General features: G+C 39.8%; 7 protein-coding genes and 1 pseudogene across 10 annotated transcripts; 3 read left to right on the forward strand and 5 right to left on the reverse strand.

The window, feature by feature from the left end:
- Window positions 1-13683: 13683 nt before the first annotated feature.
- On the reverse strand, window positions 13684-14867 carry LOC121751362 (protein MIZU-KUSSEI 1-like). Its single transcript, XM_042146091.1, has one exon. The coding sequence runs from the start codon at window positions 14771-14773 to the stop codon at window positions 13931-13933; it is 843 nt and encodes a 280-aa protein (XP_042002025.1). The 5' UTR covers window positions 14774-14867; the 3' UTR covers window positions 13684-13930.
- Window positions 14868-19757: 4890 nt separating this feature from the next.
- LOC121752685 lies at window positions 19758-20288 on the forward strand. The gene has a single exon (XM_042147792.1). It carries the CDS (start codon window positions 19758-19760, stop codon window positions 20286-20288), a length of 531 nt encoding a protein of 176 aa, XP_042003726.1.
- A 3049-nt stretch (window positions 20289-23337) lies between these two features.
- LOC121752404 (transcription initiation factor IIB-2-like) lies at window positions 23338-26440 on the forward strand. The gene is made up of 7 exons (XM_042147465.1): window positions 23338-23825; window positions 24337-24361; window positions 24513-24642; window positions 24727-24857; window positions 24990-25078; window positions 25730-25806; window positions 25957-26440. The coding sequence occupies exons 1-7, from the start codon at window positions 23476-23478 to the stop codon at window positions 26094-26096; spliced, it is 942 nt and encodes a 313-aa protein (XP_042003399.1). The 5' UTR covers window positions 23338-23475; the 3' UTR covers window positions 26097-26440.
- A 1289-nt stretch (window positions 26441-27729) lies between these two features.
- LOC121750710 (zeatin O-glucosyltransferase-like) lies at window positions 27730-29267 on the reverse strand. Its single transcript, XM_042145302.1, has one exon. It carries the CDS (start codon window positions 29222-29224, stop codon window positions 27863-27865), a length of 1362 nt encoding a protein of 453 aa, XP_042001236.1. The 5' UTR covers window positions 29225-29267; the 3' UTR covers window positions 27730-27862.
- A 9477-nt stretch (window positions 29268-38744) lies between these two features.
- LOC121750782 (putative calcium-transporting ATPase 11, plasma membrane-type) lies at window positions 38745-52498 on the forward strand. Its single transcript, XM_042145392.1, has 7 exons — window positions 38745-39061; window positions 48953-49007; window positions 49099-51089; window positions 51172-51330; window positions 51412-51583; window positions 51673-51971; window positions 52051-52498. Exons 1-7 carry the CDS (start codon window positions 38882-38884, stop codon window positions 52354-52356), a joined length of 3162 nt encoding a protein of 1053 aa, XP_042001326.1. The 5' UTR covers window positions 38745-38881; the 3' UTR covers window positions 52357-52498.
- Window positions 52499-52549: 51 nt separating this feature from the next.
- On the reverse strand, window positions 52550-68974 carry LOC121750781 (chromatin-remodeling ATPase INO80-like). Of its 4 annotated transcripts, none has more exons than XM_042145387.1 (23): window positions 68610-68974; window positions 62898-62985; window positions 62293-62674; window positions 61041-61476; window positions 60751-60951; window positions 60533-60643; window positions 59872-60290; window positions 59642-59750; window positions 59493-59573; window positions 59255-59427; window positions 58361-58486; window positions 57858-58019; window positions 57717-57774; window positions 57150-57380; window positions 56760-56906; window positions 55690-56241; window positions 55309-55566; window positions 55113-55220; window positions 54628-54722; window positions 54370-54526; window positions 53710-53907; window positions 53470-53622; window positions 52550-53141 (listed from the first exon to the last, which is right to left on the reverse strand). In XM_042145387.1, the coding sequence occupies exons 1-23, from the start codon at window positions 68655-68657 to the stop codon at window positions 52905-52907; spliced, it is 4530 nt and encodes a 1509-aa protein (XP_042001321.1). In that variant the 5' UTR covers window positions 68658-68974; the 3' UTR covers window positions 52550-52904. The 4 variants fall into 4 exon arrangements, with proteins under 4 accessions (XP_042001321.1, XP_042001322.1, XP_042001324.1 ...); XM_042145388.1 differs by lacking the exon at window positions 68610-68974 and adding an exon at window positions 63080-63403; XM_042145390.1 differs by lacking the exon at window positions 62898-62985.
- Window positions 68975-72753: 3779 nt separating this feature from the next.
- Window positions 72754-74452, reverse strand: LOC121751535 (alpha carbonic anhydrase 4-like). Its single transcript, XM_042146288.1, has 7 exons — window positions 74226-74452; window positions 73912-74129; window positions 73727-73824; window positions 73551-73653; window positions 73208-73372; window positions 73012-73065; window positions 72754-72873 (listed from the first exon to the last, which is right to left on the reverse strand). Exons 1-7 carry the CDS (start codon window positions 74422-74424, stop codon window positions 72796-72798), a joined length of 915 nt encoding a protein of 304 aa, XP_042002222.1. The 5' UTR covers window positions 74425-74452; the 3' UTR covers window positions 72754-72795.
- Window positions 74453-90297: 15845 nt separating this feature from the next.
- Window positions 90298-92348, reverse strand: LOC121751328 (annotated as a pseudogene).
- Window positions 92349-127517: the final 35169 nt, after the last annotated feature.

Consider the following 127517-nt stretch of genomic DNA (forward strand, 5'->3'; position numbering starts at 1 on the left):
ATGCGGATTATCCGAAAATAAGAGAAACTTCGGCTAATGCTTTGCGCTTTGTCCAAGTATTTTTTCATCCTCTCATCTCGGGCTTCACTTGTACCCAGCATGTGATTCACTATGACTTGTGAATCACAATGGATTTTGAGAGATTTGACAAATAGACTTTGCGCTAAGTGAAGTCCGGCAAGGAGGGCTTCGTATTCGGCTTCGTTATTAGTAGTTGGGAATAAGAACCGAAGTGAATAAGTTACCTCGTGTCCGTCGGGAGCGATAAGTAGAATACCAGCTCCACTTCCCGTCTTATTCGAAGCTCCATCTACGAATCCACTCCAGCAGTCCGGCGGTTCTACTTCGGATTCTTGGGGCTGTGTTAGTTCGTCATTGGCAGGATTTTTCTGTTCGGCAATAACAGGGATTGCTTGATCGAACTCTGCCTCTGCAAGAAAATCTGCCAAGGCTTGTCCCTTGATGGCTTTCCGAGGTAGATATTCTATTGAGTGTTCTCCCAACTCTATGGCCCATTTGGCGATTCTGCCTGATGCTTCTGGCTTGGTCAAAACTTGCCGAAGTGGCAGATCGGTTAAGACGCATACCTTGTGAGCATAGAAGTATGGCCGCAGTCTCCTTGCTGCATTTACTAATGCCAGAGCAATTTTTTCCAGAGGTTGATACCTTGTTTCTGGACCTCTTAATGCTCGGCTTGTAAAGTAGATGGGAAGCTGCTTTAGGCCTTCTTCTCGTACAAGCACCGCGCTAATGGTTTGATCTGATGCCGCTAAGTATAAGAATATCACTTCGGCATCTGTTGGAGCAGAGAGAATTGGAAGCTTGGCTAAATAACTTTTGAGCTCGTCAAAAGCCTTTTTCTGCTCGGCTCCCCACTCAAACTTTGGTGCCTTTTTCAATACTTTGAAGAACGGTAGTTGCTTTTCGGCTGCTTGGGAAAGGAATCTATTCAGTGCGGCTAGACATCCAGTTAGTCTTTGCACATCATGTATGGACTTCGGCATCGCCATGTTCTGAACAACTTGAACTTTTGAGGGATTTGCCTTGAGTCCGTCCCTTGAAACCCAACAACCCAGAAACTTTCCCGAATCTACCAAAAAGGTACATTTTTGGGGATTGAGTTTGAGGTTGGCTTTTTTGAGCACGTCGAGGGTGGATTTGAGGTTGTCTTCATACTCCGAGGTGCTTCTGCTTTTGACGACTATGTCGTCAACATACACTTCAACCTCTTTTCCGATCAAATGCCGAAAAAGCTTATCTACCATCCTTTGATATGTGGCTCCGGCATTCTTTAAACTGAATGGCATCTTTTTATAAGCAAAGATGCCGAAGTCAGTAATGAAAGCCGTTTTTGAAGCATCATTCTCATCCATTAAAACTTGGTGGTAGCCTTTGTATAAATCAAGAAAACAGAAAATTTCGAAGCCGATCAAAGCTTCTACTTTTTTTATCTATGTTCGGAAGGGGATAGCAATCTTTAGGACAGTGCTTGTTTAGATCAGTAAAATCTATGCACATCCGCCATCCTCCTTCTTTTTTCTTGATCATCACAGGATTGGCCACCCAAGAAGGGTATTTCACCTCGAATAATACATCCGCTTTCAGTAATTGGCGGACTTCGTCATGGATGACTTGATTTCTTTCTGCCGTAAAGAGTCTTTGCTTCTGTTTTATAGGCCGGACTGAAGGATCAATATTTAACCGATGAGTGATTACCTCAGGGGGCACTCCGGTCATGTCCAACGGAGACCATGCAAAGACATCTTTGTACTCCTTGAGGAGCTGGATGGTCTTTTCCCGGAGTAGAGGCGTTCCCGCGAAACCGATCTTGACCGTTCTGGATGGATCATCTTCGTATAACTGAACGGTCATTGAGTTCGACTCTGGTGTGACTTCGGTCATTTCGCTTGCCTCAGACTCCGGCTGCTGTGATTGCTATGCTTGATGATGCCGATCTGATTGCTCGGCGCTTTTAAGCGCAATCTGCAGACACTCTTTTGCTTTCTTTTGATCACCTCGGATGACCGCTATCCCACCTTTAGTGGGAATCTTGATGGTGAGGTGATAAGTAGAGCAAACGGCCCGAACTGCGTTGAGCCAGTCTCTTCCCAAGATGATGTTGTACGGGGACCGAGCTTTTACCACAAAGAACTCGATCATCGTACTGGAGCTTGTAGGCGCTTTTCCCACCGTGATCGGAAGGCTGATAATACCTTCAGGGCGGGTGTCCTCCTGGGCGAAACTTTTCAGAGGAAGTGGAGCCGGACTGAGCCGAGCTGGATCCACTTCTAGTTTATCGAAACATTCTTTAAAAAGAATGCTGACTGACGCTCCGGTATCCACAAACACTCTGTGGATCAGTTTGTTTGCCACTCCGGCTTGGATGACAATAGCGTCTTGATGAGGAGAGATGGCCGGGACGGGATCTGCATCTGAAAATGTAATCACTTCGTCCTGCTTCAGCCTTTTATGCGTTGGCTCCTCTCGATTGAAGCCTCTGCGCTCTGACTTCAGGGACGATTTAGTCTTCCCGGCAGGGAGAGCATCAATAGTCAGGATTACTCCATCATATTGCAGCTCGTCATCGTCTTCGGGGTCCTGTTGCTTTTTCGGATCCTGATGAGCGCAGTTCGCACCTCTCTGCTTTTTGTTCTTTTTCGGCTGCTTGCTTTGGTATTTTTTTAACGTCCCTGCTTTCACAAGAGCATCAATACCTGCAGCCAAATGTCGGCACTCCTCGGTATCGTGACCGTGGTCTTGATGGAAGGAGCAATATTGATCCTGAGGTCGACGCGCGGCCGATTTCGTCATCCGCTTTGGTTTTTCGAACATATCGGAATGCAGTTCGAAAATTTCCGCTCTCGACTTGTTCAATGGTACGAACTGAGCGGGCGGCTTCTCAGGATTGAGACGTGGCCCCAATCGGTCTTGCACCGGAGCCCTTTGAATCCTTTCAAAAGGAGTTCGGCGAGGATGTCCCTGATCGCCAAAAGGAGTTCGGCGAGGATGTCCCTGATCGCTATGATCGGGCTTCCTCCTGTCTCCTCGGGATGAGCTGTCTAAAGACCGTTTGCGACGGTCTGCCTCATCGGCACGAGAGAACTGGTCCGCAATGTCCCACATCTCTTGAGCTGTTTGCGGACTGCATTCCACGAGCTTTCTGTAGAGAGCTCCGGGCAGGATTCCATTTTGGAATGCCGAAATGACAAGTAGATCATTGAGATCATCTACTTGTAGGCATTCCTTGTGGAATCTCGTCATAAAGTCGCTGATCTTTTCGTCGCGACTTTGACGTATAGAAAGCAGCTGAGCCGAAGTGATTCGGGCTTCCGCTTTCTGAAAGAACCTCCTGTGGAAAGCATCCATTAGATCTCGGTAAGATCTAATGCTGCCTTGGGGGAGGCTATCGAACCACCTTCTTGCGTTCCCGATAAGCAGCTCGGGAAACAGCTTGCACATATGGACCTCATTGAGACCCTGGTTCGCCATGTTATACTGATAGCGTCCCAGGAAGTCATGAGGATTCTCTAACCCGTCATAAGTCATCGACGGAGTTCGGTAGTTCTGTGGCAAGGGAGTTCGGGTGATATCGTCCGAGAACGGAGTCTTCAATGCTCCGTACATGGCGAACCCGACATCTCTTCGGTATGGAGGAGATGGAGTTCTCCTGTGATTCCGGTACCGAGGAGGAACAGGAACATGTCGGGGTTGAGGATTCTTCTTCCTGGAAGACACGGCACTACTGCGGTAGTGACTTTCATGTCTGGATGAGGAGGGAGAATCCACCGTTCTCGTCTCCGGCTTTTGGCCCTTTTGCAGGAAAATTAAGAACTCTTCCTGCTTCTCGGCCAAAAACAACTTGACAGCCTCGTTCAAATCGGGCTGTTGGGAAGACTCGGTGCGATGAGTCTTTGAGCGGCTTGTTCCTTCTCCGTGAGAACTGGAAGTAGATTTCTCTCGAGGCTGTTTTCCAGACCTGCGGGCTGGACTAGCTTCCTCATGGTTATCATGAACGGTATTATGGGTGTTACGTGATCTGGTATGCATTTTTTTTTTGGGGTGGAAAAAGGGTCAAAAATTCGCTTTATCACAAATTTGGTTCTCTGTTTCCCACAGACGGCGCCAGTGATGGTTTGGCGAATTTTTGATGGTAACAAATGCGGGTGAAAAATATAGATCACGACACAAGGAATTACGTGGTTCGATTTACTGAGGTAAATCTACGTCCACGGGAAGAAAGGAGGGCAAGATTGTATTGCTTGATCTGGTTTACAGCTTACAAATACAGACTTGCTATATGATATTTGATGTCTAGAGCCCCTCCTCTATCTGATCTAAGTTCTATTTATACATTGAACTAAGATCGTGGCTTGCATCACCACTAACTAGGTCGTGTCTTGCATCACCACTAACTAGGTAGTGGATGTCGTGGAGGTCATGAGATCCTGCATGGGTCCACTATCTCTTTGTTTGGTCCGCTATCCTGCATGAGACCCTGCATGAGTTGACACCACTAAATAGATCGTGTAGTGGAGGTCGTGGAGGTTCTGCATGAGTCCACTATCTCCCAGTTCGGTCGAATACTGAGACCGAACTTCTGAACTATTGCCGAGCAGCTTTTGCCGATCTGAGAGTAGAGCTTGATTGGTCGGCTTTTACCGGGCTGTAGGCTGGGGCCGAACTCTTTGGTAATGCGGCTGGGGCCGAACTCTTTGGTAATGCCGAACTGATACTCTTCCTTGGACTTTGGGCTGATGGGCCGTCACTGCTATTGGGCTTGTTTAGTACGTACCCCATCAACTCATGTACCACATGACCTTATTCTGTGAAATGAAGTTAGAATTACTATAGATAATGACCTAATTAAACAAAATTAAGCTTTTAATAGTATATAAAAGGGTCCAAACAACCAGACCTGATTACAATTGGGCTTGTTTCGTAGGTGTGAATAAATCGCCCTAAAGATAAAATGGCCCGTTTCAAGTGGTCCATATTATGATCTTGTAATTTTAAGGATAGTCCTGAAATTAAATTAGAACTATAATTTAGAATTTTGTAAATAAAGTTGTTTTAATTTACATTTTTGTTAGATACGTTGGAGTAGGAGCTATGCAACTTGCAAAATAATTTTACACTACTATATAGTATATACATAAAAAAATCTCAAGTTTTTCCAATTTACACAAATATTAGTATAAGATCATTATAAATATAAATTAACGAGATACATTCTTGCCTAAACTTTCTTTATACCGACGACTTTCTTTTCTCATTAGTCATTCTGTTACAAGATATATTGGTCACTATATGAATTAAGATAATATATGTACAAAACTACACTATTAGTTTTATTCATCTGTATGTTGATGATTATCTGCATACTATTTTCCGTTGATAATAATTAATTATCGGCATCATTTGCCCGCTGCTATTTACCAGTGACTATCAATTTTATGTAATTCTGTCGGTAATTTGTTACCAATAATATTTTTTTTGTTGCTACTTACACTGACTATCATTCCATTGAAACTTTATTAGTAGCAAAATTTGTTCGTTGCTACTTGCCGGTGAATATCAAATCGTTGCTATATATCAAGGTGCCAAAATTCATTATAGATTGGCTACTAATTCGGTTGGTAAAATTACCAGTGAGATTCCACCGCAAATCCAATAGCGACAAACAAAATCTAGTAGTACTAATTTTCGTTAGTAACTCTGTGAGTTTTTTGGAGTGCCTCTCCTATATAAGTTAGCAAATAAAGATATACTACTACCATATTTTTGTAGTAGCACCTGAGACACAAGGTAACACTTTTTTGTTAGGATGGCAATATCATCTCTTCTAATTAAGTATTTATAATTCCAATCTCACTGTAGCTTAATATTATTTCCCCTTTTTCGTTTCTTTAGCTTGTATTATTGTAGTATTTACTATTTTTTTTTTCTTTCTTTCTTGTTTTAGTGTTATCTTTTGCTTATCCTATTTTGTTTGCCTATTTCATTTCTTTTCTGAGTACTATTTTTGTTCTCTTTTTCCAGTTTTATTTTTTAATTATTTCTTTTTTTCATTTTATATTTAAAATTAATGTTGTAGGATTTTATTATAACGATTTTATTTTTATAATATTACTTGTAATCTTATCATTTTTTAATGTTTATTATATATAAATTAATATTTAATTTCATGTAATTACTGTAATTTTATTGAATAATGAAAGTGAGATATGATGCAATAGTAATATATGCATGGGACAACAATACATTGGAGTGCCTGAACAAATAAAAATAATACAATCATATCTGGCAGCGTAATTCATGATTCAATATGAAGTGTGTAGGTATACAGATTAAATAAATTTATTTATTATATAAGTATTGGCAATTTGAAATTGTTTATATTTAATGGCTTTGTATCGATCATGTTCAAAATCATAGTAATTTGTTAATGTTATATACTCCTAGTTTGGTAGAACTCAGTACTACAAATACCACGTGCCAGAGCGTTGTAGACCATCTATTTTGTCTAATGATTTTCAACGTTCTTTTGGTAAAAAAATTTATAATTTCATTACAATTAAGAAGATACTACTACATGTTACGTGATCTTTTCCTTTGCTTTAATTCTGTTGAAAATTAACCAAATGGTGCAGATGTTTAAATTCACATTACTAATATTTAGAGTGAATGAGTGATAATATTATTGTGGAGTAGACGAGGGTTAAGCTTATAGTAGAATATATTTTAAACTATGAATAACGAATTGTGAGTATTTGATGATTTTTTTATGAAATATGATTAATTTAAAATGTAATGAATTAAAAAAAAATCAAAATTTCACTTTCCTATGGGATCCTGACTTAGGTTCATGAATTCATTGAGCACAGTGATAATTAAAAGGCCAATGCTTGCAAAGTTGCAAGTTGCATGCTTTCAACGAATTGGTTTTTAGTTGATAAAGTTGATCAGATCGATCAAGATAAGTAATTTACTTTAAACTTGATTCATGCAACAAACACAAAAAGGCACAAAATCTTTATCAGATAGTATTGCCACTAATTTTGAGAATAAAATCTTGAAATCACAATGTCTACCAATTTATAATAGTACTAACAAGAAGATTACCTACACCTAAAAGTTGGTATCAAAACTCAACCAACTTGCTAAACATTAGTTTGCAATATTGGTGGTTAATAGTAATAAAATATTAGCTGACTCAAATAATATATAAATAATAAAGATCACTTGAACAATTATCCTCCACACATATTAATTATTATCCACATTAAAAATTATACTACCCGACCATATACATTTGACACGTTTATGCATTATTTAATTTTACTTCATTTTAATTTGAAAGCATCTTACTTGGGAGTTGTAGATCTATGTTTAATTTTGCTAATGGTGTCCTATCTTTTTGGATTAAGCTTTTGATCTTTTGCAATACTGGATAATTAAAAACTATTGACCCAATTAAATCATAACTGGATAATTTTTGTGTGGCTTTTGATAATGTATTGACCGAGTTCAAATCAATTTCAAATATTTGATCAAACTCGAATCATTAAATCCATAAGATTCCATCAGAATCCTAATGGTGATGGAAGGAGCAATCTAGACTTATATGGTGGTTTTAATTCTCCCATAGTGGTTCCAATTATTTCTTCATATCGATACGTAATATTATTATTTTTCATTTTTTTTGCCAACAATCTCACTCATATCCTTCAAGGTGAATCTTGGAGGGGTTGGACTTTTTCCTGATCGAGTTAGACCAATCCCCTATCAAATTTGCCTAAATTTATAAGTCCGTATATATTGCTAGGTCAATCATTGTCTAGTCGGCGAGTTGCTTTAATATCATAAGATTCAATCCTAAAATCAATTAGTGATAGATGGAGTGACACATTAGGCTTATAAAGTGAGTTCAATTCTCTCTCTATACTTAAATAATATAGTTATTTTAGTACTCTCTCTACACCGATTTGTGATATTAGTATATTTATTTTCTTTTTGCCAACAAATACTACAGTGATAATTTCTTGAGCTAGCTATAACCAAGCCATATATTATCACGGTCATCCAACGCTTTATTTTGCATTTTATAAATTGCACATGTTTAAAAGCTCCAGACTCCGGTTCCAGCAAAAAATAACTCTATTCCGTGAACAAAACTAACACTAGCTATAAACATAGTTACATAATCATCGAGAAAATATTATTTATTTTATTTAAATAGCATAATCGTCGAAAAAAGATTAATTTGGGCACAAAAAATAGTGTCTCATAACAATTAATCAAGACAAATATTAAGACTTAAAACTAAATTTTGACATCAATCAAGAATAACAAACTTGATTGGTTTCTAATTAGGAGTATTTATGTTAGACTAAGTCAATTAACACAGCGGAGACACCGGAAACAGTTTAATTGGTGCTTTACAGCCTTGCGCGTAACTAAATAAACAACTATACGATAATAAAATATAATTAAGTTGCAGGTTGATTATTAAACTATAAATAAATATCACAATGACTTGATCAGAGAGATATTATTATGTAGTTTGTCCCAAGATATTTTGAGAAATATCTTCCAACAGATCTGCAGATATTTGTAAATATCTTGGAGTGGGCGAATTGAATCGTTTGGAGATAATATCTGTCGCCTTTGCATACATAAATAAGCGCTGAGAATAGCAGAATATTGTGGTCGGAAATATGAGAATAATCATGTTAATTGTGCTTAAATTATTACTATTTCTAAATTATAAAATTAACATGGGGTGAATTAGTATGTTGAGATGCGTACTTTTTGCAAGACTTGAATGCTTAAACTACAAATTAAGGAGAGTATTATGTCAGAATTGATTCCTAGCTAGCTAGGTCTATCATGCAACTAAATATTGATGAAATTATGAATACGTTTAAGTATTAGCACCTCCATCACATTCAAGATGTCCACATTCTTGAATGACATAAGATTTTAGGAGGAGTAGTTGAGTATGATAAAGTAGAGATAAAAACGTGATTGAATATTTTAATGGGGAGAGAGAAGAGAGATATTTGTTTCCAAATATGGAAAGTTGACATCTTGAGTATAACAAATTAAAAAGGAAAGATGGACACCTTAAGTGGCACGGATGAAGTAGTACATCTTTGTGTACAAAAGTGCATCTAATTTTATGGTAAGAGAAAAAAAAAAGGAAAATGAATTGAAGTGATTCACAAGTTTGTTGGGGTTTAGTTGTCTTTTGATCAAATACACAAATCTTATTTTTATACTCCTTCCGTCTTATAATAGATGCTACACTTTTCTTTTTAGTTTGTCACATTAATATAAATATGTCTTTTATTGTGTGATAGGAGAGTACTATTTAGTATACACTGAGTACATTAGATTGACTTGCAATAATCTATAAATAACATGCAGTAAACGTTTTGTTTGGAAGCCCTTTTCTGTTATAAGTTATAACCAAATAATCTCAAATCATAAAAGAGTGGTGAGGTGAGATCCAAAGCAAACCAATAGGTTTGCCTATACTTTACGTTTTGTTGTCATAGCTAGAGCGTTGTTAACAAAGTTTCAACTTCAGTTTATACAATAAAATTGATTAAACTTGAAAAATACAACTTCTAACGTGTAGTACTGAATTTGGAATATATATATTTAACAAAAATAAAGATCCAAACTCTGATTTTGCATTTTCGTATCCTAACTTCTTACATTTCTAAGAGCATCCCCATCCATGCTCTTGCCAAAGAGCATGGATGTGGGCACAGACCCACATTTATTAATTTTTTACTCCTTGCTCATCCGCAAGAACACAACACTCGCATTCATACTCTTCCGCAAGAGCATGCTCAATGGTCTCACCATTCCATTATTCAATTTAAATACTTCAATTACTAAAAATATTTCCACGATATTAAAATGCATTAAAAATACCCGATACCATTACAAATTACTAAAAAATTCAAAATTACATAATTAAAATCCTAAAAATTAAAAATTACATAATTAAAATCCTAAAAATTGAGATTGAGAGAGTTGTTTGGTATAGTGTCATTTTTTGGTGTTTGAAATGATAGTATTTATAGATGAAAGTATGAACTTTAGGTAAAAATAATGAAAAAATAAATTAAAAGTGTGGAAAAAAACGATATATTTTATTAGGAAGTGGAAAAAATTTTTTTTATTAAATCTGAATTTTTCAGATTTTTTTGAATTTTTAAAAAAAATAATAATAAAATGATAAACCAACGGCCAATCAGAGCATGTCACGTCGGCACGTCCGTGCCAACGGCAAGAGCGTAGCAGCGGACAGCAGGGCGCGCCGTAGGCAAGGACGGCGTCCTTCCCCAAGAGCACCGTTGGGGATGCTCTATAGTAAATATTTGCCAATCGTCAAACTTAGTTAATGAAATTATTTTTTCTTCGCATATTTGCATATATATTATTAAGGGTGTGTATTACGGTCAAAACAGTATCTTTGTCAAAACGTCAAATCATGTGCATTTTATACACATATAATATACATGGTTTAACGTTATGATAATACTTAGCATTCTGACATGAATACATCCCTATATTATTATAACGTATCACGGCAACGTATACGTATACTTTTGTTTCAACAGATTTTAAAAGTGATTATTCACTCTTTGGTTGACACCTAATATTTTACCAGTAGATTATAGTAGTAAATGATTTATTAATTTCACGGTGAAACTGAAAAACTGTACGCGCAGCAGTTTTGTGGCACTTCGACCACATATCATAAATATTATTTTCACAAATCACTCGAATATATTATTGCTAAGAACAAATGAAAAGGTAAGTAAGAGCATCCGCATCGCGTCTCGATGCTGTCTCTATCTCATCTCGGAGAGACGAGACGGTATCGAGACAGCGATGCAGCCATCCATCTCGGTCTCGCCTCGGCGGGCGTCTCGACCCAGAGGGTGGGTTGGCGAGACGTCTCGTCACGCGCCAGCGCCACGTGGCAAGCGCTGGCGCTAGGCGTGACGCCCACTCGCCGCGAGTGGGCGTCGTCATCCTGACACAATAAACAAATTTTTTTAAAAATTCGATTTTAATAAAAAATATTTTTAAAAAAAATTAAAAAAACGGTAACATTACCGTTCAATGGTAATATTTTAATTTTTATTTTTTTATTCTATAAATACTCCTCTTTCATTCTCATTATACACACAAACACACATCTATTCTTCACAATTCATCTCTCTTTTCTCTCCAATTTTCATCTCACATCTCCAATTTTCATCTCAAAATGTCCGGCGATGGAAACTCTGGCGGCTCCGCGGCTATGACTTGAACACGTTTGGCGACTGGGGGGCATGTACAGTGTCTTGGGTGCTTCTGGTTCCGGTTCGTCGACGCCGGGCACCCAAGGCTCGGCGACGCCGGCGGCGTACCAACCACCCTATTTTGATGTGGATGCATACTCTCGTCCCTCCACCCCGAGGTATGGGCAATCGCAGGGATTATCCCAAATTAGGGAGGATTTTTCGGATGAACCCAATCCGGAAGGAGGACGAGGCGGTGGAAACTCCGGGGGTCGCGCATTCGACGCCGTGGAGGAAGAGGAGGAGGCGGCCGAGGAGGAGGAGGATGTAGGCCGTCATCCATACAGCAGGAACGACACGATGACTCTGTTCAACGCTTGGGTCAGCGTCTCGTACGATCCCATCGTCGGGAATCAACAAACCCGCAAGTGTTTTTGGAAAAAGGTCACCGACGCCTACAACGAGAACAAGCCAAAGGGGTCCCGCCGCCGCACCATGAAGATGTTCCGCAGTCATTTTGACCGAGTCGATAGAGATGTCAAAAAATTTTGCGGAATCTACAAGAATGAAGCGGCGAATTACCAAAGCGGAGCCAGTGGAGCCGACATTATGAGAGCGGCTATGCGAGTCTTTTTTTACGACAACAACAAAGAATTCAAACATGTCGATGTTTGGGAGGCGATCAAAGACGTTGAAAGGTGGGCTGACGGTGTCTAGTCCAGCACGGGCTCGAGCTCGAAACGCACGAAGCACACGGCGGGTGGCCAATACTCGTCTAGTGAGGGCGGGTCAGGCAACGCCTCACAAGAGGTTGAGGGCACGACCACCGATGCAGGGGGCTCCTCCAGTGGGCGACGTCGGCCGCAAGGGACCAAGGCGACGAAGGCGGCTAGAGGGAGGAGGGGCCGAGGCGAATCAAGCCAGACGGGCTCGGTCTCGATCTCGAACACCATATTGTCCATGTATTTGACCGCCACGATGGCTGACACTTTCCGCATGACACCTCCCCAATATCAAGCTCATCTTGCCGGAATTGAGTATATGGCAAGACAAATTGGTATTCCGCCTACAGGTGGCTTTAGTGCACCGCCACCGCCTTCTGGGGATGATTCGCCGACAGAGTAGTTTTTAAGTGTGTAAATTTTAATTTCTAGTATTTTAAATTATGTCTTATTTATTTATTTTTTTAGATTTTAATTATGTGTTTTTTTAATTATGTTTTTTTAGGATTTTAAATTATAATTTAATTTTATTTAATGAAGTGTGTTTTTATTAATTGAATTTGTTGGAAATTAAAAAAATGAAATTGAATGAATAGTTAAGAAATGAGATGGTTAAGAGACGATTAAGAGATGGAGGGATGCATGTGTTGTCTCTTAGTTAAGAGATGAGGTGAAAAGTACAGTGAGGCCCATGAATAGTGAAGAGATGAGACGATTAAGAGACGAATAATAGACAGTGTTGCGGATGGCGTAAGCATCAAACAAGAATTAGATAACATTAGCTAGTTTTAACTTTACAAAAACAGGTTATTTACAAAAACAGGTTAAATTAGTTAGATACTCAGTCAGTCAGTGGTCCAAGAATCGAGGATAACGTACATAACTGTACAAATTTTAACTTTTAGTCGTGCAACAATTAAAAGTGGTGATTAATTGAAATTTTTTTGGAAGAAAACTGAGATATCACTTCTTACTGTTTGATTGTTTATTCACACATGGTATACTATTATTGGCCGATTCCTTTTTGTGATATTGTTACAAAGTGAAAAATCATACTCCCCCTTCCGCAAAATTTTAGGCCACGTATATTAAAAGATCAAAGAAGAGATGAATAAAATAAGAGAGATAAGAGAGAGTAAAATATGTAACTGAATAAAGTAAGATTGAGTGGATATTTTATTTTTGGTTAAATGAAGAAATAATTAAAGTTAGTTAGGATGTCCCAAAAAGAAATACACTCAACTCAGCTTAATATTTTGCTTTTTTAAGACGCTTCTATTTGCGTTCTCTAATATTAGTTGTTAATAATGACGTTTTTTGAAGCACGTATTTAGAAATACAAATTAATGCATTTAATTGTATTAAAAAATATCCTGGGACTTTGTGTTGTATTGACCATAGAGCTTCCAAATACTACAAATCATATTTGTTGATTCTCATGTGGTGTGTGTATACTAATAACTTAATGCATTGAACCGTGTAATTTTTTAGGTACATAAGATCAAAAATCTGTCGAAAATTTTCTATTGTGGTGTATTTGGAAAAATTGCACATTTTCCAAAATTTGTAATTTTAATTTCATATTCAAAGTTTGTAGAAAATAACAGAATTCACCCAAAAGTTAGTGACTTTTTAAAACCAATACTACCAAATAATTTTAGCAAAGTGAACATTTATTGAAGTAACAAAGTACAAAGGCCATAACACACTACGAAGACTGAAGAACAAAACTGCCAACTCTGTCTGTGGATGGCCAAGTCGGCAGAACGGGCGAAAAAAGTTACCTACACCACACACAACCCAACTGCATTTCCTACTCCCTCATCCCATCCAAGAAAAACACATATAAAAAACACTAAATATAATTAAAATCTCATTTAGCTTAAGTAATTCTTTTTTACATCAAATCCTAAGCAAGAAAATCCCGAGCTCCGGTCCGCTATTCCCATCCGGGTTAAGCATATAAAACGCCTCCGAGTCCCGGTTCCCCACGACCCGCTCGAACCGGCCCCGCATATAAACCAGCTCGCCCTTCTCCGCCGCTTTCCCTTTCCCCGCCTCCTCCACCACCGGGATCACCCCTGCCCCCACCGACACCCTCTGCACCGTGCTCAGCACGTGCCAGTCCGACTCATTGCATTCGCGCACCTGCGCGTGCCCGCACTGCCTCCCGTTGCAGTTCATCTTCCACACCGGCTCCCCGAACAGCCGCGACGCCGACCTCCGCGGCCTCGATTCTGCCGGGGGCGGCTTCTCGCACTCCAGCGCGATCCTCAGCATCCCCGCCGACATCTCCTTCACCAGCGTGGCGGTGGAGACGGCGAATTCGACGAGGAAGACGGGGACGGATCTCGGATCGTACTGGACTGCGAAGCTGACATTGCCGCGGCGGCGCCCGAATAGGGTTCCGGTGACCTTCCGGCCGAGGGAGGGGGTGTTGGAGAGGCGGCAGGAGGGGAGGAGGGAGGGGAATGTGATGAGGGAGAGGAGGGACCGGAGGAAGGAGGCGACGGTGCTGCGGCCGCCGCGGATTCTGTCGAGGCGGCGGAAGGCGGCGGCGGAGGAGGGAGTGTCGCCGCCGTGGACGACGGTGCGGTGGTAGAGCTCCTCCGCGTAGTCGAGGTCGGAGATGTCGACGTAGGAGGTGGAGCGGGCGAAGGAGGAGGGGATGATGTTGGTGGTGCTTTGAGTGCTCTCGCAGCTGCTTGCTCGGGAAATATTCACCGGAATTTCCAAATATCTCATGGCGGCAATGTTTCTTGTTTCTGAAATTAACTGAATTGTTAAACTATCTTATATAGTCTAATGTAAGTATGGATTTTTGAAATGATCCAACTATCAAAGTATATGTGTTTGGGAGATATATATATATATATATAGAGAGAGAGAGAGAGAGAGAGAGGAGTGGGAGACAAGCTAGGGTGATAATTGTGTTTGTTTTGGGCATATATAGAGGGAAAATGTGGTGGATCATTTTGATGTGAGTTATCATGTCATAGTACTAATATTTAAATAGGAGGGCTTATTTGTGACATATGATTAGATAAGGCCAAACATGGCGCTATCAAGGACACAAGAGCAGCAAACCATGCAGCCTCGCAAATTGAGTCAACTAAAATAAGAGGTGAAAATATAATAGTACTAGATTGATCAATCAACATAAAACATTATGAGTGAAATGATAAGTCAATCATTTTGCCGAATGGGGCACTCCAAAGAACAAAGGAGTCTACCTTAGTTGGTTTAGTTGTTCATCGATACTATAAAAAGAGTCAACTAATTTATGAAAATCTCACATTTTGCATTTTGTTCATTTACTCCCTCCATCCCTCATAATTTGTCACAATTTGACCCGACACGGGTTTTAAGAAATATAATAGAAAGTGAGTTGAAAAAGTTGATAGCATATATATCCTACTTTTATATATTAGTTTTATAATAAAATGTTAGTGTAAATGAGTTAGTGGAATGTATGGTCTATGACCAAAAGTGGTAAAAGTGAAAGGTAACAAATTTTTAGAGATGGATAGAAATGAAAATAAGTGACAAATTTTAAGGGACAGATGAAGTAATATTTTCCATATTTCTTTGGACTAAATGGTCATAAAGCCATATATGGCATTTTCATATATTTTCATATTTTAAATAAATAACATATCACATGCCTACAAATATACTCTCTCCTTCCTTAAAAAATAATTTATTTTTGTTATTTTGACTTGTACCTCAAAATTAGTCCACTTTTATTTTTGCTAGAAGTTTTTTTAATGCATACATGGTCAAAATTAATTAGCTTAGTTGATTTTCTTCTATGAATTAGAGTTTTCTAAAGTTTAAGTTATTTTGATATTTATTTACTTTTTTATTTTATTAGAATTAGAATAAGTAATATGGCTTTTATATTCTAGTTGATTTTCTTCTATGAATTAGAGTTTTCTAAAGTTTAAGTTATTTTGATATTTATTTACTTTTTTTATTTTCTTAGAATTAGAATAAGTAAAATGGCTTTTATATTCTAGTTGATTTTCTTCTATGAATTAGAGTTTTCTAAAGTTTAAGTTATTTTGATATTTATTTACTTTTTTATTTTATTAGAATTAGAATAAGTAATATGGCTATAATATTCTTTCCTTCTATCAATTATGGTTTCTTCTTAGTTTATTTTTTCCTATGTTTATGATTTATTCATCTGTATAAAGACCTCTCATTATTGGACTAAAAAGGTGAACTGTTTTCTGAATTATGGGTTTTATCTCTCTTGAGTTCTCTCGAATTATTCAATTCAATGAATTCTTCTATCCGACCTATCAAACGACTTTTTACAATCACTTGTGGATTCAATATTCACTTCATATCATGACTTATCATTTATCAATGGTTCCTTCATTCCCGTTGTGGCGTCATTAGTCCACAGTTACAGGTCCATCTGCCCTGTTCTTTCTTAGATTCTTAGTCGTTCTTTAAACAAGCGACAACGAATCATATCATTCAAACTCGTGTCATTTCTAATTACTTTATTTTTTATAGGAAGGATAGAATATTATATTAGAGCGACTAATCTTAATTTGATTATTAATATTTAATGCATAATCTTAATTTTGTACTGGTACTACTCCGTAGACATGTTACCATATTTACAGGTAATCTGGTATTCAATAATATTTCGTCCCTGCAAAAACAAACAAGAGCACTTTCATCATTATATGTTTGTACATAGAGTGATAGAAATACAAAGAAGTTTTCTAACTTTTATTTATCATCATTTAACTCTAGAAAATTAAATTTAATGTCGCGCGCTCTCATAAATGAAAACAAGTACTTGACTCTCTTACATCAAGAAGAAAATATCATTTATTAACACTGCTACGAGACTAACGTGATTGATTAAAAATAAAATTAATAAGTATAATATTTTTAATTTTGAAACCACGCTATTTCTATTTTTCCAGCAATAAAACGTTTAGTGTTTGCTAAAAAATTTGTGATGTTAATTTTAAAAATAAAAAGAAGCTTTTGTAATTATATTATTTCCAAAATTGCATCGAATATGAATATTATCGTATTGTTTTCAAAATTGCTAAAGATAAAATATACCCGACTTCGAGCATGCTTAAAAAAGGTCAAGTAAAATTCAATAATCAATCTTGTGCATTAATAATTAATTTTCTTCCAATTGATTAGGTTCATTTCATTGACATGTATTACTATATGAAATTATATTTGGGCCGGTTCCAAACATTATCCTAATTTGGGCTATTGGTAGCCAGTTTTGATGACCATTATGCATAAGACGTAATTGTATCCACGTGTGCCCTTAAATAACCATAAAACAACATTAATCTTTTGTAAATATCTTGAAAAAATTCATTTGTTTAATGTATGGTAAATAAAAGTGACAGATTGTTCAGTCATATCTTCGTACAATTATATAAATATATATAATTGAAAAGGATGCATGTCAATGTTGATTGGGGCTTGAAAATCTTAACTGAGTATGCAATATTTTAATGAAAACCAATTAACATGCAGCCAAAACAATAGGGCAAAAGTTAAATCAGATGAAGGCCAACATGATTTTATGACTGTATATAATAATTTCTATAAAACGTGTTTACTGTATCATTCATTTCCATCCACAGTGAGATTAAATTACACTTGATTTTCTTACAATCTTAATTTATAGATGACCATGATTGATAAAAATACATGTTTCAGTTTAATTTGATTTAGCAACCAATGTATATTCTTTGAGATGATATATACATTATTAATTAATTAAGTTATAAAAGTCAAAACAAACACAGTAATTGATGATAAGAATTAGATCTAAACTTTCATGATTTCCAACTTAATTGCTATTAGTGTATGACAAATTTAAATTAAATTTAGTTCTGAATATAAACTATCTTAAAAAGAATTATTTATCAATAAGTGACATAAGCAGTAAGAAATATCAAGTTGGCAAAAATAAATATCCGGAAATTAAATAAGCGTACAAAGGAAAAGCAGTTTTTTCAGTACTGGGCCGAAATTCTAGTTATGAGGTCTTACATAATAATCGTCTTAATTCAATTTTATAATTAAAGACTAAACAAAGCCCAAATACTGGTAATAAATTGGGCTTCATTTTTATATAGGCAATTAAACGCAATATGCAGTATGCACCGATAGTTTAAGCTCACATCACACACCAATTTAATAAATTTGAAAAGTGTTAAATTTTTTTTAACGAGCTTCAAAGTTAAGAATAAGTAAGATAGCCCATGCACCCAATTTAACACAATCAACTATTCTGCCCCAACTAATTTCCAGATTAAATCTGGACAGTCCTTTAGCGGAGCGGATCACCTACTCCACAATTCCTACTTCACACTCACAATAAAATAAAATAATATTATAAACATTAGCAATTTTAATAAGTGATGGTAGGTCCATTTTATTTTGTTATGAGTGTGAAGTAGGAGTGGAGTTGGAATTGTGGAGTAGGTGATCCGCTCTGTTCCTCTAGCCATTTGAGTTAACATGGAGATGACATGACAAGTCCAACTCATTTTCGCCATGAAAAGCAAAAAAAATAATAATAAATAAATAAATGTGAACTCATCGTCACATCGGACCCTCCACTTCCCCACTATGTCGCATGCATGGTTCGCTGCATCATGAATAACACTTTGGCAATTGCTGTATCTATCTTCCATCTCCATTTACCTTTCTATTTTTAGGTTATATTCTCTCTAACATATTCAAGATGACTACTTTCTTGAATAACTCAAATTTTTAGGTGGTATTGTTTATTGAAATAAAGTAAAGAGAAAATAGTAAAATTGATATTGTAATGAGGAGAGAGAATAAATAAATTTTATTTCAAATATGAAAATATAATGTTTTAGTTGAGATAAACTACAATTAATGTGTTAAATAGGGGAAAGGGAGTACAACACAAATTTTGTCGAACACAATTTGTTCAGATAACAAAGTGTAGATCTAGTAAAATGCCATCCTCGCGTGTAGGAGAGCATGGTCCCAAGCAAAGCGGTGACAATAGTGGGGCTACTTCTTCAAGGGTGGCGAAATTGATGCGGTTGTCAATTTAAGGATGGGTCATGGACGGGAGGAGATAATAGTTTAATTTGAATTTAATGTACCTGTTTTTTTGCCAAATCGATTTAGTTTTAACTACTACATGGGTGTGTTAGGGTGATTCTTCAAGTGATAACATGACAATAAGTAATATGCAATCTGCAATATATATGCAAGCAATATGTGATATATAGACGGTTGGAATAAGGAAATTAATTAATTGGAGAACAAGAAGGCAAGGAATGAAGATATGACAAGAATAAAGAAGGAAATCAATGAAGATTATGGAAAATCAAATAAAAAGGATATTAGTATAATTAGAATATATTTTCCATGTTTAGCTAGAATTAGAGTCTATATATAGTTGTGTAACCATGGAGAGAATAGAATTCAAGTAATTCACAATGTAGTCTTTGAAGTTCTCCTCGTCTTTTACTTTATGCAATAGTCTTTTATTTTCCGCATTGTATTTTCTAACATGGTATCAGAGCAGGTTCGATCATACGGATCGACACTGTCTATATATATATAAAACCCAAAAAAACCCCCCAAAAAAATCTCCTCTCTCACAATCGATCAAATTCTAAGAGATGGGTCGCGGCAAACTGAAGATGAAGATGTTGAGGAGGAGAAATCAAGAATCCTTACTATGAAGAAGCGAAAGAAAGGGCTAATCAAGAAACTCCACCAACTCACCACGCTCTGCGACGTCCCCGCATGCATGATCTTCCACGACCCTACCACCAATTCCACCTCAGTCTGGCCGGAGGAGGATCCTGACCAGGTCCGCAGCCTCATCGAAGCCTACAAGGCCAAGAAAAATGACCCCAGTGGCGGAGTATGGGAGTACTTGCTGTCGAATTTCTTCGACCAGCGGCAGAGGCAAGCCGAGGAGGAGCTCGAGAAGCTGCGGAAGAATAATGTGGAGGGCATGTTTCCGACGTGGGACGATCGCCTCAACTTCATGGATGAGGCCCAGTTGAGGGAATTGGCTGCCACGGTGCGCGGCAAGGCCGAGAACCACAACCAGCAGAGGAGGAGAGAAAGGAAGCATTGTGGCAAAGGAGGTGGAGCCAGTAGTAAGGCCGCAATGGCTGATAGAGAAGCGTTGATCGGCGCAAGAAGCCAATCACGGAGGAACGGAGCAAAGGCTCCATGGAGTTCAGCGATTACTCACTGATTTGGAGGTGGCAGCGAGCCCTAGATCAGTAGATAAAATCTGAATTCACGGTTTGTCCGGCCGAGGGGGAGAGGAAGAATGCGACCGAACAACTCCTTTCCAAATCGATGATGGACGTGAAGGCCAAAGAAGACCGATTTGATATTGTCGGAATGGCCTGAGAGAAGGTCTCCATTTCCTGCAGCAGTGCCTCCGGAAAAGAAGACAAAGAAGTTGATAAATTATCCGGCCTAGGGGGAGAGAAGGCCACAACCGAAGAATGACTATCAGACCAAAGGAAAAGATGACGAGTTATCCGGCTAAGAGGGTGAGATATTGATCAACCGAATGACTCGTCTTCCAAGCAGAACCACTAGTGGAGAGAATACTGCTGGAAAAAAGCTGAATCCCAGACACAACCATATGATAATCGATCACTGCTGCAAAGGTAGTGCCGGAGATGGACAGAAGATGGCTGGCCCCGTCGAGAGAGAAGAAGCTACTGCCTAGGGCAGCCAAGATAGAGAAATTACTTTAAAATGGATGAAACGTTTGGCCGAGGGGGAGATATCAGCCACTTGCCAAACGATTCAATCTCCGAATCAAGGAGAGAATTTCCGAGGACAAAGGCGGAGGGGGAGAGAGATAGCGTCGCCACACAGCCGCTATGAAGAGCTGGTAGGAATGGGATGTCGTCGGGAAGACGTCGAGAACCTGTTGCCAAAAGAGGATGTGATGGTATGCTCGCTGGTAATGCAAGTCCAATGACTGGCGAGAATGTAAAGCCTAATTATGGACGAGAAGAAAGGCTGAGAAGAGCCGTTGATAGTGGAGCCAGTAGCAAGGCTACAAAGGCCACCGAGAAAGCGGACGAGAAGAGGCCACCGAGAAAGAAGACATGATGCGCTATCTATGATTGACATGATGCGCTATCTATGATTGACATAGAGGCTTGGGAGTTGCCGTGAAGAATGACGAGAAGAAATCCAATAGAATGATCGGAGAAGGAGGGACTCCCAATTGAGTTAAGAAGAAAAACCCAGAAATGGCAGGTGGAAGATCCAGTGACGGGGATGCACAATTGATGGCAATCACCTTGGCTGCCGGAGGACATGTTATCCGAAAAAAAACCAAAATTAAGCTTTGGACTGCAAATTAAATTGAGTCAAAGTTTTGGCTCCTAGACAAGAGCAAAAACTGTCTAGATTAGCTCCTCGACAAGAGTCAAAACTGTCTGATTTAGCTCCTCGACATGAGTCAAAACTGTCAGAACTAGCTCCTTGACAAGAGTCAAAACTGTCAGAATTAGCTCCTCGACAAGAGTCAAAACTGTTAGAATTAGCTCCTAGATACGAGCTAAAACTGTCTGATGGCTCCTTGATATGAGTTAAAACTGTCTGATGGCTCCTTGATATGAGTTAAAACTGTCTAAGATGGCTTCTAGATACGAGCTAAAACTATCTAAGATGACTCCTTGATATGAGTTAAAACTATCTAAGATGGCTCCTAGATACGAGCAAAAACTATCTAAGATAGCTCCTAAATATGAGTAAAAACTGTTTAGACAAGCTCCTTGACACGAGTTAAAACTGCCAACAAAAAATTGAAGAGCTCCTTGACACGAGTTAAAACTGTCAACAGAAAATTGAAGAGCTCCTTAACACGAGTTAAAACCATCACCAGAAAATTGAAGAACTCCTTGAAACGAGTCTAAACTTTCAATGATGAATGAAGAGCTCCTTGAAACGAGTCTAAAACTTTCAATAACTCTTTGATACGAGCCTAAACAATCAATGATGAATTGAAGAAGCTCTATGATACGAGCATAAACTGTCAATGGAAATTAAAGAACTCTTAAATACGAGTATAAACTATATATCAAACTAAAGATCGTGCAAGTTAAGTGCCGAAAAAGTCGACACTCAACTTGAGGGGAAATGTTGGAATAAGGAAATTAATTAATTGGAGAACAAGAAGGCAATGAATGAAGATATGGCAAGAATAAAGAAGGAAATCAATGAAGATTATGGAAAATCAAATAAAAAGGATATTAGTATAATTAGAATATATTTTCTATGTTTAGCTAGAATTAGAGTCTATATATAGTTGTGTAACCATGGAGAGAATAGAATTCAAGTAATTCACAATGTAGTCTTTGAAGTTCTCCTCGTCTTTTACTTTCTGCAATAGTCTTTTATTTTCCGCATTGTATTTTCTAACATAGACCAACAATTCGGTATATGGTTCCAAGCAATATGAGATATAAAATCAAAACACTATCGCGACACCATAGTTAAAATGACAACCTAGACAAACAATCTGCGATACATTGAGAAGCAGTCTGTGATACATCGACAAACAACTCGGCATATAGTTCCAAACAAAATGTGATAAGAAATCAAAGATAATCAAGCAATCTACGATATATAGGCAAACAAGTCTGCCACGTGGCATGCTAAGATTGAATCTGCTCCTAAATCTAAGGGTTCTCATTGGTGATACATTGTCATTTTAAAAGTGGTTGTCGTCATAATACAATCCTTTAACTATATTCTGAGTTATCCAAACAATGATGTTGTAGGTAATATAAATATTTGATTCTGTTATATAGAATTCAATTTAGGCAAAATTCGATTTTAGGAAAATTGATATGCGTTTTAATATATTTTAATTTGCTGATAAAGACTTAAATGTACATTTAATTAGTGTATTTAATGCCTATTTGGCCATAAATTACTCAATAAGTTACTGTACTAGTGAAGATGTGAAACTGATCTCTATCTCTGATAGATGTTACCACTCATAATTCATAAAACATAAAATTTGATACTAATTTTTTAATTATAATCACACAATTAACTAGTAAGTAACTAAAATCCCTAATTTTTTACGTTTAAGACAAAAATAAATGGAAATATGGAGGTGCCAAATATCTGGCAGAAGCCACGTGTCTGAATCATGAATCCTCCAATTTGCAAGTTGTAAACCCGACCCGACAAGACCGACCGCTCCATTACCGACTCCCCCCCTTCTCTGTCTATATATACCGCCTCTCGTATCCCTATCTCTCTCTATCTCATATTGTCTCCGAGCAGAGCGTTTCAGAGAGAGAAACAGTGTGATCGGAACCTTCGTATATCCACCCAGGCCAGATCAATTTTCAATTGTTGACCTAATCGGAATTGGGGAAAAATTCGATACATACACTATGATGTCTGACACATATTGTCCGGACTGCAAGAAGAACACGGAGGTGGTGTGCGATCACGCTGCGGGAGACACCGTCTGCTCGGAGTGCGGCCTCGTGCTGGAAGCCCGCTCCATCGACGAGACGTCTGAGTGGCGGACTTTCGCCGATGATTCCGGCGACCACGATCCGAATCGTGTCGGAGGACCCGTCAACCCGCTTCTAGGGGACGCGGCGCTCTCCACAGTCATCTCGCGGGCCACTAATGGGGCGAATGTGGATATGTCTCTCACCCGCCTGCAGAATCGGGGAGGGGATCCGGACCGGGCTCTGGTCTTGGCGTTTAAGACGATTTCTAGCATGGCCGATAGGTCCGTGATTGGTGTTTTGCTTTTGGTTTGATTTTATTTTTCTAGGGTGGTTTTGATATTGGGGGTTTTTGAGGTGGCTGCTGGTTGAGTTGTTTAGGGTTTTGATGAGATGTTAGGGTGAAATTGAGAACAATTATCGATTGGGCTATTTTGATTCTAATGTGTTGGTATGATTAATCGACGGGGGTTGACAATCACAGCTGTAATGACTGAATCTTAGGTCGATTTTGAATTATTGGTAGGAGAGGTTGTGTTGATTGAGCTGAAAGTTGGAAAGTTCGAGTCTTGCAGTTGAAAGGATCAAAAGATTAAGTAGTTGATTGATGGAAATTGTTATCGATGTGCTGGTTCTTGTTTTCTGAATTGAGCATCATTCAACAAAGTCCATGACATTCATGAGTTTTGTACATTTTGGATTTTTGGTTTCTGTGCGTTTGATGTTGAGTTCAGTATCTCTACCTGTTGTTAGGCAGAAGCTTTGTCTGACATTATGCACTCTTCTTGTTTTCAGGTTAAGTCTTGTAACAACCATTAAGGTATGTTAACTGCTTGATCGATTTTTATATGTTAATACGCAAGAAAAGTTTGGCATATGATTTTATTATGTTCAAATTCGTTTGTGTATTTTTGCTAACCAGCCCGAGGCCAAAAAGCTTAACTTTTTCCCTTGTTCATACCCTATTTAAGGATCGTGCAAGTGAAATATATAAAAGGTTGGAAGATCAGAAGTGTACAAGGGGTAGAAACTTGGAGGCCCTAGTGGCTGGCTGTATTTATATTGCTTGTAGGCAGGAAAGCAAGCCACGCACGGTAAAAGGTGCCCTACTTAAACCGTGTTGATATCTATCACTTAAGTTTGCCCCATGTATGAAGTCCTCTAAATCACTTGAGTGTCAACTAGAAATATGCTCAATTGTTGCTGGAGCGACAAAGAAAGAAATTGGTCGGGCAAAAGAATTTATTGTGAAACAGTTGAAGGTTGAGATGGGCACATCAATGGAGATGGGCACGATTCATGCAGGGGATTATCTGGTGAGTGTTCTGGGAAATAAGAAGGTTATGAGAAGTTGCTAATGTGGATACTGTCATTTTTAAGCCTGTTACCTTTCACTTACACGTCATGTATTAGTTTAATATATGATGGTCGTCTTTTCTGCTGTACAGAGACGTTTTTGTTCTATTCTTGGCATGAGTAATGAGGAGGTAAAAGCAGTACAGGAAACTGTGCAGAAGGCAGGGAACTTTGATATTAGGTACTACGATATTCTCGGTTATTCCTAGCCATTTTTCATATTATTTCATTACTATTGCCTGGCCTTGTCATCTTATGACAGTTCTATTTGAATCTGAAGCCCTGTTGCAAAAAAAAATTGTGTGCATAAGAAAGTTATACATGACTATAGATCATACAATAAGTGAGGACGTTGGCTGTAGTAATGCTCAATGATTTAGAAATTGGGAACTTAGATAAGGACTACCCTTGGCTGTCTTTGTGGCATCTGATATGCATAAAGAAGATGTTGGTCTGGCATTTTGCTCCCAAGGCTGAATCTTCCGATGTAAAGAGAAACTGAATGGTGTGGAAGGTTTTCTTGGAACCACGTGCAGCGTCGTTCTTGAAAGTGAACCTTTGGAGCTTGGAGGAGGAAGAGAGAAAAGTAGGAACTGCATTAGCTATGTCGATATCCATGTTGTTGAGCAATAGGTTATGTATAGCCTAATACATTTTAGTTATTATACATTAAGTGCTTGGTTATTGTATCTGGTTGAGACGTTTTGTACTGCCAGCAGTATGTTGCTCTTGACGTGCTTCCTAGCTGCCAGTAGTTCCACCGAAAACTATTTGCAACTTGCGACTATGCCTAAGCCCATGCCTGATCTATGTTATCGTTGTTGTATTGCAGGAGGAGTCCAATATCTATTGCTGCAGCCATCATTTTTATGATAACTCAGCTATCTGAATCCAAGAAACCCCTAAGAGGTAAAGAGGTTCTGTGGTACTGTGATTTTTCGCATTTCAATGGCAACAATTGCATAACCCCCTTATGGTGATCTAAGCATTTGGATTTCACACTATCAAGATTGTATAACCAATTTCTTTCACTGAAACTTCAAAATGGTGTGCTTGCAGATATCTCGCTTGCGACTACTGTGGCAGAAGGTACGATCAAGAATGCGTACAAGGATCTCTATCCCCACGCCACCAAGATCATACCTGAATGGTATTCAAAGGAAAGGGACCTCAAGAATCTTTCGAGCCCTAAATCGTAAATGACAGACCTCTTGAAAAATGCTTTGATCCGAGAAAACAAGGAAAAAGTGCAAGAGGGGAAACAGGCTATACGGATTTTTCTCTTCTTTTCCTGCCGTGACAGTCGCAAACTTCCCATTTATGAGGTTGCTTGGCTGTGTTGACCTTTGTTGAATCTTGTTGTTTCCCCCTATTATCAATGCACAGTCTCGTTTTACAAAATTTGATTTACGTATCCCTTATTATCATAAGTAATGATCTAATATGATGGTAGATTAGAAGAAATGGAAAACTCGTACAAGTAGTAGTCCATTTTGCAAAACTTGCATTTTCCTATTTGGTAGTATTATCTTTCTATTCCTTACTAATCTTTACTTTGTTTTCAAATTTGTACTTGAACACATTTATGATTTTTAAAAAAGTTCTTGACTTCATTTTAAAAAATTTAATTTAATTTTCACACTATAACATCTGCTATAGTTTTGTAGCTACTCTTAGAGCATCTCCAATGGCGGACGTCCGGCCGGACATCCGCGACGGGCGACCGGGACGTCCCGTAAGGACGTCGGAGGTCCTCGGACGTTCGGGCGACGGGCGGGCGGACGTCCGCCATTGTGGCGTGGGTCGGACGTCCGGTATTAAATTTTTTTTATGAAATAGTTAATTTTTCCCGTTCGTATTCGTGTTGAAATTTTATTTCCGTAAACATAAATTGCTTTATTTATGAATTTGTGATTTTTTTATTGCGGGAAGTCCTAGTGGGAAGGGTGATGGGAAGGGCGGATTGTGCAGGGGAAGTCCTAGTGACGTGACAGTGGGATGGGAAGTCCTAGTGACGTGACAGGAAGTGTTTTTGGGAAGTCCTAGTGGATGTCCGAGTGCATTAGATATGCTCTTATAATGAATACTACTTGGAAAATTTAGTGCAACTGAATCGAGTTGAATATAATTAAACCTCAAAATACAATAAATACTCCAACAAAAGTAGCAATTATATTCAAAATTACAAACAAGTAAAATTAATATACAAAAGGTTTAACCCTATAAAAATTAGGAAATAGATGAATATTTTATTGCAATGTTATATCGTGATTATATTATATGAAATTTAACAAAATTAAGTTGCTATTAGTGACTTTCTTTGAACTTATTAAGAAGCAATTAAAGTAATAATAGTATTATATTATTGTAGAGTCATGCAATACATAAATTACTAAATAGTTTTCGTAAACAAATATACAAATATTTTTAAAAGAGGATTGATCCCTCAACGTGGCACATAAATATAACCCAATAGCGATGAGGAGGTGGCAAAATTAACCATTTATTTGAAGTAGTACTACAAATTAGAAATTACTATATAATCAAAATTAGTTCAAATTCGATATGGCTATGGAAATACATGTAGATGTAGTCAAGGGACATGCTTTCTATAATTCAACTTAATTAGTATCTTTTCATTCTTTGTTTGGATCCGATTTGATTAGTAGATGAGTTGGAACCATAATTTGGCCAATATCATGTTAAGAGATTACTTGTAGTATATGTAAAAACGTGGCACCACATTGACTTATCACGTATGCAACGTTGTTCTATATTTATGCAAATGATTTAATGAATTTTGAATTCACAACAAATTAACGACATAAAAAATAGTAGTAGTAACAATTTATATTTTCATTAAAAAAATACTTCTGTAGTAGAATACTGTTACAATTACAATTATGTAGACAAGTAATGCCCCAATTACAATTACGTAGACAAGTAATGGGGCATGCATCGCATCCTATCTAGTGACATGAGCAATGAACGAATCCAACTCAATCCTCGAAACACCACCCGCCTCCGTCGCCCCCCTCACGGCGGCGCCCAGCTTCTCCGCCGTCTCCTTAATCCGATCCCCTTCTTCCGACGCCATCAATCTCCTCACAACGCTCTCAATCGCCGCCGCCTTCACCACTCCCACCCTATCCTTCCACTCCCTCACCACAATCCCCGTCCTCAAAACATCCGCAACCAGCGCGGCGTTGCTCGGCTGGTCGGAGTGCATCGGCCACGCCGCGATCGCCACCCCCGCCGTCACGCTCTCCACGCACGAATTCCACCCGCAGTGGCTCATGAACCCCCCCACCGCCGGATGCGCCAGTATCTGCGGCTGCGGCGCCCATTCTCTCACCACCATCCCCTCCCCCTCCCCAAACCCTCTCGGCAGCTCGGCCCTCCTCACCTCGCCATCGAACACGTCGCCTTTATCGGCATCTCTCAGCACCCAAAGGAACTTCACCCCGCTCTGCGCTAGCCCCTCGGCGATCTCCTTGATCTGATAGTCCGGTAACGAGACAGTCGTGCCAAACGAGACGTAGATCACGGATTTCGCCTCCTGCTTATCGAGCCAGTCTAAGCATCCGTGCTGATTTTTTAAAATTGGTATTGATTTAGGAAAAATCGGGCCTACTCCCCAAATAGGCCTGCTCTTGTTCCTCTCGTCTCTCTCTAAAACCTCGAGATAAGGTGCTTCGATCAATTTGGAGGTGTTGTAGATGCATCCAGATCTGAGATCGGAAGCTTCTGATTGGAGAGCAGCGAAGGTGTTTACCTCGTCTGACATCCAGTCTTCGAAAGGGGGCAATTCGTTGGGATGGGGGAGGGGGAAAGGAAGCCCTAGATATCCGGAGATGAAGGAGATGGCGGAGAAGGCGGAGATGCAGACGAGCTCGTAAGATTCGGCGTTGTGGATTCCTGCAACGTCTTGAACCACGCACGACATCCACGAGTCGTGGACGACGACGACTCTTTTGAATTTTCCCGCCAATTCCTGGAGGAGGGCGGCGAAGAGGGGGCGGAGGGTGAGGGAGGCCTCCAGCGCTGGGAGGAGCTGCGTGGGGAATTTGATTGGGGAGTTGGGGTTGGGGGGAGGGGAGAGGAAGGGCGGGGTGGGGAAGTCGTGGAAGTGGATTCTGGATACGGCGTCGTTTGAGGCGTTGGTGCGGGCACGGGCTTGGCGGTTGTGGAGGGCGGAGCCGGCGTAGTAGACGGGGAGGCCGTAGGAGGAGATGAGTGAGGAGAGGTGCAGCATCTGGTTGAGGTGGCCTTGAGCTGGCAACGGCACGGCCACGACGGCTACCTGAGCTTGGTGGTGGTGGCCCATGAATTGATGGTGTTTTTTTTTTGGAAGAATTAATGTGTGTAGTGTAGGAATGTTTGAGAGATAGAGGTAAGCATGCATGGGATGAGTGTATATATAGGGTCAGTGTGTAATTGTGAAAGTGGGATTATTAGAAGGTTAGTGTGGAAGGTGGAAACTTGAAACAACTAGGAAAGTAGATGAATAGTGATGGGTGATTGTCTTATTAAGGCGGCGGAGAGGACCCAAATTCTTTCATCAAAAAATGTTTAATAGTAGTAGTATACTTGGTTATCAAGATTACTAGTAGTATTTGATTTTTCTCCTTTAAAGAAGTTTCTTCCGTGAACTGCTGGGTCATGCACATATGATGACAGGTGGAACGTAAAATGGGTGAAAAAAGATAATTGAACGTATACCCATTTTTATACTTCCTTCTTCCAAAAAAATAAGATACATTGTGAATGACACATGTTTTAATATGGAATTGGTAAAGTAAGAAAGAAGTAGTGTTAGTGAAATGTGGGGAAGTATAAATATCAAATAATATAACACAAAGGAAATATTAATACGGCTCTTCATTTCTAACATGATTTAATTGTCCGCTAAGAAAATAACATAAGGTACTGTAATATTGATGACATTCATAGTTTCATACCCACTTTTATAATTAGTCATCCACTAACTTTGAACCGCTACAAATTCACATTCCATTTCACACTATGCCAAAACCACAATCCCACTATTTCTTGCACTAAAGACACCACAACAAAGCAAAAAGGTGTTCTTGCATTTTCACAATTATATCTCTTGGGCTCAATATTAATCATCTTTTTATAGATTTTGATATTGGAGAATTTTTTTTTAAAAAAATCTTGTTGCTTTTCCTAAGTGGAGAAAGTGAAAGATTTTGGAAGAATTTCATAATTTTTTGGACTACAAATGATATAGTTGATAACTTATAATTAATTCACATATTTCTCTTTTTTCATTACATTCTTCGCTGAACTTTCTATACAAATTCGACTCACTTTTAGATACTCCCTACTCTTCATCAATATTGATGTAACACGAAGTCGGTTTTCTATTTTATAATTCTTTTTTGCATTTATGTATTAATAATGTTACTTTGCACCCTCCGATTTCTTATAGTTGTTGGTGATTTTAATATGTTTTGAGGTGTAATATATATTTATACCTTATCTGTATTGCCTTTGCAGCACTTGAGGTTACAACTCGGACATTCAAATATTATCAAAAACAAGATGAGCACCTAACTTTTCACCCTGAAGGAAATAGCTACATCCCCCTTTTGATATCTCCATTTCTTGAATTACAACTTTGATAAGTTAAAAGATAGCTATGACTGGATGGTTACTTGGATACACAATCAGATTCTCACAAAGATATTCATACTAAATGATAAGGCCAATTTCATGCACCGGTTTAGGGGTAAAATGTATGCTACTTGATCAGTTTATCGCGCAAAGCGAGTGTTAATTGTGCAGGAATGCCGCTTGACCAAGGGCATCAAGGCCAAGCTGATCAAGCTGGCGCAGAAGGCGAAAAAGACCAAAAATCGTGAGGGTTGATCAAAGGGGTGATCAAGCAGTTAGACGGGGGACCACTGCATTCCAGAAGAAAGACACGTGGGGCTGATGCGCTGGATGGCGATCATCAAGTACTGCATTATAGAAGGGGGCACGTGTTGATGCGTAAGACGCAAGGAGGAAGCCGAATCCCCGTTCCGTTATTGAAGAACCGCTGCATTCTAGAAGAGGGGCACGTATCAATCGATGTGGCACTCAATCCCAGCAAGGTCGAATATTCGCTGCCAAAGTTGTTATCCTAGCTGGAGATTGCTGCGAGGAGCTTATAAATAGAGGATGCAGCGCCATTAAAAAGATCTTCCTTCCGCTTCTAGTTTAGCTTTTCTTTTAGTTTAGTTTTTAGTTCCAAGTTTTCCCCAGTTCCAAAGATAGCTTACTTAGATAATAACAATGGTTAGTTAGAAGAGAGCGACCGAAAGGGAGAGCGACAGAGAATTCAATATTTTTTCGGCATTGTCTCAAGTTTCCGACTGAGAGCTTCTCGGCTTTACTCGCTTTCTTACTTTCCAGTTTCAGTTGTTCAAGTTTAATTCCATGTTGTTTCGTAGTTAAAGGATCTTGCTTGTATTCCGCACGCTCCTCTTCTGTGTTTGGAATCTTTTATAAAACCGTAGTTATTTTGTTTTCGGCATCTCGTCTACTGTTCCAGTTTAGCTTTAACTTTAAAATCTTCGATCCAGTGTTTAACTATGTGGAATGAAAAAGTGACTTGTAGTTCCGAAGCATGTTTAGGTAGTTAAGTCTTTTATTTGAGATTATCGCTTACTTGATCAGTCAGTTGTTTTCCAGCATGATGAGTTACTTGATCCAATAGTTAGTTTACATTCCGCCTAGCTTAGTCCAATAATTAAAACTCCCAATTTAAAGTGTGGCAGCAGCCGACCCCTATTCACGATTCATACACTCAACGCACCGGTTTCTCTGTGGGATCGACCCCGTACTTGCCGCTTTATTATTAAAGTAGTGTACGTCTGGGAGTTATAAATATATTTGGGTGGAACGAGAGAGAACGCATTGATCAAGTGGCAACTACATTTGCTGACTGACCCATTCGGTTCGGTTATCTTCCATATAACTTTATCCATCTGTGCGTACACAACTCGCTATCCCACCACTAAACCTGCTGCCATGTAGGCTGTCGGCAGACATGATCATCTGCATCAAAGTCAAGAACTCCATACATCCATGTGTATGGTACTGGCTGGCATAGATTCAATTATACGATATCGTAAGCTCAAACAAAGGCACAGATCCATAACTTCAAATTATATACTGTACAATTTATCACACAAAAGAGCCAGATTGTCCTGATGAAAGCTCAGGACTTGAATTCATAGGTGCTCGTATCACGGATATTCGTTCTAGGTAGTACTCAAATTCGACTCATGCACTTAAGAGAATCTCTTTTTTCCTCTGCCAGTCCTCCTGAAATGACAACTTTCGCATGACATATTGATTTCAAGATATTCAACAAATGGATATTAATCAAGAATGCTCACACATATATAGCCGATGCTGATTGTCGATTGATATACCTGGAATACAGACATCATATATATATATATATACACACATAGGAGTAGTGGTTAACCGCGTGTACGTACAAAATATCTAGCCACCACTCAGATGTCGTTGAAGAGTCATCGATTTTATTTGCAGGTACACACCAATCCTTGCCTGATCACACCTAGTTCATAGGAGGACTATATGTTGTTATTTGCTCACATATAAAGTATTGGACGTATTTGTAATAACTTATTCAATTTACCTGTAAGTTTTATGTCTCATATATGTGACATGAGATAAAATTTTAAAAAGAAATGGATTTTTGATATAATACATTAACTTGATATAAGACATATTTTTTTCTAATTAATCAGCTATCCATTAGCTATTAATATAGTGGGACGTCTTCCTAAATTATCATCATTCAATTAGTCATAATATATTCCCTATATTAGTCATTAAGTTTGACTAAATATATAATAAGGAAAATGAGAATATATTTACATAATTATAGTATATGTATGCGTTTGATTGTAGTCATTAAGTGAAAGGATTAATATTTCATTCCCTTGACTATTTAGGAAAGAAAAGCGTGTATATATTAATTGATACTCCCCCGTCCCATTTAAGATGACACGTTTTCTTTTTAAGTTTGTCATAAGATAACACATTTCCTTTTTTGGAAACTTTCTCTCTCCAATTCATATATCCAACTATTAAATTTAGGTGTACACACGGTTCAAAAACCGCCAATTCCGGTTCGGAACCGGCGGTTCACGGTTCACCATTTCCATGAACTAGAACCGGCCCGCCAAGGGTCCCGGCGGTTCCGGTTCCGGTTCAAAAAACCGCCCGGTCACGAGGCGGTTCAAAACCGCCGGTTTTTTGCCGAAACCGCAGGTTCTGGGCCGGTTCGGCGGTTTGAATTTTTTTTCTTCTCGTTTTAGTGTTTATTTCAACGAGACTACAAGTCACAAGTCATAACTTATAAGTTACAATTTACACTTAATGTTGGACTTGAGCCTTTGGGTTGAAAGAGAGTGTATTGGATGATTCTCTTTTATAGCTACATGTTCTTGGATGTGTTGCTCTTTCTTTCAATGTGGGATAAAACTCCTTATTTATAACTACATGATACATCTCCATCATCTTTGTTTATATTAGTTTATATCAGTTTTTATCTTAACTATCTTCTATTATTACAACTTAACAACAAATATAATTACATAAAGTATTATTCTTTAGTTCTTTATCATTATCGATTTGTTTGTGTATAAGTTTATGTGTATGTTAATTAATAAATACCATTATACACATTAAGAGAATAATTATTATACAAATTGTATTAATCTAGTGATAACTATAATATGGATAATTATTTATTCATATACAAATCATATTACTCAATAATTGTTTATTCTTATCTATCAAGAATATATTCACAAATAATAATTTTATTTATATAAATTATACTACATCTATTAGAATAATAACTATTATACAAAATCATACTATTAGTCTACTACTAATATATAAATATATAAACTATATTATACCACTAAACAAATCATTCTTTAGTTATCTATTTTTATCATTATTATACCAATTATATTAATTGTTGTTTTTTTCACATTTTAATCAATATATTGAGAAAAATTAGCAACATACTTACATTTAAATCCAATTATTTGAACACGTTCACATTCTATAAATATACAAATTATTAGCAACATGCAACATTCAAATTTAATTAAACTATTCTAGTTGATGCTATTATTATCTATAAATTTGTCTTAGAAAAAGAATCATAACAAAAATAAAGATAAAGTTAGTGAATAATACAATGTAGTAAAAAATAAAGAAAAGTAGAAAACAAAAGAAAGTTTTGTATCTCACATTGGAAAAAGATGAATGAATGATCTAAACATGTAATTATAAATGAAAATACTTCAACATATTTTGTCCCACATTGAAAGTGAAACAAAAAATATTCAAGAATGTCTCTATAAAAAAGAAACAACCAAGAATGGTTTCTTAGAATTCTTAAAAGTGAGCACATTTAAATCCAATTATTATTATTATTTGACACACCCACATTCTATAAATATACAAATTATGAGCAACATGCAATATTCAAATTTAATTGAACTATTCTATTTGATTCTATTATTATCTATAAATTTGTCTTAGAAAATGAATCATAACAAAAATAAAGATAAAGTTAGTGAATAATAAAATATAGTAAAAAATAAAGAAAAGTAGAAAACCACAGAAAGTTTTGTATCTCACATTGGAAAAAGATGAATGATCTAAACATGTAGTTATACAAGAAAATATTTCAACATATTTTGTCCCACATTGAAAGTGAAACACAAAATATTCAAGGATGTCTCTATAAAAGAGAAACAACCAAGAATGGTTCTTAGAATCATAGGCCCAACAAATAAATATGGGCTATTATGAAATTATTGTATTTATTTATTTGTGAAAATTGATTTTTATATATAAAAGTTGATTTTTATAAATAATATTTTTTTAATGTTATGAACCGGCGGTTTGAACCGGCGAACCTCCGGTTCCGATTCGCGATATTTTTGAACCTGAACCGGCCCGCTTGAACCGTCGAACCGCCGGCGCCGGTTCCGGTTCATGAACCGGCGGTTCGGTTTGGATTGTGCATGCCTAATTAAATTATTCATCTTTCATTCTCTCTCTATTTTAATACTTACACTCACCTTTTCTCTCTCAATTAAACACATTAATCATAATTCCTAAAATCGCATGCCGGCTAAGTAATGTGTCATCTTATCCGGGACGGAGGGAGTATGTTGTTACTAACAAAATCAAATTGTGATCGATTATTAATTGATTTTGGAATAATGTAATTTGATTTTGGTATTACTTGGTCAAATAGAAACGTCCAAATTACTAACAAAATCAAATCGCGATCAATTACTTGTCCTCTCTACCTATAAATACAACTGTGGTGATTCCATCAAATCACACACATTACAGAGAACACATAAATGAGGAAAAGAGAGAAACAAATCATTGGAGTTGGAGTTGCGCTACTACACCAAAGAAAGATCGAGGAAGTTCTCTCCATATTCCCCAATCGTTTCCGCTATGAATCATAAATGTAAGTTTTCGATCCATTATGTTTATGATTAATACGTGAAATACATGATGTTCAAAGATCTTGCTTTATTTATATTCAATTATGTTTGTCTTGAATATATGATAGATAAATAATTTCCAACATTATCCCAATCAAGTAAGTATTAAATATTAAAAATGTTATCTTCATTATTTATTGATATAGTTCACAAAGCACATTATTATCAATTACTCCTACTGCATATAAAGATTATTATTAGAAAACTGAATACAAACATCAAATACAAAAACTGAATTTCTACAATTGACCCTTCTCATCTTAATCACGTCGGCTTTTTTATTAGAGCATTCACAATATTGAGTCCTAAAAACTAACTCCATTTTTAGCCTTCATTTTAGCCTGATTTTTAGTTAAATTTAATTTGAAAATTACATTAATTAAAATTGAAGTATAAATATTTATGAGAAATGCAATGAAAAAATCACAAAAAAAAAAGTAAATAACGAAAAGTACTAATAATCAAAGCATTAAGTGTTAGGGTGTCCACTATAAGGCGGACACGCCCAATAGCCCCGCCCCAGTTTTTGTCCATAGCACCAAAATTCTATTTCCGCCACTATAGTGGACAACTCCAATAGCCCCCAAATTTTATAATCAATTTTCATTTTTAAATATTTTTTAGTTTCAATCAAGTGTAATTTAAATAATCGCAGTATAAATAACTAGAATACGAGGTAATTAGGCCCGAATATTCGTTGTATTGCAAACCGGTAAAATTATACAACGAATAATTAAAATAAAATACAACTACAAAACTCCGGCACCGTCTACTCGGTGTCGGAGTCGGCTTCCTCGTCTTCCTCTTCTTCTTCTCCTCCTCCTCCTCTCTCGCTGCTGTCGGCCTCGGTATCCTCAGGCGCATTATCAACCAACCCCAGTCGACTCTCAAGCCGATTGATGAGCCTCTTGTAGACGTTCCTGACGTACGGGTCAGTTTCACCTGCGTATGACCTGCATACGTCTTGCAGTTGTTGCATCAACATTACGTCTATGCTATTGGCCAATACCTCGTGGGGTTGCACCGTGGGCTGTGGGATTGGGGCAGACTGGGGGATGCGCGATCCGGACACGGCCGCCGTTTGGCGTGAGGCACTTCTACCCCCTCTGGCTTTGCGGATAGCGGCCTGTTGTCCCATGGGTCGTCGTCGCCTAATGTGAGTCGTGGCTGGCTCTTCGACTTGCTCGTCGGACTGCTCGAACTCGTGCGAGCCACTCCCACTGCTATATTCCCGGGCAAGGTTGTGCCTTGTGCGCTTCGGGCCAGGAGCTGTTTCCACCTCGTTCGCCACGATCGACCGGAATTTCGGACAATCCGCGAGGACAAGATACTCCTCCCACAAGGTGAACTTCGGCTGGCCCGTCTTGTGGTATTGGCCCTCCGACAGGGTCTTAACATCTGCTACGCTTCGGCCACTCTCGGCGTGGCGAAGGTTGTTCTCGTATATGGACGCGAACAGCTTGGTAGCCCGCAGTATTCTACCGAACTTTTTTCGGATCTGTTCTGGGTCGCGCTTCTCGGCGCCGTCGGGCTTCAATTCCTCGTATGCCAACATGACGCGCCTCCAAAAACTCTTCGACTCCTGGTCGGTACCCACCACGGGGTCCGAAGTGATAGAATCCCACGCCTTCGCCACGGCAATGCTCTCATCTTTGCTGTATGGCTTGCCGCGGCTGGACGGCTCGGGCTGATCACCGCTACCGCCGGCGCCACTGCCCTCGCTACTCGCAATGCCGGGGCAGCTGCCCGAGTGTCCACCGACGTTGCCGGTGCCACGACTGCCGCCTCCGCCCCTAGGGCATCTGCCCCTACCGCCACCAGAGCCCCGACTGCCGCTACCTCCTCGGGTCGGAACGGGTGTTTCCACCCGCGCTGCCGGCGTATCTGGGATGCCGGAACTGAGCAGACCCAGCATAGTATCAAATGCGTCTTGATCTGCTTCGATGATCGGAGATTGGCTGGCTTGGAAAGAGGAACCCGGCCGCGGCAGGTGAAGCGCGTCTAGGTTGGGTCGGTAATCTCCAAAAGTGGAACGACTCAGATTCCGATGTAAAGCGGGCGGCGTTGGTGAGGATCTCCATGACTGAGATGGAGGAAGGGGTGGACTCGATGCCCACGGTGGTGGAGATTGATTCCAACTCCAAGGCTGTGACGGAGCCGCATATCCGCCAAATCCCAACGGCTGAGAAGCATATCCGCCAATACCCGATGGCGGCGAATGATGGGCCGACGGCTGAGATGGATTGCTGTCATATCCCGATTCCTCAGTGTCGGGTGATTCGTCGTCTCCTCGGTGCATTTTGTAGAGAGTGTTTTTGTAGAAAGTGGGTGTATGGATTTTGTGCAAATGAGAGTGGGGGAAGAGGGGGAGTGGTATTTATAGATGAAAAAACGAAAAAAAAAAATTCAAAAAATGCGGCTATAGCCGCGGCGGATATCCGCCACTATAATAGCCGCGCCTATACACCCACCGCCGCGTCCTCGCCCCACTCGCGGCGAAGCCTCGTCCGCTGCCCTCCCCCCACCAGCCGCGTCCACCCTCGCGGCGGACACCCCCTCCACTATAATAGTCGCGCCTACCGCCCCGCTCGCGGCTATAGCCGCGTCCACCTTATAGTGGACGCTCTTACGGCTAAAATTTTTTCGACCAGATCTTTTTGTAATTAGTTATGAGTCCGACCCTAGTGAAGGAAGCTTGTCAGGCAATATACTCCCAAAAAAGAGGCGGCGCGCTGTGGTTCGGGTTGGTGCAAGCTGCTCCCGAGCTGGGTCCAACTTTTTCTTCTCTCCGATTAATTTTCGTGGGCCTTCATCCTCGATTATCATGTTATATAGTATTTTACTTCCTCCATCTGCCAAAGCTTGACACGTTTTGCAATTTTGGATTGTCCGTCATTTAAAGACAAAATTGGTAAAGTAAGAGAGCTGAGAAGAAGTGTAGTTAAAATAGTGCTAGTAAATAATATGACCCACATTATTATTAATGTTTTGATGGCGGTATAAGATGTGAATAACTTGATATACAAGTATAATAAATTGGAATAACTTTTCTTAAATAAAAAAATATATATTTTTATTAGACGAACAAAAATGAAAATGTACGTAATATTATTATGGGACAAAGGAAGGTAGTATTACAATGCTCTAAAATCAAGTTGAATAAAGACCTTAGAATATTATGAGGCTGACGTAACTAAGAAAATTCGAGGGTTATAAATGAGAACTGAGAAGCGTGTGGAGCCGCGTTCCATCCAGTGATGTAGCGTGTACAATATGACCGTACAGCAGCACAACTAGTATAAAAATGGCGATGCTTCTCTCTTTCCATTTTGCACTCTGAAAATGAACGCGGAGTGACCGTACGGTAGCACACTATACGGTTGCCAGAAATGGAAAGGTTCATTCCGCCGGAGTTCGACTTAAACCACAAAGGCTGCAGCTCAGAGGAGGCGCAGAAGAGGTGGCGCAACGCCGTCGGGAAACTCGTGAAGAATCGCCGCCGCCGCTTCCGCTATGCCGCCGATCTCGAGAAACGCTCAGAAGCCAAAGAGCAGCTGAGAAGACTAAGGGTAAGCATACTACTTTCGTCTCCGATTAACTTTTTTTGTCCCTCTCGCTCTTTTGTGTTTTTGATGATCGTATAATACACGTGATGTTCGTGAGTTTCCATTATCACTTTTATTTTGCAGTAATAAGAATCCAAAATTATTTTATACTTTTCCTCCCAATCAATCTCTTGTTCATTTTGAGACTGAATCCTAATTACGATTGTAATTACGTAGATTATCACTTCTGTTTAGCAATAATCGTGAATCTTACTTGAAAATTCAAATCATTTGTGATTTCTTCCTTTTCATTTCATCCCATTCTCTTTGCTCAATCTGAGGCAAAAAATAGCAATAAATTAAATTATATCGTATTTAAGAGAATTTTTTTTTATTTCATCTAAAAATTTTAGATTTTAAAGAGAAGCATGCCTTTTGATCTAATCTGATTTTAGTATGTTGTTACATGGTTATTTCTTAGAAAGTATAATTAAGGTGGTAAAGTATGATTCTACAACAATATATACCTACAAATATCTGCAGTTGACATTTTCTATTGGACGGTAAACTATAATACTTCTTGCATAAATGTTGACTGTAAAAGCCATATCAGCCACAACTTTCTTCAAATATAATTATTGACCTTCTAATTTTCATTAACTTTCTTATATGGATTATAGTGAAATCATGAGCCTTTTCTTCGTAAGTAGGACCGCTTAAAATGTGGTTTGATAATGATACATAAAAATCTATGTTGAATGGAAATTTGGAACAGTGAAAAAAAATCTTGTTCATACATTTAAACTCTTAATTATAAGGCTAAATGTGATATAGGTAGATGTTGGACACTACACATGATAAATAATTAGTGTTCGTAATTAATAACCACAAAATTTCAGAAATGAGTGCTATCCCCTAATTTTGAGCCTTTTTTACTTGAGTTTTAATTTTTCTCCCAAATTTTGTAAAAACAACGTAAGTTTGAGTACATTTATCGTACCAAGTTGGGAACACAAAAGTCCAAAATTTATGGAATCAACCTTTTCTGCCTCCATAATGAAATGATTCCAGATTTTTTCTGAGTGTAGGACCAAAATTTTGTAGGCTTCTCTAAATTAACCACCATAATTAGTCATTTGCAAAGTCAAATCTAAAAAGGACTTTCGAATCCTATTCTATGTCTCTTCTTTTCTCATTATATCTTGATAAAAAAGTTGGTTTGGAATATTGTCTTGATGGGGCTTGATCGAATTGCAAGAGTCACTCATGCTGTTGATAATCTGCAAACGACATATAATTAAAGATTGCTACTTTTTTGACTTGTAGTTGTAGCTTCATAGTGAAGGCAATCGAGGAAATTTCCCAGAAACTTACGGCATCTTGATATGTAAATAGCCTTACTAAAAGGACATGCAAGTACAAAATAATACAAAGATAGTATGAGAAGGAGATTTTGGCTATTTTTAGTGGGCAATTAATTTTTTGCTCAGAGGGCAACTAATAACAGGAAATTTCCCAGAAACTTACGACCATCTTGAGTGCTTATTAGTATATGAGATTCCAATATTTAGCGAATTGCCGATAAATATGCTAAGAGCATGCGCAGCGGTGGACGGACGGCGTTCGTCCGTCCGTGCCAGCTCACGGCGCTGCTCGCACCGAAGAGCACGTCCGTGCCAGCAAGCAGGCGACGTGGCGGCACGCGATTGGGCAACGACATAGCCGTTGCCTTTGAAATTTTTTTTTATTAAAAATCGGATTTTAATTAAAAAAATCAATAAAAAAAATTCACTTCCAAAAAAAAAATCCGTTTATTACCGTTTTTACCACTTTTTAATTTTTTTTATTTTTTTCCCCCAAAAATACACATTTTCATCTATAAATACCCCCACTTTCACACCCAAAAATTCACACCAAACTACACAATTCTCATCTTCATTCTTCTCCCATATCCATTCTTATCTTCATTCTCCCATATCCATTATCAATCTTTCTTCCACTCCTACACCATAACAATGTCCGACCACGGCGATAACCCCCGGGCTCCGATTGGAACCCCGAATGGTTTGGTTCACCACCGTTTCCTAGTCCGGAAATGGAATACTCGGCCCCTCCTCAAATCCAAAGTTCGGGCGTTCCGGGTGGCTACCGGTCATACCCAATTGTTGGTTTCTGGGATTACAAGAGATAACAACAAGGCGTAATACAACCCAAAAGAAGGAATACAGAATGGAAAACTGAAACTGAATTACAATGAAAGAATCGAAATAAAGAACCGTGAACAGTGTTTAGCCGAGTCGAGGAGGCCATTTCCCGCAAGACGAGATACGCCCCGTAGTGCTCTCGGTTTGGCGTGTCGTCCCCAAAGGTAAAACGGCTACGTCTCTGGTGAAGCAGCACCGCAATCAACAGAGCTCCGGTGAACTGAATGGAGGATAGGGCAGAGCTTTCGACAGAAAAAATAATGCAGAGAGAGGGAGAGAGCTTATGCTTGTGAATGGTGTAATGTGTGTCTAATGCAGTGGAATGACTAGCCTATTTATAGGCCAAGCCACCATGCAGGGTCAACCAAGCCATGAAGGCTCATCATGGCAGATTCGTAACCGTCGGCGGTTATAAGCGTGTGGCAGGAGTGTGTCATTCGCGTGTGGAGCGTGTGCTTTTCTCACGTGGCAGCTTTGACTGTGCCATGCTTGATGACGTGTCAAGCCACTTGGATTGCTGACTCATCGGTGGTCTAATAAGATTATTACGGGTCCAGACCCGAGCCCAAAGACCAATTGCCAAGATCCAAGTCCAAGTCCAAGTCCAAGTCCAAGATCGAGATCGAGCGGGCACGGGCTCGGGCTCGGGCGGGCGGCGGCGGAGCGCGCGTGTGCGCGCGTGTGGGCTCTTTCACCCATCTTGGTCCACTATAATTATTAAGTAACATAAAGTCACTTAATTTAAACACATTAAAAGATGTGTCACTTCTCCAATGTGGGATAATTAACACTAGTTAATTATTCCCTAAGCTCAAGCTCCAAGCTTTAATTAAAAGCTAATTATGCCCAACTTTAATCCACTATTTCTCACTCACCGGAAATCTAATTTGAGAAAGTGAATATACTACATTTATCTACGTAAAATGTAGATCGACGCCATATCATTTAATTTCACAAAATTAAATGTCTTGTCATATTTATTATTTGATCAAAATCCATTGACCGGGCATATTTAATTCATGATTTTTACAATCCCCCACATGAGTGGAAATAGCCGAATGCATATGCATGCAGACACAAGCTCAACCCTCGAGAGGTATATAAGCATAAGGATAGGTAGTTGTTGGCTTTGAACCCTCCATAGTCGACACCATCGGATACACAGGCGGCTTAGTAGCGCAATGCTTTGAACTAATCCCCCAGAACGTGCACCGAGACAATGGTGTTAACGCTTAAACACCTCAACCTCATCCGTTCTCACGTTTTGTGTCCATTGCGGTCTTGGACATCACTTTGGATTCATAAATGCGTTTTATGAAGCGACCACACTTCGCACTTACATAGGTGAATCTTAGTCAAGTACCTTGCCATACTTGGTCTCTTTGAGAACTCCATCTCTTTGAGATCCTTAAGAACCATTAAAAGTCATAGACTTACCCTTTACCACTAGGCAAGTTCTCCAACACTCTATTGCTCTCTAGGGAATAGATATAGTTGAGTGTTTCTCATGAACTCTCATAGCTTAGTTGTCCCTTTGAACCAAGTTCTTGGGATCTCCAGTCATCATGGTTGGGTTACCACTATGATAATTCTTTAGTTTGCGGATTTCAAACCCCTTCCCTCTAGCAACTTATTCATTTGATCACGGTTTAACCCTTTGGTTAGCGGATCCGCTAGATTATCTATTGACTTCACGCAGTCAATTGTAATCACCCCTGTTGTGATCAAATGTCTCACGGTGTTATGTCGTCGACGTATATGTCTAGACTTACCATTATAGAAGTCATTGTTTGCCCTTTCAATAGCTGTTTGGCTATCGCAGTGGATCAGCACTGGTGGCTGGCTTAGACCAACATGGAATATCTTCAAGGAAGTTCTTAAGCCACTCGGCTTCCTCACCAGCCTTGTCTAAGGCGATGAACTCCGATTCCATGGTTGATCGGGCTATACATGTCTGTTTTGTAGATTTCCACGATACAACACCACCCCCAATAGTAAAGATGTATCCACTTATTGAAAGTGAGTCTCTATTGTCGGATATCCAATTTGCATCACAGTACCCTTCAAGTACCGGGGGGTATCTCGAGAAGTGTAGCCCAAGATTTTGAGTATGTTTTAAATATCTCAAAACCCTCACAAGAGCTCTCCAATGCTCTTTGCTTGGATTGCTAGTGTAACGACTCAACTTGTTCATGGCACAAGCAATGTCAGGTCGAGTGCAATTAGTTAAGTACATAATGCATCTAATGACCCGTGCATACTCTTCTTGTGCACGGGCTCGCCTTTGTTCTTGCTCAAGTGAACGTCGAGTTCAATTGGAGTCTTAACCGGCGCGCCATCATAGGCTTTGAATTTATTCAATTTCATCTCAACATAATGCGATTGTGTTAAGATGATTCCATCAGACGTTCTTAGAATCTTCATTCCAAGAATTACATCGGCTAGACCCATGTCTTTCATGTCAAAGTTTCTCTTTAACGTGGCCTTTGTATCGTTAATTACTTGAGTGTTGCTACCCAAGATTAACATATCATCAACGTATAGACACACTAGTGCTCTTGGTGTAGACACATTTGTCGAACCCGTTGATCTTGAACCCATTTGATAACATCACATTATCAAATTTCAAGTGTCATTGCAATGGCGCTTGTTTCAATCCATATAGAGACTTTACGAGCTTGCATACCTTTTTCTCTTGTCCAGGTACTACAAACCCTTCGGGTTGTTCAATGCAGCAATAGCGAGAAGCACTCGGATAGATGTAATCCTTGTTACAGGTGAATATGTATCGAAGAAGTCATGTCCTTCCTTTTGTTTAAAACCCTTTACTACTAATCGGGCTTTATACTTATCCATTGTTCCATCGGCCTTAAATTTCCTACTCATTTGCAACCTAGAGGTTTCGCACCATCAGGTAGATTTACCAACACCCAAGTGTGGTTTAGCAAAATTGAATCAATTTCGCTTTGAACAGCTTCTCCCCAATGTAACCCGTCTGGGCCATCGAAGGCTACTTTTATAGATGTCGGCTCTTCATCTAACATAAAAGCAATGTAGTCAGGACCAAATGTTTTTGGTGTTCTGACCCTACTACCACGTCTTAGAACTGTATCATTTGGATCGGGCCTTGCACGCTTGCGCGATGTAGAACTAGTGGCTTCAATCTCCGCTGGTTTAGAACTAGTGGCTTCTTCTTCAATTCTTGTCTCATAATTGGTTAAGACTTTTTCCTTGTCTTTGCAAGGAAATGTATTTTCGAGAAATACAACATTCCTTGACTCAATTGTTGTTCCTACAGTAATAGTCGATATTTCAGACTTGTGAACAACAAATCGATATGCACTACTATTAAGTGCATATCCAATGAAGATGCAATCAACCGTTTTAGGTCCGATTCTAATGAAGATGCAATCCTGAAGTCAGAAGCAGTGCATTCATCATCTCTTTTAGAGTTCGATTTTTGTGTTCTGCAACACCGTTAGATTGTGGTGAATATGGAGCAGTTGTTTGATGAATTATACCGATTGCGTTGCATAACTCCTCAAACGGGGCTACATATTCGTCTCCTCTATCGCTTCGAATCGTTTTGATTTTACAACCAAGTTGATTCTCAACTTCGTTCTTATAATTTTTGAACGCTTCTATTGCTTCATCTTTACTTCTTAAAAGATAAATATAGCAATACTTTGTGCAATCATCTATGAAAGTGATAAAGTACTTTTTACCACCTCTAGTTTGCACCATCTTTAAATCACATACATCCGTGTGAATTAATTCAAGGGGTTTTGTGCTTCGTTCAACCGAGTGAAACGACAACTTAGTCATTTTTGCTTCAAGACAATTTTCACATTTATCTTGGGTATCCACTTCATTAGCCTTTAGTAAATCTAAATTCACTAATCTTTTAATGGCTTTTGAATTTACATGTCCCAATCTACAATGGCATAAATTTGAAGACTCGGTCAAATAAGAGGAAGTAGATGCTTTATTATTATTAGCCAATGGCTTTGCAATACTGCGAGTTGCTACACCATCGGTTACATAACCTTTTCCGAGGGATTTTCCAAACTTGTATAATGCAAACCTATCAGACTCAAATACAAGTTTAAACCACTTATTAACTAGTATTGATCCTGACACTAAGTTCTTGCGGATGTCCGGGACATGCAGCACATCCTTCAAAGTGATAGTGACGCCAGACGTCATCATGAGAATCACGTTGCCAACGCCGAGGATTTCGGACGATGCTTGATTCCCCATGTTGATCTTCCTCCCTTCCACAACAGTGTAGGAAGCAAACTTGCTCCTATCTGAGCAGACATGAGTAGTAGCGCCAGTGTCGATGTATCAGCCACCCTTGTTATCAACAAAGTTAACCTCTTCAGTGACCACAGCAATGAGGTCGTTTTCATCCCAGTCCTTGAACTCCTTCTCAACGACGTGGGCAGCCGGCTTCTTCTTCTTGCTGCGGCTGTCCTTTGCAAAGTGGCACAGTTTGCCACATTTGTAGCAATCGCCTTCAAACTTCTTTGTAGGCTGCTTTCCCTTCCCTTTGTCATTTGGACGATTTGGGCGAGGGCGTTTGTTTGAGGGACCGCCCCGCTCCAACAGATTGGCTTTGGCTTCAAGTGGGGTGAAGCCCTTAGCCTTTTGGTCGCTTTTGCGCACATCAGCCTCAATGCGCAATTTCACGATCAAGTCTTCAAGGGTCATCTGCTTTCGCTTGTGCTTGAGATAGCTCTTGAAGTCCTTCCAACTAGGAGGAAGCTTGTCAATGATCGTGCACCTTAGGAATTTGTCGGGCAAGGTCATCCCTTCAGCCACTAATGCGTGGATGATCATTTGGAGCTCTTGGACTTGCTCCATGATAGGTCGAGAGTCGACCATCTTGTAGTCCATAAACTTGGATGCTACAACTTGTTCAGTACTTGCAGCATTATCTATGCTATACTTCTTTTATAGGCTTTCTCACATTTGTTTAGATGTGGTTACATTAGAGTATACATTGTAGAGGTTATCATCTAATGCACTTAAAATAAAAATTTTACATAGATAATCCCCTTTTCTCCAAGCTTCATAGTCCGCCATGACTTCGAGCCTAGTCTCTTGGTCGCTTGGCGCGGGCGGCTCGTTTTCCGTGAGGAAGTTGACAACGCCCAATGTTGTCAAGTAGAGCAACATCTTTTGGTACCACCGCAAGACGAGATACGCCCCGGTAGTGCTCTTGATTTGGCGTGTTGTCCCCAAAGGTAAAACGACTACGTCTCTGGTGAAGCAGCACCGCAATCAACAGAGCTCTGGCGAACTGAATGGAGGATAGGGCAGAGCTTTCGACAGAAAAAAAAATGCAGAGAGAGGGAGAGAGCTTATGCTTGTGAATGGTGTAATGTGTGTCTCGGGCTGGGCGGGCGGGCGGGCGGGCGGCGGCGGCGACGCGCGTATGCGCGCGTGTGCGCTCTTTCACCCATCTTGGTCCACTATAATTATTAAGTAACATAAAGTCACTTAATTTAAACACATTAAAAGATGTGTCACTTCTCCAATGTGGGATAATTAACACTAGTTAATTATTCCCTAAGCTCAAGCTCTAAGCTTTAATTAAAAGCTAATTATGCCCAACTTTAATCCACTATTTCTCACTCATCGGAAATCGGATTTGAGAAAGTGAATATACTACATTTATCTACGTAAAATGTAGATCGACGCTATATCATTTAATTTCACAAAATTAAATGTCTCGTTATATTTATTATTTGGTCAAAATTCATTGACCGGGCATACTTAGTCCATGATTTTTACACCAATCGACGACCAAGGTGCCCCCGAAGGGCGATACGGGTGGACACCGGAGCCTAGGCCGACCGCTCCCTCCCAAACTCCGACTCCTCCTACTCGCGGTGTCCGCACACCGTACACTCCGGCGGAGATGGATAAATTGTTCAAGGCATACTTGGAAATCTCTGAAGATCCGGTGGTTGGCACGAACCAATCCGGCGATCACTTTTGCTGGCCCATCGCTCGTCGGTACAATGAAAACCGGCCGCCGGGAACAGTAGTGCGCAACGAGAGTATGGTGCGCAACGCCATCTTCCGAGCCAACGATGAAATTGGCAAATTTAATGGCTATTTCCTCCAGGAAGAGCGGAATGCGGGGAGCGGCCGGAACGAGGTCGACTTCATCACTGCCGCGATGAGTACCTACCATTCCATGAACTACAAGCCGTTCCAAGTACCTCAACGTTTGGCAGGAGACGCGGACACACTCGAAGTATATGGGAGGCGTAACATCCTCCTCTACCGGCTCCTCCAAACGGTCAAGGTCGGTATCCCTATCCAACGCCGGCTCCGAAGAAGTGGCTAGCCAACTCGCCGGAGCTAACTTGAGTATCCCTGACGCCGGCCCGAGCGGTTCCCAACGCTGACCGCAAGGAAGGAAGAAGGCGGCGGCCAACCACTGATGCTCCAGTTCCCGCTCCCGTTCCACATGAGCCACCTCCACCCCCCACCAACTCGTTGTGGCAGCTTTTGGCCCAACTCAATATGGCCGATAGGTCCACTATGACCCCCTCGCAACTTCAATCGCACCAGACCATGATATTGGGCCTCCAAAGACAATTGGGGGTAGTGTCGCCGGATCAGTAGTCGTCCACGAGGGTATTTTTAGCTTTTACTTATGTAATTTTTAATTTTTAGGAGTTTAATTATGTAATTTTTAATTTTTAGGATTTTAATTATGTCTTTTTTATTTTATTTGTAATTTGTAATATTTATTGTTGTTTTTTAATGAATTTTAATATTATGTAAATGTTTTTGTTTAATTGAATTTTAAATTGAATTGTGCTCGTCCTTGCGGAAGAGCACAGCTGTGGGTGTTGTGCTATTGCCAGAGAGCAGACAGGAATAGTGGTGCCGGGCCCACAACCGTGCTCGCTGGCAAGAGCACGGTTGTGGATGCTCTAAATACGATCGGAGAGGGGAAGAGGGAGTTAGGTAGAGTAGTTTTTTATAATCAATAAAGAAAAATGAAATTTATGATGATTGTGACTGGCCTACACAAGTCCATGAGCATTAAGTAAGCCACAAAATGAATAATTTATTCCAGTCAATTTCTTTGCTGATGTTGTTTTGCCTCAGCATGGAATGTGAATTATCACTTCATTTTAAATCGCAATTCATTTCAATCATGAAAGTAATCTGCTTTCATACCTGTTGAAATTATGGAATGGATTGCTTACTTTGGCAGCCAAACTTGGGATGCCACAAGTAGCATTTCCAAAAGGTTTGTATTTATGTTTAACAATGAAACATCCGACTTTTGCTGAACATAGGAGTAATTAATTTGATTGGTAAAGCAATTTCATGCCACAAGTATCTCTCTTGATGAATCTTGGGATTGTTGTGGGATCATTTTTGCAATGCAATCTTGCTAGGGAACAATCTTTTGCGATCCGGACTTGCTTCGTGGCCTTACTTGCGATTTCATTGACACATGCTACTAGTTTTTACCCACAGAAACACTCCTGCAAGTTGCAATGGTGAAGTATGACATAAATGTTACTATTCTGTTTATATATAAGCAGTGGTTCATCAAGAGAGAAACATATGCCCCTCTGATTTTGGTTCTGTTTTCAGAACTGATTTGCTGCAATTTCCAGTTCTTAATGTGAGAAATGTGCTTACTTAATCTGATCATATTCCTTCCGTTTACCAGGAAAACATTCGTGTATCCTTTGTTGCTTACACAGCAGCACTCAGGTTTATAGAAGGTATATTCTGGTCATGCTTAATGCTTATATACTTGGTTATAATGTAAGAGCCTGTTTGATCCATTTTGTGCATTTTGCCTTTGTCTAATAGCTGGACAAGGCATCAAACCTCCCTCGGTAGACAGTGGCAGCAAATCCAGTGAGCAAGATTTGGAATTGGAGTTGGTGATTGGGCTACAGGAAGAGGCTAGATTTGCAGGATTTCGGATCGATCCAGATAAACTTGCAACTATAGTATCTTCCTATGATATCAGGACATTAACTAAACTTAAAGGAACTGAAGGGCTTGCTGAGAGATTGAATGTATCTCTAGATGAAGGAGTTAACTCCGAGAATGTGCCCACAAGAAAAAGTGTTTTTGGTCCCAATCTGTACACTGAGAAGCCATCCAAGAGCTTCTGGATGTTTCTATGGGAGGCTTTTCACGACGTGACACTCGTAGTACTTATAGTCTGCGCCCTGGTCTCCGTTGGAGTCGGCCTCGCCACTGAAGGGTGGCCGAGGGGGATGTATGATGGGCTTGGGATCATACTGAGCATACTCTTGGTCGTTATGGTCACTGCAGTTAGTGACTACAGGCAGTCATTGCAGTTCAAGGAATTGGACAAGGAGAAGAAGAAGATATTTATCCAAGTCACTAGAGATGGAAGTAGACAGAAGATCTCTATATTTGAATTGGTGGTTGGAGACATTGTTCATCTATCAATTGGAGATCAAGTTCCAGCAGATGGGATTTTTGTCAAAGGATACAATTTGCTCATTGATCAGTCTAGTCTCACAGGAGAAAGTGTTCCAGTAAATATACATGAGAAACGGCCTTTTCTTTTGGCAGGAACCAAGGTACAAGATGGAACAGCCAAGATGTTGGTGACTACTGTTGGCATGAGAACTGAATGGGGGAAGCTGATGGAAACTCTCAGCGAGGGAGGAGACGATGAGACCCCGCTGCAGGTGAAGCTGAATGGTGTAGCAACCATCATTGGGAAAATCGGGCTGGCTTTTGCTTCTTTGACCTTCCTCGTCTTGACAGCAAGGTTTCTTGTCGAGAAATGGCTAAATCACAAGCTTAGTGTATGGGGCTCGAGTGATGCTGTGACGCTTTTGAACTACTTCGCAACTGCAGTGACTATAATTGTGGTTGCAGTGCCAGAGGGGCTGCCTCTTGCAGTGACACTGAGTCTTGCTTTTGCAATGAAGAAGCTGATGAGCGAGAGCGCACTGGTTAGGCATCTCGCTGCCTGTGAGACGATGGGCTCTGCTACGTGCATTTGCACTGATAAAACAGGAACGTTGACAACGAACCACATGGTAGTGAGTAAGACATGGATTTGTGGAGAAATCAAAGAAGTAGATGCCAGTAGCAGCATCGGTGCATTGGATTCTAGTATATCAGGAGCTGTGTTGAAAATTCTGTTGCAGGCAATATTCAACAATACAGGGTCTGAGGTGGTGAAGAACAAAGATGGGAAAGTTTCCATTTTAGGCACACCTACAGAGGCTGCAATACTAGAGTTGGGACTGAACCTTGGTGGTGATTTTGATGAGCAGCGCCGCATGTGCAAGCTGCTGAAACTGGAGCCTTTCAACTCGGAGAAGAAGAAGATGTCCGCTCTAGTGGCTCTGCCAGATGGCAAACTCCGAGCTTTCTGCAAAGGCGCGTCTGAGATTGTACTCAAGATGTGTGACAAGAGCATCAATGCGGAAGGGGAAGTTGTTCCGTTGGGAGAAGCACAAGAGAGAAATGTGTTGGATGTGATCAATGGTTTTGCCAATGAAGCTCTACGAACTCTCTGCTTAGCTTTCAAGGACATTAATGATGGAAACAGCATCCGTGGTCATGGATATACGCTTATTGCTGTAGTCGGAATCAAGGACCCCGTTCGACCAGGGGTGAAGGAAGCAGTTCAGATTTGTTTGGAAGCAAGTATCACTGTACGCATGGTCACAGGCGATAACATCAATACAGCGAAGGCAATAGCTAGAGAATGTGGGATTCTCAAAGATGACGATCTTGCAGTCGAAGGTCCAGATTTTTGTCACAAGACGCCCTACGAGATGAGCCTAGACATACCAAGAATTAAGGTGATCAATAAATATATATATTTACAGACGCATACTAATGATCTCATTGTCTGTTTACAATGTTGAGCTGTTGAATGTGCAGGTAATGGCTCGGGCATCGCCCACTGACAAACATGTCTTGGTGAAGACCTGCAGAGGTTTGCTTAGAGAGGTTGCTGCAGTTACTGGTGACGGGACTAATGATGCACCGGCTTTGCATGAAGCAGATATTGGACTAGCTATGGGCATCGCAGGGACAGAGGTTGGTTTGCAGTCTTCTTTTATGCAAACTTAAGTAGTTCAAATGTATTATGTTCTCAAAAACAGTTTGAAATAAATTCAGGTTGCAAAAGAAAGCGCTGATGTGATTGTGATGGATGACAATTTCTCAACAATTGTGACTGTTGCAAAATGGGGGCGTGCAGTGTACATCAACATACAGAAATTTGTGCAATTTCAGTTGACTGTTAACATTGTTGCTCTCATGATCAACTTCATCTCTGCTTGCGCCTCAGGTACTTGAGTGTTTCTTTTCTCATTATACTTACTCTTGAAATCAATGAGTTGTAGATGTAACTCGTTTTGTTTGTTTCTGAAACTCCAGGATCTACGCCCCTCACCGCTGTGCAGTTGCTGTGGGTGAACCTAATCATGGACACTCTCGGAGCACTTGCTCTCGCCACTGAACCACCGCACGAAGGCCTGATGAAGCGGCCACCTGTGGGGAGGTCGGAGAGCCTCATCACCATGGCCATGTGGAGGAACATCATTGGTCAGAGCATATACCAACTCACTCTTTTGCTAGTCCTCAATTTTGCTGGGAAGCAAATCCTGGGACTCAATGGCCATGATGCAACTGTTGTGCTCAACACTTTGATATTCAACGTATTTGTGTTTTGCCAGGTAACTAACTAGGTTTTCATCAAATCTTCAACTACACAAACATTTTCTTGAAAACTTCTTATTCCCTGTCTTGATCCAGGTCTTCAATGAGATAAACAGCCGTGACATCGAGAAGAAAAACATCTTTAGAGGCATACTTGGGAATTGGATATTCTCAGGAATCATAGTCTCCACGGTTGTATTCCAAGTAATAATAGTTGAGTTCTTGGGAACATTCGCGAGCACTGTGCCGTTAAATTGGCAACTATGGTTGCTCAGCGCGTTGCTGGGAGCCTTGAGCATGCCCATTGCTGTTGTATTGAAGTGCATTCCGGTTAAAGGGAAGCATGATGGTGAGCGAAACGACGGTTATGAGAGACTCCCCGGCAGCCCTGAGTGTGCTTGAATATGCATATTTGGATGAGACAGCACCAAATGTTGTGAACTGTTTGCTGTTTTTGGGGATTCCACTTCACTTGCTGTACTTTTGTCTATGTAAGTATTCTACCTGTAGTTCCTTTCTGTTAATAAATCTCTATTCCAAATAACTAATTGTGCCTGTATTTTTCAAGAGACTTCACATATTTTGGCTGCAGATATTTTAACTTGTTATACATTTTCAAAAACATAAAGTTCTTTGGTAAATTGGAACTGTAATCCTGACTATACATTACCCACTATATTTCACGTACAGTAAACAATAGAAGCTGGCAAGCTCCACCCTAAAATAATTAATCTATACAATACTACTATACGAGTTGTCCTACCTCTCACTCATTCCCACGAGTTTGTCCCGACCTCCAATGCTGGAAATGACACGACTCCTCAGCAGCAGCATAGCCACTGCTTGCACCCTAGGGAAGATCAGCAGATCCAACAATGCCCGAACACCTAGCAAAAATGACAGCATCATCCCATTCCACGGTTTGTTATGCCTCACCGTTTCTTCAGCAGCTACAGTTCTGAGCTCTGGTTTTGAATAGCTGTGAATGCAGGTTCAATGTTCTCGTTCACGCTCTTTGTTGGCCTTTTCAATCTCTTTGGTCTTTGCTGTCTGGAGTCAGTGAGCTGCGAGGGATCCTCATGTTCGTAGTCTGCTACTGTTTGATTTGGTGATGATGAATCAACCTGTTTTGAGCTCTTCTGAGCCCTTACTTTCGGCTGTGTTTGCTTGTCACCAGCGGGTTTCCTCTACAAAGGCAACAAACACATTACTAACCTACTCCAAAACGATGAACTCCTAAAGGAAATTATAAAATCCAGTTATCAATCCATATAAATATAATAGAGTTCTTCCACAGCCACTAGTATGTTTCTCTACTTGGGGTTTTCCACAAAATTAGCCACCTTCTAGTTTTGGCAAGTTTCTCTCTATAATAGAGTGGACCACATTCTCCACTAACCATACTTCAACCACTCTCTCTCTCCCCCCACCCCAACCAATTTTTCATTAAAACCCATGCAGTCTAAGACCATTGGTAGTGGACGGAGGTAGGGAGCCAGGGGAGATCATTATCACCTTTTTGCTGCTGGATTTTGCTTTTTCGGGATCTGGAGGTTCAAAGTCATTGTCCTGTAACTCCGTGTTAGCAAAATCCTCCAAAGACACAGCTCCTTCTGCATCGATTCTGATGCCCTTAGCACCACTTTTCTTCTTCTGCCTATCTTTTGCCTGTTACCGGAGCAGAACTCAATTTGTTTAAGTATCTTGAAAACGGTAGTATAGTGATGAGTTCAGTATATGAAAGAAAAAGCACACCTGTTGTGAAACTTCTTTTAGTTTATGTTCCAATTGAGCATCATCGATCAATAATGATACGACGTCCTCAGGAGCCAAAAGGTCTCCTTGGACATGACCACCAGTCATCACAAGCTGCTGGACGGTGTTTTTCTGACTCGCTCTCTGAAGAATTTTTTCCTCTACCGTCTCTTTACAGATTAAGCGGTAAACAGTTACCTAGGCAATGAAAAGAACATGTTTCAGTGAGACGATTATGAATATAAGAACTCAAAGCCACCAAACATCAAGACCAAAGATGCATAGATAAATCATTGACAGAAAAACCACATGCAGACATCCTTACAGTGAAAAAAGTAAGCAATCTCTAATGTCGAGTAAAAAATTAATCAAATAACAATACCAAAGTTCCAATTTAGGGCTCTGTTGCAGTAGGAATGCAGGGAAACAATTCCAAGTTCAAGCGCATAAGCTACTGATCATTAAACTAAAATGTGCTACACTGCTTAGGAGAGAACACAGGACTTAAACTTGCAAAAATGTAAGTCAAAAGCACTAGAGTTTCCAATACTGTGCAATTTTTAAGATTTTATAGCAAAGAAAAAGGACATAAAGAGCCTGGCACCAGAACTATTAAGCAAATATTCCAGATAAAAAATAGATGGAGATAAAGATACTAACATCCTTAGTTTGACCCAGACGATGAGCCCGATCCATTGCCTGCAGATCCAATGTTGGGTTCCAGTCACTTTCATAAAATATGACGGTGTCAGCAGCTGTCAAGTTGATTCCAAGCCCACCAGCTCTTGTGCTCAGCAAGAACACAAAGATATCACTCCTAAAAATAATTGGTATGAAGCTCAGATATATTCATGAGAGAGAGAGAGAGGGGGAGAGGGAGAGGGAGAGGGAGAGGGAGAGGGTCAGCAAAGCATATACCGGTGCTGGAAATCTTTCACCATGTCACGGCGATCCATTATTGTGGATGAACCATCAAGCCTCAAATACCGGTATTTTCTATAGTTCATATAATCCTGCAAAGCCATTGTGTCAACCTGAGAAACCACTCTCCAACAGCAATAATTTGAACTCAGTCTTGCACACAGTTTAAATAATATCATGGGGAAAGTATAGCAGTACACGGAGTATCTACCATCCCCAACATATTAATATCTCCTCAAATAAACAGACATGTTAAGTCAAACACGCAGGACCTTAATTAATGGTTCTCACATGGATAAACTTTAGTCCCTTCAACAACTGAGCACAAAAGACCCATATATCAAGTGGAGCTACTTACAGTAGGACATATGGTGCTCTGTAAGCCATCTATAATGATCAGTTTAGAAAAGCAAAACGAAGATGTGACCATGTTCTATGGTCTAGAGGAAATACCATGATCACCGAAAATGAGTTAGATTTACCTCAAGGATATTCAACATTTTTGTCATTTGTGCAAAAAGAAGAACACGATGATTTTGAGCCCGTAGACGCTTTAAAAGTATATCAAGCGTTTGAAGCTTGCCAGAATCCTGGAATAAGTACAAGGTATCATAATGAAAATCCACTTATTACATGGGGCCAGTAAGAAGTACATGGGAGAAGGGAGGAAGAGCGTACTGTCAACATTTTTGCAGGGTCAAATGGTTGCATGGGTGGACAAGACCCGAAGACCTTGTAAGTAAGCTGAAGGGCAGGTTGAGTGATTGGTAATTCAGCATCAATCTCTTGTATTAAAGGGTGAGTGCCAATTGGTTTCCTTGGGCCATTATAATCAGATGTTCGTGCAAATCCAGTTAACAACCTCTTTAACCAGGGGTCATGCCACTCTTGAACAATCTTGTATGCAAAGTTTCTATCAGAACAGCGGACATTTATCTGGAGCCAAAAGCATGCCCATAAGATCTCAGTTGAGGAACAAGTCATCAAAACTTAAACAACATATATTTGTGTGTGTGTGTGTGAATCTATGATATAGGAAAAAATTTCTTCACTACTTACTGGAGGTGCTCTAGTTCTAGGGATGAACGAGTATACTGAATGCACAAGCTTGATATCAGATAGAAGTCTGTCCTGGTAAGGAATGATTAGAGCCTCGAATGGAGCATCCAAAGGACCTGTTGCAAGCTTTCTTCTAAGAACATTTTTTTCCGACCTGCTAGGCAGTAGCAACATTCGCATGACAGCTCTCGCTTTTTCCTTGCCAATATGAGCATACTGGATATCGTTGACATCGCCATCATCACTTTCCATCAACACGTCCAAAATTTCATCTAAATATTGGCGATCTGATCTCATAATGGAGAATAATAACCTCTCCATAAAAGAACCAGTTGCCAAGAATGACAATTCTGCTGGTGATAGATCAATAAAGCGGGAGAACTCAAATGTTCCAATTCGTCCACAATCCTTTTGGAGTGAAGAACTGTAGATATTTTCTGGTGAGAATATGTTAAATAACTTCTGAATTGACTCCCTGCTTAAACACTGGCCAGCTTCTGAGTTGTGAGCCTTGAAACCACCAACAGTCTCTTGGTAGACTAGTTTTGGTATCTATCAGAGTAAAATTCAAAGAAAAATTATAAAGTGAAGTGGACTGCATAAGAAAAATCATTAATCAGGTAGTAAACAAAATCATCAGAATAATAATCCAGAAGAGACATTACCTTATATTGGACAGTTAGATTATTTAGTGTAACAACATTGCATAATTTCCCTACGATTGAAGCACAGGTAGAGAAAATGGTGGGAGCGGCAAAATAAATAAATATATGTATAGGGATGTATTTATTCCAAAAATATCTTGCAGAAATTCTTAAAGGACATAAAACCTGTAAAAGTAATCCTAGCAAAGCACACAGCTCAGCGATGACAAAGTCAAGTAAGCTAACAGAAGCTATTCAGTTTCAAAACTGTGAAGATTACATCACCAAGTGTTTGGCTAATATATTGACATTCGACAATTATCATAAAGCAGCTACATATGCTAAATAAATAGGGAAGTTACCAGAAGGAAAACAAAGTATGTGCTGTTAGAGGTGGCGGGTAGGGAGATTAGCTATTCCAATTACCTCATAAGTAATAGGGCTTCTGCCACCAGAGTAAAAGACGTCTTCCAGCTCGCCGAAGGGGGGAGGGGGAAGAGAATTTGGAACATCTCCAAAATGAAAATACGTGCTTCCTTCGTTTCTCTCAAACAATTCTGGATGATTGCATACCTGGATTGCAGGGGGGAACTCACGATTATATCAATTTTGGAAGCAAAAGATGGGGAAGCCTACAAGTTACCCTCCCTTTACAAGTGAATTCACAATTCTAAGTATGCTTTGTTCAATTACATCATGTGACTTGGTAATATCTTCTCAGAAATTGTTCATGGTAAATCTGAAACATAAAATGTAGTTGTAGTTCATCACAATTGGATAACTCTATGGAATCCCACTAATCAAGCGAAATGCTACCTTTCTGAGCTGGATCACAATGTTCATCAGGTTCAGAATCTTTTTCTCACTAAGATGTCCACGGTTTCCATCAAACAACTCTGCAAGGGATATCTTGTGCTTTATAGCTTGGTAAAATGCTTGCTGCCGAGAACTTAATTTACAGTGTACGGTAACTTCAGTTTTTCCTGTCAGCTCAGAGACCACATCCTTCTTAACTCTCCGCAGCATGAAAGGTTTCAGAATGGCATGCTGTTATCAGTGAGTTTGAGAAAGAGTGAGAAGCAAAATATAATGATTCATGGATCAAAAACTTAAACAATAGAATCCAGCATATCGTAGGACAACTTTTTTATCATAAACTAAAGCTTTAAAGCAATTATTTGGCATCAACATCATTGATCAGCTGGGGCATACCCAGACAGAATTCCAGCTACACAAGCAACTATAAAGTCTGATCATCTGATGTACTTTTTAAAAAACATTATATTCTTTGACCTAGAACATATGATTTGCTACCAACTCAAACTCCCACCAACACATTAAAACTATGCTTTGCGCTCCAAAAGCAATGAATGTGATGCTTACCAATCGATTTAGCTGGTGCTCGTTTAATGTCCCACCATGCTCTGCATGACTCTCAATTCTGATAAAGTAAAGGAGAATAAGGAGAAGAAAACTTTTAGCTCATATAGATGACGTAACCAACAGTGAAGAGAAGAAACATACCCTTTTGAAAACCATTCGTTGAATTGTTCGTGGCTATCGAATAAAGTTGGCATAATAAAATGTAAGAGCGCCCACAGTTCAGCCATGTTATTTTGAATAGGAGTTCCGGTCAGAAGCAAGCGGTTTCGGCAATTGAAGCTGAGCAGTGTTTTCCATCTTATACTGCCATTCCAACATTCAACATTGTCAATAGTAGCATATATAAATATTTTCCTATGTATGACATGTGTGTGTGACTAAGTAATTTGAGAAATAGATAAAACCGAGAACTGCAAGTAGTTGAACTACAAAGTAAAAATGTGAATCCTAGAAGTGAAGGCGGAGGGATTGTGTAGACATTAAAGGGGAAACAAAAGTTGGGTAAGAAGCTAGTTTTGAAGAGCTTTTTGGAATATTTGTGTCTATGCTGGGTCTAGAACACATCAAAGCAGATATGTATGTACAGAAAATTGTAATTATGTGGCATACATAATTGGAGTAAGATGACTGTCGAAGACTCGGACCTGTTGGAACTTTTGATTGCCTGGGCTTCATCCAACACCATGTATTGCCATTTCACACGGCGAAAGTACTTCTCGTCAGAAACCAGCAGCTGGTAACTGGTGATGAGAATGTGAAATCCAGCCTCCCTGACAAATTGGGCAGGCTTGACTCAGTGAAACAAAAGAATAAACTTGAAATTTTCAGAAAAGAAAAAAAAAAGTCAATGAGGTCCAAACAAATCAAGAGCTTATTAATCCAATGCACAAAAGAGAAAAGAAGCCAAAGCACGGAATCTATTTGTGCTTCCACAAAAGCTCCAGCAATGGAAGTGTGACACTTTCTATACCCATTTCCCAAGCAATAACACAGTCAATGGCATCTTCATTCCTAATATCAGCCTCTCACATTCACTCGATTGAATTTAAGCAACCTTCACTATATCGATAATATATGCATGGAAATGATTGCACTGTATACATATGGACACTAGTAAATTATGCATAATGTAGCGCCTCTTCTCAAGCAGTTAACTAATAAAATATGATTATTTTTGTCATAGTGTGCTCATTGCTCAACCATCCATGATATTTTGCTGCACATAAAATGTTAAAGCTGCTTTGTTGAAAATTTGATTTATCATTTCTAGGCTTATTTCAATTCCAAGAAAACAATGTCTTAACAACCTAGTAGAGTTGTCTATTTCCCAGAATTTACATATCATCTAATTCTCATTCAGGTGACATACTACCATACCAGCAGAGTTTTATACCAGTTACACCTAACAATATATCTGCAAAGAATCAGACCACTAGCTATGGTAGCATATAAATGAGATATAACAGAAGAGTCAGTGTATTCTTCATGGAACAAGCAGCTACAAGAAGCACACATGGAGATTAGAACTGGTGACTCACCTTCGATAAAGACGCTTTGGGTTAATGTTCTTCCTAAGCACTGTACGCTCCTGAAGACCACCCCAATATGGAAGAGTCTTCAAGTCAGGACAGAAACGGCTAATTTCATCAGCCCAATTGTTCAAGACAGAAGCAGGTGCAACCACCAGAAAAGGCCCCCATATATTTTTTTCCTATCCACCAGAACCAGTTAGACAGAATGACTTCCACCCACAAACTTGATAGAATAATTAATTACCTCAGCCAAATGAGCTAAGAATGCCATAGCTTGAATTGTCTTTCCCAGACCCATTTCATCAGCGAGAATACCATTTAAGCCCTGGTAAGAAAAGATGTGAATCAGATCCATCGGGGCAGCCTTCTAAAGTGGGAGCAGACACTATTTACCTGCTCGTAACAATTTACAAGCCACTGAAGGCCTTTCAGCTGATATTCTTTAAGGGAACCCTTGAACATCTTAGGCGTCTGAACTGTTGATCCTACAGGCATGGTTGACCTGAGAGCACCATAAACAATTACTTACTGGTACATTAATGATCAAGGATATAATACTTTTATCAACAGAAAATCAGGAGTGGGGATTAGGAAGTAATGTCAGAAGTAAAAAAGAAACCCACGGGTGCAGCAAATCAATATTGCTAGACTCGGTGACCAAGCCATCTTGGAGAGGGACCTCAGCTTCTCCAGCTAGACGTAGCTTTAAGCATTCGTTATCAAATGCACTTGTCATTTTCTTCTGCTTTGAAACTGCATCATGAGCTGCTCTGAGAGCTTCCCTTCTTAATTCAGCAGCTTCAGGATCCTCTTCCTCCTGCAGCTGATCTTCTGAAAGAATTTCTTGGTCATCAGATTTTTCATCACCCACTGCTAATGCTCCAGAGGGTTCTGAGGTCTTATTCTGCATGAAGTGACTGTAAAGTTCTGTCTGTGACAACAGAAAATTGAGCCTCTGCTGCTGCCTCTTAGCTTCACGAAGTTCTTGTTCACGCTTCAGAGCTTCAGCAGCTTCTTTTTCTTCTCTTTTCCTCACTTCCGCCTTCAAGTGAATGATTTCATAGATTAGAAAGTAGAATCCGTAACACTGGCTTTATGTAAATTTGTCACCAAAGTATGAACCATATCGAATCAAGCTCTATCTAACATCATAATTCTTAAGCTTTTGAGCAACTTTTATAATAGTGCTATAGTATTTTATTTGGCAGTCTTACAATTAAGTGACTGTGATGTGTTTAAGAAGGTTTTTTCTTGCTGAAAATAGAACTAATAATAAGAAAGTACCATCTCCTTGTCAACTCTCTTCCAAAATACTAGCATGTCTCTAGCCAGTTTCCTTGTCCTGATTCCAGCACCCCTCATCAATTTGAGGGATCTGCTGACTTTCATTTTCACCTGGAAAAGAATCAAGATCAGTGTAAAGACAGAATACTGGATAAGAGTGTTAAGTTGATCATGATGGATTATTATGGGAAAATAACATATGTCACAGTAGCACAAACCTCTCTTTGACAGGTTTCAGAAACTCTCTTAGCATCAATTATTTGCTTTCTGTGGAAATTGGTGAAAATCCTGTGATGTTTTGGAATTTCTTTTCTTGCTATATTAACCCAATATTTACTGAACTTTTCCATTTCTTCCCTCTCAATTGCAGAAGGGTCTTTCTTCACCTTTGCCTTCTTGGGTAAACCACGTTCAATGATCTGCACCATCTCAATTAATAACATGACTAATAATCAGATATATAAAATTACAAAAACAAAATAAAGGTCGAGCGAGAAATTTTCCTAACCTCATAAGTATCCCCCTTCTCCAAAACTTTTACATAATACACCTGCAATATACCACCTTCTGACAATATAGATCGCCTAATCCTTCCAGCTGCCCCTTCTGGAATGCCATCACTTCCCAGTGCTGTTTCACTGATGCTTAGAGAGAAATTCTCAGCATAATTATTGGTCTGTTGGGCTCTCAATCTAGCCTGAAGTGATCTGTACTGAGGCCTTTGGTCACCCATCCCTGCCCTACGTCCATGCTGAAACTTGTTATCAGAAGCCATCATTGCAGCTAATGACCCCAAGTCAAGGGTGCCCTCTAGGTAAAATTCCTCCACTTGGATATCTGACATACTTGGCAAATTTAGTGATGATGACAGCTTTTCATAGGGAAGAGGAATCCTATATGTAATGCCATCCCCTATATCCAGAAAAGCTGGTTCAAGATTTGGTCTGAAATTTTGAAACAATGCACCAAGGATGAGCCAAAATTAATCAAAGATCAGTTATATCAGTTACAACAGAGCAAATACGTAGTGACACCTCCCATACATTACTTGTATGATACTTCAAAATTTTATCGGAAACCAACCAACTAGAAAGGTTAACTCCTTGGTCTCTCCTTCCAGAGTCTTGATAATAAAAAACTTGGCAAAAGTCCTCCTTATAGCTATGGTAATTGACTCACATAACCATTGTAGTGGTCTAGTGGATGTATTTGCTTTTTACAAATGATATATTTCATCTGATTTTTGTGACTGACGTGCTAGTTCCCAACAAGCTAACCTTATCTGGTCTGTGAATAATAGCAAAGTATCCAGAAAAATAAACTTGACATAGATGGAGAGTCATTTCAGGCTTATATTCTTTCTAAAAGTTTTCGTAATCACATGCAATAGAATCTCCCTTCATCCCTAAAAAATATGAACTATTTCCATTTTAGTCCCTCTAAATTTATGTACTTTTATTTTAGGAAACTTTTTTTTCTCTAAGTGGGACCCATTGTCCACTAACATACTTCAATCGCTTTCCTTTCTATCTCTCTCTTACTTTACCAATTGTCCATTAAAACCCGTGTCCCTCCAAAAGTTCATATTTTTCAGGGACGTATGAAATAACCTTACAAGTTACAATCTCGAAAACGAGATATTCTAGTATCCAGAGTACTGCTACTATTTGAGTCAAAACCAAAACTTTCCCTAAAACAATAAGTTTACACTAATAACAAGAACAATGCATCACGTGTAATACATGAGGCAAGAGGCAAACCTGGAAGCACCATATCGCTGCCCAAAATCTGATTCAGGATAATTTCCTAGTTTTTGAGAACTACTACTGTTTAGAAAATCCGAAGTTGATTCAAACTTGGGAAATCCTCCCCTTTTATCATTCATTGGTTTCTGATCTTTAAGGGCCACATTACTTTTGATTGCCATAGTCCCAGTTCTTGTCTGTGCTGGATTTTGGGGGGCATAGTTGAGCCTCCTTTTGTACTTCTGAATATGATCTCCAAGCATTGCACGGTATCGCTCCTCTGAAATATACGAACTGTAACTGCCTGTTCCTTCCTCATCACTACTATTAGCACTCCGCCTCTTCATTTTTGATCCCCTCTCTGACATTGCTCCATTCATGTCACCTAAAGCTCCCCCTAGTCAACAAAAAACAACTAGCTCTCAAATTTACGAATAGAGCCTGAAACAACTCCAGAATGCATCAACTTATTCAACTGCACGCCATACATGCAATGGTAATAATAATAACCAAGAGAAAACGTGCTATTAAACTGATCTCCATGTTCATATTCAACCCAACAAAAACATGAAATATATAGTATATATATAAAGATTTTCTGACAAAACCGAATTGCCTACCTTGGCTACCTCTGCTCTCATCCTGACTACTATTCCCATAATAATCAAAATCTTCATCTTGTTTCGGCAGTTGAAAGTTCATCAAAGGCTAAAAAAATTGGGAAAAAATTAATATCGAACATAACGATTCAATTTATTCAAAAACCAAAAAGCCACACTAACGTGTCTGTGATTAAACTAACCGCGCATCTGTTGCATGCACGATCGTGGAGGGGTCGATGCGTACATGCGACGTAAGAGTAGGACGCCTAAGTGCATAATAAATGAGTTGAAGGAATTGAATAAGGAGAATGTGACATCCGAATTGATGAGCTGGCAAGGTGGTACGGGTGAGGTGGTTTAGAGTGAGGTGGCATGCGTGAGATGAGGGAGTATAAAAGGATGGGGCCACCATCTTTTCATGCACGTCAATTGTGTGATTGTTCGTTGGGCCAAGGATCGTAGATCCGAAGCATTTCCTCTCGTTCAGTTGTTCCTTTCGTCATTTCACTTTCCTTAGCTTGTATTGTTCGTTTTAATCAATCCATCATTTTCGTTTCCCCCATTACTTGTGTTGATTTCTCGTGTTATGTTGAATCGGTGTTGATTTTGGTTGTCGTTGTGGTGTTTTGAGCTAAGATTGAGCTGAAATCACATCAAGTGGTATCCAGAGCTCTCGATCTCCGGACATGAGTTCGGCGACGCGCGGTGCCGAGTCGGAGAGGAAGATGTTGATGGAGGCGATGGAGAGGAGAATGGGTGAGATGATTGAGCAGTTTGCGAAGAAGCAGGAAGGGAAAATTGAAGGGAAATTGGAGGGTATTATGAAAGCTATTGCAACCATCAGCCTGCAAAATCAACAGTACATGCAGAATTCGGAAGTAGGTGAAGGTAGTGGGAAGAAGAAGGAAATCGCGGTAGACCTGAATGATGTGAGAGAGGATCTGGGAAGATCAACTCGATATGAGTTTCCTAAGTTCGATGGAGAGGGATTTGAAGGCTGGGTTATGCGATCTGAATTTTTCTTTGAGGTGGCAAAGGTGCCGTTCAAGGATCGAGTAAGAGTGGCGGCGATCCACTTCGAAGGGAAAGCCTTACAATGGCATCGGGGTTTTGCAAGCTTGCAAGGTGAAGCGGCTTATGCCGATTGGAATTGCTATATTGCAGCGTTGGGAGCGAGATTTGGCGCGCATGCTTACGAAGATCCACTAGCAGATCTTAGGAATTTGAAGCAGAAGGGTACTCTGCAATTATACATGGATCAGTTTGATGAGATCTACCCGCGAACGGGAATTAGAGAGGATCAGGCACTTAGTTTCTTCTTATCTGGGCTGGTTGATGAACTCCAAATGCCGGTGAGAATGTTCAGACCAAAGTGTTTGGCTGAGGCTTATTCGTTGGCTAAATTACAGGAGCTGACGGTGAGAGCTCTAGGAGGAAAGTCGAAAGCAAATCATAACGTAGGGCAGGGTGCAAGCAGCTACTATTCTCAATCCAAACCATTGGTGGTAACATCTACTAATTACAAGCCTAGTGGAAATGTTAATGCGGGTGGCGGTCGGGATAATGGCAGAGCTGGCGGAGCTAGAAACCACCATAACCTTACACCCGAGGAAATGGATGAGAAGAGGGCAAGAAATGAGTGTTTCTGGTGTAAGGAGAGGTTCACACCGAATCACCATTGCACTAAGCGACGCTCTTATGTTATGCAAATGCTGGGGGACGAGACCGAAGTGAAAGAAGATGAGGAAGGGGAGCAGGTAGAGGAAGAATCTGAAGATGAACTTAATCTGCAGTTATCTCTACACGCAGTATGGGGAAGAGAGGGTCCTCAAATTATGAGAATGAAAGGATTATGTCAGAAAAAGGTGCTCAAAATACTGATTGATACGGGGAGTACTCACAACTTCCTTAGTAGTCGAGTGGCTGGAAAAATTAAGGGCCAATTTGTGCAGGTTCCACCTAGAGCCGTGGAAGTAGCAAATGGGCAATTGCTGCAGTGTACTCAAAAGAGTAGCACCTTCCAGTGGGAAATGCAGAGTTTCAAATTCACCACTGAAGTTTATGTAATTCAGCTGGAAACTTACGATCTTATTTTGGGTGGCCAATGGTTATCTACCTTGGGAGAAATTAAATGGGACTTTAGTAAGCTCAGTATGGTGTTTCTGTTGAATGGGGAAGAGGTTAAGTTGCTAGGAGAGGATTGGCCTGTTAAGAGTGAGCAGCTGCATCAGTTGCATGTGTGTAAGCAAAATGATACAGATGATCATGAGCATAAGATGAGTTTGTTGATGCCTACTGCGGAAGGAGAGTTTGGAAGTTGCTATGGAATGCATGAGGAAGAAATTTGGCCAGAATTGGATGCTATACTGACAACTTATGTTGATATGTTTGAAGAGCCAAGAGGATTGCCTCCATTGAGAGCTCAGGATCATAAGATTGTATTGAAAGAAGGGGCCGAAGCAGTGAATATTAGACCCTACAAATATGCAGCTCAACAGAAAGATGTGATTGAAAACATGATTAAAGAAATGCTAGAATCGGGAGTGATCAGGGAAAGTCAGAGTCCATTTGCTAGTCCTATAGTCTTGGTGAAGAAGAAAGACTCTTCGTGGAGGATGTGTGTTGACTACCGATCACTCAATGCTATTACAATCAAGGATAAATACCCTATTCCGGTAATTGAGGAATTGCTTGATGAACTAGGAAGAGCTAAATGGTTTTCTAAGATCGATCTGAGATCGGGTTACTGGCAGGTAAGAATGGCTCCTGAAGATGTGTTTAAAACAGCATTTAAAACTCATGCCGGGCACTATGAGTTTTTAGTGATGCCTTTCGGCCTCACAAATGCACCAGCCACATTTCAAAACCTTATGAATACGGTGTTTAGAGCCCATCTAAGGAAGTTTGTACTGGTATTTTTTGATGATATACTCATCTACAGCAGCAACAAGGAAGATCATGAGAAACATTTGTCTGTGGTGTTGGGTCTGATGAAGCAACAAAACTTATTGGCCAAGAGGTCCAAGTGTGCATTTGGCTGCAGAAAAGTGGAGTATTTGGGCCATGTTATATCAAAGGAGGGCGTAGCAACTGACAGCAGCAAAACTGAAGCAGTCAGAGAATGGCCTCAACCAAAGACTATTAAGCATATCCGGAGTTTCTTGGGATTAACGGGGTATTATCGAAGATTTGTGTCAGGATATGGTGTAATAGCTCGACCACTAGTGGAAATGACCAAGAAAACCACGTTTTGTTGGACGGAAGAAGCTCAAAAAGCTTTCGAGCAGCTGAAATTGGCCATGGTTTCAGCTCCTGTATTAGCCCTGCCTGACTTCACCAAAGACTTTGTAGTAGAAACTGATGCTTCTGGAGTTGGAATAGGGGCTGTCTTGATGCAAGAGAAACATCCCGTAGCCTTTATCAGCAAGGCCTTATCAGTGAGATACCAAGCCTTATCAGTCTATGAAAAGGAGCTGCTGGCCATTTTAATGGCAGTAAAAAAGTGGTATCATTATTTGCAATGCAGAAAGTTTATTATAATGACGGATCATCAAAGTTTGAAGTATTTGTTGGAGCAGAAACTCACTACTCCAACACAACAAGCTTGGATGGCCAAGCTTATGCATTTTGACTATGAAATTCGGTACAAGAAAGGGGTTGAAAACTCTGCTGCTGACGCACTCTCCAGAGTACCAGAAACTATGGTTTATGCCCTTACATCTTATATTATTCCTATTGAGCTTATTACTAAGATTAAGGCATCTTGGGCTAAGGATTCACAGATCCAACAGATTATTGCAGACAAAAAGAAGAACCGTAGCTCTCATCCAAAATTCAGCTGGCATAAGGAAGAGCTAAGGAGGTATGGTAAGCTTGTAGTGGGTAATGATTTGCATTTAAAGGCTCAGATTCTATCTCTTTTTCACAATTCTGCCTTGGCTGGACATTCTGGAGTGTTGGTGACTTATAAAAGGATCTCAGCCTTGTTGTATTGGCCTAAGTTGTTGAAGGAAGTGAGGGAGTTTGTTAGAGTTTGTGTGGTGTGTCAAAGATATAAACCGGGTAACTCCGCAAAAGCTGGACTATTGCAACCACTTCCAGTACCTACTGCCTTGTTCACTGATTTAACTATGGACTTCATTGAGGCTCTTCCAAATTCTCAAGGAAGAAATGCTATAATGATGGTGGTGGATAGGTTGAGCAAATATGCTCATTTCATGGCGTTGTCTCACCCTTTCACAGCTAAACAAGTAGCTGATGTATTCTTGAACTCTGTCTTCAAATTACATGGTATGCCAGTTAAAATAGTCAGTGATCGCGGAGCTATCTTTGTGGGGGTTTTCTGGAAGGAATTCTTTGGATTGCTAGGTGTGGAGCTGTTATATTCTACAGCCTATCACCCTGAAACCGATGGGCAATCAGAGGTGGTGAACCGTTGTTTGCAGAGCTATCTAAGGTGCTCGGTAGGGGAGAAACCTCATTCGTGGGCACATTGGCTAGGCCTTGCAGAGTATTGGTATAATACTTCATTTCATACCAGTATTAAGATGACACCCTTTGAGGCATTGTATGGGTATGCTCCTCCTCTTCATGTCCCTTATCTACCAGGAGATTCTCAAGTTGAGGCAGTGGACATTGCATTGAGGGATAGAGAGGAAATGATTCAAATCTTGAAGCAAAACTTGGAGAAATCTGCAGCAAGGATGAGGAAGCAAGCCGATAAGCACAGGGAGGATAAAGAATATTCTATTGGAGATTGGGTATGGTTAAGGCTGCAGGCTTACAGGCAGAAATCCATACGAGGACACCATCAAAAGTTTGAGCCTAAATACTATGGGCCATATCAGATTCAAGACCGGATTGGAAAAGTGGCGTATAAACTGAGATTGCCTACTACTGCTGCGATACATGATGTCTTCCATGTGTCCTTACTGAAGGCCGCATCACCTCCTAACGGTCCAGTACCAGATCTTCCTGTTATATCCCATATTAATGATGCCATTCCTCAGGCAATACTCGAGCGGAAGATGATCAAACGACGTAACCAAGCTGTTACCCAATGGCTGATTCATTGGGTGGGACAATCTCCGGCCGATGCTTCATGGGAGTTTGCCGACGTGATTAAAGAACGTTTTCCTTGGTTCCTTGAGGACAAGGAACCTTAAGGAGAGGGTAATGTTGCATGCACGATCGTGGAGGGGTCGATGCGTACATGCGACGTAAGAGTAGGACGCCTAAGTGCATAATAAATGAGTTGAAGGAATTGAATAAGGAGAATGTGACATCCGAATTGATGAGCTGGCAAGGTGGTACGGGTGAGGTGGTTTAGAGTGAGGTGGCATGCGTGAGATGAGGGAGTATAAAAGGATGGGGCCACCATCTTTTCATGCACGTCAATTGTGTGATTGTTCGTTGGGCCAAGGATCGTAGATCCGAAGCATTTCCTCTCGTTCAGTTGTTCCTTTCGTCATTTCACTTTCCTTAGCTTGTATTGTTCGTTTTAATCAATCCATCATTTTCGTTTCCCCCATTACTTGTGTTGATTTCTCGTGTTATGTTGAATCGGTGTTGATTTTGGTTGTCGTTGTGGTGTTTTGAGCATTCTCATAATTATTCAAAAATTCCCCCTTTTTCTATCAAAACCAAATCGCCACAACAAAATTCACAAGCAAAAGATTGCAATGAGATAGAAAACCTAATTTTATAGAGCAGTGACTCCTCCAAAATTACCTCAAGATTGAAAAGATTTCCGTAAGAATACTTCCTCTTGGAGTCCATGAGCTCTGCTACTGAATTTGTGGCGAAGAAACCAGAATCCGGCGACGAGCATTGGCGGAGAAAATTACGAGAAGAAGAAGCTTCGTGGCTGGGGGCGGGAGTGGAAGAGGAGATGGAGAAGGCGCGAGACAAACCCTAACCCTAGAGAGAGAGGGGGGAAAGTGACGGAGGAGAAAGATAAGGAGAAGAAGAGAGGAAGCGGGGACATTGGTGGAGTTGTGCATAAGTCCTTGCTAAAATGAGCCGGTGGGATGGGTCGGTTAACGTGCGCGCTTCGCTACAGTGAGCCTTTTTCTATCTTCTTCTTAATAAATCTCCACTCTGTTTCAGGAAATTTTTAATCTCTTAAGTAGTACACATGATAAAAATGTAATTATTCGACACTTTTAATAAGGACATAACTGGAATGTTGTAGAAAACTGTTTCGTACCCCTTCGTCCTATAAAAATATATACACTTTCTATTTTCATCCATCCTATAAAATAATAGGCATTTCCATTTATAAAAAATTATCTTCAACTTACTATTTATAAATATCAATTTATTTACAACTTATAGCATTATGTCATTTCAATTTATTTACAACTCAATAACCACTAATAATAATATGAGTCTTATTATCCACTAACACTACCTTAACTTCTCTTCTCCTCATCTCACATATTTTACACTTTTGTGCATTAATTCTCGTGTCATTACAAATGCATATATTTTATGAGACGAGAGGAGTATAATTTTTAGAATGTTATAATATGTAGGCTATCAAATTAACATACTCCAAGAGCACATGTAAAATTTCAGTAGAAATATGTAACGGTAACTATTTTTAAAAAAAATAAATAACTCAGGGTTAAGACTACTTCGACTTTCCAGACACATTTAAAACGCATGACATAAGAGCATCCACAATGAGACTGGACTTCACATAGCTCTCACATAGCCTCCATACTGCCACATCATCAGCACTAAAATTCTTCTGCAACATCAACTGGACATCAAATAGCTCTCACATAGCCTTCCCACTACCTATCCACATCACTAATAACAATTATATAATTTAATTTACAATCGTATCAATATACGGAATTTAATTTACAAGAGACAAATACGGGAAATTCGAATAATACTATTAAAATTTAAAAAGTACATAAATTTAAAAAAAAGTACAATAATTTTTAAAAAAGTACAAAAATTAAAAAGTACAATTAAAAAAGTAAAAAAAATCACTCCTCGCCGTCGTCCTCGTCTCCGTCGTCGCCCTGCCCTTCTTCACCGTCGTCACCGCCGCCTCTGTCGCCACCTACGCCGTGGCTATTCCCGCCGGTCTCCCTCCTCATCGCCTCCAATTCTTCACGCTGGCTCTGGAGCAATACACGAAGATAATCCTTCACCTCGGGGTCCACCGCCGATTGGAAGTCGGCTAAGGTCTTCACCATTTGAGCTCCTCGGTAGACCTGCCGAGGGGGGATGCCGAATGGACCCCCTGGGAACTCGGGGTGCCCTCCCTCGCAACCTGTTGCGCCCGCCTTTAGCCAACCGGGCGAGGTCGGCGACCGAACGAACGAGGGGTCGGGACCTCCTGGGCCGTCTCGGGGAGGTCTGTCGAACCACCGCTGCTGCCGCTATAATCTCCGGTATAGTTCAGTTTCTGCTTCTTCGGCCAGCCAGCGTCGACACTGCCCGGAATCTCTCCGACTCGTTGAGCACAACGTAGCAGTTCCAGTAGGTGAACTCATAGTACTTCTTCTGCGGATCGGGGTAGGCTCTCTCCGCAATCCTCCTGCAGTCTTCCTCTGTTTGGCCACTGGTCTGCATGCGGAGGGCGTTGGCGTACAAACCCGAAAATCGAGAGACGCTAGGCCTGATTCGGTCCCAGCACTTCCAGCACTCCTCCCCGGTGCGCGGTCTCCCTTCAGGGCAAAATGCCCTGTAGGCTGCGGCTATCTTGGCCCACAAGTTGACGATCCTCTGGTTGTTCGAAACGAGAGGATCATCGCAGACACTCACCCACGCCTTGGCAAGCGCAACGTTCTCCGCGTCCGTCCACTTCCTCCGGACCCGGCTATCCTCCTCCGGCTGCGACAACTCGCCGACCTTCTTGGCCTTGCCCTTCTTCTTACCCCGCCCTACTCCCTAGCTTTGAATGAGAGTTTCCGGAACCTCGTTAATATCAAAACCCAAGTCCGCTAAGGAGAAGGTCTTTGTATACTGTGCATCCGTTGGGGCCGATGTGTGCGAAGAACCGGTGGAAAAATCAAAAGTCGGCCGATAGGCGTTGTCCCCCCGGACGTCCCTTGCGGCGGTGGAATCATCTGCTGCGCCGGTGGCTGCATCCCGGGTGCCCATCCCGGCATCATCTGCATAGGGGGCTGCATGCCGGGTGCCCACCCCGGCATCATCTGATGCCACGGGTACATGTTGTAGTACCCGGTCATCGGAGGCCAACCACCTCCCCAGGAGCCGGGGAAGTCTGGGACCCTACCCCGTGAGTCGGGGGAGTCTGAGACCCTACCCCGGGAGTCGGGGGAGTCTGAGACCATCCCCCGGGAGTCACTGGAGTTCCTGCGTAGTTGTTCTCCATTGCTCGTTATTGATCTTGTACAGAAAGAAAGATAGAGAGAGTACTCGTTAAAACAAGTGGTGCGAATGAAAATGACGTTCAAAGCGCGTATATATAGTGTTTTCGAAAAAAAAATAAAAATTAAATTCTGACGCCGGTCTGACGCCGATCCGGGCCTACAATGGCGCCGTGAGGATCGGCGTTAGAACCGGCGTCACCACACGAATCGGCATGGGTACGCCGAAATTGACGCCGATTTCCCCGACGCCGGTCGCAATGGTTCGGCGTCAGAACCGGCGTCGGTGAAAAATCGGCGTCGCGGTTTTGACGCCTCCATTGCTGATGCTCTAAGAACAGCAACAAGGAATATCTCCATATCATAGTTTGTGACTCAGTGTGTCCGAATGAATACCCTCATAGCTTTGATACCACTAAAATGATCAAGTGTGTTGGGGTCCACTCTCCAACCGAGACCTCTTCTATTCAGCGTGAGATGACCAACTTCTTGATAGATCACAACAATAAACGAATATACAATAATCTAAAAGAACATTAGTATGAATGCTCTATCTACAAATATACAAATAGAATTAGAAGTACAAACGTAATATAAATTGAAAATTCAAACATAACATAACCAAACCATGTACCACTAAATTTATAGAGAATCTAAAGATGAGAACAGAAAGCGCAACACCACAGCTACAACAACCCAAACAAATTCACACAAAACAATCAGTCAAACTTCCCAAACCTCATAAACTCACTCGAAACTCTGAAGCTCTTAGAATAAAGGGAATGGGAGAATGAAGGGAGTGAATGAAGTATTTCACCCGACTAAAAGTGACATACCGGCCGGAAGCCAAAGAGTTTCGAGTCAAGATACAGGTTGGATTGGAACACACAAGTTGTGATTATCCAATTCAAGGTTTGGGTTTGCTCTCTTTTATTTTTAATTTCACTTTTCTTTAAACTATTAGTATATGACATGTCTTAAGTCCAAGCTTAATTGTAAACTAATATAATCATAATAATCAATGTTAAATTAGGCTTTACATATGACGGTGTAAAAGTTGAAATAAGGTAAATATTTATTGTGTTGATAATTATTCAATAAAAATTTGATTTTCTGTATGTAATGCCTTTATACATCGAATATATTTGCTAATGCATCTTAATATTTAGCTTTGAACTTTGACTCAATAAGTAGGGTACAGATTATTGGATTGAATTTGTTTAGTGCGAAAGTGCATCACAACATAGCCTGTGTGATTCATATATTTTTATAAAAAAAAACTAAATTTAAAATGACACTAACGCCACGGAAGGTTTCTCCACATCAACATTAGAGAGAAATAAAAAATAATTTATGCAGAATTAAATATCTGTGTTACGCTGAAATCAATAATTGATTAATATTCAAATAATAAAATTAGTACGGAATTTCAAAATAGAATGAATTGAAACATTGTATGCTAAATTTCTTATTGAATCTCATTGAATGTCTTTGCAATACTTCTATCAATTGGTTTTCAAAATAGAATGAAATGGTATACTAGTTAAATTTCTCATGGAATTTCATTGAATATCTTGGAAATACTTTGATACTATTCTATCATTGAGAGGTTGAGGTGGTCTTGCATTATTTTCGAAATCCTGCATTAGAAAATAAAATCATATTTATAAAAAATTAACAAAATTAATTACTTTCAAGAAAGAAATATATAACATTCGCCCACAAGATAAAAATTTTATGATTGTGTCTCAATATCTGAATTAGTTTACACTACTCACATCATGTACAATTTTCTTGAGTGTTGCGATTTGCTCCTTCGATATTGTTCCCACCTGCAAAACAAATGGCTCAATTTCAATAGAGCATGATGTGTGTAAGATCATACTCTAATGTTTATTTCATTTTCTATTTCTTTGATTCATATTAGGAAATCAAGGATTAATTGATATCTTAAAAAAAATATACAAAACTAACCTTGTCGATCAGTGTCCAGAGAACCCCTTCTGTGCATGGAGGAATTGTGAGAGAGCCCATATATCTGTAATACTTTTTGCTTCTTAAATTGATGTCCCATGGATTAACAACACCCAAATCAATTTTTTCTCCACCTTTTAGAAAATGACTAATATTTGCCAAAATCTACATATGATACAATTTTTCTTTCGTTAGTGCGTCAACTTTTTCTACATTTTTCATAAGATAAACCCAAATTCAAAATTCCTACCACAAACAAGTTGTGGTTCGAATGTGTATGAATTGTAACTCAAAAGAAAAAAGCTAATGTTGCAATATGATAATTCAACCCTCTACCACTAACCTTGTCAAGAAAAGGATCGGAACGTCCTAAATCGTATAAAATTGCAATTACAGCCAATTTTTCTTGGGAGTTCCTATGGACCATATGCATTTCCAAGTCATACCTACAATCAAGGTATAATATTGTGATGCAATAGTACTAACACAAATACGAATTGATACAATAGAAATACAAACCTCCTTCCATTAATCGTATGTTCGGAGGGCATGTGCCAGTGACATTGTAGCAGATTGTAAGTGAGGTTCGTGCCCATAGTGTCTCCATTCCATTCAACCTTACCACAAAAATATCAAAGAACATCATATTTAAGATATTTGTCAACTCACAATCTACACACACTGCGAATTGAACGTCGTCATACCATAACGTCATGTCCCCTATTCCTTAATACAGCATGGGCCGGTTTATGGTTTCTTCTCAATGTCCCGGTTTTAGACGAAACCAAAACTTTTTCCTCGATAATATTGATTGGGGATTGGAACTTTCCAACTGAACACAATTTCCATTCTTTTTTGAGACTTCCCCAGTGTTCTGGTCCCTTTGAGGAATTCTTCAAATATGTAAATTCGTGTTCATCATCTGTAATTATAATATATATGAGTTTTAAAATAAACAAATGAGTAATTGATATGATACTCACAATTTGCAATCCATAATAAGAATTTGATTACTTACCAACTTCACTATTATGATCTTCAGCATTGATGGCCGTGAGAAGGGAAAAAATAATGAGACACACAATGTCACGATAAACGGAGCTGCTCCTACGGCCGCCCATGGTGGTTTCCGATGACGAGCTCCGCCGTGAATTTGTGTTCTTCACTACCTCGGCCTTTTGCTCAATAAGTGATCCCAAACAATTGATACTAAACATAAAAGCAATTAATGGAAAAAAGATGAGAAATTTGAATTCCTAATGAGATTGTGGAGAATGATTCCCAAATCCAATATTTATGGGTCATGTAAAGATCATGAATAATAGTATGCGTCACAATTACAAGATTATGAATACTAGTATTAGTAAATTGTAATAACGATATACGGTATTCAAAATAAAACGTACTACTACTATTAAATACTATATACCAAATAAATCATATTGTGTTGATCTTGGACAAATATGGACAAAACATAAATTTTTGATTAATTATTATGAAATTTATATATTTCATATTTAGTGCCCTAGTCTACCTTCTATCTACTTGATAACAATAAAATTTGATTTTTTAGTTAAAAAAATATATACTCCGTACTATATTTCATCAATGCAACAAATCATATTATCTATCAGTAAGCAATTATCACACTATCTCGAATACATTTAAAAGAAATAATCGTATGCCAATATATATACATGATTAATTATTAGTCATAGGGTCATAGATATTATCTATCATTGTCATTTTTAATTATTTTAGACGTGTCTCTATTAACTTAGCATAAATAGACGCCTGCTTTTAATATAATGTTTTTAATATAAATTCATAGAATATGTTATGGTAAAAGCCTATAAATATTAGTTATATAGTATCTAATTTTTTTGGAAAATGGAAAATATTACTATCTCCGTCAAACATAAGCGACTCATATTCTTTTGAGATATTCTAGCTAAAGTGAGTCATTTCCCTTTTGTTAAAACATTACCCAATTAACTTAATTCATTCTCTCTCGTATCTCTCCACTCGTCTAATTTATTCTCTATATGACTATCATCACTCGTGACCATCATTATTCATTCACCCAACTTCAATCAATTTTTTAATAAAATATTCATTTCTCTTTCATCCACATACACTGACACATGTTTTACTTTCAATAGTGACCCCATTCAATTTTTAATAATAATAAAATTATAATTAATTCGAATATAGTGAATAATATATAAAAATTATATAAACTATTTTATATGTTAAATTTATAATAGTATAAAATTATTCTATATCCGTACAACATAACATATTCCATAAATTAAAAGAAATGCAATATAATAATACATACAATTTCAAGCAAATAGTGATTACAAATATCAGACAGATAATATTTTTTTCAAGTTAACCCTAAACCAACACTTTGGATATTAAATGCTGAAGAAGCATCAAATGGTGATTTAATAATTACTAGGAGTACAATAGTGATTTAATAATTACTACCTTTAATAACATTACACAAATTTATTGTTCAGTTTTTGGAGAATACTATAGAGAATTGAGTTCTTAAATACAAACAATCTGAGCTAAATAATCAAACCATGTCAACAATATGAGACACCGAATTTATTTTTGGTTTGTAAATCCAAGAAAAAAGAAATCGTATGCAAAAGGACATTGTACGCCTCATTACCAACGTAAAAAGACAACAGTCTTTTGAAAATTCTGAAGAATATCGAACAGTGACAACACCAAAAAATCTAAATTGTACTCATGAATCCATGATTGAAGAAACAAATGAGATATCACACAAAAAAAATTAAGCAAGCTCAAATGGATCGAAAATTTGACCGTTGTGTTTGTATATGCGTAATGTGTCATTTATTTTAATGAGTAAGCATAATATAGAAATTCTACATGAAACAATATTAAACATAAAAACAAATTATACCTCAAATAATATAAAGTACTATTTATTTGAACCAAAACAAAGTTTTAGTAACCATTTTGATATAACTATTTTTAGTAACCATTTATGAAATTAACCATAAATTCCTCATTGAATGTCTTGGCGATACTTCGATACGACTCTATTATTGAGCGGTTGAGATGGTCTTGCATTATTTTCAAAACCCTGCATTAGAAAAAAAAGGGTAGTGATAAATTAACAAAACAGTATATACAAAATAGGATATTTTAGGTATTTTACATTGTAATAAATTTATAATGATTCATGAAATTAATACATTACATATTTACCCTTACATGATCATTTAGGAAATTATTAAATTTACAAGTACAAACTTAGGAAAAAATTAATTATTTCTTACTCATTGTATCTAGACATTAATATAATTACTCAACTAATTTACATGAATGGTGTAGCCGTGTAGGCAACAATATATAATTTCTGCTTCTATTTTTCACTATACACGACCTTTTAAATTATTTATTAATTTATTATTTGGTAATCTTCTCGTTATCTTTATATTTTATGAAACGAAATTAAATGCTCCTATATTATGTATAGCAAAAAAAAATTATTATTTTATTATTAAATAATTATTATGATTAAAAAAATATAAAAATAACAACATGCATATATATACTTTTCTAAGTGCTATCCCCAACTAAGTAATTATAATAATTAAATCGATATATATACTTTTCTAAGTGCTATCCCCAACTAACTAATTATAATAATTAAATCGATATATATACTTTTCTAAGTGCTATCCCCAACTACCTAATTATAATAATTAAATCGATCTACTTGTATAATCTATATCTCCACTAAAAAATTATGAAAAAACACTAAATAGAGAGTATATAAATAGTTAAAAACAAGGTAAAATCTTAATAGTTATTCATGTCTAATTATTTTATTTTTAAATAAATTTTAAGATGGTAAATTATAAAAATGAATACATGTATACTTAATTTCTCATTATTAGTATCACATAATATTTGATGATCATTAAGTCAATTTCATTGTATAAACTACATCTTCACGTAAAAATCATGAAACAAAAATTAAATATGAAATATAATAGTGAAAAATAAATTAAAATTGACAATAGTCATTCGCGTTCAATTATTTTATTTTTAAGTAAATTTTAAGATTATAAATTATTAAAATGACTACATGTATATATATTTAATTTCTCAGTGTTAATATCACTCAACTAATTAATGATCACTAATTCGATTTCATTTTATACTCTACATATTCCTCACGCAAAACCCATGAAATGAACTTGGATATGATATACTCCATGATAGTGAAAAAAACAAATTAAATTGACAACAGCCACTCACATCCAATCATTTTATTTTTAAATAAATCTTAAGATTGTAAATTATAAAAATGACTACGTGTATATGTACTTAATTTCCCATTGCTATTACATCAAACTAATTGATAATTATTAAGTCGATTTAATTGTGTACTCTACATTTTCACACAAAAAATATGAAATGAAATTGTATACTCTATGACATATTATAGTAGCAAAAAACAAATTAAATTGATAATAGTCATTCACGTCCAATTATTTTTAAAAAAAATTAATATGATGATTGTTCATGGTAAAGATGACTACATGTATGTATACTCTATTTCACAATACTGGTATATTACCCAATTAATTGTCTATATTGAAGTTGATTTCATTATATACTCTACATATTCGTGCATAAATCATGAAATGAAATTAAATATGATATATAATAGTGAAAAACAAATTAAATTGATAATAATCATTCCCATCTAATTATTTTAATTTTAAAAAATCTTACTATTGTAAATTATAAGAAGAACTACATGTGTTATATAGTAGTAGTAGTACTTTATTTCTCAGCGCCAATTCGATAAAATCGATTGATGATCATTAAGTCGATTACATTGTATATTCAACATCTTCATGTCAAAATCATCAAACAAAATTAGGTATGATAATATATAATGGTGAAAACTAAATTAAATTGATAATAGTCATGCACATCTAATTATTTTATTATTAATTAATTGTTAAGATGGAAATTATACATGTATATATACTTTATTTCTTAATACTATCACTCAAATAATTGATGATTATTGAATCGATTTTTTTTATACTCTACACCTTCACATATAAGTCTGAAAATAAATTAGATATGATATATAACGGATAAAAAATAAATTAAAATTTTCATTCGCATCTAATTATTTTATTTTATATAATTTTTATAATTGTAAATTGTAAAAATGAGTACATGTATATATATAACTTCTCTTTGCCATGGAATAGCTTATTGATGATTGTTAATTCGATTTTCTTGTATCCTCTATATTTTCCCGTGAAAATCATGAAAAAATTTTATATAATATAATATAAGTAAAAAGCTAAATTAAAATGATAATAGTTAGAAACAAATTTTAGAAATTTAACGGTATCATTCCATTGTTAAATGATAATACTCTCTCCGTCCCCAAAAAATATGCACTTTGGGTTCGACACGAGTTTTAATGTAAATTTGGTAAATTAAGAAAGAGGTAGACAGAAAATGTAATTAAAATATTGTTAGTGGAGAATGAGTCTCCCACAGTGGCGCGTATGTACATAGGAACAAGGGAGTACAGCTGTACCCCCAAAATGTTATGGATTAATATAAAATGTAGTCTTGCATTTTCAAAAACTATCAGTAGCCCAGTGGTAAAGATGCAATATTTTTGCATGGAGGCCTAGGTTCGAATCCTCGCCCCATGCGCTACTCTTTGTCACGCCCGCATTTTCTAAGGATAGAAAACACGGTTGATCGCGACTAGGGGAGGGTTAAAGAAGCGGGGAAGAAAGGGGAAAACAACACAACTCGACCATAGCTCGAAACAAACGGGAATAGCTCGAATAAAATAAGAGTATCATTTCAACAATCAACAACTCCAAATGAAAATATCTCAACAATACACGAACTCAAAAGAAGCAAGAATTAGCGGAAGCATTTCGAGAGTAGAATAATGCTATGTATGAAGACACAACATATTCTAGACATTTGATAGACATTCTTCACTTTTATGCTCAACACCCACCGCGCTCGTCACCGCTCAACCTGCACATAGGGAAAACACATGCATGGCTGAGTACTTGATGCACTCAGTGGACTCATGCCGGAAACATTTTCAATAAAAATATTTATCATGCCATTAACGAGTGACCTCGGGGTTTTAACTTTGAAAGAGCCCGAGTCACTAAAACATTTTACTAACATCATCATCGCCATCAACCTCAACACCATCAACATCACCATACCATATCTGAACATACATGACAAGGAATGTGGCCACATTCCAAGCCACTAGACCGGCCAACTCAAAGAGATAGTGCACGATCTACGGGGTGTACACTAGCCTGAGTAGGGAATCACTCCCTAGTCAGACCCGAATTAGATTAACCATATATGGCAAAAGCCACTTCAGATAGGTCCCATAGCAACACAAAAATATGGCATGACAAACATATTTTGCAAAAATAAATATACTTAGGACATAGTCCTTATTTAAAAAGAAAACCCATCTCGTTCGCTTAACTCCTTCACTTGCTAATCCTTTTCGTTCTCAAATAGCATGCAAAATCACCCATTTAAAATATCAGGATATGCAAAATTAGACTTTGCAAAATAATTTAATTTAAAAGTAATGCATGCATCCTACGTGCGTGTGCTCAAAGTATCCTTCATTCTTTCGTCAAAAAAAAGATTCCTCAATTAAACGAAACAGTATCAACAAAATTATACTTTCATCCGCTCACACCCCAACAAATTTTATTAAAATAGTCCAAAGATTAAGACACCAAATAGTCCAATAAAAATCAACATACTTGGCCCAAGAAATTTTAGAAGAAATCGGGCCCCTGCCAAAACTTAAAAGAACCTGCCCAAAACAATTTAATCAACCAAACCCCGTTACTTTACAAACAATATAAAAAAAAATTTAAAACCAACAAATGTATACTCCCTTCCAGAAGACACGTATACTCCCTTACAATCCACTTTTGAATCCACCATTCCTCCCATTTTAAAACACGTACCCACTCCACCACATTCTTCATTTAATAAATAAACAAACAAGGAAAACAACTACTCCTTTTCTCCACTTACACGTACCCCCATTTTTCCAAAGTCAGTATATATAAAAAGTACACAATTTAAATGTATAACAATTTCCAATCAAAACAAGTAATCCCAAAAATACTCCCTCACAAATACACGTGCCCCTTCCATTTCCACTTTAAAACAAGAATAAAATTAATGTCAAAGAATAAAAGGGATTGAGTACTCCCATTCCATAAACATGTTTAAAACCCATTTCTCTCTCTCTCTCTCTCTCTCGTTTCTTTCGTATTTTTCCGATCAGTCACAGTTGGAGGTTCAATTGTGGTGCTCGATTGATGTTGATTGTTTTGTTTGATTAAGCTGATTGTTTTAATTCGATTTCGAGTTTCGGTTGGTGCAACAAAGTGATATGCTTGACGTATGTAGATTTGAGATAAAGGGGAAGGTTTATACCTTAACTGAACAAATCGGCTCAGGCAAAAGGTCAAGGTCTTAGGTTCTCCCCAATAGTGAAATTAGGATTTGGTGGAGAAAAAAGATGAACTTCTTCCTACTGCTTTCCCCCGCCGCTTGAGGAAATTTTTGCAATTCAAAAGTGTAGAGAGTGACTAGGAAATTTTTGCAATTCAAAAGTGTAGAGAGTGACTTCGAATTTTGTGTGAAGATAGATTAGGGTATGGAGATTAATATACTACATAGTGTGGGAGTATAATCGGGAGTTTGTTGAGGTTTAGATTCGGAAGGGATTTATAGAGTGGGGAACGGTTATGAACGTGGGAAAGGAGTGGGATGCGGTTCTTTTATATATATATATATATATATATATTTTTGAACTTGAGATTGACTAATTGTATTTGTTTGGAATTTTATTTGCAGATCACAGAGGAGGAAAATTTCTGCGGCATCTTTATTTAAAATTTGAACTAAGGAATATTTGGTGACCAAGTCAACTAGGAAAAGAATTAATTAGATTAATTTGATTCACGATCCTTTCAAGAACACAATAAAAAGGTAGAAAAAGTCGGGGTATTACACCTTTGAACTTCTATTTGTATTAGTAATTAATGCATAATTCTTTTTTCTTTTCAACTCAATTTGTTAAACTTCTATTTAGTTTTCTTAAATACTTTATTTTTAATAGATGTTCTCATGCTCATTTCAAATTTAATTTTTTTTATTCGTATTTACTTTTAAATAATTATTTAACTTCCATTTGAATTAATTCAATACATAATGCTCTTTTTCAACTCAATTTGTTGCACTCCTAATTTTCTTAAATACTTTATTTTTAATAGATATTCTCTTCATGCATTTCTCCAAACTTTTTCTAGAATTTGTATTAATTCAATACGAACTAACATGCTCTTTTCAAATTTAATTTTTTTATTTGTAGTATTTAGTTTCCAATAATTACTCTATTTTTAATAGATGTTTATGAAATTAAGTATCGTTAGTAAAAATTTATAAAATTAACCTCTATGTAATATATTCTGAACAAAGCATCGATATTTATATTTCTAGTGAATAATTTATTTATTTTATTTAATATGAAGTTTTTCGATGAAAGAAAGAAATTGTATTTGAAAAGTACAGAAAATTTGTGAAAGCAAAATAAAGTGAATAAAAAGAATTAGCCGAATTTTGAAACTTTACAACATTGTAATTATTTTTCGTACCCCCATATCAGAATTCCTAGATCCGTCACTCCCACCTCATTAGAGAGAAAAGACTTTCCAAAATTAAAAAGTACATATTCTTGTGGGACGGACTAAAAAGGAAAAAGTGCATATTCTTGTGGGATGGATTTAGTATTAGTTAGATAGAAATTTTAGAAAGTCAAAGAAGTTCAATTTATGAAATTTACTTCTATTTTTAAACGATATAATATTAGTCAGACTGAAAATTTAAAAAGTCAAGAACTTCAATTTATGAAATTTTCCCAAATAATGGAACGTTTTTATTGCCATGATTGTTTATAACTTCATACCATATATAATTGCGGTAATTTAGTAGTGTTTGACTTTACAAATATAATAAAAGGGTAATTTAGTATAAAAATAATATTTAATAAAAAAACCGGTTCAAACAAAAATCAGTTTAAAATTGAAGGGCATTTTGTATATACAAATTTTGTTAATTTATCTTTACTAAAAAAAAGTGTTAAAAAAGATTGACAAAATTAATTACTTTCAAGAAAAAATATGTAACCCATGTTCACAAGATAACAATTAATGAGTGTATCCTAATAACATAATCTATCATAATAATCTAAGTGCAAGTTTGATGAAAAGTCCTTAATGCCCTTTTTGGAGGGAAATGAAAAGATGATGTGTCTTCTATTCAAAAATAATTTTTTAAGGCAAAAACAATTGGACAAATAATAGCCCAATAAAATGCTAACTTCTTGAAGAAGTTTTAAAACACATTTAAATAGTGCACTACCATTAATTTTTTTATAATTAAGTTATTGAATTTATATATTAACTAGACTTATATTTGAGTTAAATTGGAATTGTGCTAGAGAGTTTAGTTTGCCTTCCATTTATTTAGGTTAAAATTGAGATTTAATCATTTATTGCAATATTTTTCTCCGAATTAATTTACAAGCTAAACGACAACACATATATGTAATGCTTACAATTTCCATCCTATATTTACTCAATTAAAGTTTTTAGTTCTTATATTTTAATTCGCCTCTAATTAAACAATACTACTAAGTTTATAGATTAAACTAAGGAATAAGATGACATTATATATATTTAAAATTAAATCTAACTTATAAAGTTTGTATAACTTCTTAATATAAAGAGTAGTGTAAATTCTCACATTATTCAAAACAAACAAGATGCATAAAATATTATCGTTATTTTAAGTGATAGTAGTAATTTACTTTTTATACGTATATGTGGCGGGAAGTAAGAAATTTATTCTTTCCAATATAAAAAATTCATTTAGTCTTTGGCAATGTATATCAAGTTATGCTATGGTATGAAATTAAAAGAAATAAATAAACAGTCAACTAAAATGTGATTATTGTATAATACAAAATTTCTAACTTGACTTCTCAAAGAAGTTTTAAATTTATATGATTTAAATTATTCATATATTTAATGTGGATATGTTTAGTATTCCATTTATTTTTTTCAAATTAATTTTTTATAAATTAAGCTATTAAATTTATATATTAATTTGCCTTTTATTTGGATTAATGACTTGCATAGCACTTTCAATAAACATCTTTACTCACACATATTTTCTTTATTTGTATATCTTATTCTAATTAATTCATACTCTTAGATCATTAGTCACACATCTAATTTTTGTCATTAATTTTATTATTTTTACTTTACTTAGATTATAAATTAAAATTGCATAAATGTTTCATTCACTGAGGAGTAATAAATTCTTCATTTTGAGTGAGACAGATAAGTACATTTCTGTTTTTTTTAAATCTCCATATTGCTTTCAATTCTTATTTTCTATATATTTATTATATTTTATATTCATTATTTGAAACTCTTATGTCCCGTGCATAGCTCGGGTGTTAATACTAGTTAATTTATAAGTACTACTTACATCATGTACGACATCCCTCAGTTTTGCAATTTGCTCCTTCGATGTTGTTCTCACCTGCAAAACAAATGACCCAATTATAACAATCCCATATCAACGTAAAAAGAAAATTGAAACCACTATTTGAGTCTTATGATTTACTCCTTCTATCATTAAGTGGTTATTCGATGGAATCCTATGGAACTTGTACTATGGTACGGGTACCAGAGAGCAAGTTGCCGATTGGGGCCTAAAGTTAACTAACTAACAAGTAACTAACTAAGTAGTATATATATGAGTTTTAAATTAGGATTCGTTCGATAGAGGGTTGGTCCAACCTATTAAAAGTGAAGTGTAGGCAAATGAAATAAAAATAACTGTAAGAATATTCCACATTAGTATAAAGAGAAATGAAACTATTATATATTTTAATTATGAGTCACTCCTTCTATCACCAATTAATTTAAAATGGAGACGTTAGGACTTCTATTAAGATTCAAGATCATCCAACAATTATTTCATTTTCTATTTGTCTGATTCATAGTAGAGTCTAGAAAATTGGGGATCAACCAATAATTATAAAAACTGACCTTGTCGAGCAGTATCCATTGAACCCATGGAGGAGCTGAAAGAGAACCCAAATATGTATAATAGCTTTTGCTTTCAAACTTGATGTCCCATGGATTAACAACACCCAAATCAATTTTTTCTTCACCTTTTGTAAAATGACTAATATTTGCCAAAATCTACATATGATAAAACTTTATTTTGTTAGTATGTCAACTTTTTGTACATTTTTCATAAGATGAACATATTGGTGGAACACATAAATCCAAAATCCAAACCATAGACAAGCTGCAGTTCGATTGCAGGCGAGTTGTAACTTAGAAGAAAAAAAGCTAATGTCATTATAAAATGACGATTCAACCCTTACCGCTAACCTTGTCACGAAAAGGATCGGAACTTCCTAAATCATGAGTATAAAATAGCAATTACAACAAATTTCCCTTGGGAGCTCTTATGGACCATATGCATTTCCAAGTTGGACCTACAATGAAGGTATAATATTGCCGTATGATAGATATAACATAAACACGAATCGATGTAATGGAAATACGAACCCTCGCCCATTAATTGTATGTTCGGAGGGCATGTGCCAGTGACATTGTAGCAGATTATACGTATTACCTGTGAGGTTCATGCCCATAACATCTGCATTCCATTCAACCTTAACATAGAAATATCAAATAAATCACATTTAAGATTTTTGTCGACTCGCAACCTTAAACACACAGTGTGAACTGAACATCGTTGTACCATGATGTCATGTCCCCTATTCTTCAATACAGCATGAGTCGGTTTATAGTTTCTTTTCAATGTCCCTATTTTAGACGAAACCGAAACTTTTTCCCCGATTATATTTATTGGGGATTGGGACTTTCCATTTGAACATAACTTCCATTCTGCTTTGAGTCTTCCCCAATTTTCTGGTCCATTGGGAGTATTCTTCAAATACGTAAATTCATGTTCATCATCTGTAATTACAATATATTGATTTATTAGTAAATTTTAAAATAAATTTATAAATGATATGGCACTCTTCGTTACAGATTGTATTTTTATCCCAGAAACTTTCCAGCAATATTTGTAATAGAAAAGACATAGGAAAAAACGTGGTGATCTTTTTATAATCTAATATACCATTATCATTTTTCATCAATATTTTTTGAAAATATTGCTTATCATTATGTGGCAATTTATTGACTATTAGATTACAACATCTTGTAGTTTTAATTTGGTCGAGATTATCCATTTAATTTAGTTTAATGAGGATCACTATGCGTTGTAATTATATTTTATCACGACACCAAATTAATGATTGCTAAAAATAAAAATTTGATAACTTACCAACTTCACCATTTCTATCATCAGCATTGATTGAAATTAGAAGGGAAAAAATAATGAGACACGCAGCGAAACGATAAACGTAGCTCATGGTGGTTTCCGATGACTAACTCCGCCGTGAATTGGTGTTCTTCACTAAACTAAGCATAAATCAACAATTGGAAAAACGATGAGAGTTCTTTTGGAAAATGAGTCTCAAATCCTAATATTTATAAATGGGTCATGTAAAGATTATGTGTCATAATTACAAGAGAAATTTACTATCCAAAAAAAAAAAGAAATTATAAGTGAATTTCTTATTCAATTCTTCCGTCTGCAAGCTGTACGCATGGTAAAAAGGTTTCATTGTAATTTCAGTAGAAGGTATTAAAAGGAAAGCGTATTAAAATATTCCACTTTCCATCACTAAAATTAATATTATCCTCAAGACTATTTTCGGTGATAATATATTATTTTATTAAAATTTTGTTGGAATCTTGGTCAAACGACTTTGACTAATAATAAATGTTACAAGACATTTAATTTTGTGAAATTAAATGCAATAGCGACGATCTACGTTCCGAGTAGATGACCGTAGTATATTCATTTTCTCAAATTCGATTCCCGGTGAGTGAGAAATAATATATTAAAGTTGGTCACAATAAAGCTAAAAATGAGCTATGAGAAAAACTAAGGGATTAATTAACTAAGTGTTAATTATCTCACATCGGGGATGATAAACTTCTTTGATGAAGTGTTTAATAAGATGAATTATTATGTGTAATCACTATCGTGCAACAAGAAGGGTAACAGAGCCCACACGCGCGCACGCACGCCGCCGCTGCCCGCCCGCAAGCCGCGAGCCGCGCACCGGGTGCCTGGTGCCTTGGTAATTGGTCTTTGGGTTGTTCTTTGGAGTTGGTCGTTGAGCGTGGTTCAAGCCCCGCTTATTCTTTTTAGACCATCCCAAACTCCACACTATCTCCGACGGGTCAAGCCCCGCTTATTCTTTTTAGACCACGCTATCCCTGACGGGTCTGGTCCACGTCATGTTCCCGCTGGACCCCGACGCATAACGGGAGACAAAAGGTCATCGCTAGACCCCGACGCATAACGGGAGACAAAAGGTCCCCGATGGACCCCGACGTCCATGATGTATCCCGTCGTGTAGCATGTCCAGGTGCGTCGTGTCTCTTCAGCTCCCAATGGCTAGTGCACCAGTCAATAACCCCCGGCGGTTACAGTCAAGCGGTCATGGCACACATAATGGCTGTTGACTCCATCAATGCCCCTGCAGGTGGACTTGGCCTATAAATAGGCATGCATCCATTGCATTCCATATAGAACATACACAAGCATTCTTGCATACATGCTCTTTCCCTCTCTGCATAATCTTCCCGTCGAAGCTCTGCCCCCGCCTAACTCCTGTTCGTCGGAGCTCTGCTGCTAGCGGTGCTGCTACTTCAGAGACGAAGTCGTTTTATCTTTGGGGACGACACGCCAAACCGAGAGCACTACCGGGGCGTATCTCGTCTTGCGGAAAGAGGACTCCTCGACTCGGCTTACAAATTACATCTTTACGATTTATTGTTTCGAATTCTTCCTTGTAATTTCAATTCAGTGTATTTCCGTTTAATTTCTCCATTCTTCATTGGGTTGTATTATGCCAGGTTAGTGTATCTTTGTATCACAGTCAATATCTAAAACCAACAAAGTCAATATCTAAAACCAACAAATTCCAAATAAATATGTGTTCATCTTGAACAAATAGAAACGCAGATTTAAGAAAGAAAATTTGACCTTACTTTTTTTTGCCGTGTGAGTGTCCGTATTATCTTAGCATGAATAGACTATAATGGAAAAAATAAATATTTTATTAGAATGGAAAATACTACTCCCACTGTCTACCGTTTAAATAGCCTTTTTGATTCGGCACCAACTTAAAGAATTTGTTTGATGCGAAGAAAAGTAAAGGGAAAAAGTGAGTAGAATGCGAGACTTATTTTCAATATTAGTTTTACGGTGGATGTATATGCAAAAGGTTAGGGAATGTGAGATTCGCATACTAAAAATAAAATAAAATAAATAATTCTATATATCATGGATAAATTAAAATAATAAAATGCTTATTTAAATGGTGGAGTGAGTAGTAACTAAAAAATCAAGTGCATCAATTAGACATCTATATTAAAGAAACTCAATAATTTGTATGAATATATGACCGTTCGATAGATACGTACTCCATCTTTTTTGACAATGTTGAATATTGGTGGACTTCATTTGGGCCTGGTTTATTTGTAGCCCATGTGTATTGTAATTGGGCCTGACCCAATTCACTCACCTCTTACTCCTGGATGCCGCCACGTGCCCCTCTCACTCGGATCCTTGTCTCCAGCCGTTGGATCCAGGTTTGTGTTTGTTATGAGAGTGAGACCCTTGGTCTTTCTCATTTCACTCTCATATTCTCACTCTCTCTCTACGCTCTCAGACGCTCTCTCTGTTCTCTCACTCCCTCTCTTCTGTTCTTCTTCTCCGACGGTTCTCCGCCGGATTTCTGATGCTCTCTCACGGTTGAAAGTGTAGAGGAGCTTGCTACAGTAATTAGGGAGGCAACCACTTCGGTTGCTGAGTAGTTGGTGAACTAGGGTTTTGTTTTGGAGCGTGTTCTGTGAGGTCTTGTTTCTTGAACGGTTAGATCTGGTGTTTAGGGGTTGTGTTGGCCTGGAATCAGGAGTGTGAGGTGATTCACCGGTTGATTCGGCGGTACTCCTTTGGATCTGAGTTCTGGAGAATAGGCTGTGTCATCGGCGGGTGTCTGAGCCGTTGATTGTTGTTTCTTTCATGTGTACTTAAGTTCTCTTGTCTATTTGTGACAGATCTGAGAAGATCTGTTTTCTTTGTGTTTCTGACTCGTTTACTTAGTGTACAGGTTGAAGGAGCTGGAGATAGGAAGCTATCGTGAACATGTGTAATAGATAGCTTACTTTTCTGTAATCTGTATTTGAGATTGGTTGTAATCTTGAATGTATTATCAGTCGCTTGGTTGGAGTTTGACTGAGCTCCCTATTCAAGAATAAAGAGGTCTTGGTAATTAGTGAACCCGATCTAGTCTGATCCCTACAGACAAATATATCTAATATAATCTCTATCTAAAATAGCATTAGAGGGAGTATTAAATATTAATCAAAACACAAAATATAATTATGGAAATTAAAAAAAATGAAGATATCATGATGTAGAAACATCATATCAAAAACTCATTTTCCTTAAAATGGTTTTTGCTACAGAATCTTGATCTTGTATTGGCATGTCTTTATAGTGGCATAATGTATTTATCACAGTTAATGCGAGAATACCATTTGAGACTTTCATTCATTCATATCTACTTTTCCAATTAAGAGAAAAAAGGTTCTTTTCTTTAATTAGCGTAGTAGTTTCAATTTACTTATTTTTGTTAACACTAATTATTAAATTCTCTAATTGACTCATAAAAGTACCGGGGCTCGAACTCAAAGTCACGCATTGTCTCGAACTCAAAGTCAGGTTTTTGACATCTTAAACTAAAATCAATGTTAGCCCATTGTTTATAATAAAATTGAAACAAAAAGAGATATTAACTGAGATAACAACGCAAAGAGTAAAAAACAAGGAAGAAAGAACATCAATAAGTCATAGAAACCGCTAGCTTCTTCCTGCTAACAATCACTTGGACTTCAAGCTGTAATTATTTGTCACACTAAGGCCACCCGCAACACGTCACGCGGGTGGCCCGTATTCCGTCACGAAGGGACGAGACGGCGGCGTGACGCGTTGCAGCGCCCCGTCTCGCCCCCAGCCCGTTCCGCGTTCCGTCCCGCCGTGACGAATGGCGAGACGTCTCGCCACGCGCTGAGGCGACGTGGCGCGCTCCGGCGCCATGCGTGAAGTCCACTCGCCGGACCGCGAGTGGGCATCGTCACGCTGACGCAATAATTCATTTTTTTAAAAAATTAAATAAACAAAATTTAAAAATAAAAAAACGGTAATATTACCGTTTTTTCAATTTTTTTATTTTTTTTACTCTATAAATACTCCTAATTCATCCTCATTTCACACACAAATACACATCTATTCTTCCCAAATCATCTTCATTTCCTCTCCAATTTTCATTTAACCTCTCATCACAAAATTGTATTTCCTCTCAAATTTTCATCTAACCCTCTCCAATTTTCTTTAAAATTGTATTTTAAATTATCTCATTTTTATTTGTTAGGATTTTAATGAAGTGTTGTTTTATTTTTGAATTTTAAGGTATATTTTTATTTTATGTTGTAATTTTATTTTATTTTTAATGAAGTGTGTGTTTTTAATTGAATTTGGTTGGAAATAAAAATAAAAAATGAAAATGAATGAATAGTAATTTAAGGGACGGTTAAGGGACGGAGGGTTGCAGGTTCCATCCCTTAGTTAAAAGATGGAGTAAAAAAGTACAGTGGGGCCCATGAATAGTAATTTAAGGGACGGATGAGTGACAGTATTGCGGATGGCCTAAGGAATCGATGATTCTGGTTACCACTGTCTGGAAAGATACCTACTAACATGTGCCAAATCACTACTAAAACCACGTGTTAGAATTCCACAAATCCCATTAATTCCCTTATGTGCACTTATTATAAGGCTTCATTTATCTCTCTTATTAACATTTTTAACTGTTTTTTCCCGCTCTTTTTTCACCGTCGTACCAAGGTGTTGGCCCTCGGAAAAATCCTCTGCCCAGGGGCCAGGATGGCGAGGGGGGCGTACGCCATTTTTCCTTCTCAAGAAAACCTCCCATTTATCCCCAAAATGAGCCCTCCACTCTTGTGTGGTGGTGTAATGAGGCAGATACTGTTTGATCCCGAGTTTTGAGTCACCAACAAACTTTACAATCCGACTGTTTCGCTCTAAAAGGGCATCCATACTGTCTCTCCCTACAGAAGACGGCATAGCTGAACTCAGGAATGCGACCAAATAGAAGACATCCTCGTCCGGAGTAACCAAGGATGTGCCATTTTTCCACCTATTCCAAAACAAGATATGCATCGATTTTGGAAACATTTCCATAAATAGAAAAAAAATGGTTTGGAATTGGATTAGTACCTTGACTTGTTGACAGGGTAGATCAAAACTGGGCCATTGCTTGTATCCTTGACAATGTTGTGGAAAACTTCCTCAGCAAAGCCATGAATGCTGCTTTTCGGCACAAGAAGATTAAGCCACGGATGGGGCACGTCCCACAGGTCATTCTCTCGGAGTTTCATCTCCGACACGTGGACTCTGTCGAGGAAATCCACGTAGGAGACCTCAGACAGGAACAGCGTGGAACGAATGTAGCTTAACTCCGCCAGAAGACTGTCCACTTCCTACATCATAAGCAACAAAAATGAGCTCGTGCACGGCCCGAAAGGGACTAGGGGGATTGAATGATCGATGAATCTCACCCGTTCAATCTCTCCAACTTCTTCTACGTTGAAATATTTGGCCAGTTCCAAGCAGAACAAGATCTTTCCTTCAGAAGTAAACTGTTCTGCTTGGACTGGATCTCTAGGGTTGAAGGACGATCTCCAATTGTTTAGCAGCCCGGTTCTGTTTATAACGACGAATCCTTCTAAATAGTCGAAGGCGTCTCGTGAATGAGATATGAGACGCTCTTGATCGTTGGTGAATGCGACGAAATCAGAGTATAATACTCTGATCCACTTAACCTGCGAGGATTTGAGGAGTGCTATAACTAGTTAAGTGGTTCGTACAGTTTCCTTTTATAGTAACTTAGATTTTGTTCATCACCTTTGTCGGAGCTGGCTCCAGAGCAATTCTGGCCTCAGTGATGATCCCAAACTGCCCCAGTCCGCCCAGAGCTGCATTGAAGAGATCGGCGTTCTGCTCGTCAGAGCAGGTCACCACATCTCCCCTGCCTGCATAAATCATGGGGCAGTTTGGCAGGGAAGATAAATAAACAAAACATGATAAGAACACACATTTTAATTAAGACAGATCAACCTGTCACGACTTGTAGTCGGTAGACATTGTTGATCTAAGGGCTGTGGTGGAAGGCCTGGCCGCTGATGCCGGCGTTGGAGAGAGTGCCGCCGACGGTGAGGTGAAGATAGTCCGTCCAAGATTTGGGAGTGAGGCCCCTCTTGAGGCTCTCATGCAGGATGTTTATCCATAGCTCCCCCGCCGAGACGTCCACGTAGGGGTGTTTTTCCTGGCGTGGAACGTCATGGCCGGGGATTTGTACGACTCCATGTCGATGACCACGCCGTTGGCAGCGGGCGGCCACGGTGAGGTGGGAAGTGAGGCCGAGGTTGAATACATGCTTGATGATTTGGGCAATGTTGGAGATGGATTTTGGGTATAGGACTGCTGTGGGCATAAGATGGAATCTATTGCCGAAGTCTCTAGATGCATGGTGGATGTTTTCGAAGCTTAGGTTCCCATCAAAACGCATCGTTTCGAGCGATGGCCGGGAAGAGGGTGGCGATTGTGGGGTTGGGGTGGCGGTGTGGTCTCTATTGATTGTGATGCTAAGCAAGAAAACTAGTGCTATTTTGAAAACTATAGGTTTTAGCCTAAAGAGTTTGTTAGATTGTGAGATGCACATATCTCTTAATATAAGCAAGATTTCAAGGAGAGATGAAGGCTCTCTCTCTCTCTCTCATGTATTGATGTTAATAGAGAGTGATGAAGAGAAGAGTGAAGGGTTCACATGAAAATATAAAGGGGAGGTGTGTAATGTAGCACGCGAGGAAATATTAATATTCCTATGTGAAGAATCGGCGAATTTCTGATGTTAGTGAATGCAGGAAAAACGCAGATCACGACACAGAGAATTTACGTGGTTCGATTTACTGAGGTAAATCTACATCCACGGGAAGAAAAGAGGGCAGAATTGTATTGCTTGATCTGTTTTCTACAGCTAACAATACAGACTTGCTATTTGCTATTTTCTCTCTAGAGAGCTTAACAGAAGTTAACCGACCTTTATCTATCTGACCTAGGTTCTATTTATACATTGAACCTAGATCGTGGCATGCAGCATTTATTAGGTAGTGGATGTCGTGGAGGTCGTGGCGACCTTGCATGGGTCCACTATCCTGCATGAGTTAATGACTGCTTGACACCACTAAATAGATCGTCGGTGTAGCGGAAGTGGAAATCTTGCATGAGTCCACTATTTCCTAGTTCGGTCGAATACTGAGACCGGACTGCTGAATTATTGCCGAGCAGCTTTTGCCGATCTGAGAGTAGAGCTTGATGCCGACCAGAGAGCAGAGTTTGATTGGTTGGCTTTTACCGAGCTGTAGGCTGGGGCCGAACTCTGTGGTTGTGCCGAACTGAACTCTTGAGTCATGCCGGACTGATACTCTTTAGCCATGCCGAACTGATACTCTTTCTTGGGCTTTACTGCTGTTGGGCTTGTTTAGTACGTACTCCATCACTACCCCCCCCGAAAAGTGAAGTGAATCACTTCGGCATTCTGGATAAAGGTACGGGGTAAGTTGATGTTTGTCCTCGGTCTGATGAAGTGAACTCTTCTTTGACCGGACTTGGTTTGTGTCCTAATTTGGCGAGTTTTATCGCTCGGATCAAACTTTCCGTTGTCCTAATTTGGGGATCGGACTTTCCCTTGTCCTAATTCGGCGAGTTTTATCGCGTGGATCGGACTTTCCCTAGTCGTAATTCAGGCAAGTTTTATCGCGAGAATCAGACTTTTGTTGCAGTTCGTTTCAGACGAAGTGCTTGATTCTTAAGCTGAATTGTGGTCTTGTATCCTCTTTAGAAGCTTGGACTTCACAATTGTTGGCTTATTGCAGCTCGTTTCAGACGAACTGCTTGTTTAAGCTGAATTGTGGTCTTGTATCTTCTGTAGAAGCTTTGACTTCACAATCGTTGGCTTATTGCAGCTCGTTTCAGACGAACTGCTTGTTTAAGCTGAATTGTGGTCTTGTATCCTCTTTAGAAGCTTTGACTCACAATCGTGTGCTTGTATTTGTCCTAAGAAGGGGATCAGCCTTCGAAGAACAAGATACCTCAGTAACATTTGTAAGAGACGACACGCACAGAGACAGACAAAACACACAGACAAAACGCACAGAAAAAAAAAGACTAAGCAAACCAAATAAAGCACATTGAGCAAACAGGACTCAAGACTGACTGACCGGACTGTCTCTTACAAATGGAACTTTTTGAGGTTGGAAATGTGCCATGTTCGGGGTACCTGTTCTCCTGACATGTGAGCCAATTTGTAAGACCCTTTGCCGAGGACTTCTGACACCCGATACGGACCTTCCCATGTGGGTTCGAGCTTGCCCAGCTTTTCTGCTCGGCTTACTTCGTTGTTTCTCAGGACGAGATCTCCCACTTGAAATTGCAGCTTCTTCACCCTTTGGTTGTAATACCGGGCTACTTGCTCCTTGTATTTGGCTGCTTTTATGCATGCCAATTCTCTTCTTTCTTCGGCAAGATCTAGCTCGGCTCTCAGTCCGTCGTCATTCATTTCTGAGGAGAAATTTAGAGTTCGGGGACTTGGTACGCCGATCTCCACCGGAATCACGGCTTCAGTGCCGTACACCAGACTGTACGGAGTTTCACCGTTGGAGGTTGTGGGTGTAGTTCGGTAGGACCATAGGACTTGAGGGAGATTTTCTACCCATTGTCCTTTGGCTTGTTCTAACCGAGCTTTTAACCCTTTCACCAGGATACGATTTGTTACCTCCGTTTGTCCGTTTGCTTGTGGATGAGAGACCGAAGTGAACCGCTGTTGAATATTCAGCTCTTGGCACCAATTCTTGAACGTCTTGTCGGTGAACTGAGTCCCGTTATCCGAGATGAGGATGTGGGGTATGCCAAATCGGCACACTATGTTCTTCCAGACGAAATCCAATGCCTTCGAGCTCGTTATCGTAGCTAATGGTTCAGCTTCCACCCACTTCGTAAAGTAGTCCACAGCAACGATTAGGAATTTCATTTGCCGAGGAGCTTGAGGAAGTGGTCCCACTATGTCTATGCCCCATTGCATGAAAGGCCAAGGGCTTTGCATAGTGGATAGATCGGTCTGCGGCATTCTTGGGATATTTGCATGGATTTGGCACTTCGGGCATGTCTTGACGAGCTGCACTGCTTCTTGTACCAAGGTTGGCCAATAATATCCCCATCTTAGAACTTTTTTAGCTAAAGCTCTAGCTCCGATGTGGCTGCCGCACGATCCTTCATGAACTTCTCTGAGGATGTAGTCCGTCTCTTCTGGTCCTACGCACCGCAATAACGGCTGGAGGTAAGACTTTCTAAAGAGGACTCCTTCATGAAGTTCGTACCGAAGTGCTCGGCACGTGATCTTCCGAGCTTCTCTCTTATCCTCGGGCAACTGTCCTTGATCCAGATACTGCAAGATCGGCGTCATCCAGTTCGGCGAGCTGGATACTGAATGTACCTCGGCTTCATCAATGCTTCGATGCATTAATTCTTCCGCCTTTGAGCTCGGATCTGAGGCCAATTACTTAAGGTATCTGCTCGGCTATTTTCCGTTCTGGGAACGCGGATTATCCGAAAATAGGAGAAACTTCGGCTGATGCTTTGCGCTTTGTCCAAATACTTCTTCATTCTCTCGTCACGAGCTTCACTTGTACCCAACATGTGATTTACTATGACTTGTGAATCACAATGGACTTTGAGAGATTTGACGAGCAGACTTTGCGCTAACTGGAGTCCGGCAAGGAGGGCTTCGTACTCGGCTTCATTATTAGTAGTGGGGAATAGGAACCGAAGTGAGTAGGTTACCTCGTGTCCGTCGGGAGCGACGAGTAAAATACCAGCTCCACTTCCCATCTTGTTTGAAGCTCCATCTACGAATCCGCTCCAGCAGTCTGGCGGCTCTACTTCGGATTCCAAGGGCTGTGCTAGTTCGGCATTGGCAGACTTTTTCTGTTCGGCAATGACAGGGATTGCTTGATCGAACTTGGCCTCTGTAAGAAAATCTGCCAAGGCTTGTCCCTTGATGGCTTTCCGAGGTAGGTACTCGATCGAGTGTTCTCCCAGCTCTATGGCCCATTTGGCGATTCTGCCTGATGCTTCTGGCTTGGTCAAAACTTGCCGAAGAGGCAGATCGGTTAAGACACATACCTTGTGAGCATAGAAGTATGGCCGCAGTCTCCTTGCTGCATTTACTAACGCCAGAGCAATTTTTTCCAGAGGTTGATACCTTGTTTCTGGACCTCTTAATGCTCGGCTTGTAAAGTAGATGGGAAACTGCTTTAGGCCTTCTTCTCGTACAAGCACCGCGCTGATGGTTTGATCTGATGCCGCTAAGTATAAGAATATTACTTCGGCTTCGGTTGGAGCAGAGAGAATAGGAAGCTCGGCTAGATATCTTTTGAGCTCGTCGAAGGCCTTTTTCTGCTCGGCTCCCCACTCGAACTTTGGTGCCTTTTTCAACACCTTGAAGAACGGCAGTTGCTTTTCGGCTGCTTGGGAAAGGAATCGATTCAGTGCGGCTAGACATCCAGTTAGCCTTTGCACGTCATGTATAGACTTCGGCATTGCCATGTTCTGAATGACTTGAACTTTTGAGGGGTTTGCCTTGAGTCCGTCCTTTGAAACCAAACAACCCAGAAACTTTCCCGAATCTACCAAAAAGGTACATTTTTGGGGGTTGAGTTTGAGGTTGGCTTTTCGGAGCACGTTGAGAGTGGATTTGAGGTTGTCTTCGTACTCCGAAGTGCTTTTGCTTTTGACAACTATGTCGTCGACATACACTTCAACCTGTTTTCCGATTAGGTGCCGAAAAAAGCTTGTCTACCATCCTTTGATAAGTGGCTCCGGCATTCTTTAAACCGAATGGCATCTTTTTATAAGCGAAAATGCCGAAATCGGTAATGAAAGCTGTTTTCGGAGCGTCACTCTCATCCATCAACACTTGGTGATATCCTTTGTATAAATCAAGAAAACAGAAAATTTCGAAGCCGATCAAAGCTTCTACTTTTTTATCTATATTCGGAAGGGGATAGCAATCTTTTGGACAGTGCTTGTTTAGATCGGTAAAATCTATGCACATCCGCCATCCTCCTCCTTTTTTCATGATCATCACAGGATTGGCCACCCAAGAAGGATATTTCACCTCGAATAGTACATCCGCTTTTAGTAATTGGCGGACTTCGTCATGGATGACTTGGCTTCTTTCTGCCGCAAAGAGTCTTTGCTTCTGTTTTACTGGCCGGATTGAAGGATCAATATTTAACCGATGAGTGATTACCTCGGGGGGCACTCCGGTCATGTCCAACGGAGACCATGCAAAGACATCTTTGTACTCCTTGAGGAGCTGAATGGTCTTTTCCCGGAGTAGAGGCGTTCCTGCGAAGCCGACCTTGACCGTTCTGGATGGATCATCTTCGTATAACTGAACGGTCATTGAGTTCGGCTCTGAAGTGACTTCGGTCATCTCGCTTGCCTCTGACTCCGGTTGCTGTGATTGCTATGCTTGATGGTGCCGAACTGATTGCTCGGCACTTTTAAGCGCAATCTGCAGACATTCTTTTGCTCTCTTTTGATCACCTCGGATGACCGCTATCCCACCTTTAGTGGGGATCTTGATGGTGAGGTGATAAGTAGAGCAAATGGCCCGAACTGTGTTGAGCCAGTCCCTCCCCAGGATGATGTTGTACGGAGACCGAGCTTTCACCACAAAGAACTCGATCATCGTATTGGAGCTTGTAGGCGCTTTTCCCACCGTGATCGGAAGGCTGATAATACCTTCAGGGCGGGTGTCCTCCTGGGCGAAACTTTTCAGAGGAAGTGGAGCCGGACAGAGCCGAGCTGGATCCACTTCCATTTTATCGAAACATTCTTTAAAAAGAATGCTGACTGACGCTCCTGTATCCACAAATACTCTGTGGATCAGTTTGTTTGCCACTCCGGCTTGAATGACAATAGCGTCTTGGTGAGGAGAGATGGCTGGGACGGGATCGGCATCTGAAAATGTAATCACTTCGTCTTTCTTCAGCCTTTTATGTGTTGGCTCCTCTTGATTGGAACCTCTGCGTTCTGCTTTTAGGGACGACTTAGTCTTTCCGGCAGGGAGAGCATCAATAGTCAGGATTACTCCATCGTATTGCGGCTCGTCGTCGTCTTCGGGATCCTCATGCCTTTTCGGATCCTGAGGATTGCAGTTCGCACCTCTCTGCCTTTTGTTCTTTTTCGGCTGCTTGCTTTGGTATTTTTTTAACGTTCCTGTTTTCACAAGAACATCAATACCTGCAGCCAAATCTCGGCACTCCTCGGTATCGTGACCGTGGGTTTGATGGAAGGAGCAATATTGATCCTGAGGTCGCCGCGCGGCTGATTTCGTCATCCGCTTTGGTCTTTCGAACATATCGGAATGTAGTTCGAAAATTTCCGCTCTTGACTTGTTCAGTGGTACGAACTGAGCGGGCGGCTTCTCGGGATTGAGACGGGGGTCCCAATCTGTCTTGCACCGGAGCCCTTTGAATTCTTTCAAATGGAGTCCGGCGAGGATGCCCCCGATCGCTATGATCGGGCTTCCTTCTGTCTTCTCGGGACGATGAGCTGTCTAACGACCGTTTGAGACGGTCTGCCTCATCGGCCCGGGAGTACTGGTCCGCAATGTCCCACATTTCCTGAGCTGTCTGCGGACCGCACTCAACGAGTTTCCTGTAGAGAGCTCCGGGCAGGATTCCATTTTGGAATGCCGAGATGACAAGCAGATCGTTGAGATCGTCTACTTGCAGGCATTCCTTGTGGAATCTTGTCATGAAGTCGCTGATTTTTTCGTCGCGACCTTGACGAATGGAAAGCAGCTGAGCCGAAGTGATCCGGGCTTCCGCTTTCTGAAAGAACCTCCGGTGGAAAGCATCCATTAGATCTCGGTAGGATCTAATGCTGCCTTGAGGAAGGCTGTCGAACCACCTTCTGGCGTTCCCAATGAGCAACTCGGGGAACAGCTTGCACATATGGACCTCATTGAGACCCTGGTTCGCCATATTATATTGATAGCGTCCCAAGAAGTCATGAGGATCCTCTAGCCCGTCATAAGTCATTGACGGTGTCCGGTAGTTCCGCGGCAAAGGAGTTCGGGTGATGTCGTCTGAGAACGGAGTCTTTAATGCTCCGTACATGGCGAACCCGACATCTCTTCGGTACGGAGGAGATGAAGTTCTCCTGTGGTTCCGGTACCGAGGAGGAACAGGAACATGTCGGGGTTGAGGATTCTTTCTCCTGGAAGACACGTCACTACTGCGGTAGTGACTTTCATGTCTGGATGAGGAGGGAGAATCCGCCGTTGTCTTCTCCGGCTGTTGGCTCTTCTGCAGGAAGGTTAAGAACTCCTCCTGCTTCTCGGCCAAGAACAGCTTGACAGCTTCATTTAAATCGGGCTGCTGGGAAGACTCGGTGCGATGACTCCTGGAGTGGCTTGTTCCTTCATCGTGAAAACTGGAAGTAGATGTCTCCCGAGGCTGTTTTCCGGACCTGCGGGCTGGACTAGCTTCCTCATGGTTTTCACGAACGGTATTACGGGTAGTGTGTGATCTGGTATGCATTTTTTTTTTTTTGGGGTGGAAAAAGGGTCAAAAATTCGCTTATCACAAATTTGGTTCTCTGCTTCCCACAGACGGCGCCAGTGAAGAATCGGCGAATTTCTGATGTTAGTGAATGCAGGAAAAACGCAGATCACGACACAGAGAATTTACGTGGTTCGATTTACTGAGGTAAATCTACATCCACGGGAAGAAAAGAGGGCAGAATTGTATTGCTTGATCTGTTTTCTACAGCTAACAATACAGACTTGCTATTTGCTATTTTCTCTCTAGAGAGCTTAACAGAAGTTAACCGACCTTTATCTATCTGACCTAGGTTCTATTTATACATTGAACCTAGATCGTGGCATGCAGCATTTATTAGGTAGTGGATGTCGTGGAGGTCGTGGCGACCTTGCATGGGTCCACTATCCTGCATGAGTTAATGACTGCTTGACACCACTAAATAGATCGTCGGTGTAGCGGAAGTGGAAATCTTGCATGAGTCCACTATTTCCTAGTTCGGTCGAATACTGAGACCGGACTGCTGAATTATTGCCGAGCAGCTTTTGCCGATCTGAGAGTAGAGCTTGATGCCGACCAGAGAGCAGAGTTTGATTGGTTGGCTTTTACCGAGCTGTAGGCTGGGGCCGAACTCTGTGGTTGTGCCGAACTGAACTCTTGAGTCATGCCGGACTGATACTCTTTAGCCATGCCGAACTGATACTCTTTCTTGGGCTTTACTGCTGTTGGGCTTGTTTAGTACGTACTCCATCACTATGCATCACAACCCACTTCAGTCACAGTCTTTTCATATACAGTAGTACTTTCAGCTATCATGGTAGTACACATACATCAACCACAGGCATACTCTCAATCCATATAATAATTCATATTTCCCTTTTTGTACGTCCCATAGTTAATTCATATTTCCTTTTTCGCATGTCTCATTCTATTGGACGTACTAAAAAAATGGAAATATGCATTATTTATACGGACTGACCTTAAATGATCTATTCCTATGGGAAGGAGTATTTTCACGATCAACACATTTGTTTTTGGCAAATAATTCTATGCGGTTTGATTATTGGTGTCAGTTGGGTATTAGGGTTTGGTACGGGAGCCGGGGCTAATTGGTGATTATGATCCATCAATTTTGGTGTTGTTTTTTAGTCTTAATTGTGAGTGGTATTCTGTAGCAAAGGATTGTTTGCGGCGTCGAAGTCTGTGGATTTCTTGTTGCTGGCTTTATTTTTTTGCCAATAGCATGATCAAAGTGATTTCAGTATTTGGTAGTTTGTGTTTGGAGAGTTCATAATTTGGGAGGCCCCTACCCCTACCCCTACCCCTACCCCTACCTCAATATGATTTGTGACTATCTGTGGTGCACAAGCTCAGTTTTTTCTTGGTTGTCAATTTAAGTTTGGCTACCCATATTTGTTCTCTTCCTCTTAAAAAATTACTTTTTCAAGCTGGAGATGAAACATAAGATTACAATTTATGAGCACACCATAAAAGTTTTAACTCTTATTGTTGATTTTTTTTTATCCCACATCAATAAATTAGTGATCTAGACTTTTACAAAACAGTAAATAACCCATTTCACTTTAAAAACCTTCTAAGTGATTCAATAATCAATTTTTAATATAGTATCAGAATGGTTCAAGTCATGATCTGGTCCACGCATATTGAATCTCCTTTCTTATAATTAGTTTTCAATTTATATATTTGTGGCGAGCCCCTTTAATTTCTCTCCTCCCACATGTCTCTCTCAAAAACTGTTAGTCACATTTTGGTGTTGTTAATTGATTTGGAATTTAGATAATGACATCAACATTATTGTCAAGATTTTCCTACTATTTTCCATTAGGGTTTTCTGAATTATTAGAAGCCAGGCATATATCAACGTAACTGAGCAGTCGTCGAATAATTAATCGGATCATGGCCAAAAAAGAATCTTATCTGCATTAATTGGATTGATATAAAATTCGATGAGTGTGTCATATCTTTCTCTTTTGCACTTTTTATTTACCAGCGAATTAAATGAAAGATATTGATTTTATTCACTCGGATCTTCGACTGCAATATCTTGCGTTCATGAAGAGAAAATTTCTCGGCCTAAACAATATCAGGTTGAAATAAAAAAATGTAGAGATATGAAGAAGAGATAAAGTAAGAGAGAGTAAAGTAAGTGAGAAGAAATGTATTGACTTTTACTAAAAAAAATAGAAATGATTCCACTTGATGGGGTACGAACTAAACCCTAATGGCAAGCCCAATAACAGTGACGGCCCATCAGCCCAGAGCCCAAGAAAGAGTATCTGTTCGGGTTTAGGGTACGAACTAAACCCTAATGGCAAGCCCAATAACAGTGACGGCCCATCAGCCCAGAGCCCAAGAAAGAGTATCTGTTCGGCACCAAAGAGTTCGGCACGACCAAAGAGTTCGGCACGACCAAAGAGTTCGGACTCAGCCTACAGCTTGGTAAAAGCCGACCAGTCAAGCTCTCCTCTCAGATCGGCAAGAGCTGATCGGTAAAGTCCAGCAGTTCGGTCTCAGCATTCGACCGAACTAGGAGTTGGTGGACTCACGAAAGGCCTCCACGACCTCCACTATACCCACGATCTATTTAGTGGTATGAAGCAGTTATTGAGCAGTTATTGCTCACCCACGATCTTGTTAGTGGGGCTGCAAACCACGATCCTAGTTCAATGTATAAATAGAACTTAGATCTGATAGAAAAGGGTTAAGCTCTCTAGAGATAAAATAGCATATAGCAAGTCTGTATTGTAAGCTGTATTTTCGCAGATCAAGCAATACAAACCTGCCCTCATTTCTCCCCGTGGACGTAGATTTACCTCAGTAAATCGAACCACGTAAATTCATTGTGTCATAATTCTCTACCAGCATTTACTAACATCAATAATTCGCGGATCCATCACTGGCGCCGTCTGTGGGAAGCAGAGAACAAAATTTGTGATAAAGCGAATTTTTGATCCATTTTTTCCACCCAAAAAATGCATACCAGATCGCAGAATACCCGTATTCCAGCCCGTGAGAACCAGGAGGAAGCCAATCCATCCCATAGGTCGGGAAAACAGCCTAGGGATAAATCCACCACCAGTTCTCATGGCGAAGGAACAAGCCGCTCCAAAAATCGTCCCACTGAGTCTTCCCAGCAGCCCGATTTGAATGAGGCTGTTAAGCAGTTTTTGGCTGAAAAGCAGGAGGAATTCTTAACCTTCCTGCGAAAAAGCCAAAAGCAGCCGGAGACGAAAACGACGGATTCTCCTTCTCCCTCCGCACAAGAAAGTCACTACCGCAGTAGTGTCGCATCTCCCAGGAGAAAGAATCCTCAACCCCGACATATTCCAGCTCCTCCTCGGTACCGGAATCACAGGAGAACTCAATCTCCTCCATACCGACGAGATATCGGATTCGCCGTGTACGGAGCACTGAAGACTCCGTTCTCGGACGACATCACCCGAACTCCCCTACCACAGAACTACCGAACTCCGTCGATGACTTACGACGGGCTCGTGGACCCTCACGATTTCTTGGGGCGCTATCAATATAACATGGCGAACCAGGGTCTCAACGAGGTCCACATGTGCAAGCTGTTTCCCGAGCTGCTCATCGGGAACGCGAGAAGGTGGTTCGATAGCCTCCCCCAGGGCAGCATCAGATCTTACCGAGATCTAATGGATGCCTTCCACAGGAGGTTCTTTCAGAAAGCGGAAGCCCGAATCACTTCGGCTCAGCTGCTTTCCATTCGTCAAGGTCGCGACGAAAAAATTAGCGACTTTATGACAAGATTCCACAAGGAATGCCTGCAAGTAGACGATCTCAACGATCTGCTTGTCATCTCGGCATTCCAAAATGGAATCCTGCCCGGAGCTCTCTACAGGAAGCTCGTTGAGTGCGGTCCGCAGACAGCTCAGGAAATGTGGGACATTGCGGACCAGTACTCCCGGGCCGATGAGGCAGACCGTCGTAAACGGTCGTTAGACAGCTCATCGTCCCGAGGAGACAGAAGGAAGCCCGATCATAGCGATCAGGGGCATCCTCGCCGGACTCCATTTGAAAGAATTCAAAGGGCTCCGGTGCAAGACAGATTGGGACCTCGTCTCAATCCCGAGAAGCCGCCCGCTCAGTTCGTACCGCTGAACAAGCCGAGGGCGGAAATTTTCGAACTGCACTCTGACCTATTCGAAAAGCCAAAGCGGATGACGAAATCAGCCGCGCGCCGACCACAGGATAACTACTGCTCCTACCATCAAGACCACGGTCACGATACTGAGGAGTGCAGAAACTTGGCTGCAGGTATCGATGTTCTTGTGAAGGCAGGGACATTGAAAAAATACCGAAGTAAGCAGCCAAAGAAGAATAAAAAGCAGAGTGGTGCGAACTGCGCCCCTCAGGATCCGAAAAGGCAGCCGGATCCCGAAGACGATGACGAGCCGCAATATGATGGAGTAATCCAGACTATTGACGCGCTCCCTGCCGGGAAGACCAAGTCGTCCCTAAAGTCAGAACGCAGAGGCTCCAATCGAGAGGAGCCAACGCATAAAAGGCTGAAGCAGGACGAAGTGATTACGTTCTCGGCTGCTGATCCCGTCCCGGCCATCTCTCCTCACCAAGACGCCATTGTCATCCAAGCCGGAGTGGCAAACAAACTGATCCACAGGGTGTTTGTGGATACAGGAGCGTCGGTTAGCATTCTTTTTAAAGAGTGCTTCGACAAACTAGAAGTGGACCCAGCTCGGCTCAGTCCGGCTCCGCTTCCCCTGAAGAGCTTCACCCAGGAGGACACCCGCCCTGAAGGTATTATCAGCCTTCCGATCACGGTGGGGAAAGCGCCTACTAGCTCCAGTACGATGATTGAGTTTTTCGTGGTGAAAGCTCGGTCCCCGTACAACGTCATCCTGGGAAGAGACTGGCTCAACACAGTTCGGGCCGTTTGCTCCACCTATCACCTCACCATCAAGATCCCCACTAAAGGAGGGATAGCGGTCATCCGAGGTGACCAAAAGAGAGCAAAGGAATGTCTGCAAATTGCGCTTAGAAGTGCCGAGCAATCAGATCGGCACCACCAAGCATAGCAATCACAGCAGCCGGAGTCAGAGGCGATGACCGAAGTCATACCGGAGCCGAACTCGATGACAGTTCAGCTGTACGAAGACGATCCATCCCGAACGGTTAAGATCGGCTTCGCGGGAACGCCCCTACTTCGGGAAAAAACCATCCAGCTCCTCAAGGAGTATAAAGACGTCTTTGCATGGTCTCCGTTGGACATGACCGGAGTGCCCCCCGAGGTAATCACTCATCGGTTAAATATTGATCCTTCAGTCCGGCCGATAAAACAGAAGCAAAGACTCTTTGCGGCAGAACGAAATCAAGTCATCCATGACGAAGTCCGTCAATTATTGAAGGCGGATGTGTTATTCGAAGTGAAGTACCCTTCGTGGGTAGCCAATCCTGTCATGATCAAGAAAAAGGAAGGAGGATGGCGGATGTGCATAGATTTCACCGATCTAAATAAGCACTGTCCCAAAGATTGCTATCCCCTTCCGAACATAGATAAAAAAGTAGAAGCTTTGATAGGCTTTGAAATTTTTTGTTTTCTTGATCTGTACAAAGGATACCATCAAGTTTTAATGGATGAGATTGACGCTTCAAAAACGGCCTTCATTACTGATTTCGGCATTTTCGCTTATAAAAAGATGCCATTCGGTTTAAAGAATGCCGGAGCCACTTATCAAAGGATGGTAGACAAGCTTTTTCGGCACCTGATTGGAAAGGAGGTCGAAGTGTATGTTGACGATATAGTCGTCAAAAGCAAAAGCACTTCGGAGTACGAGCACAACCTCAAGTCCACTCTCAACGTGCTCAAGAAAGCCAACCTCAAACTTAATCCCCAAAAGTGTACCTTTTTGGTAGATTCGGGAAAGTTTCTGGGTTGTTGGGTTTCAAAGGACGGACTCAAGGCAAACCCCTCAAAAGTTCAAGTCGTTCAAAACATGGCAATGCCGAAGTCCATACATGACGTGCAAAGGCTAACCGGATGCCTAGCCGCACTGAATCGATTCCTTTCTCAAGCAGCCGAAAAGCAACTGCCGTTCTTCACGGTGTTGAAAAAGGCACCAAAGTTCGAGTGGGGAGCCGAGCAGAAAAAGGCCTTTGACGAGCTCAAAAGTTATCTAGCCGAGCTTCCTATGCTCTCTGCTCCAACCGAAGCCGAAGTAATATTCTTATACTTAGCGGCATCGGATCAAACCATCAGCGCGGTGCTTGTACGAGAAGAAGGCCTAAAGCAGCTTCCCATCTACTTTACAAGCCGAGCATTAAGAGGTCCAGAAACAAGGTATCAACCACTGGAAAAGATTGCTCTGGCATTAGTAAATGCAGCAAGGAGACTGCGGCCATACTTCTATGCTCACAAGGTATGCGTCTTAACTGATCTGCCACTTCGGCAAGTGTTGACCAAACCGGAAGCATCAGGCAGAATCGCCAAGTGGGCTATAGAGTTGGGAGAGCACACAATTGAATATCTACCTCGGAAAGCCATCAAGGGACAAGCCTTGGCAGATTTTCTTGCAGAAGCAAAGTTCGATCAAGCAAGTCCTGTTATTGCCGAACAGAAGAATTCTGCCAATGCCGAACTAGCACAGCCCTTGGAATCCGAAGTAGAACCGCCGGACTGTTGGAGCGGATTCGTAGATGGAGCTTCAAACAAGATGGGAAGTGGAGCTGGTATTCTACTTGTCGCTCCCGACGGACACGAGGTAACCTACTCACTTCGGTTCCTATTCCCCACTACTAATAATGAAGCCGAGTACGAAGCCCTCCTGGCCGGACTCCAGTTAGCGCAAAGTCTGCTCGTCAAATCTCTCAAAGTCCATTGTGATTCACAAGTCATAGTAAATCACATGTTGGGTACAAGTGAAGCCCGTGACGAGAGAATGAAGAAGTATTTGGACAAAGCGCAAAGCATCAGCCGAAGTTTCTCCTATTTTCGGATAATCCGTATTCCCAGAGCGGAAAATAGCCGAGCAGATATCTTAAGTAAGTTGGCCTCAGATCCGAGCTCAAAGGCGGAAGAATTAATGCATCGAAGCATTGATGAAGCCGAGGTACATTCAGTATCCAGCTCGCCGAACTGGATGACGCCGATCTTGCAGTATCTGGATCAAGGACAATTGCCCGAGGATAAGAGAGAAGCTCGGAAGATCACGTGCCGAGCTCTTCGGTACGAACTTCATGAAGGAGTCCTCTTTAGAAAGTCTTACCTCCAGCCGTTATTGCGGTGCGTAGGACCAGAAGAGACGGACTACATCCTCAGAGAAGTTCAGGAAGGATCGTGCGGTAGCCACATCGGAGCCAGAGCTTTAGCTAAAAAAGTTCTGAGATGGGGATATTATTGGCCAACCATGGTACAAGAGGCAGTGCAGCTCGTCAAGAAGTGTACGAAGTGCCAAATTCATGCAAATGTCCCAAGGATGCCGCAGACCGATCTGTACACTATGCAAAGCCCTTGGCCTTTCATGCAATGGGGCATAGACATAGTGGGACCACTTCCTCAAGCTCCTCGGCAAATGAAATTCCTTATCGTTGCCGTGGACTACTTCACGAAGTGGGTGGAGGCTGAACCATTAGCTACGATAACGAGCTCAAAGGCATTGGACTTCGTCTGGAAGAACATAGTGTGCCGATTTGGCATACCCCACATCCTCATCTCGGATAATGGGACTCAGTTCACCGACAAGACGTTCAAGAATTGGTGCCAAGAGCTGAACATACAACAGCGGTTCACTTCGGTCTCCCATCCCCAAGCAAACGGACAAACGGAAGTAACGAACCGGATTCTGGTGAAAGGGTTGAAAGCTCGGTTAGAACAAGCCAAAGGACAATGGGTAGAAAATCTCCCTCAAGTCCTATGGTCCTACCGAACTACACCCAAAACCTCCAACGGTGAAACTCCGTATAGTCTGGTGTACGGCACTGAAGCCGTAATCCCGGTGGAGATCGGCGTACCCAGTCCCCGAACTCTAAATTTCTCCTCAGAAATGAATGACGACGGACTGAGAGCAGAACTAGATCTCGCCGAAGAAAGAAGAGAATTGGCGTGCATAAAAGCAGCCAAGTATAAGGAGCAAGTAGCCCGGTACTATAACCAAAGGGTGAAAAAGCTTCAATTTCAAGTGGGAGATCTCGTCTTGAGAAACAACGAAGTAAGCCGAGCAGAAAAGCTGGGCAAACTCGAGCCCACATGGGAGGGTCCATATCGGGTGTCAGAAGTCCTCGGCAAAGGGTCTTATAAATTGACTCACATGTCAGGAGAACAAGTACCCCGAACATGGCACGTCTCCAACCTCAAGAAGTTCCACTTGTAAGAGACAAAGTCCGGTCAGTCTGTCTTGTGTCTAGTTCGGTCATAGGGGTACATGTTTTTATTTGTTTGTTTTTTTTTACTTGTATCTTTTACTTGTCGTTTTATAAAAGTTTAAAGTTTTTTTTTTTTCTTTTGTCTTTTTCTTTTTTTCTCTATGTGTTTTGTCTCTATGTGCTTGTCGTCTCTTACAAATGGTACCAAGGTATATCGTTCTTTAAAGACTGATCCCCTTTTTAGATCGATTATTAAAGACTATTGTGAGTCCAAGCTTCTAAGGAGGATATAAGACCACAATTCAGCTTAACAAGCAGTCCGTCTGAAACGAACTGCAATAAGCCAACGATTGTGCGTCCAAGCTTCCAAGGAGGATACAAGACCGCAATTCAGCTTAATAAGCACTTCGTCTGAAACGAACTGCAATAAGGGAAAGTCCGATCCACGCGATAAACCTCGCCGAATTAGGACGACTGAGTTCGGTCAAAGAAGTTTACCTCATAAGACCGAGGACGACCATGTCTAGTCAAAGAGGTTTACTGCATAAGACCACTTCGGTTAACTGGGAAAGTCCGATCCACGCGATAAAACTCGCCGAATTAGGACAAGGGAAAGTTCGATCCCGGCGACAAAAATCGCCAAATTAGAACACAAACCAAGTCCGGTCAAAGATGTTTATTTCATCAGACCAAAGACGAGTCCGGTCAAAGATGTTTATTTCATCAGACCAAAGACGAGTCCGGTCAAAGATGTTTATTTCATCAGACCAATGACGAGTCCGGTCAAAGAAGTTTATTTCATAAGACCAAGGACCAAGTCCGATCAAAGAAGTATACTTCATAAGACCGAGGACAAGTACGATGAAATTTTTTCGCTAAGCTGTAAATACAGTGTTAGAGGTGGAGACAAAATTTCATTTTTCAAATCTTGTTCAGCATACAACTCCGCTACCCTACTATTACAAAGGACTATTCTACTGTCCGGGGTTGCTAAAGTTGAGCCACCTATTCACAAAATCCTCTGGAAGCCGAGTTCGGTCGTTCCGAGCAGATGAAGAATAAGCAGGTCGACGAGATGCTATCCTCGACCCAACGCCTCTTCCCCGAGCCCGAGAAGTCCTAACACCTCGGCGATGAAGAGTCTCTGCAATAAGCATCTGCTGATCTTGCTCGCTCATAGTCACAACTCCTCGGCGAATTTCAGTCCGTCCCTGTCTTGACGATTCCGGTTGCTCCTGAGCCCGTTCTCGTCTAGACGTTTCCGGCTGTTCCGGAGTTCGTTGTTGACTTGGAGTAGGATTTTGAACAAGGGAACCAGAGGTTTGATCTGGAGTGCGAGCATCTGTTGGCACGATATGCCGAAGGAATCTTTCTATGGAGGGGCGCCGAGAAAGAACAATGTTGTACCGAGAAGCCCAACGCCGTAGTGATTTCACAACTTGTTGGCAAGCCGAGCTCTCCAGCGCATTGTTCCTCCGGAGTACAAGATATTCCTCCCACAGTTCGTCAACTCGACTCTGAACATCTGATATGGTCAATCCCCCGCGCACACGGATGTAATCCTCGTACGCAGTCCTCTCAGCAATGGTCGTATTCAGCTCGGCCTCCAGATCTTTCTTATCGGACTCTAAGTCCTTGATATCGGCCTCCAGCTTCACTAAACGAGCCAGAAGCTCGTCATTCTTCGTCTGATCGGCTATAGCTCTTCTCTCAGCTTCGTCTAAAGCCGAAGAGTACAGCCGTTTCCAGTGAAGTATCTCCATCTCCTTGAGTACAAAGCAGCTATTAGTTCGGCAGCTATACCGAGCAGATAGTAAAATACAACAGGAATAAAGGCGAGTACGAAAAGCTATACGAAGACAAATGTAGAGAATTTTTCATTCACAAGGAAAATTTTTTACACTAGGGCTTCAAGGCCATTTTACAAGGAAGAAACTAGACTAAGAGAAGGGAGACGAAATCATACTCCGCCTGCTTCGTCTCCGGCTCCTCGGTCTGGTACAGCTTCCTTCTCCTGGGCTACCTCAGCCTCGGCCTCGCCTCCTGCCGGCCTCGCCTCCGCCTCCTGATCGGCCTCCTTCTCCGGATGCCCGGCCTGATCGACTTCGGCCTCCCGCTCCAGCGGCTCGGCCTCACCCTCTCCGTTGTAAGTCGAAGCGGGTGAAACGGGTCCCACGGAGGCAAAGATAGCCTCCAGGTTCTCGTCCCGATCAGCTCGACAACTCCGGACTCGGTCTGCAGAAAGCAGGACCGAAGATGAAGCGAGCTCCTCAAGGAGCGGCAGATTCTGAAGCCGAGCTGCTATCTCTCGGCTGTACAGAGGCAGCACGACGTCGGCCCCCTGCTCGCCCTTATCGGCAATTAGCCTTACCAGGCTACCGACAAAGGCCGAGAACTGGCTGCTCAAAAAGAGTTTCTCCGTGTAAACACGGAGAGCCTCCCCTTGGGCAACCACGGCAGCAGCATCGCTCCGCTTCGCCTGCTCTCGCTGGATGACGAGCTGGTTTTTGGCAAACTGAGCTTCATCCTGGGCCGAAATCCTAGCAGCTCTGGCCTTCTCAAATTTAGCCTCAGCCTGTTCGGCCCGATGACAAGCAGCCGCCAACTTCCTCTGCATCTCGGCATAGTCATTGGACGCTTTGGAGAGTTCGACGGCGACGAGCTTGGAGAGCATATCATTCCTCTGAAAATGGATAAGGAAAAAAGTTAACAGAGGGCACCAAAAATACAGGACAGAAGCCAAGCCAAGGAATCAAGAAGACAATTCACCTCGGCGAAGTCCGTGGGCCATAGAAATGGCTCACAGATATGCTCCGAAGGAGGCGCCAAGACCATGTCTTTCTCTGGCGCTCTCGGGGGCTTCTGGGTCTTCCCCTTCCTATTTGCCGAAGTCGACTCCGGCTTCTTTGGACCCGAAGAGGTCTTTTGCCTCTTCGGATTCTTCTCGGCATCAGGCGCCGAGCTGGTAGCCTTCTCTCTCTCCGGCTCCACAAGCTCGGAGGACTTTCTGATAGCCTTATTCAACATGAACACTGCCAAAAAGCAAGAAAGCAAAGTCAGATTTTCTTCGTTAAAGCAGTAGAGCATAAAGATAAAGAGAAATCCTCACCCTCGGCCTCTTCGTCCGAAGACGAGATGTCGAACACGACGTCGCCCTTGACGAGCTCAGACTCCGTGTATTGTTTCCTAACTAGGGGAATCTTGTTGAGCTCGCCGTCGAGCTCGTCCAACGGTTCAGGCCGAGGGTGACGGATAACGGACTCCGGCCCTCTCCAGGGAAAACTAGGAGCCGCGGTCCTATCATAGTAGAAGAAGCGATTTTGCCACTTCGGCCACTTCGTTTTACAAAAGGCCCTAAAAGGCTGTAAAGGGATCAAGTAAAACCAAGACCCCTTCCTCTTAAATTGAAAGAATTTAAGGATCGCCTTCAAAGACAAATCCCTTCCTAACCTACGGAGTTCGGCAGCGAAGGCCGACAAGTGCCTCCAAGAGTTCGGAGTCACCTGGCCTAAAGGAAGCTGAAAAAAATCTAGTAAATCTATAAAGGCAGAAGGGAGGGGGAAACGAAGCCCGCATTCTAAGCAGGCCTCGTACACGGTGACGTAACCCTCCGGCGGGGAGTCAGCCCTGTGATCACCGTCAGGTACCACCGCCTTCCCCCCAGGAAAAGAGTATTTTTCGTAAAGGGATATCACAGTATCCTTACTCAAGATACTGTGAAAATACTCTACGGTCTTCTCCCCGGATTCTTTCCGGCTAGAAGACCCCTTACCCCCTTTCCTAACGCTACCCGACTCCGAAGAAGAAGAAGAAGACATTTTTCTTACTTTTGAAGGTGAAGATAGTCTGAAAAAAATTCTTGAAAGCGGAGAGAGAATTTTCGCAAGAAAGAGAGTATAGAAGACGCAACAGCAAAAGTGCTTCAATGATGAAGAAAGAGCGTATTTATCAGATACGGGAAAGATTTCGAAATCGTTGCGCCGTTTCGAATCCCACCTTTTCAGGAATCAACGGCCGGATTTTACTGTCGCATTTAATGCAGGCATGCGCTAGGCACGTCCCCTGACGTCAGCCTCCCCCTTACCGTTATCCAGAATGCCGAAGTGACTCACCTCGCCGAAGTGATCCACTTCGCTTTTCGGGGGGGGTAGTGATGGGGTACGAACTAAACCCTAATGGCAAGCCCAATAACAGTGACGGCCCATCAGCCCAGAGCCCAAGAAAGAGTATCTGTTCGGGTTTAGGGTACGAACTAAACCCTAATGGCAAGCCCAATAACAGTGACGGCCCATCAGCCCAGAGCCCAAGAAAGAGTATCTGTTCGGCACCAAAGAGTTCGGCACGACCAAAGAGTTCGGCACGACCAAAGAGTTCGGACTCAGCCTACAGCTTGGTAAAAGCCGACCAGTCAAGCTCTCCTCTCAGATCGGCAAGAGCTGATCGGTAAAGTCCAGCAGTTCGGTCTCAGCATTCGACCGAACTAGGAGTTGGTGGACTCACGAAAGGCCTCCACGACCTCCACTATACCCACGATCTATTTAGTGGTATGAAGCAGTTATTGAGCAGTTATTGCTCACCCACGATCTTGTTAGTGGGGCTGCAAACCACGATCCTAGTTCAATGTATAAATAGAACTTAGATCTGATAGAAAAGGGTTAAGCTCTCTAGAGATAAAATAGCATATAGCAAGTCTGTATTGTAAGCTGTATTTTCGCAGATCAAGCAATACAAACCTGCCCTCATTTCTCCCCGTGGACGTAGATTTACCTCAGTAAATCGAACCACGTAAATTCATTGTGTCATAATTCTCTACCAGCATTTACTAACATCAATAATTCGCGGATCCATCACCACTATTATGAAATAAACTAAAATGACAAAAAATGAATCCACTGCTATGGAACGGAGAGAACACTAATTTTCTTATGTGGCCTGATAATTTCTAGCACATATATTTCACTCTTGGCTTGGTTTCAAAATTTATATCACATGTGTATATAGAATACCACCACCTCAATATTTGTGACCATGGGCGGACCCACATACACAAAGGGTCTTAATGAATTGTTTTTTTACATTTTTTTAATAAATTTTTATAATTTATTCTTATTTTGTACCTATATTTTTATTAAAGCCCTTATTAATCACATAAATTACCTAGAAAAATATTTTCAAATTATATTTTCAAAATATAGCTTTTACTAATGTTTATTTCTGCGTCCACCCCTGTTTGTGACCATGACTGAAAAGAAGGGTTATCAAAAGGATATACACCATATCGGATAACTTTAAAGATTTCAACAAGTAAATTAGACTTTAAGGTTCAAGGGTTTTATACATGGTCGGATATGTGACAATTTGGCTGTGAAACTTTTAGTCGTAATGCCTAGCTAGATCATCCTTATACATGAACATTAAAAAAGTATTATATCAAGTTCTACATAAATTATGTAAAATCAACCATATGAAATTTTCAACTCATTTTTCAAAATTGAATTATTTCACATACTTGTGGGGATTGTGCTTGGGAGAGATACTAATTTTCTTATGTGTCCTGATAATTGTTCTCGAGTCTCATTTTGAACTGAAAGCCGTTGTGTTTGATTGATTACCTTGCTCCAGGGCGAACAAGTCTTAAGTTTGAGGGTGTGATTTAAATCACATTTGTACGATTTCCCCCCCTAAATATTATGCACTTTTAAGTGTTTACAGTTATCGACCTAAACTGAAGATTTCCAAATACTCTTCTAATACCATCACTATCTTCATATTTGAAATAGCTCCGCATGGGTATATCGCAGGCCTTAACTGGAGTACAGTAAAGAAATTTATGGTGTTTTATGAAACTTCACCGACGAAAAGTGAGCGGGCCACTGCATTCACATTCGCTAGCAAGTACCAGCGAAATCATAATGCTCCCAGCGGGCCGCTGAGTTGGTCCAACTAACCTAGCAGTCCGCTGACTTGATCCAACATCCCAGACGTGATTTTTTTAGTTTTTTTACTGAAAATAGAAATGACTCAATTATCTTTAAACATTCTGTAATGAAAAAATGGCTTAGTTAACAAGGGGCTGATGGAGTAAAATAGTATTCCCTCTATCTCAACTAAGTTGACTCACTTTTTTTTGCACTCGTTTTGAAAAAATCGTAAAAAATAGTTAAAGTAAATATATAATAAAGTAAAAGCAAGAATAATGTAGATAAGACTCTTCTCTATATTATTCTCTCTTTTACTTTACTATATACCCTAAAATTCACATTAAAATTCGTTCATCCCAACTAAATTGAGTCATGTTACTATTATATAGGCATATTTACATACTTTAATCTATTTCCTCCACAGAATACGATTTTTTATTGGAATATACGTCACATGACGTCAACAAAAATCTCCACACAAAACATCTCAATGAGAAATCGAAATTATAGACTATAATCTATAAATTAACAATAGAGTACAAAAGAAAGAAAAGAAAATATTTATGCAAACCAAGTTTAAAATATGAACCAATATCATTGCATGATATTTAATCCATTTTCTTTCCCTCAATATGGAGTATATGATATTTCTACTATTATATATTATTCCCCACTTATCACATGACACCCTATGTGTCGACACGATTCTTGTACAAGAAAAAATATTTAAATAAAATATAAGACACTAGAAATCGTGGCTCCCTGGGTGATCGACAAGTTGGTTGGAGAAAAGCATAATCGCCTCTACTTTACACATCAAAATGATTCATAGCTAGAGAGATAAAAAGGCCAAGTAAAATCTTCCTAAGTTGGAATTGATAGCATAACTCTGTGATATGATATGATATGATATGATATGATATGATATGATATGATATGATATGATATGATGTGCCTACTTTTTTTTTCCTTTTTTAATTTGCATATATATAACTAGGTAAAAAATTTGGAATACAGCAGAAGATAAGTCTGCAGATACATATTGTTTCCTGCAGTTAGACACTATCCGAACATCATGTATGTAGTTGGAATCAAAGGGTGAATTTGTCGTCACATTATATATAGTATTTTTTTTTATTAATATTCGAGTTACTTTTCTATACAGACATGATTAATACCATCATTTTTTTAACAAAGTGTGTTCTTTAGTAAAAAATGTGAATTTTTAGTTTTATGGAATTTGGCATGAGTCCAATTTCATAAGACTAATTAATAAAGCATAAAGATTGTGTTTTTGGTGCCAATATTTAAATATTAAATAAAATATTTTATCATATATTAATTTAATCCTAATATTAGAGATATTATTGGATTTTCATCCACGTTGAGTTCTGCATAAAGCCGTTCCGTTAATCTAATACTAATACACTCTGTCTTCCTTTTTTGGAAGTGAACAAGGATAATTTCTATTGATTAAAACGAAGAAAAAGCTGGAAAGAGGCACCATGAATCCAAACTTTTAAGAAAATATAAGAATTAATTGTCAAACTTTTAAGAAAATATAAGAATTAATTGTCATTTGTCTTTGAGAAATTTTAATCATTAAATGTTTATAATCTACGCCAGGATAATAATTGGTTGGCGGGAAAGTAAAGTTGGCAGGGAAAATGATTCCTGGGAAAATGAATCCCGGGAATATGATTCCCAATAACTTTATTTTCCTGTGTTTGAAAAATATTAAGATTTTAAATTTTATATTTGATTGAAACATCAAACTGAAAATATACTTATTATATTTTATTTATAAAGAACAATAATAATAATAAAAATTTTAATAAACTATTAATTACAACTAATAATAATTATTATATTATTATATTTATTATTACGATGTATAGTTTAAATATGGATCATCCATCACAATATATAATAATACAATTATAATTATAGTTACATGGAGTATTATAATAATAAATATTATATTATTATTATTATTATTATTATTATTATTATTACTATACTTACAGATATTATAATTAAATAAATTTTATAATATAAAATTTTACTACGATTTTATTAATTAATTATTAATTTATAAAATAGTAATTAGTATTTATTATTATTATTATATAGTAATTTATATTATATAATTATATTTTAACTATTTAATAAATTATTAATTATTATTATGATAATAAATATTATAATAACATGGTTATAATTATGATAGTTTTAATTATAGTTATTTATTATATTGAAATTAAGTATGATTTATAATTTTAAATTATGTTTAAAATATTGTAATTTATAATAATAATAATAATAATATATTGCATTAAATATGTAAGAATCCTAAAATTGGGAAAAAGAATACCTAAGAAAAGTTAGGATTCAGAATCCTGGAAAGTTGTACTAACTTTCCTTGTTCTCAGGATTCTGATTACTTTCCCAATTTGATTAAAAATCGAAACAAACACGGGAATTTAAAATTTAAGGAATCAGATTACTTTCCCAGACATAATCCTGACAACCAAACATGACCTAAAAGTTATAATTAAGATTTGTGTAGTGAAGTGCACTTTGACTTTTAGATTATTCTATGAGGTAAAATTGATGAGAGGATCGGAGTACAATAATTGACCAAAGATAACCAAGTAAGTGGTCGACAAGTCATTTAAGTTATTAAGGCTATCCACAATGGCGCCTAGCGCACCGCCTAGCCGAGCGCTGGCGCTAGGCGGTCGCTAGGCGAACCATTGCAGCCTCTGAAAACCGCCAAGCGGTTTTTCGGAATTAAAAATCGCCTAGCGCTAGGCGCTGGGCGATCCGCTCGGCGCCATTGCAGCGTCGGGATCGCCCAGCGCATCGCCCAGCGGTTTTTTTTTTTTTTTCCCGACACTATATATACGCGATTTGCACTTCATTTTCATTCGCACCACTTGTATTAACGAGTACTCTCTCTATCTTAATTTCTATACAAGATCAACACCGAGAAATGAGTAACGCGGGTGATGGTAGTGGAGGTAGTGGGGGGGGACGCTGAGGAGTACGAACGTAGAATGGCCGAAGCGTTTGAGGCATATACCAACCGCGGGATAGACCAATGGATGCAAAGAGCCTTGCAGCCGGCGGTACCTCGACCTCGGCCAGTTGTCCATCGCCGACAAGCGATTGATCGTGATCACGTAGCGATTGATCGTGATCGCGAGTATTATTAATGTACTTTTTTAAAATTTTAGTACTTTTCTAAATTTATTGTACTTTTTTAATATAGTGTACTTTTTTTAAAATTAAAATAGTATTATTAATGTTTCCCGTATATGTCTCGTAAATTAAATTCCGTATATTGTGTTATTAGTGATGTGGCTATTGATGTGGCTGGGCTATTTATGATATGGCTAGGCTATGGCTGGGCTATTTCTGATGTGGCAGGAGGATTTTTAGTATTGATGACGTGGCAGGAGGAGTTTGTGGCTGAGCTTAGGGCTGGCAAATCGTGCGGATTGGGTCATTATCAGGTCAACCTGATAATGACCCAACCCAATAAGGTCTAACCTGAACCCGACCTGTTAAGGAAACTGTAAATCCGAACACGAACCCGACTTGCTACCTTCAAATCCGAACACGACACGCACCCGACACGAACCCATTATCGACACGATATAATATGGGTTGACACGACACGATAGCAACCCGAACCTGATATTACACGATTAAAACCTAATATTACACGATTAAACCTTAATTTTTAACCTAATTTACACAATTAAAATTCATTTTATACTATTTAAACCTAATTTATAAGAAATTAAAAAATTAAAGTAATATATATAATTTTTAAATAATAATAAAAATAATAATATTATTTCTTAATGGGTTACCCGTATCCGACCCGCATCCGACCCGAACCCAACCCGAAATTATCGGGTTCTTAATGGGTCAACCCGATAAGGACACGGATCCAATAAGACTTGACTCTAACCCAATAATTTCGTGCGGATTCGTGTCGGATTATCGTGTCGTGTCGAAAATTGCCAGCCCTAGCTGAGCTGTGGCTGGGCTATTGCTGGGCTATTACCACTGTGGACACCCTAATTGACATTTGACAATTTGATTCCGAGATAAATAAATTTGAAAATATAGTAGTAAAATTAGGCCATGTTTCGACAAGTCATTTAAGTTATTAATTGACATTTGACAATTTGATTCCGAGATAAATAAATTTGAAAATATAGTAGTAGTAAAATTAGGCCATGTTTTATGTATATAATGATATCGATGAGGATTAGTTAAAATAAGACTCCGTAAAGTGAGTTTGTCGGGCAATAATAATACAAGGTAGGAGTACTTCATTATTGTAATTCTATAGACCGACATTTATTATTATTATTATTATTATTATTATTATTATTATTATTATTATTATTATTATTATTATTATAATTATCATTATTATTATTATTATTATTATAATTATCATTATTATTATTAGGTGTATAGTTTAATAGGGTAAGTACTTATCTATCTTGGAATTATAATATGAAAAAATAATCTAAAATGTGTTTTCTTATTATATTTTATTTATTTATTTATTTATTTATAATACTTATTTAGTTTAGAGCATCCACAACCGTGCTCTTGCCAGCGAGCACGGTTGTGGGCCCGGCGCCACTATTCCTGCCTACTCTCTGGCAAGAGCACAACACCCACAGCTGTGCTCTTCCGCAAGGACGAACACAATTCAATTTAAAATTCAATTAAACAAAAACATTTCCATAATATTAAAATTCATTAAAAAACCACAATAAATATTACAAATTACAAAAAAAATAAAAAGACATAATTAAAATCCTAAAAATTAAAAATTACATAATTAAAATACTAAAAATTAAAAATTACATAATTAAACTCCTAAAAATTAAAAATTACATAATTAAACTCCTAAAAATTAAAAATTACATAATTATTGGCTAATATTACCCGTGGAAGACTACTGATCCGGCGGCACTAACCCCAATTGTTTTTGGAGACCCAATATCATGGCCTCGTACGTTTGAAGTTGTGTGGGGGTCATAGTTGACCTATCGGCCATATTGAGTTGGCCTAAGAGCATCCACAACAAGTTGTTCGGGGGTGGAGGTGGCGCATAGGGAGCGGGTTCGGGAGTTGGTTCGGCGCGACGGTGGTTGGCTGTCACGCCCGCCCATACTAGGGGTGTTACAAACGAGGCGATCGTGACCAAGGGACAAATATTAACAATAGCATTTAAGGATAACAGTTCATAAGAAAGGCTTAATTAGCTTAAAAGAATAATATATATAAGAGTGTATGATACACATAGTGCAAACTCGACTTTAGCTCCAAACAAATGGGAAAAGCTCGAATAAAATCAGAGTGTCTTTTCAACAATCAGCAACTCGAGATAAAATTATCTCAACAACACTTGGCGGAAGCATTCGAGAGTAGAATACTATTATGTATGAAGACATAATATATTCAGAAAGTTTTATTTACAATCTTCTTCACTTTCATGCTCAACACCCACCGCGCTCGTCACCGCTCAACCTGCACATAGAGAAAACATATGCAGGGCTGAGTACTTAGTGTACTCAGTGGACACGTGCCGAAAATATATTTATAAAAACAGATTTTGTCAAGCCACTCTTTGAGTGAACTCGGGATTTTAGGAAAAGTCCGAGAACACTAAACATTTTTCTTTTCCTCGATCTATTTTCCTAGAACATATGCCGTATCTGACAAACCCGATTTCACTATCTCTTGTTCATTCATCAGTCCATTCATCATTCATCATTCCTTTCATCATTCATCATATCTTAACATTCAAGTGCCGGGGAAGTGGTTACCTCCCACGGTCTCCCATCAATCCATTCCATTCATCGTTGCAGTCAGATAGGCATAGTTCCAAAACAAAATATGGCTTGATATAATCTTTTCAACTTTATTTACCTCAAAACGTTTTTGAAACATAAATCATTTTTTCTCCATCAAGATCGAGCATCATCTCATATCACATCAACAAGTCGAGCAAATCACAAATCACTCGATAAATCAACACATATATCACAACATAACATGCGCAACAACACTTTCACTTTGATCACATATAACATGATGCTCAAACCGATATATGAAAGTTCTTGGAAACACTTTAGTTCGAAAGCCCACGTAAAAACTTCTCGTAAAAACTGTACGGTAACTAGAAAGCCCACCTCGTTCGTTTAAAGCCTTCATGCCGTGCTCCTCTCTTTCTCCTCTTCTCTTTCTCGGCTACGCTCACGCCGCCACCACGCTACCGCCACCGCTGCTGTATGCGCGGCGGCTCGCCGTCGCGGTCCGCCCCAGCCACCGTCGACGAGGATCTCCCCCAGCCGCCGACGCCGTTCCCGACAGGTAGGTGGTCGGAAATTCGTTCCTCCATCCCCTCTCTCTTCTCTCTCTCGGATTTGGTTCTTGATTGTGAAGTAAAGAATGAAGTGAATAGAGGTTATATATATAGAAAAATTTTTCACAAAAGACAAAATTTCACGTCTTTTCGTTTTGATGCGACGAGTCATTAATGCAGCCGTCGTTGGAAAACGTGCCTGATGCGACGTGGTTCTTATCCACTTTTCGTCTTGATGTGACGCGGTTCTTATCCAACTTTTCGTCTTGATTTGATGTCGAAAGTGTATTTGATACGTTGTTTATTCTTTCGTGTAGGTATCATTTTGGGCTCGTAACAATTGGGTTTCAAATTGGGCTAGGAAAGAATAATTGTTTGGCCCCAAAAGTAAAATACTTCTCTCGACAAAAGAAACAAGGTCGAAAAATTTTCAAGTGCACAAACGACGGTCCTTTCAAGAACACAATAAAAAGGTAGAAAAAGTCGGGGTGTTACAATCTACCCATCTTAACAAAAATTTCGTCCCGAAATTTGCTTACGTCCTTCGAATAGTTCGCACTTAGCTTGCTTCAAAGTTTTGCGCAATTCCAAGAAAAAAGTTCATGGTCCATCGGCCTCCATTCGCACTCTCGATCTCCTTGCCTCGTCGTTACTTGACATTAGGGGTTCACCCCAAACTTTCAGATTCTCGTTCGTTTTCATCGCTCGGAAAAGCGATAAATTATCTCAACTTAAAACTACGGTTCGCGCGTATTCAATCTAGCCTACAACATAAGCACTCTATAATCACAACACATTTCACATCTACTTTAAAAACAAATATTTTCTTCAAAACTCACACTTTTCTCAAAACTTTTCACATAAAAAAAAAATATATATTACCTCTTTCTTGGTTGAGCGTGGTGAAGCGGGATGTTGAGTCTTCCAAATTTAACCTTATTTTAGTCTAGCGAATTGAATCTAGACTAAGAATGAAAAAGACTCTCGGGTCCAGAGCGGAAAGAAAAATTGCTTTGATACCATTCTGTCACGACCGCCCATACTAGGGGTGTTACAAACGAGGCGATCGTGACCTAGGGTCAAACATTTAAGTATAGCATTTAAGGATAACAGTTCATAAGAAAGGCTTAATTAGCTTAAAAGAATAATATATATAAGAGTGTATGATACACATAGTGCAAACTCGACTTTAGCTCCAAACAAATGGGAAAAGCTCGAATAAAATCAGAGTGTCTTTTCAACAATCAGCAACTCGAGATAAAATTATCTCAACAACACTTGGCGGAAGCATTCGAGAGTAGAATACTATTATGTATGAAGACATAATATATTCAGAAAGTTTTATTTACAATCTTCTTCACTTTCATGCTCAACACCCACCGCGCTCGTCACCGCTCAACCTGCACATAGAGAAAACATATGCAGGGCTGAGTACTTAGTGTACTCAGTGGACACGTGCCGAAAATATATTTATAAAAACAGATTTTGTCAAGCCACTCTTTGAGTGAACTCGGGATTTTAGGAAAAGTCCGAGAACACTAAACATTTTTCTTTTCCTCGATCTATTTTCCTAGAACATATGCCGTATCTGACAAACCCGATTTCACTATCTCTTGTTCATTCATCAGTCCATTCATCATTCATCATTCCTTTCATCATTCATCATATCTTAACATTCAAGTGCCGGGGAAGTGGTTACCTCCCACGGTCTCCCATCAATCCATTCCATTCATCGTTGCAGTCAGATAGGCATAGTTCCAAAACAAAATATGGCTTGATATAATCTTTTCAACTTTATTTACCTCAAAACGTTTTTGAAACATAAATCATTTTTTCTCCATCAAGATCGAGCATCATCTCATATCACATCAACAAGTCGAGCAAATCACAAATCACTCGATAAATCAACACATATATCACAACATAACATGCGCAACAACACTTTCACTTTGATCACATATAACATGATGCTCAAACCGATATATGAAAGTTCTTGGAAACACTTTAGTTCGAAAGCCCACGTAAAAACTTCTCGTAAAAACTGTACGGTAACTAGAAAGCCCACCTCGTTCGTTTAAAGCCTTCATGCCGTGCTCCTCTCTTTCTCCTCTTCTCTTTCTCGGCTACGCTCACGCCGCCACCACGCTACCGCCACCGCTGCTGTATGCGCGGCGGCTCGCCGTCGCGGTCCGCCCCAGCCACCGTCGACGAGGATCTCCCCCAGCCGCCGACGCCGTTCCCGACAGGTAGGTGGTCGGAAATTCGTTCCTCCATCCCCTCTCTCTTCTCTCTCTCGGATTTGGTTCTTGATTGTGAAGTAAAGAATGAAGTGAATAGAGGTTATATATATAGAAAATTTTTCACAAAAGACAAAATTTCACGTCTTTTCGTTTTGATGCGACGAGTCATTAATGCAGCCGTCGTTGGAAAACGTGCCTGATGCGACGTGGTTCTTATCCACTTTTCGTCTTGATGTGACGCGGTTCTTATCCAACTTTTCGTCTTGATTTGATGTCGAAAGTGTATTTGATACGTTGTTTATTCTTTCGTGTAGGTATCATTTTGGGCTCGTAACAATTGGGTTTCAAATTGGGCTAGGAAAGAATAATTGTTTGGCCCCAAAAGTAAAATACTTCTCTCGACAAAAGAAACAAGGTCGAAAAATTTTCAAGTGCACAAACGACGGTCCTTTCAAGAACACAATAAAAAGGTAGAAAAAGTCGGGGTGTTACATTGGCCGCCGCCTTCTTCCTTCCTTGCGGTCGGCGTTGGGAACCGCTCGGTCCGGCGTCGGGGCTACCCAAGTTAGCTCCGGCGAGTTGGCTAGCCACTTCTTCGGAGCCGGCGTCGGATAGGGATACCGACCTTGACCGTTTGGAGGAGTCGCTAGAGGAGGATGTTACGCCTCCCATATATTTCGGGTGCGTCCGCGTATCCTGCCAAACGTTGAGGTACTTGAAAGACTTGCAGTTCATGGATTGGTAGGTGCTCAGCGCGGGAGTGATGGTGTCGACCTCGCTCCGGCCGCTCCCGACATTCCGCTGTTCCTGGAGGAAATAGCCATTGAACTTGCCAATTTCATCGTTGGCTCGGCCGATGGCGTTGCGCACCATACTCTCGTTGCGCTCGATCGTTCCCGGCGGCCGATTTTCATTGTACCGGCAAGCGACGCGCAACCAAAAGTGCTCGCCGGATTGGTTCGTGCCAACCACCGCATCTTCGGAGATTTCCAAGTACGCCTTGAATAATTTACCCATCTCCGCCGGAGTGTACGGTGTGCGGACACTGCGAGTAGGAGGAGTCGGAGTTTGGGAGGGGGCGGTCGGCCTAGGCTCCGGTGTCCACCCGTATCGCCCTTCGGAGGCACCTTGATCGTCGATTGGGTATGGCCGGTAGCCACCCGGAACGCCCGAACTTTGGGTTTGAGGAGGGGCCGAATATTCCGTTTCCGGACTAGGAAACGGTTGTGAACCGAACCATTCGGGGTTCCAACCGTGAGAGGGCGGGTGGTCATCGCCTTGGGCGGACATTGTTATGTTGTAGGGTGGAAGAAAGATTGAGAATGAATATGAGAGAATGAAGATGAGAATGGATATGGGAGAATGAATATGAGAATTGTGTAGTTTGATGTGAATTTTTGGGTGTGAAAGTGGGGGTATTTATAGATGAAAGTGTGTATTTTTGGGGGGGAAAAAATAAAAAAATTAAAAAGTGGTAAAAAACGGTAATAAACGGATATATTTTTTTGTGAAGTGAATATTTTTAATCTGTTTTTTAATTAAAAACCGATTTATAATAATAATAAAAAATATTCAAAGGCAACGGCTATGCGTTGCCCAATCGCCGTTCGCCACGTGTCCTGCTCGCTGGCACGGTGCTGCTCGATGCATCGAGCAGCGCCGTGCCAGCGGCGCGAGCGCAGCGGCGGCGAGCCTCGTCCTTGCCTGCGGCGCGGACGGACGCGGTTGTGCATGCTCTTAGACCAATGTATTTTCGTTTATGTTATGTTGTGTCAGTGAAGTACTCCTCTTAAGCTTGTATCACGACCAAAAGCAACTTAATTAATAAAATGTGTACATGTGTGTGAATTGTAATTCTAGAAATGTTATTGCTCCAACTCTTTCGTGGTTAATAGTATAGTATTTTTCATACTTTTACAATGAAGAAAGTAATCAACCATAATAAAATTGAAACTTTTTTACATTGAATAAAGTAAGATATAGTCATAAATACTGAGAAATTTCATATACCATGAAATTGGGTTTTCTGAAAAAAAAATATTTATCATTATTTATGTAAAATCAAAATAAAGATTACCAATTCTATCCTAAATGAGGGGCATCCTTGGTGCAGTACTTTTATTAGGGAGAATTACATTTTAGTCCCTAGACATTGTATTAGTATTATTTGTGATAATTTATTATTTAAAAATATCTCCGGACATGTTTGGCTATTAATATGATATTATTGAAATGACTTTTGCATATTTAGGGCCAAAATACCTCCGGGCTATAAAATTTAGGGCCAAAATACCTCCGGGCTCTCCAGACTATAAAGGTTATTTATGTCTTTTTCATAAGAGAGATAACTGTTACTTCGTTTAATTCATTTCCCTTCAAGTATGTGCCTTGACGAGCAATTATTTGTCACATAGGTTGACTACTTCTTTTGTGGAATGCAGTAAAAATGAATGAACCAAGTGCAGCCGAAGTAGCAGTTCTCTCTCATGAAAAAGATATAAATAAATAGATCTTATAGTTTGTTGCTAGCTTGATTTTCTTAATTTCTTTTCCAAGAGTGCCACAGTTTTGTAGGGGTAGTATTTATTTGCTTGGCGTTCACTTGCCATGACTAATATCATGAGACTATCCATCTAGGATTAAGTCGTTGGATTATTTTAGTTGGGGGAAGGCTATGACTTATTATCATGAGACTATCCATCTAGGATTAAGCTGAAGGGTTCAATCTTATGAACCAAACATGATACATATTTAATAACGAGATTTAATCTTTCCAATGTTGGAATAGTGTTTGGTCAAATGATTTTTTACTAATAATAAATGTTACAAGACATTTAATTTTGTGAAATTAAATGCATTAACGTCGATCTACGTTCCGAGTAGATGACCGTAGTATATTTATTTCTCAAATCCGATTCCCGGTGAGTGAGAAATAATATATTAAAGTTGGTCACAATAAAGCTAGAAATGAGCTATGTGAAAAGACTAAGTGATTAATTAACTAAGTGTTAATTATCACACATCAGGGATGATAGACTTCTTTGATGAAGTATTTAATCAGATGAATTATCATGTGTAATAATTATCGTGGAATAAGACGGGTGACAGAGCACACAAGCGCGCACCGCCGCCCGCCCGCGAGCCGCGACCCGCGCACCGTGACCCGTGCACCGGGTCCCTGGTGCCTTGTGCCTTGGCAATTGGTCTTTGGGTGGTCTTTGGAGCTGGTCGTTGAGCGTGGTTCGAGCCCCGCTTGTTCTTTTTAGACAAACTCCACGCTATCCCCGACGGGTCCTAGTCCACGTCATGGTCCCGCTGGACCTCGACGCATGACGGGAGACAAAAGGTTCCCGCTGGACCCCGACGCACAACGGGAGACAAAAGGTGCCCGCTGGACCCCGACTCACAACGGGAGTCAAAAGGTCCCCCCTGGACCCCGACGCATAACGAGAGACGATCATGGCACACAGTCAGTAACCCCCGGCGGTTACAGTCAAACCATCATGGCACACATGATGACTGTTGACTCCATCAATGCTCCTGCGGGTGGACCTGGCCTATAAATAGGCAGTCACTTCATGCATTGCAAAAAAATTAGACACACAACACATTTGCATAGCTCTCTCCCTCTCTCTGCATTGTCTTCCCGTCGAAGCTCTGCCCTCGCCATCATCTAGTTCGCCGGAGCTTGTTCCGTCTGCGGTGCTGCAACGAACAAGACGAAGCCGTTTTATCTTTGGGGACGACACGCCAAACCGAGAGCACTACCGGGGCGTATCTCGTCTTGCGGAAAGAGGACTCCTCGACTCGGCTTACATCTTTACGTTTTATTGTTTTGAATTTTTCTTTGTAATTTCAATTCAGTTTATTCCGTTTAATTTCTCCATTCTTCATTGGGTTGTATTGCCCGGTTAGTGTATCTTTGTATCACAGTTTAACAATCGTTTTCGACAATAGCCAACCGAACACCCCTTTATTGTATTAGCTGGAATAAATTTCAATTAGTTAGGTTTATATATATATATTCATAAGAATCATTTATTATGATAACAATTTTGAAGAACCATTTATTATGATAATAATTTAAAATTAGTTTTATATGCATCGAACATGACATGACCACATTAATAACGAAATACATAAAAATTTAAATTGAAGAAATATTGGTTGGCCAAATCTAGCTGTTAAAGATGCAAAAGCATGTATATGTGTGGCTGTTGTCACTGCATCAAATCCTTTTCAAATTGGGAAACGTGATGATTTAGCGAATTTTTGATGGGAATAAATGCAAGTAATAAATGGAGATCACAACACTGAAAATTACGTGGTTCGATTTACTGAGGTAAATCTACGTCCACGGGAAGAATAGATGGCAAATTTGTATTGCTTGATCTAGCTTACAGATTATAAGGCTGATTTGCTATATGAGATTCAGGATCTAGAGAACTTAACCCTGGTCTATCTGATCTAAGTTCTATTTATACATTCGAACTAAGATCGTGGTTTGCAGCCCTGGTAGGGGGGTTGATAACTGCTTAATACCACTAAATAGATCGTGGGTGTAATGGAGGTCGTGGAGATCCTGCATGGGTCCACTATCTCCTTGTTCGGTCGAATACTGAGACCGAACTGCTGAACTTTGCCGATCAGCTTTTGCCGATCTGAGAGTTGAGCTCGATTGGTCGGCTTTTACCGAGCTATAGGCTGTGACCGAACTCTTTGGTTGTGCCGAAGCTTTTACCGATCTGAGAGTTGAGCTCGATTGGTCGGCTTTTACCGAGCTATAGGCTGTGACCGAACTCTTTGGTTGTGCCGAACTGATACTCTTTCTTGGGTTTTGGGCTGATGGGCCGTCACTGCTATTGGGCTCGCAATTATTGTTTAGTTGTTTAGTTCGTATCCCATCACCACCCCCCCCGAAAAGCGAAGTGAATCACTTCGGCATTTTGGATAAGTGTAAGGGGGAGGCTGACGTTAGGGGACGTGCTCTGCACGTGTCTGCATTAAATGTGACAGCAAATCCGGCCAGAGAATCCAGAAAAAGTGGGATTTGAAACGGTGCGACGAATTTGAAAAATATTTCCTTTCTTCATCATTGGAACACTTTTGCGATTATTTCTTCTGCATTCTCTCTCTTTTTCGTAAAATTTTCTTCCGCTTCTTCAAGAATTTCTTCAGAGACTTTCGACCATCAAAGAGTAAGAATCATGTCTTCTTCTTCTGAAACTGTTTCTGAATCAGGTAGTGGTAGGAAGGGGGGTAAGGGATCTTCTGGCCGGAAAAAGTCCGGGGAGA

This window comes from Salvia splendens, chromosome 10 (assembly GCF_004379255.2).
Source record: "Salvia splendens isolate huo1 chromosome 10, SspV2, whole genome shotgun sequence".
In the NCBI taxonomy this organism is placed as follows: domain Eukaryota; kingdom Viridiplantae; phylum Streptophyta; class Magnoliopsida; order Lamiales; family Lamiaceae; genus Salvia; species Salvia splendens.

What these genes read in the sequence shown, in the direction of transcription:
- LOC121750781 (XM_042145387.1), bottom strand. Translation starts at nt 68,657, where the DNA reads ATGGACTCCAAGAGGAAGTATTCTTACGGAAATCTTTTCAATCTTGAG. An exon ending in TGAGAGCAGAGGTAGCCAAG is followed by an intron (nt 62,675 to 62,897) that starts GTAGGCAATTCG and finishes TTTGTTGACTAG; the next exon opens with GGGGAGCTTTAGGTGACATG. An exon ending in AACGAATGGTTTTCAAAAGG is followed by an intron (nt 57,775 to 57,857) that starts GTATGTTTCTTC and finishes TTACTTTATCAG; the next exon opens with AATTGAGAGTCATGCAGAGC.
- LOC121752685 (XM_042147792.1), top strand. Translation starts at nt 19,758, where the DNA reads ATGAAGAAGCGAAAGAAAGGGCTAATCAAGAAACTCCACCAACTCACC.
- LOC121750782 (XM_042145392.1), top strand. Translation starts at nt 38,882, where the DNA reads ATGGAAAGGTTCATTCCGCCGGAGTTCGACTTAAACCACAAAGGCTGC. An exon ending in TAGACATACCAAGAATTAAG is followed by an intron (nt 51,090 to 51,171) that starts GTGATCAATAAA and finishes TTGAATGTGCAG; the next exon opens with GTAATGGCTCGGGCATCGCC. An exon ending in TGGGCATCGCAGGGACAGAG is followed by an intron (nt 51,331 to 51,411) that starts GTTGGTTTGCAG and finishes AAATAAATTCAG; the next exon opens with GTTGCAAAAGAAAGCGCTGA.
- LOC121751535 (XM_042146288.1), bottom strand. Translation starts at nt 74,424, where the DNA reads ATGTTTAGTATCAATTGTTTGGGATCACTTATTGAGCAAAAGGCCGAG. An exon ending in TCTGGACACTGATCGACAAG is followed by an intron (nt 73,066 to 73,207) that starts GTTAGTTTTGTA and finishes TTTGTTTTGCAG; the next exon opens with GTGGGAACAATATCGAAGGA. An exon ending in TCAAGAAAATTGTACATGAT is followed by an intron (nt 72,874 to 73,011) that starts GTGAGTAGTGTA and finishes TTTCTAATGCAG; the next exon opens with GATTTCGAAAATAATGCAAG.
- LOC121750710 (XM_042145302.1), bottom strand. Translation starts at nt 29,224, where the DNA reads ATGGGCCACCACCACCAAGCTCAGGTAGCCGTCGTGGCCGTGCCGTTG.
- LOC121752404 (XM_042147465.1), top strand. Translation starts at nt 23,476, where the DNA reads ATGATGTCTGACACATATTGTCCGGACTGCAAGAAGAACACGGAGGTG. An exon ending in ATTTCTAGCATGGCCGATAG is followed by an intron (nt 23,826 to 24,336) that starts GTCCGTGATTGG and finishes TCTTGTTTTCAG; the next exon opens with GTTAAGTCTTGTAACAACCA. An exon ending in CAAGCCACGCACGGTAAAAG is followed by an intron (nt 24,643 to 24,726) that starts GTGCCCTACTTA and finishes AGTGTCAACTAG; the next exon opens with AAATATGCTCAATTGTTGCT.
- LOC121751362 (XM_042146091.1), bottom strand. Translation starts at nt 14,773, where the DNA reads ATGAGATATTTGGAAATTCCGGTGAATATTTCCCGAGCAAGCAGCTGC.